A 144179-nucleotide genomic window follows, 5' to 3' on the forward strand; every position below is an offset into this window, starting at 1 on the left:
CTTATACCAATGGGCATGGTATCTTCTCCTGGCACAGTCATTGATGTGTGGGAGGCATGTGACCTGAGCCAGCCCAGTCATAGTAGAAACACGTTCTTTAAGAAAAGTGTTTCTTTAAGAAAGTTTGCTCATCATTGCAGCTGAAGCCATTACATTACCCTGGGGGTAACCTGTTTTAGAATGGTCTTACTGGATACTCTCAGGATAATTATACTGATAGCATTTGCTGTGGGGTTTATATCAGGAGATGGTATGTTGTGGAATTTTCAAGATTTATGATGACTTAAAGCCTTTTGGTCAGTGGAAAGGCAAGGTTGTAGAAAGATTTGATTAACTAAGCAAAGTATCCATTATAGCAGGGGCTTAATACATTTTTGTTTTCTTTCTTCATGGTCGGTCAGTGCCTATTCTCTGGTTTTGTCTCTATTTCACTTTTTCTGTTTGATATATGGATTGGTTTCCTTCTAGCTTCCCTAGTGCAGTGCCTGGGAATTCCCTATTTGCCCTGGGGCATGGGAAAACCCCTTAACCCTCACATGTTATTGTGGCTGTTGAATGATGAGTCTCCTACCATCCCATGTCATTAGATAGTGTGGTTTTACCTAATCACAGGGTAGCTGGACATTCCAATCATTCTGCAGTTAAATTCATATCTCCTGGGAGGAAAACCAGATTCAGGGGTAAGGTTGTGGCAGATTGTATATTCCCCAAATGACCACGACATTTCCTTTTCCCGGTGCTCTTCTAGAACTTTGTCATTCCCTCAACAAGAGGCAAAGTCTATGTCTCTTTCTCTTCAAGCTGGGTGGGCTTTGTCACCAGTTTTGACTAAGAGAGTATGGTGAAAGGGATGGTATGAGATTTCCAAAGCCAAGTCCAAAGAAGGGATACAGTTTCTGCCCTGATTCCTTCTCTGGGGATGATTTCCTTTAGAATACAGTTGATATTCCGTGAGGCCATATGGAGAAGAACAAAGGCCCCTCTCTGTCACCAGTCAGCACCAACTCGCCAGCCATGTGAGGAGGCCATCTTGTAGGCAGAACATCCTGTCCTCAGTTGGGCCTCCCCTTCTGATGCTGTGTAGAGTATAAGTGAGCTTTCCGAGCTAAGCGCCGTCCAAGCTGCAGATCTGTGAGCAAAAATAAATGGATACTATTGTTCAAAGTCATTGTTTTTGGTGATTTGTTGTATGGCAAAAGATATTAATCTTCATCACTTTATGAGATAGAGGTAGTATTATGCTCATTTTATAGAGTAGGAAAGAGAGGCCTCCAACAGTTAAATACTTGTCAAGGTCACCCAAGAGCTAAATAACGGGGCAGATTCTCAAGACTCCTTCAAGGCACAACTTCTCACAGAGGAGACAACACCAGCCTATCAGTCATGGTATAGCCGTAAATAGTGTGAGGTCTAGAGACAAACCACTGGCAATTGAATGTCCAAATAGTGCAGAGCACCGATTCCTATCCCAGGGACTCGGCAGTAAAAGAACAGGAGAATCCTTGCCAGCATGGAGCTTCCTTTCCAGTATGTGAGGGACAATAATATGAAGCCTTTAGCATCTAAAGCATTTGCCACGGGTCCGGCACATAGAAGCAATGTGAATATTGGTTATTGGTATGATTATTCAATGCGAAAGACTGTGGTTATTATCTGTGACCTGGATATTACAAATAGTATTATCCATCCATTTTAATGTCTACATTTCAATATATGAGGAACAACATTTGATTTTTGTGAGTTGAGCACAAATTTGAAACCGACTGAGCTAATTCTAGCAAATCATACAGTACCTAGTGTTTAATATTCAACTATTATATAATGGCCTCTAGGACTCTGTACATATATAACAAGGTGTCAGAAGGAGTTATGAAAATAATTTCAGAGACACTAAAAAAGATATTCCAATAGTAGCTTGACCATGCTTGGAAAGTGAAAGCTTGATTATCAGTGGTGTAGTGGTGGGCAGGAAATGTGTTGATAATTGAAGCCAACTGATAGAACCTCAGCTCCCTGGCTCATCAAACCTTTTCCCAGAACAGATAAGCAGCAAAACTGGCTGGTTTAAGTTTCACTTCCTTTTATTGCTCCTGTGGACATGCTAATGAATAATAGACAAGGAGAGGCAAGAACCCAGGTAACTCATCTGTTGTGGATGTGTGGGACTGGAGGGGACCTTAGAGTCTCCTCTGGTCTATTTCCCTCGTTCTAGAGTTGAGGAAGCTGAAGTCTGGAGGTGCTAAGTGTCCGGATGGCACGTGACGGGTGAGCATCTGAGCTGAGGCCAGGTCCCAAGTCCCAAGTCGCTCCTATATACAGCTTTCATCAATTTCCACTCACACTGTCTCACTCCTCCACATATCAGCAACTACTAATCATCTGGGATCTCTGTACAAGTAACCGAGTTAAACAGAGACGAGGTTTTCTTTTTCAGTGTTGTGATCAGTAAACACGGGGCCAGGAAGGCACCTTGGTTTTGCTTTAGCCAGAGACTCAGAATTCCAGCCTCTGCAGGCTCGCTCAAGAGATTGACTCTACCTGGAGTGCGCCTGGTGTTTTAAATTCTCATCCTGGGTGCTTTCCCATGTAAAGGAAGCCGGCTCATTCTCCTGGTTGTTGGAGGAGGTCATCGAGAGGCCATGACTGCTAGTTGACCCCCAAGCTAGATCCGGGCAATTAGAGGAGGATCCTACCACCTTCCCTGGGTTTGGAAGGTACACGGTCCCCACCGTTCCCACTGTGGCAGCGGTTTTCAGGGATGCAGCCTTGAGAGAGCAATGTGTTGTTGAGGCCATCCGGATGGTATAGGACTGAACCCAGTTAAGGCTTCCAAGCTTTTAAGACCCTGGCCTGCTGCTGTGGACATCTACCTGTCTCCAGGGAGCCCAAAGCCAGCCTTGTAAGTAAGTTCTTCGGGTTCTTAAACCTGCACACCTACCAGTCTGGAGGGCTCTGTCCTTTTCTTCATTCTCTCTTTGCTCTCCCACGTGTAAGAGCCAGTTGGTGACCCAGTGGCGGGTCGGTTGGGATGCCACAAAGCCTTCCCCGAGCGCCATGGCTGAGCTATGTTGTTGGTTCTTCCCTCGTACTGCAGCTCCCTGGAATTGCTTCTGTCCTGAGCTGGAGGCCCCTCGAGGACAGAGAAGCATTACAGCAACCGGATCCGCGTGGCATCATCCACGAGTACGGCCGTCTGTACCTGCTCTGATACATACCCTAGGTCTTTCCTAGTTTAGTAACAAATTTCCAACCTGTCCCCCTCAGGGTAGCAGAGCTCACCACTTGGATTTCATTGAATTCCTATCAACGGCAAATTGTGAGGTCATGTCTTCAGAGTGTCCGTGGCAAGAGTAATAAAGTAATAGGAGGGACATGCTTTTTATCAAATTACTACTAATATGCAGTTGGCATTATGAAATGATCTAATTTATTCATTTGGTAAATATTTAGATCACTTACTAGGTAAAAGGCAACATGTTAGGCTCCCCGTTTAATAAAAAGCTGAATAGCTGAATAAACGTACGTGATTTATTCTAAGAGCGTATGATAGTTTGTCCAAGCCATATTTTCTGTAATGCCTTTCCTGCCCCTGCTCATAGAGACGGAAGTAGGACTAGGAGCCGAAGAGGTGGTTTGTTGTAGTTTTAATTTCCCTTTACAGACATTCATTGGAAAACAGCTGTGCTTGCCTAACATGTAACATATGTAGTCAGGATCAAGAGATGGCTAGTCAATTCTTTAGGGTTCTCTTTTCTTTCTTTCTCCAGCTACTCTGGGCATGGGGATCTTAATTTCAATAGTCCTTTCTGTCCACCTTACTCAGATAACTATTTGTTACAGTATTTGAAAGGGATGTTAAATTGCGCATTTAAAAAGACAGTTGATAGGTTTAAATGAATAAAATAAACTATATACAAGAATATATGTATATGTTCCCTGAATTTTTGAGAGTAACTTTTAATTTTTCCTCACTAGGAATTGGCAAACTCTTTAGTAAAATGTAGTTCAGAGATTTTTTTTTCTCTTCTGTGGTTTGAATTTATTTTCTTCTCTCTTTGCCCAGCTGTATTAATTAGGTTGCAGGAAGAGTCGAACATGTAAACAACCGCTTCAGTAAAATGCAGTCTTTTCTATAAGTGAGGTGTACGTAAAGATCACAGGGAAAGGATCCTTAAGCTTTGCTTGGGGAACTAGAGAATTTCTTCACAGAGGTAAACTTTCAGTTGAATGTTGAGAATCAGAAGGGGTTTTCTACTTGTACAAATGGAACTAGGGACTGGGTGAATGACAATGATTCAGACACTCACCCATTTTACAGAACCATTATTTACTGACTGTCTTAGATAAACCACGTGTTGTGGTAGGTGCCAGAGATACCAAAGTATGGATGTAGTCCTAGATTCGGAGCAGGTGCTTGGAGAGAAAGATGCAAATAGGTAATTATAAGACTGTGAGTGAAGTGATAGGACTATACGCAGAGCTTCATGGTAATAAACATGAAGGATTGAAAGAATTTTATCTGTTCAGAGAATTAAAAGTATCATTGAACTATAAGAATGGGGCTGGGGCGCCTGGGTGGCTCAGTGGGTTAAAGCCGCTGCCTTCAGCTCGGGTCATGATCCCAGCGTCCTGGGATCGAGCCCCGAGTCCGGCTCTCTGCTCAGCGGGGAGCCTGCTTCCTGCTTCCTCCCTTCTCTCTCTGCCTGCCTCTCTGCCTACTTGTGATCTGTCTGTCAAATAAATAAATAAAAATCTTAAAAAAAAAAAAAAAAGAATGGGGCAAAGGTAGGTCGAAGCTAGAGTGGTTGGGTGTGAATCTGAAGTATGAAGAACTTTGAATGCGCTCAGGAGATAGAAGATTCTCTCTTCGGAGAGAGTAGATCTCTCTTAGTAGCTTCTCTCTTGTCTTTGATGGGAAACTGCTGAGAAATTTTATGCAGTTAAATTTGCTCTCATTTGTAAGTTTTATCCCCAGCAACAGTGTGAAGGGGACAGGCATGAGTTAGGAGACTATTGTGGTATTTCAGGCAAGAGATAATACATGCCAGGATTGGCAGTAGCACTGAGGATAAAGAGAATGAAATTTTTACTGATTTGATACGGGGTTAAAGGAGAAGGATAAATAGAAGATAAATATAAATAAAGGCCAAGTTTCTTGTTTTGCAATGAGTGGGAGGTAGAACATGTAGATCAAATACAGTTTTGAGAGAAAGATGATGAGTCACCATCCGTTGGCATTTTCAGATGAATATAATCTACCAGGAAATTAGATTTAAGAGTCTGAGGACAGAAATAATGCTCTAGGCAAATTAGGTTGGGGAGACAGAAGAGAGATGGTGGTAGAAGTTAACACGGCTTGGGAAGTGTGCAGAGCGTGAGAAGAGATGAGGGACAGGGATTGAATTTTGAAAGCTTCAAAGCTTAAAAGGAGGGCTGAAGGAGAGGAACTTTAAAGGATGCTGGGAAGAAATAGCCATACAAGAGGTGGAGGAAGTGAGAATTTCGTGTCCTGGAAATCATGAGAGGAAAACGTTCAAGGAAGGGCTGGTCAGATGATACTCTAGAGAGCTCAGGTGTGGTAAAGACTAAAAACTACCAGTCAGATTTGCTAAGCAGGTCATCGGTAGGCTTGGTGGTAGAAGCACCTTTCTGAGGAGGGAACGGAGCGATGTTTAGCTGGGGTAAGGAATGAATGAGAGGCACCGGGATTTTGAAAGTGAATCCCTTTCTATGGCAGCTTGTTTGTGACCAGAAGAGCTTTCTCAGGGTAGTGTCCATGCGGTGGTTGCACCGTCAGACTTTTTATAAGATACAGTGATGGTGCGCATACATTCAAATTCCCAGGGAGACGGGAGGCCACAAGGCGGAAGAGGGAGAGGGGGTAACTAGCCCACAGTATTTCAGAAGAGGCATTGGGGAACGAAATGAGGCTACTGTTTCTTTTCTGCCTGTCCCATGCTGTTCTTGTCCCATAACACACTGAGAAGGGCAGGTCACTTCCTTGTAAACCCTGAATATTAATTTGGTCTCCATATGGTGCAGTCTCTGTGGTGTTGAATTCAAAGGAACACAGCCCAGCTACCAAAAAAGTAAATTAAATTTTTTATTGGTGTTTCTCTAAGAATGCCTGGGGCAGGGGAGGTACAGTTCTAACTTGGGGTAAGACTTCTTAAATTTCTCCTTTGACCTCTCCCCCTCCCCGCCGTAACAATCTGCCCTCTCCCAACTTACCATCGCGGCATTCACTGTGGAGTTTCCATAGTACATTGCGAAGCAAAGCACACCACCATTCGCTTTCAAGGCCTCTCCCTCTTGCCAAGGTCACACACTGGAAACTGGCAGAACAATCTCTCCTGCTACACACTTGCCAAAAGAAGTTTGTTCTGTTAGAGAGGAAGGACTGGAAAAGAACAGAGGCGCACATGGAAATAAAGAGGAATTGAAGCTGAGGTAATGGCCTAGTAGTTCTCAAACTTTTCGCATTCATCAGAATCACCTGGAGAGTTTGCTCAAATAAACTCCATCTGAACTCCAACCCAAGAGCTTGTGATTCAGTAGGTCTCAGGTGGGCTCAAGAATTTGTGTTTCTGGTAAATTCCCGAATAACGCTAATACTTCTGGTCTGTGAAATACACCTTGAGAACCACTGAACTAGTTAGCTTAATGGGAAGCAAATCAGAGCAGAGACTTGGAAGCTGTGGAATGCTGTTACTAAAACTGAGGTAGGAGGCACGGTTTTATTAAAGGCAAAAAGGCAAGTCTGGTCCTTAGACGTCGTGAAGCAAGGCCTACTTGAGGCTGAGCTACTGACTTGATGGCTTGGGTTCTCTTGCCTTTTAAGATGAGTTGTAACTTGTTTCACAGTTAGAGGAAGGGATACATGTGGTGGTGGGGGAGGAGGGGAGGGGTGTTGGTGGTAACTGGGCTTGTCCAGGTAATGGGGTTGGAGGCATTCAAAGGTAGACAGCAAAGCAGGTTTTCATGCATTAATTGACAAAGGACAAACTAGTAAGTGAGGTAAAAATTGTTATTCCAATTTCTCTCCCAGAGGGTCTCAGGAAGTTTTGTGAACTTATTTTTGCATCCAGACTGAAGTAGTTTTTTTGGCCCTCTAGGTGAGTGTTTTTTCCACTTACAGAGTAGGTAAAAGTGTCTTTTTACAAGCAGGTAGTTTATGAGTCTGATGTTTTTGACCGCTTTACCCAAAATTGAGAAACGATAAATATCCAAGCACATTTCTTAACTATATAATCATGGGGGGGCGCCTGGGTGGCTCAGTGGGTTAAAGCCTCTGCCTTCGGCTCAGGTCATGATCCCAGGGTCCTGGGATCGAGCCCCGCATAGGGCTCTCTGCTCAGCAGGGAGCCTGTTTACTCCTCTCTCTCTCTCTGCCTGTCTCTCTGCCTACTTGCGATCTCTGTCTGTCCAATAAATAACTAAAAAAAAAAAAAATTAACTATATAATCATGTATAACTTCAGTGAAATTTGAGCCATATATTTCCAGTTCAAGTTTAATAACCAAATTTCCATACTGTTGAGTAACTAAACAAATTTTATGCTTAAGATATCCCTTAAGAACTTGTCAATGTACTTTTTACAGTGCTTTGTTTTGTAGAAAATGTTGACTTATGTCCAGAAAAACAGATGCCAAAGCAGGAAAAAATATGAGGCAAATGAGTCTTTGTTTTACAAATTCTGATATAATTTAAACACAGGTAAAAAAAAAAAAAAGTTTGATTCCCCTCAGAACTTTTCTAAGCAAATAATATTAGAATTCTTCATCATGTTGCTGTGTCTATTGCTATACAGTTGAACAAGTTAGTTTGCAAGGAAATAACTGCATTTGTGAGAGGAGAAAAACAACAGACACATAATCACCTAAACTTTGGACAAACCCCTGAAATGGAAGCCAATATAGCAATGAAATCACAATGAAATTATAAATTTATGGAGGAAAAGCTGGGAGGTTAATTTTACCCTTTAAAACCTCAATGAAGCACAAAATTCAGGGGAAAAACTAATAATTATGACTAAGAATTGTAAGATTTGGAACATCAACTCAGCAAATGAAGACATTACCACATGGCAGACATTAGCCAATAAAATGCATCCAATCACTCTAAAATGAGCTCATAATGCAAAATGTGAGCACTGTGGATTTCCGGAGAGATGGTGCATTTATGAAAAAAATCCATTTATTACTTTCTGTGACTGAACTCATTCAATCCACATTTACTGAGCATAGACAATGGCCTTGCACTTTGTGTGAGGTGCTTAGGAGGATGAAAAGAAGGCATCAGGTACAAATCCTGACCTTAAGCAGATTACAGTTTAGTTGGAGTGGGTGATTAGAGGGAAAAGAGACAAACAAATCACTGTAAGATAAGGAAACAAGCCAAAGATAAAAAGAGAGGCAGAAAGAGGAGGGTTAGGAAGGAGGAGGCAGAGTCTAGGATGATCTTCAAGGACGAGAAGAAATTGCTCGGAGCCTTATAGCATACTACTATATTCTTTGTTTTTTATTGTACATGTTCTCAAAGTACATAACACATCAGTAAACTGAAAATTCCATGGCGTACATGTTTTCGAGAGGCAATTTATAGCAAACCAACACACCTTAGCATGCAAATCAGCACAAATAGGAGTATAAAACTCATGAATGGATATGAGTCAACATAAGCTAGTTTGTCAAGCAGCAAACTTTCCCTGTGTCTCATTGGTTTAAAACTACAGTTTAGATTGGATAGTTATCTGTAGAAAGGTAACATTGTAAAAAGTGAGGAGAGTGGTTTGGAGAAAGGGGAAACTTTTACGAGACTCCCGGAATAATTTGGGGGCAAGAAATGATGAGGGTTTGAACAAGTAGAGTAGCAGCATGACTGGAACGGATGATAGAGAGTCAAGAGATTTTCACAGGTAGGTTACATTGGAAATATTCAATGCAGGAACCGAGAGAGGAAGAGGCGTTAGACATAATCTGCGTTCAGTTTGGTTGACTGGGTGGGTGGGAATACTATTAACCAACAAGATCTTGGTTTGGGATGCAGCAGGTTTGGGATGACTTTGATTGTGGTATTTACAGGAAAAGTCCCTTTGGAGATGCTGACCAAGTAGTTAGAAGTACATATTTGGGTCAATGAAGAGAGATAGGACTAGGCATGTAGAGTTGCAAACACTTGGTCTTAAGGTAATAGTGGAAGCTGTGGGATGGCTGCGGTTTCCCTGGGAGGATGGGGAGCTGAGCACAGAACTGTGGGGAAAGCCTTTACAGAGTAAAGAGATGAGTCCAGCATCCAACTCTGCTCTTTTCTAGAATAGTCTCTTATTAGTTTTTTTGGGCTGCTGTAACTAAGTATCACAAACTGGGTGGCTTAAGCAACATAAATTTGATAAATTTATTGTCTCCCACTTCTGGAGGCTAGAAGTCCAACATCAAGGTGTCAGCAGGGCTGGCTCCTTTTGAGGGGTGGGAGGGGGAATCTGTTCTATGTGTCTCTCCTGATTTGTGGTGTTCTGGCAGCAATCTTTGTCTTTCCTTGCCTTGTAGGTGCCTCCCCTCCGATCTCTGCCTATATCTTTGTGTGGTTTCATCCCTGTGTATGTGTCTCTCTCCGTGTCCAAATTTCCCTTATTTATAAGGACTCTGATCCTACTGGACTGGGATCCACTCTAATGACTTCACCTTAACCTGATCATCTGCCAAGACCAGAGGTCTGATTAAGGTCACATTGAGGTACTGGGGGTCACGATCTCTACCTATGAATTTTGGGGGGATAAAAGTCAAGCCCTAATAGGCTTCAGAAGAACTGCCTCTTCCCAGCATGTTTTGGAATCAGGAGAAAGAAGCTGGACTGCAGTAGCCTGAGAATTAAGAGGGGAGATAAGAACGCCAAGGCTGTGAATGTAGACTTACTTATTTGGAACTGTATCCATTACAAATCAAATGGCGAGAGCTAGGGCTCCATGGATGATACAGTTTCCAGAACAAACTACTTTAAGTTTGCCAAAGAATCCTTCAAAGTCTACGGTATCTTAACAGTGTTTCCTTGCAAGATTATTTCTTCAACCTAAAACATATGGGCTTGTTTATTTGGTGAATAATGGTGCATATCCCTAGAACATGAGTTAGTAGTCATTCACTTTGCATCTAGTGTAATGTGCTCTTTTGTGATGAAACTTAGACGTTTGAGTTTGAAAAATGATGTGTCTCAGAGAGTATGGACTAAGCAATTTTAGATATGGCAGAGCAATAAAAAACATTCCTGCCATGGATTCATTGGAGGTGCAAGGACACAGATTAACCTTGGGAGGTGTATTATAGCATTTATTTTTTCAAAAGAGAGGGAAGACTTGGTATTTAAATTCTCACTTTCATTTGAGGAGGCAAAAATATAAATCTTGGGATGTCTGAAAAATATTAAAATGTTCACAGAATTAACCATCAGTGATAATATCAAATGTCACACTTCTACTTCATCATGTATTGGGAGCAACTGAAATATGCAACCAAGTGGCCTACAAGGTTTTTCTTACGGTGTGTTAATTTTCTACCAAAGTTTCTGGGTGTAAGTCCGCGTATACAGTTTTGTTTGGGGTCTTAGGTGATGTAGTTTGTGATTTGCAGTTGTATTTAAAATAAACGCCAAGGAATTCAAGTGTTTTTGTAACAGAATTTTTATAGTATTTATCTTTTAGTGACATTTGTTTATCCTCCTATTTTCCCATTTTAATTCATTTATTTATTTTTTGGTCGAAACAGGATGCACGTTGAGAGAGTAACCAATTGAATCTATTTCCCATAAGCATCATACCTTAAAATCTGTGATGTTTCTGGAGCATTTGGATTCCGAAAGAGCGGTTTCATACCTTATGGTCCTTTGTTCTTTTTCAAAATTTGTGTAAGTGAGATGTACTGTTCCTGGGGGAAAATAGTGATAATGTAGACAGATATTGAACTTTTCTGTCCCCGGGTGAAAATTCAGAACATCAAGCTATTTATATGTGGTACTTTCCCACCAATAGGCGCAGAGTGACCACAGTGGAAATTGGTGTAGAGCAGCTGTGTCCAGTATGATTTTTCTATCCTGCTTGCCTGAGTTTTCTCCTTTGCAACTGGTCTTGGGGCTTCTGAACGCGGTGCTAGGTCCTGGGTCCCTTCCTTTCTCTCTCCCTGATAGGTGGAATGGCACCTCTTCTTGTTTCGCCCACACCTGAACATTTGCTCTGAAGGCAAAAAGACTAAGCCTTGTTTTACATGGAAGCATTTAAAATGTTAAGTTAGAAGAGAGTCAGTAAAAAGAATACTGGACTTGGAATTAGAAAACATACTAGATGTTCTTTAATCCTTACCAGGCTGCTTGTAGCTTAGACAGGATATTCAACTCTTACTCATACATTCCTCCATTAATCCATTGGCTCTTTCATCCATTCATCTACTTCTTTCCAACAAGCATTTATTGAATGTTTCCTGTGTTGTAGACACTGTGTTAGGCACAGCAGTTAAGATAAAAACCACAGACCCTATCTTCAAGGAGTTCATAGATCAGTTGGGAAGATAAAAAAAAAATCATGGTTGGAGTGACGAATGTTGTCGTAGAGATAATCATGTGTAAATGAGGAGGTAAAATAATAGGATCTCTAATGTTCTTTTTACTTCTATAATTACATGGTTCTAAGTCTATAAAAATCCTAAAAGCTGTTCGCATGCCTTTCGACTTGGGGATAAAACAGGCCTAGAGATATAAAGATAAAAAGTCAACCTGTTTCCTCCACTTAACAGGCCCCTGACTTGAATGGAAACTAGACGAGTAATTGAATGTGTGTATGTGTATACTTTACTTGCTCTCGGAGTCCTTGGACTGCAACATTCCTCATTACCGTAGGTGATTAATGGCCCTGGCATCCTGGCACCTTGGACTACAATTTGTTCAGAGTCAGAGGAATTGGGAAGTAAGTGAATGGTGGTCTCCGCGTGTTAGATGGAGTAAGGCAAGAAAGGTAGAACTTCGTCATTCTCATCTCCATATGTTAGAGAGGTGAGGGGAATCATCAGAGAGGTGAGAGCAAGACTCCAGAAATGTGCTTGGTGTTTCTTCCTGCACCTGAAGACATTTTATAAGGAGTATAGGCAACACATGACTTACGGAAATACACGGCAAAGAACAGAGCTGTAATAACTAATGTTTCTCATTTGCAGCTGTAGATACCCTCTAGGTCCCGGTGGAGACATTACCTTATAAGAGTAAAACTTCTCTTGGAGTTATGACGGTTAGTGACTATTACTCCAAAAGTTTACCTCCCATTCTTTGTGACCACCAGTTAAAAAAGAAGGCAACCGAGGGGCGCCTGGGTGGCTCAGTGGGTTAAAGCCTCTGCCTTCGGCTCAGGTCACGATACCAGGGTCCTGGGATCGAGCCCCGCATCGGGCTCTCTGCTTGGCCGGAAGCCTGCTTCCTCCTCTCTCTCTGCCTGCCTGCCTGCCTGCTTGTGATCTCTGTCAAATAAATAAATAAAATCTTTAAAAAAAAAAAAAAAAGAAGGCAACCGAAAAGACTTCAACAGGTAGACTTTGTACAAGTGTAATAAAGCTGATGTGATTGACATGTTTAAACAGGCAGCGTTTAATCAGACCAACAGAATCCATTTGAAGAATTTCGAGAAGAGTTAATATAGTTACAAAGTACTGGAAGGGCTAGAGGCACGGATGGGGAAGGTTATCGAGAGAGAAGTGTCTGTAGGGAAGCACTCCCAACCCCTAGGCCCAGAGGCCCAAAGGCGAAATGATGTTTCGTAGAGTCCGCCTGTGGCTGAGGCTCCCGGTGTGGGCCCCGAGTTACCTGAGTACGACTTGGAACCATGCTTACCTGTCACTATTGTGACTGCTGAAACTGCCGATAGAATCTGGGGAAAAAAGGCTTCTTTTCTCCTCAGTTTCCTGCCACTGGCTGAACTTAACAGGCAGTCAGGCGGCAAGGGAGTCTGGAAAGTCCAGCTCTGCAAGCTTCCTGCCCGTGAGGTATCAAAGAGGGCAGAGAAAAACGAAGGGGGAGCCAAGAGACAACACACTCCAGCACACGTCTCATTGTCTTCTCTCTCCTTGATAATCTGCTTTGTTTCCTGAAGCTTGTCCACAATCAAGCCAGTGAAGGAGAGAGTGAATTAAACTGAGAGAAAGAAGAGGATATAAGATGGTGGCAGTCTTGACAGAAAGAGAAAGAAAATGAGGAGGTTAGAGAAGAAGGAAGACAGAAGAGGGATATGAGGTCGGATGAGGGTGTCCTTGAATTAGTACAACATGGAGTTCAAAGCCTTTGGGTTCGAGTAAAGTGAGCGATAACAAAAAGAAATCCAATTAAAATCGTGGGATTCATGGGATGGGGGTTAGGTTCATCTTGCTACTTATTTCAAGACTATTTATCCTAGGAGAATTTCAAATTCCCTGGAGTCTCATAGTTATCATGGTGTAACACTGATATGTTGCCATATGGCTGGTAAGTTAGGAATAACTGAAAGAAGACATGAGGGCTGAATAATGTCCCTGGTTTCCCATGGTCCACCAGGGTATCAGGGGAATCTGTAAACTCTTTAATCTCCTACTACTAAGAAAATCCTTGGAATGCAGGGAGCTTGGGATCAGGGCAAGGATGCTATAGAGGCTAAGGACCTTGTTAAAGAAAGTGGTAAGAGAATCTGAGGTCTTTGGGAAGAGGTGTTACCATCACCCTCCCTTCTGTAAAACCCCCAAAGCACCAGGCAGTACAAAACATAACACGTGGGACACTAGCACAGAATACTCAGTAACTTGATACAGTGGGGGAACACACCAGCAGAGCCAGCGAAGACCCGGATGCATTACACAGGCCAGAAGTCCTTCCTCTGTCACTATTAGGACATGAGATCATCTCCTTCTACCCAGATAGCGTCTTGGGAATAAGAGAGAGTGGTGTAAAGTCCCTTGAGAGGAGAGAATTCGCCTTGCTAGAGAACGTAAAGCCGTCTTTTTCACCAGTCACTTAAGGTTCAGACTGGGAGGTGGGAATATCTTGGGTGCCGCAGAGCAAGAGACAATGAGTTCTGTGGTGGAGGGATGCAGTCACACCTCACAAGCTTCTTCTTCAGAATCTCCTGATAGTATGAAAGGCGTCATGCTCCTAATTGGTTAGAATAAATGAGAACAAAATTTTTCCACCTGAACCCTTTTTAGAAGGAATATTTAAAATATCAGTCTGTCCTATGAAGTAGAAGAGTCCCAGAAAATAAGTTACTTTTGAATTACTACACTTATAGTTTCATGTGACAGAGAAAAGGGTAAGCTAATTTTCAGGAGAAAGCATTTATAATTATTCATTATTTATGTTGTTATGGGAAGGTCTGTGTGGTGTTTTTAAGAACCTATAGAAAACAAGGTCTTGTGTTCTGAGAAGCTGATAATCTAAAGTGATTCATTTATTTGTAAAGCGAGGGTTATTGTAAGAACAAAAGGATAGTCTTTATTAAACTTTATAAGCTAAAGGAGAAGAGATTGTTTCCATCCATCCCCATCTTTCCATAATGCTTTTGTAATGGGAACAAATATTAAAATGATCCGTTCTTGTCAAAAGAGGGTATATTCAGATTTGGGCGACTTAATAAATAATAACAGAACTTCTAGGCTACCCACCCTACTATGGGACCCTGACCCCAGAGGGGCCATACCAGAGTGAAGTATTTCAAAAGCCCATAAATTACATTTTTATTTTTAGAATTTATTTGTGGTAAGTACAACATTAAATTGTATTAAATAATGACTTAAATAAGTAAGATAATAATTTAGAAGTGAAATTGTTCTATGTCTGTGCTCAGATTCCTAGAAACAATGTATACAGACAAGTTATTTGTGTCCATAAATACATGATGATCTCATAATGAGTTAGTTTATAGTTTTATGCATTAACTTCTCAGATTGCTTGAGTATCATTTTCTACTGGCTATATTATATTATTGGGTCACCATAATACTAAACTGCAGGAGGTTTTAGCTGATAATTCCTGAAAAGTGCTTACTTTTGAAATAAAAAGCAAGGCAAAAAAAAAAATCAAGCCACAATGCTGACTGAAAAAAATATTTATATTTATATTAAACCCCTCAGCTAGATTCTCAGACACATCACTGCTTAAAATGCAGTCACCTGACAAAAACAGTTCTAATTATTACCCCCTTGGGCTAACATTTTTCAGAGTGACTGGCTAAAATGCACTCCAGCTCATAATTTCTGTCTCTGACAGTGGAAGACATAACCTAGTTTCCTCTAATGCAAAAGTCTCTAATCTAGAGGGCAAGACCCTGCTCCATATAACACTGAAGGGAGAAAATGCAATTTGAGCACAAGGAAATTGCACACATAGTTTGATAGTTCTACCACTCTCAGAATTTTTTTTTTCCTCCTCGGGTTTAAATGTCTTGTTTTATTTTATACTAAATTATGACCTGGCTGAAATTGCTATGTTTTCTTTGTCATATTCTAGAAACCTCTTACTATAAAAGTGAAGGCTATACTATAGTTCCATACTTTCATTTTTTCAAGGGGTGGGAATGTTCGCGTTTTGACAGTTCAGCAGTGAAAACATTAAAAGTTACTGTGCTTGCTACAGCAATATTTTTTTCGGGTTGAATAATAGCTCTTTTGTCTTGGCAAATGGAGCATATATACTGCATTAGAAAAAGGTAATTAAATCGTTTTGAAATGACGAAAGTGCGGATTTTTGACTTGGACTAATCAGTAACAATTTCATTGTTGAATCTATGAACGAACAAACTTGTATGATTGCCAGGAGAGGTGAATTAACCTCAGATTGTTCTGGTTCACTTCACAGGTGGTGGCTGGGAATGCATTGCCCGGAAACTGATAAGCCGGAAGGCTAAAGAAGTTTCAAGGAAGTGAGTCTGAAGTCTTGCAAAGAAGGCAGCTATCAGGGTACGGTACTGGAGCTTTTCATTAACAATTTTTATTTCTGTGAATTGGACAGACTTTATTCCCTTTCCTATCTCTTTCTGCTGACAGCTGCTGCTTAACACCTTCCTTCCAGCTGGGAGGGCAGCTGGATGGCTGCATACGCGGCTAACGCCAGGATGGCTCCTTAGCGAGCAACGGGGGCATCAGTTTCCTCCTGGAGACTGCACATGTCACCTTCACGTCTCATGCATCTTCCATCATTTATGTGACTCTATCAAGGGGCTCTGGTAGAAGGCACTAGGCTATGAAAGTGCAGTCTAACCGGTGACTGAGAACAAAGGCCGCCTTTAGCTATGAATGATTCACTACAATGGTAAAGAATACTTCCTTTTTTCCTCCAAAATGACTTTGAATCCTAAAGAGTCAATGACTAGGCCTCCACACTCAAAAAATAAAAATGAAGGAATGGTATAGAGGAAAGATTTTTTTTTTAAAACCCGATTTTGAGAAACATTTATTGAATTACTATGCACAGAGATTTGGCAATGTTTTGGGTGAACTTGTAATTTCAGGAGAAACGTTCATACCCAGTAGCTCTCCCACATGCTACGGTAACTTATCCCCCCACCCCCGAGATCTCTCAGCTTCTGTCAGCATGTGTCACGATCTCATCAATCTCCTCACTACATATGGAAATAGGGGGGTGCTGATTTGGACAAGATTATTTTAAAAAGTTATGGGACTATATCTGATAGGTACTTTAAAACATCTTGTGAGGTTTATTAACTGGTTTAATCCAATGAGTTAATAAAGAGACTCTATAGTTCATCTCTAGAAAATGAAAACATTGATTTTATTTTTCAATCGTGAAATTATAAACGTCAAAATGTTTTTTAAAAGGTACTTGTTTTCCTACTACCCCATATCATCTGTGTCCTTGGGAGCAAGTAAGAATAATGAATAGGAAATATTTTATGCATAATGATATACCCCTGAGATTGGCACTAAAGCACCCCTATCTCTCCCCTGCTCCTGGCCTGTTTAGGAAACCGACTCGGTCTCAACTAAGGTAACATTTGAAAGTGTGGAGAGGTTTCAGCCCAGAAACACAGAACACATCTTTGGTGCTAATTCAAGGAGTCTTATGGACACCATTTTGAGGAAACTCAGAGTATGGACACATTTGGCAGTTTCTTATAGATATTAAGAGATTTGTTTAGAGGAGTTGATTTAGTACGTTTGGTAATTGTATTTTGAAATTAAGTTGTCAGTAGAGAACACATGCTAAATTTTGAATGCAAGAAAGCAGTTCACAACAAAGAACAATTACATACCGAACACACTATTCTGGAAAATAGTTGAGTATTAAACTTATCCTTATTGATATTAGTTATAGGTCCACAGGACTATGTCACAATCTATCCTTTGTTTTGTTTTAACCTCACAATATTATTCCCAAGGAAATCTGAAAAATAGTAGATTTAAAAGCTTGCTTCTAAGCTGTTCGGTCAGGTCTGACTTTCATAAACTTAATAGTTTCTAAATATTTCCAGATTTGGCTCTATGATATTATCAGAACAATTATGAAATACTTGCAGTAATACTGTGCCAACATAGTCTTTGATATTTTTTAAAATGTCCCTATTAACTGCTTCAAAACATGGAAGGTACTAAAAATAATTTAAAAATTAACTCAACCAAAATTAATGGCTTATCTACCCAGTATTAGTTTTCTACATTGCATTTATTGAGGGCTTACCATGTTCCAGGCACTTTGGTAAAGCTGTAGGTGTATTATTCCATTTGATCCTCGAAACAATCCAATGGAAAAGTTACCACTATTCAGTCCATTTTTATAGATGAGGAAACTGAGACACAGACATGGCATGTAACTTGTCCTAATGTTCATTGTTGCTGGGTAGAGGCCTTGGTATCAAAACTTAGGTAGGCTGAGGCTGTGTTCTTTGCCCTTACATTTTATTATATTGCTTTTTACTAGTTAATTTTGATTCAAAAACTGTTAACATACAAGATAGTTCTTTCAAAAAAAAATGTTTGAAGGGTAAAAATCATTAATAAGAAAAAAAAGATGGCTCTGTGAGCCAATGGCCATGGTGATATCCTTGTGTCCTCCATCCCTGATCTTGAAGCTTGGTAACAGTGTGGGGAACATGTGGCATCTTCTTCATGGACAGAGCTGCAGAACATGCCATTTGCCTGTGGGAATGTTAAATATGAAAGCATGGCATAAATGGCTGAGCAGTTTTATGGAAAATGGGCAATTTTATATTTTTTCTCTTACATGTTAGTAAGATTTCTACATTATAACTAGAGACTATGGTATGTTTAATGAAAATACTGACTTACATATATCCAGGACAATATTATATAGTGAAATTACATATTAAAATAAATTTTTTTGGAGAAATGACAATCATGCTTTTAAAAAAATACACACTTTTTGATTCAAGTATAAAATAAATCCTCTGATGAAAATTACTTGGACAAAACTGAATTCAGGTTAAAAACTGTGAATCATGAGTTTTCCAGGAAGAGTTTTATTTTGACCTAAATGATATCTGAGAGATGAACTTCAAGCTTGATACATTTTTAACATGACAGAAGCGCTGTGGCCTCTCGGTGGGTGTCAGGGAGGAAACACTTGAGGAGTCCTTTATCTACCAGAGTTTGGCCAAGGGGCCCAGCAGCCTGGGGTCTCGCTAGTCTATTCCTGATCCTCTCTTAGCAGAAAGGACAGAAAGCAGGAAAAGTGAAAGCTGCTTCTGAACAGATTACTTTCATTTATGGACTTCATAAATGTCAGAAAGTTAACGTAGAGGCAATTAATATTCCCAATTTTGGTTTTTTTTTGGGTAGTAACATGCAGCCACTAAAATCTTGCTAAATTTTTTTTGTCAAAGGTGAGAAAATGTGTAATGCTATTGTTTCTCACATTTGTTTTTGGAGGAAAAAACCCCAATTTTTATTTTGTCATTAGAGCCTGTTAAATAAAATCCCAGTAAAATTCATGTATACAAATCTATGCAAAGCAGTGAAAAGAAAATATTTGCATAGGTGTCCCATTAATGAAAGCTAGTTTCCGAGAGTTTGAGATTCACATTCTTCCATGTGTTTTGCTTACCTCTCCTATCTAATTTCTATGGTCGTATTGGGAATATATTTAATGTGTGTATGCACACACATTTACCACAGAAAGTAGTTTGGGTTTTTAATTAGTAAAAATTTTCGAGGTCAGCAGTTACCCTTTTCATTTAGCATTTCACTTCAGTCTCGTATTATTTGTGTTTTCTGCTCACTTCTGTATAGACCACAGTAAACATTTGGAAGGCATTTTGTATGGCAAGTTTGTGTATTGCAATTTTTGAGCAATGCAAACATCCCCCTTAAATAAACGAAAACAGATCCCAGAAAGGGTATGCTTCCAACACATTCCCCAAAGATCTGAGTGCCGCTGTGCATTCTTGCTCAATTTAAACAAACTAAACTTCAGTTAGTCTCCCCTCCCCTAATGGGCACCCCCACTGGGAACATTGTTAGGTTACCACCATGGACAAGGCCTCAGTACAGCTGGATCTGTAAACAAGACCATAATCCGCATGAAAGAACTCTCAGAGTTTTGGCAGCACTCGCAGTGTTGTTAACATATTGTGCCAAAGCAATAACAAAGCCATCATTTTTAAGTTTGTTCACGGATTTGTATTAATCAAGAAATTTTCCAGAAATTACTTCTAAATGAGGAACCTTCCAGAAAGTTACCATTTGGCAAGAAGGCTTCCAGATGCCTTTTTTTTGCTTATCTGCAACATATTCTTCCAAATAAATTACAAATTTGTGGAAGTTTAGTCGAGACAGAAAACACATTGCTGCTGCGTTAGCGGAAGGAGGCTCCCTTCAGTTCACTCCCTGCTTCATCAAAGCCTGGCTAGTGCTTAGGTCATTTTTTTCGTATTAGGAGGAGGAGGAGGCCAGGCCATCTAACTTGGCATTCTGGTGATAAACATTAAGTATTGATATTTGGATCAGAAAAGCAATTATTAGATTACAGTCAGAACTGCACACTAAGCATTTAGGAAGAGACCAGGGGAAGGCTGTTGGACCTTTGTTGGAATTTAGTTGTTGGTTTTTATTGGCATATTAGGCGATTGATTCTCACAAATTCAATCTTTTCCACTTTAGACCTTATTTTTAAAACTTGTGCACAAGCAAGACTTCTGCAAACTATTATGTCTGCTCTATAGGAGAAAAGGGGAAAAGAGGAGGATATAACAGCGCAATTAGACATGAGTAGTGGGACAAACCTAAAATTTTTGATTTTCAACATTGCCTTTGTCCTGAAGTACTTAGAATACTAGTTTTTCATGTACATCTCAAGTGATTAAAACAGTTCTGGGTGTGTGTGCTAAAAACTGAAAATGCATCTAGGTGCATGATTCAGCTTGAACGGAGGATACCTATGGGGCTCCAGGGAGGGTTAACTGTGTACAAGCTCGAGACTGTCTGTCGGGCAGTGAGGACCCGTAAGTGAGTCTATCACCAATGGTTTGTGTAGAGTTTTGGATGTATTTCGTCATTTATTCAGGTCCATGATACTTTCTGGATGACATTTGTTTTTGTTACAACAAAAGAAACTCTTTAAAGTGACGACTAATAGTAAATAAGCCCTTTCTCCAGCTGAAGACAACCCCCAGCCTCCGAGCTACACATCTTTCCTGTTTCCTCCTATGGTGCATTGTTTAAAGCACCAATATATCGTGTTTATATTCTGCCTTGGTTTAGGGTTACTTGTGTTCATTTCTTCTTTTCCCTTTGAAAATGTAACGTTCAGGGATGTCTCTCTAAATATCTAATACGGTGCTTTGTACGTAGCAGACTTTGACTTTGCATGAATGCTTATGTAACTGATTTCAAGAGGTTTATTGTTTCTCTAAAAAAAAAAAAAAAAATCCTTCTCTGAACAGATAGCACTTTGGAAGCCACTTTAAACCATAGAGAGCACCAGCGTTCTACTAGGTCAGTTATTGTTGCAATTGAATGAATAATACTCCAATAGTCTCCTAGAAAACTCCTCACTTAAGGGAGGATCTATAGTATATGATAATTAATAAACACTACAAGGGCATGAAATAATGACAGAATCATAGTTTTGGTTTTAAAGTGTATAACTGTTCTTCAAGAAACAAAACAACTAGGCAAGTCATTCATAATCTCTTTGGGAATCAGCACACTGTCCCCAAAGAAAGTATACTTGAATTTTTTCCAAGTATTTGACTATACATTATTGTTGTTTATGTCTGATATATTGATGCTAATTATTTTTTTCTGTATATATAGTTGTTTCTCTAAAGACTATGTATTTACTCTGTTTTTGAATTAACTCATCTTTGAATGGTTGATTCCTGTATGAGATTGAGTGCATTCACCTAATTTTGAAGAGAGTTTTCATCTGAGAACGCCCTTGTGCCTGTGGGTTGTGACCCAGTGATGTGGTGACTTTTGTTTTCTATCAGTCAATGGCCAAATTGCATTACTCATGTGGCTATGTTGGTTTAAGTCAACCAAAATAAATTTTTATAAATATTTTAAAAATTTGACTGAAGGTGAAATAAATCGATAGTTTGGAAATTATCCTTTCTTTACCAGCAATAGAGACTTAGAAAAATTAATCAGATAAATACATTAAAATATTTATTTCAGCCAATGGGACATCTTTAATCACACCCTTGAAATTGTTTCTTTATTTTTAGAAAAGGAATTATTTAATCTTCTCCTTGAAATTCGTAATACTTAATTCCCAAACAGAAGCCACTGTAGATTAAGATCTATCCTAAGGGATAAATTCCAGAAACGAACTAGAAAAAAAATTAGCAGGGGATACACAACAAATGCGATCTAAGTTCTACCAGCTGCATATTCTCAGAGCTGTGCAGATCCAAGTGCCCTTGTTGATGGTCCAGGAGAAGGATTCCTTGTGTGCAGGGAAAGTCAGTGATGCTGGCAGGGTGTCATTTGGTGTTTGATTCACAAATATTTAGGGTTGCCTCAGCCATTTTTAGGTAAGATCGGTTATTTACTAGAAAGGGCAATAAGAAAATAAATAAATACTGTTTCATAGTCCAGCAATGTTAAACTAAAGAAGCTCGCTCCAGTAAACAGCAGTTCGCAAAAGCAGATGTGAAGCCTCTAGTTGTTTCTTACGAATTCAAAATGTAAAAATGAGCCCTGAAAAGCTGAGAACTCTGGCACAACCATGTCAGTTAACAAGACAGACAGTAGCTCCCTATCTCGGTTGCTTTTGCCTACCTGACATCTGGTATCCCTTCACAATTTTTACTTTCAAAGATGCTTTAGGAGTTTTGCTTTAAAAGTGATAACCATAAAATGCTTGCCTGCATGCTCTAACCACAATTTTGGGAAAAGTGTGAAAGAGGGACAGTTTTCCATGCTACTGATTATACTGTTTGGTTAACGTTATTGGAGGGTTCAAGAGTCTGTTAGAGAGGTCACATTATAGAGAGAAATCAAGGTGGTGACTATGGAGAGTAACTAGGGATAATGGAGGGAAATGTAAGTAGGAAGAGGGGACAGCTCTGGTTGACAATAGAGAAGCATTATGCTGATGAGAGAAGACACGTGAGCATACACAACAAAACACACAACAGCATGCATACACACATTATGAACACTCTCATTGCCTTAATCTGGCCAGTGGAAGATGAAATTCACCCAGGAGGGAGAAGCCACTGAAAGATTAACAGTACCAGTAAGATGGAAGCTTGTCTTTTGTTCAGGAAAGGAAAGTCATCTAACTGTAGTAATTCAGAAGGTTTAATTCATCCATTGTTTATGCTATTTATTTATCTTTTTTGAATCAGTGTGGACTAGTAGAGTGATATGGACATACAAGGTAAAGTTCCTAATAAGGTATTTCTGTGGTACTCTCCTAGCTTGATACCAAGCTCATTTTAGTTAGCTGATTAATTAATTCCTATATGCTGGGTACCGTACTTGGGCAATAATTTGGCCAAAACAGAGAAGGTCTCTGCCTTTTTGGAATCTATGGTTCAGTTGGGGAGCAAGCAATAAGCAAGTAAATTGTATTTAAATATAAATTATGATAAGTACCAGTCTTCTAAACTCTGATCTAATTTTTATAACTTACAAAGCAAGTCGTGCTTATTTTTGTGAATTTCAAGTTCTGCTCCTTCCCGTTTATTATTAACATTTATTCTGTACTTATAAGCACTGCATTAAATTCTTTATGCATTGTTTTATTTTAATACTCACAATTAATTTAAGGGGCATGTACTATTGTATTTATAAAATATGGTTAAATAATGTTCCCAAAGACATACTACTGATTAGAGAAGGGACTAAATTCAAACCTGGGGCTGTTAGTGTGTCAAGCTTTTTCTCTTAAGAGCTTTGCTGTACTACCTCTCTGGTTAAAGGATAAGACCTATGATCCAATATGCTAATATTTCTAATTGGTTGCCACTCTGTCATATATATTTAAATGTAAGAACATGCACAAGGAATCAACAAGGGAAGAGAATTTCTCTACCCTACCCAGGGTCATCTTTACTATTTCTCTCATCACACAGCTGGGCTGTTGAATGTTGCTATAGAAAATCACAAAACTATTCTGACTGGATCTGTACAGAGTCATGCTTTCTAATTTTATGGCTGCTCACAATTCTTTTGCTGACTCCCTATCACATTTCCTACAGCAGCATTTCCACCCCATCCTCCATCTCAGCAAAAGCCTTTATTTCTGGCTTGACTGATTAATGTTTGGAAGTGTGTTCTATTGGAGAACTCTTTTCCTGGTCCTCTTTGTTTTCATGTTTTGCAGGAAGGAACAGCACTGGATGAGTACTTCCTGTTTCCCCCTGTACTCTTATCCACGAGAATGAGTGATTTAGTTGATAGTGCAAGTAGACTCTGACATCCACAAGTTCACATTCTTTTATTGAACAGGTTGTATGTTTCAATTAGCTGCTTCCTTTGCTTACCCTTCTTCTACGTCTTCCAGAGAAGCCTGAATGTATTCTCTTCTCTCCTTCATGTGACTGCTTACCAGGGCGGGCAGAGACCAGCCGGGCATCTGTTTACTCAGTATATACCACGAAGTCCACATATGTCAATGTAGCATTTACTATGTGGCTCTTACTGATCTAGGTTCACGGGGGAGGAAGGAGTCCAAAGATGTTTTTTTAATTTTTATTTACTTTTTAAATTTCTTTTCAGTGTTCCAGAATTCGTTGTTTATGCCCCACACCCAGTGCTTTATGCAATACGTGCCCTCCTTAGTAGGGTCTAAAGATTTTTAAGACTATTCAGGTCTTCAAGGACCTTACACACTATTTGGCAAATTGAAGCCAGTAACAGTCAAAGAAGGCTTATGCCTATAAAACACATCTATGTTTCTAAGAAAACATACAGACTATAGAATTCCAGAGCAACTAACAACAGTCCGTGTCAGCCATGTGAACACCAGAGTATGGAATTCCAGAGAAATAAGAGATCACTCTAGTGGAGATGATCAAAAGGAAAGGTCCCTTTCAATACAATGATCAGGAAAACATTCCAAATTCTCTACAGTTTGAATACTCTAAACTTACTTGAAATTATATGCCACCATTCCTCCATGAGAACAGGAAATGGTGCCTTCCCTGTTTCAATTAATCTTGATATTATTATGAGCTCTGAGGAGGTATTCTTAGGTCCATTATGTGGACACAGAGCTGCCTAGAAAAGTCCTGAGAGGTTAAATAATGTGTTCAAAGTCACGTGGTTAATAACTGGTAGAAAATAAAAACCCAAATTTGACTCTTTTGATGTTCATGGTGTTTTCTTAAAACCAGGGCACTTTTCCAAGCTGGTGTAGGAGGAAGGACTCTGGATAAGATTAGGAAGGTCAGGGTTTGAGTCTTGGATCTGCTATTTTATGTGTGTGATCTTGAACATTTTACCTCCCTACTCTTCACTGTCTTTTGTAGAAATAGAGGTAAAAAAAATCCCACCTGCTTTGAGAACTTTGGAAAAGTAAACACAAGATAATACATCCGTCTTGTAGTGTTCTGAACTAGAACTCTATTTCACCTAAGAGCTGTGTAAGTAACCACATTCTTAGCAGCATGAACAGAGATTGGGTTCCCTGGAACCAGACTGTGAGATGGGGAGTTGCATGGCCAACTTTCACTGGAGAGTGGTCTTGGGCCACATGTTTAAAGAAGTAAAGAAGGAAGCAGGATGGTATGACTGGGTAGAGTGAGCAGCTGGATGGCAGTCCACTGCAGGGGAGCCCTCGACTGATCATGGCAGGATCCCTGAGGCTGGATGGCTCTTCAGAGTTGACTCAAATCAAGGCAAAGGAGCCTGTAGTTTTGTTTCCCTCGATAAGCCAGTCATTGGCTGTGAGTTGCCTCTCTCACCTTGGGTAGGGGAGGTCCCTGCAGCTGAAGGCAGTCCCCGGGCAGCGGTGTTACTGTTGATAGAGACGTTCCCGACAGCCTGAAGTGGGTGTATCAGTCCTCAAAAAGGACATCTGGGTAGAGCACTGCAGGATGCACTGAAAAAAGATGAAACCCTCAGAGCCCTACCACCTCCACCATGTTCTCTCCGTGCTCGCTCCTGTTTCTTTGCTCTTCCACCCTTATGCATACCGTGCACTTGGCACTTTCCTCCCTGCTTGAGCTGTGACTGCAAGGCTGTGTCTTACATCTCCGAGCTTCCTGCACTGAGGAGAGGACTGACACGAGGTAGAAAAAGCTCCTTTAATATTTGATGTTGGTGATGTTAATGGTGGTGATGATATACCAACTCTCCTGCTTGGGACTGAGGAGTCTGGAAAAGAAGATAAGGCCTGATTGATTTTATTTGCCAAATATATAATCATAGACTATAAACTAAAGGATGTGAAAGAATCGCTATAATTACCAAAGTACGTTAGACACACAGAAGTGCTCAATATATTTCTGGAGAGTGGATGAGGAAGAAAATGAGTCAGAAGACAATAAAGGGGGCACACGGCTGGCTTTCATTCTGAGCATAACTCAGGCTCACTTTGGACATGGACCGGGAAGTCAGAAGGACTCCCTGGAGATGGTGGTCTTGAGTTGGGCATGACAGTATAGGTAGAACGGGGGTTAGAGAGGGAGGCTGAGGAGGATGTAGCGCGGTAGGTCTGGGAATATTCTATGGCAGGAGAGTCTGAGCTGAGGGATTTGAGTATGCACAGGGGCAAGGAAGGACACTTGGCTTGCCTGGGGTGAAGTATATTTGGGAGTGGACTGCCGGAAGCAAGGCTCAGTAAGTAAGGGAACTGGAAGAGATTGTGAAGGGCTAGCGAGGCTGACAGTGCTAAGTCATGATGGGGTCCTTACGTGGGGCGTGAAAAATGGAAAAATGTATTTTTAAGAAATAGATGGCTCAGAATGGATTGGTGGGGAAATCAGTGAGAGTCAGAGAGACCAGACAGAAGGTTGCAGTGGCATTTAAATGTAAGCGATGAAAGCCTGAACAAAGGTGGTTGAAGATGGAATGGAGTGTAAGGGTGGAGTTGAGGAGTTAATCTCCCGGAAAGAAAAATATGAATCAATAACATGCTGATTTTTCCCACTTTTTTATTCCTTAAATCTAAAAATGTTGCTAAGGATCAGTAACAAAAGGACTTCAAATTTCTGAAGTATTTATTATCTTTTTTAAAAAGTTGATGCCACTATCCACAATACCTATGGTTTTAAAAATACTGAGACTTACCTGTACAACACAACCGAGGTGACTGTTCTGACTTAACTGACTAGGCTAGTTAAATCCTAACTCAGTCCTTTCACTCCAAGAAGCCACTGAGTATCTGCTCCCTGTATAACTCCTTGCTAAGTGTGTTCACATTGTAAAATGACCAGTTAAAGCAATCACTCGATTCAGCCCAAACATTTAAACCAATTGGTTTTGCCTCAAGGCAGGTCTGGTACAATGTGACCTTGGTTGAAAGAGGATGTTTCTCATAAGTGCAGACACGATGAGTGATGTATGTGGAATTTATCATAAATATATCAACTCCGACATTATTTTATAAATGCAAAGTATATCAGAATTCATTTTTTCTTTGTTTTTCATCTGTTCTAATTTAAATTGCTGCATAATTTCATGAAACAAAAACACGTGAGTCTACTTAAAAGTGGCTATCCTGACTGAATCCTTAATTTGGGGCTACCTAAAATTCAAAATCTATTCTTTTTGTATGTCTATACATTTTTCAATGTAACCATCTGTACCTATTAATTAATTAATTACATTTTTATAATTTTTATCTGACTGTTTTATCCCATTACTATTTATATAAGATTAATGTATCTTAAAAATTTATTGACTCTGTAGCAAAATACAATGGTTGAGATTATACTCCCAATTCCTTTCTCATCTTAGATTGCTAGGCAGATAATTTGGAAGGTGAAGCATAGTTTTCTCCTTCATGTTTCTTGATGTATCTAGTCTTTGTGTTTAATATTTGAAAAGCTGACAGCCATTACATTGAGTTATTTTAAAATTTAACTTTTTATTTTGAGATAACAGTAGATTCACATGCAGCTGTTAAGAAATAACACAGAAAGATCTATGTGCTCTTCACCCATTTCTTTCAATGGTAACATCTTGCAGCACCATAGTATATCACAACCACAATATTTACACTGATATAGTCAAGTGATAGGATATTTCCATCACCACAGTGATTCCTTGTCTTGTAGTTTTATAGGCTTAGCTACTTTCCTTCTGTCTTCTCTGTCCTGTTCTCCACTAACCTATGGGGAACGTTTCTCTAATTTTAGCATTTCAAGAATGGCACATAAATAGAATCTTCCAGTATGTAACCATTTGGGACTGGCTTTTTTCACGCAGTATAATTCTCTGGAGAGTCATCAAGTTGTTGCTTGTATCAACACATTTTTCCTTTTTTATTGCTGGATAGTATTCTAAAGCATGATTATGATGCAGGTTGTTTAAACATTCACCTGTTGAAGAATATCTGGGTTGTTTCCAGTTTTACGCTGTTACAATAAGATCGCTATAAAATTCATATATGAATTTTTGTGTCCATATATCTTCATGTCCCTGGTGTAAGTGCCCAAGGGGGCAATTGCTGGGTAGTATGGTAATTGTGGTTTTTTTTGTTTTTTTTTTTTAAAGATTTTATTTATTTATCTGACAGACAGATCCCAGGTCGGCAGAGAGGCAGGCAGAGAGAGTGAGAGGGAAGCAGGCTCCCTGCCGAGCAGAAAGCCCGATGTGGGACTCGATCCCAGGACCCTGAGATCATGACCTGAGCTGAAGGCAGAGGCTTTAACCCACTGAGCCACTCAGGTGCCCCGGTAATTGTGTTTTTTAAGAAGCTGCTAAACTTCTCTAGTTTGGCTACCCTCTTCTAGGGTAGTTGTACGTTTATATTCTCACCAGTAATATATAAATGATTGTTTCTCTGCATTATTGCCAGCATTTGTCATTATCACTACTTTTTTTATTTCCACCATTCTGATAGGCAGGTGGTAGCATGATAGTGGTTTAATGTGTACTTCCATAATGGCTAGTGATGTTCAGTATTATTTCAAGGGCTTACTTGCCATCTGTAGATTATCTTTGGTGAACTGTCTCTTCATGTTTTTTTACCCATGTTTTTTAAAGATTTTATTTATTTGACAGAGAGAGTGAGCACAAGCAGCGGGAGCAGGAGAGGGCAAAGCAGGCTCCCCACTGCACTGGGAGCCCCATGCAGGCCAATCCCAGGGCCCCAGGATCATGACCTGAGCTGAAGGCAGATGCTTAACCTACTGAGCCACCCTCTTAACCTACTGAGACACTTAACCTACTGAGCATCCTCTTTTACCCATTTTATAATTGGGTTTTTACTACTGAGTTTTGAGACTTCTTTAGAGTATTCTAGGTATTATTCCTTTGTTGGATATGTGATCTTCAAATATTTTCTTGCATCTCCTGTAAAACAAAAGAAGGTCTCTTGTAAACAAAAATTTAAAAAAATTTACTGAAGTTCCATGTACCAATTTTTAATTTTATGGGTCCCTGTTTTTAGTATTAAACCTAAGAAGACTTTGTTGAGCCCTAGCTACTGAAGAGTCCCTCCTGTGTTTTTTTCTAAAAGTTTTATAGCTAAAGTTTTACGTATACGTCTGTGATCCATTTTGTGATAATTTTTGTAAAAGGTGTTAGGTTTATGTCACTTTTTTGGGTTTTGTTTTGTTTCTTGTTTTGCATATGGAGGTCTAATTGCTCTAGTACTAATTGAAAAGTCCATCGTTGCTGATTGAATTTCTTTTGTACCTTTGGCAAAAATCGGTTGAACATATAAGTGTGGTACTGTTTCTGAATTTTCTGTCCTGTTGATCTATGTATTCATCCCCCCAACAATATCATACTGTCTTTGTTACTGTAGCTGTCCGGTAAAATTCACTATCAGGCAGAGTAATAGTTCCCACCTTACTCTTCTTTGTCAAGATTGTTTTAGCTATTCTCATTTCTTTTTCCCTTTCACATACATTTTAGAATAATATATTTTTCAAAGATTTTATTTATTTATTTCACAGACAGAGATCACAAGTAGGCAGAGAGAGAGAGGAGGAAGCATGCTCCCCGCTGAGCAGAGAGCTTGATGCGGGGCTCGATTCCAGGACCCTGGGATCATGACCTGAGCTGAAGGCAGAGGCTTTAACCCACTGAGCCACCCAGGCGCCCCTAGAACAATATTTTCTAAATCTACAAAATTATTGCTGGGATTTTTAAGGAGTACATTTGGGGAGAATTTTTAGCATATAAGACCCATGCATATTTTGTTAGATTTACATCTTCGTATTTACTTTTCTTTGAGCAGCTGTAAATAGTATTACATTTCTAGTTTCACTGCATGTAAAGATTCCTAGCATATAGTAATATAATCTTCTTTCCTGTTTACTTGTGTCCTGCAATCTTTTTGAACTCATTTTTTACTTGTAGGACTTGTTGTTGGTGTTACCGTTTTTAAAAATTCCTAGGGATTTTCTATGTACACAATCATGTCATCTGCAGATAGAGACATTTTTACTTCTTCCTTTCTTATCTATATGCTTTTTCTTTTCTTTTCTGGCCTGGTTGGAGTGGGTAGAGTTTCTAGCACTATGTTGAATAAAGACAGAAAGAGGAGACTTTCCTTGTCTTGTTCCCAATTTTAGGGGAACGCTATTCAGCTTTTTAAAAAATATGTTAGGTTATGTAGGTTTTTGTAGTTGCTTTTCATCACGTTGAGGAAGGTTACCTTTATTTCTGTGTTTTTTTTTTTTTTTTGGACAGTTTTTATTACAAGTCATGCTGAATTGTGTCAAATGACTTTTTTGCTTCAACTGAAATGATTACATAAATTTTTCTTGAGCTTGTTAATATGGTATATTACATTGATTGATTTTCAAATATTGAACCAGCACTGCACCTCTGGAATAAACCCTACTTGGTCGTGGCATATAATTATTTTTATAACTTGCTGAATTACACTTGTTAAATTTTGTGAGGGATTTTTACATCTGTGTTTATAAGGTATATTAACCTGTAGCTTTCTTTGTTTTTACTTTCTTTACTTGGTTTTGGTATCTAAGTGATACTAACTTCAATCAGTAAGTGTTCTTTTTGGAAGAGATTTTGTAGAATTTGTGCTAATTTTTCCTTCAAGTTTTGACAGAATTCTCCACTTCACCCTGTGGGACTGGAGGACTGAGCAGGGTAGTTTTTAAATCACAAATTTAATTTCCTAAACAGATATAGGACTAGTAAAACTATCTGTTTCATGTAGGATGAGCTGTGTTAGTTTGTATTTTTTTGAGGAACTGGGGAATTTCATCGACGTTGTCAACTTATGTCAAGTTGTTCATAGTATTCTCTTATTATCCTTTTGGTGTCATCAGAGTCTATAGTGATATCTCCTGTTTCATTCCTGATATTGGTAATATACGTCTTTTTTGTCAATCTTGCTAGGAGGTTGTCAATATTATAGCTGTTTTCTGAGAAACAGCTCTTTGTTTCTTTGGTTTTATCATTCATTGTTTTCAATTTTATTCTTCTCTTCTTATTTTTAATATGTCATTTTGCTTGATTTAGGTTTGTTTTTCTCTTCTTTTCCTAGGTTCTTAAGACAATAGCTTTAATTATTGTTTGAGATTTTTACTTTTTTCTGGTATGTGAATTTAGTGCATAAATTTCCCTCTCAGCACTGTTTTAGCTGTGTCCCACAAATGCTGATATGTTGTATTTGCATTGGCATTCAGTTCAGTATGATTTTTGACTTACCTCGAGATTTGCTCTTCGATCCATGGATAATTTACAAGTAGGTTGTTGAGTTTCACAGTGTTTAGAAATTTTCCTGTTATATTTTTCTTATTGATTTCTAGTTTGAGTCCATTATGGTGAGAGAACATACTCCAAATGATTTCGTTTGTTTTCAGTCTGTTGAAGTCTGTTTTATAGGAACACAATATGGCCTGTCTTAGTATATAATCCACAAGCACCTGAAAATAAGGTGTGTTTAACAAATATCAATTAGATCCTGTTGGTTGACGGTGTTGTTGAGTTCTTCTTTGTCCTTGTTGCTTTTCTGTCTAGTTCAATCTGTTACTAAGAGAGGTGTTGAACTCTCCAATTATGTTTGTGGATTTGTCTATTTCTTCATTTAGTTCCACTAATTTTTGTTTTGCATTTTTTGTGGCTTTGCTGTTTGGTGAATGAACATTTAGCATTGTTATATATTTTTGGTAGATTGACCCTTTTGTTATTACGTAGTATTCCTCGCTCTCTCTAGTAATATTCTTTGTTGTAAAGTCTAATTTGTCTAATATTAAGTAGCCATTTCTGTTTTTCTCTGTAATTTGATTGTCTTAAGTATTTCCTATAGACACATTTAGAACCTCATTAGACAATGTTCTAATTCTTTGCTTTAACTATCAAACATGATTAGAAAAGTCAAGAAAAGAGGATACCCGTTTACTCCCCCCTCTAGATCTTCTGCTTGTCTTCTACTTTGGGCCACTTTTTATTAAAGTTGCTACTCCACACTTCTTTTCCAGATCTGTAAGTCTTACTGCTTTCCCCTGCTACTAGCCACTACTTATCAGCTGAACTTGTTTTTATTTTTAGTGTAAATGTTCACATATTTAATAATACCTTTAAAAAAGCATTACTTCATTTAAAATGGTTCTAAAGTTTATCTACAAATAGCAATATAAATTAAAAAATACAAACCTGAAGTAAATAATTTAACACTAGCTATAGTACAAATAAGAGTAAATGTGTGTGAGTCAAGTTATGTCACAGCTATATTCACTTGCCTCTGGAAGAAAATGAAATCTAATTATTAGATCTTTAAACAAAGCTAACAAAGATAGTAAAACCCTGGAATGTAAAAGGGAGATGTGAGAAAGAGCATTCACAATGAGCTCCAAAAGTTTTGAGACACACATTTGATGTGTACTCTGGTCTGCAGCAAGACTTTGACATTGTCATATGACATTGGGTTAGCAAAATAAGTAAAAACAGTGTTTTTATCTTACACTAATTTTTTACACTAAGAGATAGGCTGGGAATAAAAGCCAGTTGAACCCATGCCAGTCCCCAAGCATGTACAAGGAGTTGCACAAGCATGAAAAAGCAAAACCACAGTAAATCATGTGATTGAAGTAGACAGATGCTACAGGTGAGTATGGTTTTTATTTTGAATAAAAAACGAACTTTACTTTCATTAATATGACATTACATTGTATGTTTTTCCAAATTTACATTCCTCAGATACAATTTACATTAGGATTTTTTTTGTTTCTAAGTTATTTTATATCTCCACGTTCTATTTTACTGGGAACTTCAATACAAATGATAAATCTTACTGTTTTAAAGTACCCTGGTTATTTATACAGTAAGGGCTAATGGAAGAAAAAGTTCCAGATCTGTATCTAGAAAGTTGTGTGGGATGTTACTTATTAGATCGTAGAGTCTGATTAGAGACCTCTGGGAGTACTCCTTTCTCCCTGGCCTTTTGTAAGCAAAGACCTTGCTCTTTGGGAACATTTTTCACGTTGCACTTTAATTTATTGACATGCCTTTCTCTCATGAGAGTATGAGTTCCTGGAAGGCAGGGATCAGCACCTTATATGCTTGTGAGCTAAGCCAATGTATTAGAAGGGATGATTTTTATTGCAAAGTTTATTTATAACATTTTGTAAATGGTAATTTTGAGGACATGAATCTGCTCTAGCTAGTTGCAGAAATATTGCTTTATTATCATTTGCAAAGTGGAAATGAACTGTAATATTTATCAATCTATTAACTCATATGTATTTGACACCTACTCTGGCTTCTGCAATCTACTGATCACCGTAGGAATGTAAAAATAGTACAAAGCATAATTCTCTCCTCCCAGGAGTCTCTAGTTAGGAAGAGAAAACTAATATATGAAACAATTCAAGTAAATCTAAGCTTATATACAGCCTCGGCCTAAACTGGGTGGGATAGTATGCACATTAGAGGTTCAAAGGAGGGGCAGAGCCCAGAGGACTGGAGGATCAGGGAAGGGTTCCTGGAGTGGATGAGACTTGATTAGGGTCTTGAAGTATGGGGCAGGGTTTGGGTAGATGGAGGAAAAGACTAGTGGTTTCGGAAGAACGAGGAGTTTCCTGAGGAAAGGATTTTAAATAGGAAATACATTTTTAAAGTACGGAAAAGAAAGAAGAGGTCCCAAAGAATCATTGAATCTTTTGAGATTGTGCTTCCTCTTTGTGATATGATGAGAATCAATCCTATTTCTTGGAAGGATGGTGAGAGACAGATAATGAAAGAGATTCTTTGGCGAGTGGGTGGTCAGGATAATTATTGTTCAATTCTGCTGGGCCATCCTTATTCTAGTCAGAAGAAACTCAGTAGGCAAAGACTAAAGCTTCTAAATGGGGGAGAGATAATCAGAGACTTCTGGGAGAGAGAACACTCAATAAGGAGAACTACCTTAGGTCCATATCTCTAACTTGCAAGGGTGCCCAAGGTGACATGAGGTCAGTGGCCTCAAACTATTAACCAATGAACTCATTAAGAAAAGGACTTCTGGTTAAGGATTTATTTTTTTCCTCCAACCATTGCCAAATACACAGACCCTGGCATGGATAAATATCCTTAAATTTGAAAGATTATGCCCATGTGTAAATTTAATACATCAGTGTTTAATTATGTAAGTCATGTATTTTTGGTATTTGTTTTGAACATGATTTATGAAATGTTGGCTTGCAGAAAATTGGCACATAGAGATATGTTGAAACAGGTTTAGAATCTTTATCAACACAAATTTTATATAAAATATACATTTTATATATCCTAGTAGTGTTATCACTCTTTCTAACACATTTAAAGGAGGACACCTATTTTCACGTTGTGGGTCTTAAAGATAAGTAAGAAAAAAAAGGACCCACCAAACAATTCTCTAGGTTTCCCTAGAAAATGTTCTCTCTGCTCCATATGTGCTTTGAGTCTTAACTAAATTAAACTCATGCCTGGACCAATGTCATTTGAATTTTAAAGGTTACGTACATAGAATGTCAAAACAACCATCGAAAACACATTACTGAAGTGAAGGATTGGCCAAGATTACTTCCAAGGTTCCTACCACACTTAACATTATCTAATTCTACGAACGAGAAACACTCTATCTACTGCAAACGGCTCGGTTTACACTTTGCTAAGCAACTGGTTGACTGGCTTTCTTGCCTAGGTTCCAGATTCTTTGGGGATGCAGGCACAACCTCTCACAAAGCAGCAACCCCCTCGAATCACAAGTTGATCACAAAGTAATCGTGGTAGCAAAGCGATGCGCGAGGCAGCTGCTCCACTGCCGTTTATCTGCGCACCACATGTTTGCATGAAAAATTAGTTAAGCGCTTCATACTTGGAACTTGTTTTGTCTGTAACTTTGGGAACAAGAGAACTTGTATCGCCAAGTTTAGAATGGTCTTGAATTTTATGGCTGCTTCAATTTGTATCCAAATTTGTGTCATCTGGATTTCACTCCGGTCATGCTGGCAACACTTGACTTTCTGGTTCTGAGACAGACTAATTAAAAGGTGCATCGTCATCACATTGCTAACCACGCGTTTTAAGGAGCTAAGTGTAAATAAATCAAAATCATATGCACTAAATTTACTGAAAAATACACGTGAATTTAAAAACAAATGGAAAAAAAAATCGGTGCCAAAATGACCTGTTTCTTTTCTCAAAACCAAAAACACTGAGCCGTTATTGACTGAACTTGAAATTGTAGTTGGGCTTGTCAGTTTTCTATTGGAAAGAAGAGAAGCTCAAGATGGCAAAGCAGTGAATGGAAAAATATTCTAACCAAAAAACAAAAGGCAAAATTCTATTTTAGAAGGCTGTGCTTTTCTCAGATTGTGAAGGTCATTGCTATTATCTCAAGAGAGAGACTTTGCCATGGAGTGTCGGAGGATATAGTCTCAGGATTGGAAGGGTCCTGAAGGTGGTTTCGTCATTCAGGCATTTCTTCCTGGGTTTGGGTCCCCGCCATATGCTTAGCAGCTTGTGCTGGGACTTTTCTGTGGCAGACCAACCCCTGTTTCTGGAGACAGCCATTTCACATTTATGGACTGCCAGAAAGACACCAATTTCTCTGAAGCTTCCGCCAATTGATGGTTACCCCTCAAGACTCAAGAACATTGACTTAATTAATTTTTCTCAGAAGTTTGTTTTAGTTTTTATTTAATTAGCAGGGCAGCAACTTACATGTATTACCGTAAGAAAAAGCGAGTTTATTATAAGCATTCAAATGGAACAGAAAACAAGAGAGAGAGAGAGAGAGAGAGAAGTAGGCAGGAATCGAACCAGCTTTTGACAACTGCATTTTCTCCTTCTCTCTCTCCTGTTTTCTTTGTTTCCCTCTCGGCACCTTGGCTGCCTTCTGAAGTTTGTTCTGTTTTCTTCTCTCTGCTGCTGAGGTTTCTCTGCTTACAAAGTGTTTTGTTCTGTCATCATTTAAGTTTATACATGGTGTTGGTTTGCTGTGGGCCAACTCTATCTGCTGGCTTCCTCTTAGCTTTTGCTTCCGTTACTAACTGGTTCAGTCTGTCTGTGTTTTCCAGTACAAATTCCATTCAGGGACTGTCAGGTCCAACTGACCTTTACCTCCAAGTGCTGGTATAGTTATGCTGCTTTATGGACTGGCTTTTTGAGTCACAGTCATATGTCAACTACTAGTCCAATCACCACCCCCACCCCACCATGCATTGTGTGATACGATCACATGGGTATCTAAGAGGAAGGATTTTGGTAGAGACAGTATCTCTTTATAGAGTGTGGAGTGGCTTCAAGGCCATAGTTGACAACTCGCACACATTTCTTAAGTTATATGAAGTGTGTGTTTATTTGCCTTCCTGCCCTTTTTATTTTCCAGGTTAAAGATTCCCGGGCTTTTCCGTCGTTGCCTATGGGACATAATATTGAGTGTCTTTACCAATTTAACTATCTTCTGTACATAATTTAGTTGGTTTATATCCCTCTTAAAGTGATGGCTGCAATTTTAAAAAACATCCCAAGCTGATCTGATCAGTGAGGTTTATGCCACCCAAGATTCAATTGCCTTTTCTGAAAGTCACCACACCTTGTTGACTTCTGGAACTTGCTGTTAACTAAAGCCTCTAAGTCTTTTTTGCACATGCTGCTAAGCCAGCCGTCTTCATGCCTCATGTACAATTGGCTATTTGTATTCAAGTTTAAGATCTTTTATTTATATTGCTTGAATTTTGTTTTATTTTTTAAAGAAAAAAATATAAATAAAACAAAAAATACTCCCTGTATTCTAGAGGTTTGCATTCCCTATTGACCTTACTTGGCACATAGAAAGTCTTTAATAAATAACCGTTTTGTAACTAAATGTAGAAGAATCATTTTGTTAAAGTTTGACTTCATAAATATCCATTAGGTCCTTTCGGACTGACCCTTAATCTGTTACTTGACATTTTTACTCCCAACCTCATGGGCAATAGTCATTTGATCGTGTGCCTTTAGATCCAACTTCCATTCATATTCATATATTGTGTGACATGCCATATATTACATAATACACCCAATGGAATCTGGGGTACCAAATAGTAAATACTAACATCTTTTGCAGCTAAAAATCAGAATCAAATGTTGCTGCCAAATGAGTTTGGTCATTTTGAGCCAATTGGACTATTAAAAAAAATCTGGTTTTCCAAGGTTTTTGGATTTTAAAATTATGAGTAAGGGATTCTTGACCTGTAATGCAGAACATTTAGACCAATGTCTGGTACACAGTAAGTACTAGGTAAGTGTTACTGAAAACTTCTCCCAGTTTGGCACTGATTCCTCTTACTCCACCTAGCTCGATAAAAAAGTGCATTGAACAGGAAGCATCTCAGGTCTTTCTTGGATAAAATAGCTCCAAAATCATGAGATAAGCCAATTTCCAGTTTTTAAAGCTCGGAAATGACACATGACTTTTGCATTAATTATTTTAGCTCCATAGGAAAAAAAACCCAACACACATGGGAATTTAGGAAATCATCCATTGAACCCATACAGGTAGAAATCTACTTCTGTTTTATCAACCAGAAACATCTATGCTGAATGCTGAGACTTTATGAAATACAGCACAAAAAACTTAGGGAAATACTGGTGTGAGTTTTCCCCTTCACCCAGTGTTTGACTTACTCAATGGCAATGACTAATTCCCCAGGAAACCTGAAGTCCTCTTCTGCAGTCTGGCTGACTTCTCCATCAGTCTTCTGTGGGAACCCTGAAGATCAGCAGTTCTGTGAGTTTCCTCGGCTTTGATGGATTCAGTAGGCTACATTTGTCTTGGACATTTGAGTTCTAGGATAGAAACAGAATTGATATTTTTGTTATTAAACTTTAAGATAAAATATAAAAAAAAAAGCTTTCAAAGATAAAGGGTAGGAAAGCCTTCATAAATTTAAAGATTGGAATTGTATCTGCCCCTACTGAAGTTGGCTGAGTTAGTACATGCATCATGAATTTTCTTCCTAACCTTTCCTTGCCTGAACCACCACTTTTCTTGCTCACACTTGGCCAATATAGAAAATTTGAAGTGAATATCTCTGACTAATTTTGTAAAAAGGTTTTGGGAGCTCTAATAGCACTCTTAAACATCTTACTGTTTAAGAACTGTAACACCAAAATTATTGAATGAAATGTCTGTTTTGTTCTTGGCAAATTTCCCTTTCGTTATTTTCTGTGGCTCTGTAGACCTATTTCTCTTGGAACTGTCCGTGGATGTTTGTTCTCCATTTTTTCTAGCATTGCTAATTGTTCCAGAAGGTAAGAATACTTCTCAACTGAGCCACTTAACTCACTGAAGCGCTCAGTAGACTGAGACTTTGGCTCTGCTCTCTCACACAAACCAGGCCCTCCAGTGGCAGAGCAGCCACAGTAAGGCCAATTCATCAAAAGCAAATCTGGATCTATTTCTTCCCCAACCACAGAGGTGAGCTCCCCTCCACACGAAGCCCACCTCCTGTTGCTTACATGTTACCTAGCTTCAGAGTGGAGGTGTAAAGCAAAGGGCGTCATCCTCCCCTCCGTCATCTGTGTTATCCTCCCGTGACCATTATCAATGGTTCCTCGGAAAGTTTCCTTTTCTACCATCTCTGTCGAGCAAATCTCTGAGGTTGCTTCAGTTAGACTCACTACCTTATTTCAGACCCTGACTCACAACCTATCCTTGGGAAATATTTTATTTTTAAAGTTTCTGTTGCTCAAATGACTTCAGGTGTTAGATGATCTCTTCTGGATCTCTGTCTCTTATATTTATTTATTTACTACTGATGCAAGGGCAAGTTTCTTTTTCAGATACATGTGAATCAATATCTATTATCATATATCAACATCACATGTCAATACATAATACATAATGTGTCTGTATATGTAAATCTGCTGTAACCAAATACCATAGACTGGTGGCTTGAACATCATTTATTTTCTCACTGTTCAAGAGGCTAGAAGTCCATGATCAGGGTGCCAACATGGTTGGTTCTGGTGAGATCTTTCTTCTGGGTTGTAGAATGCTGCCATCCTGTTTGCTCACATAACCTCTCCTTTGTCTGGAAGCCGAGAGTGAACAACTTTCTGGTGTCTCTCTTTACAAGGGCACTAATCCAGTCACGAAGGCCCCAACCTCATCCCCTAACTTAAACTTAATGACCTCCCAAAGGCTCCATCTCCTGATATCATCACATTAAGGATTAGGGCTTCAACATACAGTAAGTATATGTTGAAGAAGTTCATGACCCTGGGTACTTAGTTCTATAATCCTATCTAAGGCAGGGCTATGGTTCCATCTAAATTGAGGGCAAAGCTATCAATGTTTATGGCAAGATGATAATAATTTTGTCCTTTTTAAAAAAATCATTTTAAAAGATTATTTGTGAGAGAGAGAGAGAGAGAGAGCATGTGGGAGTGAGCATGTTGGGGGGAGGGGGAGAGGGAGAATCTCAAACAGACTCACCACTGAGTGGGGAGCTTGATAAGGGGATCCATTGCACAATTCTGAAATCATGACCTGAGCTGAAACCAAAAGTCAGACTCAACTGACTGAGGCACCCGAGGCACCCAATAATTTTGTCCTTTAAAATATACTGGTAGAGTGGTGCCTGGGTGGCTCAGTGGGGTAAGCCTCTGCCTTCTGCTCAGATCATGATCCCGGGATCCTGGGATGGAGCCTCATGTGGGGCGCTCTGCTAAGCAGGGTGTGTGTGGGGGGCGGGTAGTTGTGGCGGGGGGATCTGCTTCTCCCTCTGCCCGTCCCCTGCTTGTGCTCTCTTTCTCTCAAATAAATAAATAAAATCTTTAAGATAAAATAAATAAAATAACATACTGGTAGAATTAAATGTTTTGAGAAAGTCTCAGTCTTGCTAAGTTAGCAGAAGAAATTCAAATATAAAATTAAAACAATTATAGGAAATGCAGTACATAATAATAAAGAGACAAAGGTAAATGACAAAAACCCAAATGTACCAAATATTGCTCCTAACCAGTTTCAGTTTCTATCAATTCCCATAGGAAGTGCCCATATGAGACAATACATATGTGAAGCAGCTTTGTAAGGCTCGAAGCTTTTGAAAGGCATTTTTATTATTTGCATTGCTGACTTCTGCTCTTCTGTTGTCACATACCTCGGGCCAGATTCTCATCCCCCAGGGCCAGGGAGACCAGATTAACAACAGCCTCCAGTGGGGAGGCCCTGTGGGGCTTCTGTAGGTCGGGGCAGAGGAGGCCCCCTGCTGTGCAGGAACTGACAGAGGCCGGGTCTGTAACTTTTTGCCGCCTCTGATTCCCACAGTCAGGATATTGGAACACAGCACATTAGATTCCTCTGACCACTCTTTCTGAAGTCCGTCTGAGAGAAGCTTGGAACAGTTTCTGGGATGGCAACTAGAAGACACTGGTATGCTTGGGAAAACATGTGGGAGGCGAGGGGAGCCTGCAACTAGGAGGGTACAAGCCAAAGGGTCGGACATGAGCCACCTTTTCAGGTAGAGAGTACAAGTTAGCGGAAGCTTGCACTGAGGGGCTGTTTGGCTTGGCCACCTCTTTATTGAGATCTCCATGACATTGAAATTAAAAGCCTCGGCTGTGGAGTCAGCTGGCCTGGGTTGAGTCTTGCCTCTGCCCCTTACCTGCTATGTGGTTTTGGGCAATTTATTCAACCTCTCTGGGTGTGCACATTTGTCAAGCAGGCTAAAATTAGTACCCACGTAAAACTGTTATAGTGAGGATTAGAGTGGGTAATTCAGGGAAAACACCGAACCTGATACCTGGCACAGAGTCCCGTGGTCAGTGACAATTAGGTGTTCTTCATTTTACTGTGGCTGCTATTACTGTTTCTGTCGGAATTTGTATCCTGGCTCTGCCGCTTATTAGCTGTGTGGCTTTGGGATGCTGCTTAGCCACTATCTCTCTGCCTCAGTTTTCTCATCTGTAAAATGGGGATAATAATATTACCTATTTTGTAGGATTATTATGAGTATTAAATAAACTTAATAGCTTTAAAGCCCTTGGAAGAGTGCCTGGCACAAAGCAGTTCCATCTAAGTGCTGTTTAAATAGTTAAATGACGTTATTATCATTACACTGATCAAATTAAAAGACATTTCCTTTGACTTTACTTAAAAAAAAATCCCAAACTAAAAATTTAAATTCTAATGAAACATGCTTGTCAAGACTGTGGAAACATCCAGTTAAATATACTTGAATTAAAAAACAGGCTATATAGTTTACAAACCTTAGAACTACTTTATTAATGAAGTACTTTATGTTTTCAAAACATGAAAATAGTGCATTTAAGTCCTAGAATTGAGATTTTCGTAAATATTTACCTATGTCTTAAAACCTCCATTGCATAAAGTTTGCAGGCAAACCTTCAGGCAATCAAGACTTGCCTCAGTGAAATGTAAAATAATAATAAAGGGGGACATTGGGCCGTCTGAACTGACAACATATGCTGAGAATGGAATTATGTAAATGGCAATTCAAGCTTTAGAAAGTAAAGCCACAATATGCATGGATAAAAGCTCCCCGTACTTGTGAAGGGAATGTGGAATGTAGGTTAAGGGAGGGAATGTGAGCTCCTTCCCTCCAGTGGCCAGCAGCTGGGATGTGGTTACCAAGGTGGCTTGGCCAGGATTCCTAGGGCGGTGGATCCTACTCTTTCCTTGGCTCATATACTTCTTGGAGGATCTCCTGTGATCAGCAGACTATCCACCCTGAACAATACTTTTTTTTCTCCATCCATTTTTCAAGGAGTTTCAAAGACTGCACCATATCAGGTTGAGAACTCCTGGTTGAGTGCTTTGGTGAAATGTCAGCTCCGCACTTGGGAAGAGTTCAGAGTCTGGCATCAGGAGGTTGGACTCTTCTGGGATCTCTTGAACTTTTTGATTGTCCCTCTGGAAGTGGGGCAAGTCACTTTTGAGTGGCAAGCCCCAAGCTCCCTTGATGGTGAGCAGTAGGTCCCTGGCAGGTGTGGGTGTGCACATAAGCATATATGTATTGAGATGGGTAATTACACCTCCACTTCTGCGTACTTGATAAGGCCCGAGTTTCAGCATTTTGTCCCTTTAAGTAGAAAATCTTTCCTTCTTTTCTCTCTTCCTTTCTTTCTCTCTCTCTTTCATTCCCCTCCCTTCCTCCCTCCCTCTCTCCCTTCCTTTCTTTGTTCTGGCTTGCGGTAGAGAAAGTCGAAACTCGGAAAGGATAGATGGGCTATCCAAAGTTACACAGCTCATCCCAGTGCCTACTTACTCTTCTTCCTACAAGAGAGAAAGAGTAATTCTCTTGTCCATTCCTTGAAATATACTTTGGATATTTAAACCTGGGTGAAAGAAGGACCTACCATCATTGGAATTTAGTTTATTGCCTTTAATAAAATCATTTTATTAGGAGGATTATTGTCTTCTATCTTGTTTGTATGTAGAATTTTATTCTTGCAACCTTTCATTCTCTTGGTGAGAAATAATACCAATCCAAACTTTGCACTTATTTGGTAATTTTAAGGAATGCGGTGAATGTAACCCCTGACTATTCTAAAATTCTTCAGCATCTTGAAAATATGTTGAGAATGTTGAAGTTAAATCATAATCTCCCAAAGAGTTTTCTTTACTTTTCCTATTAAACATTTTTTTAGTTCATTTATGTTGAATCTTAGGCACCTACTATGTGCCTGATAGTGTACTAATACACCGGTTGGACTGGTTGGAGGAGTTAATTTTTTTTTTTTCCTAAGAATCCACTTCTTTTATAATCAAATTTCAGATTAGCTTGAGTTTTTATAAACAACAAGACTCCAGATACCAGGTATTCCAGAAATTGGAATATTAGCTTATATGTGAGGACTACCATGCTGGCTGTGACTAGTTTGTTTGTTCTCTAGATCCATGTCCGCACTTCTTTGCCCTGCCCTGTTCTTTGGAATGTATGTGGGCATGGGGAGGGTGAGAATGCTGGTTTTGAAATAGTGACTTCTCTGGCATCTCTTGCCATCTGTCGTCTGGTTGTGGTTGACCAATAGAGGACCAACAGGAAATCAGAGGGTGGGAGGCGAAGAACCCTTTGTATTTATTCTCTTTCTCTGACTTGCTTGCCATGGTCTGGCAGGGATGAGCTCTTCTCCTGCTTTGCATCTGTCAGAGGTTGCCTCTCTCAGCTCCAGCCCTCTTCAGGATGTGCGCATCACGTGGTACATCTGTAACATTGTTTTGACTACTTGCCCTTGTCAGGCCTGGGGCTGGTACTGGCTTCCCACTGTTGCTAGTCCCTGGATGCCTCGCCATTCCTTATTGGTTCTTTTAGCTCTGCCCACACCCCTGTAAATAGTCCTTTATTTTGAATGTGCCATCTGTTTCCGTTAGCATCCTGACTGATACTGCCAATTAGTCTGTGCCAAGCACTATACTACGACTTCAACATGGATTATCTCATATAATACGTACTTACTCTATGTGGTAGGTTCTAATATTATTCTTATTTTTTAAAAAAAACCTGATGAAAAAGAGATTTAAAGAGTAAATTGCTCAAGGGAACACAGCTTGAAATTAGTGTGGCTAGGCTTCAACCCCAGGATGATTCTAGCGCCCATCCTCTTAACCAAGGCACTGTAGGTCTCTAGTTGGAGCCTCTGGGAGATAGATTCTGATATGAAGATTTGCAGGCAGGCAGAATTTTGGGGTGTAAAGCTCTCAGGATCAACTGAGATTGATCCTGTTGTGGGGGGGTGCGGTAAAGGAAGTAGGACTGGGGAGAAGTTGAACTGTAGTGTAGTGACAACAGAAGCGTAAGTTCAACCCAAGAAGAGCTTGGGAGCTAGGAAACTCCCAAATCAGTATAAGGGGGCTGGGCTTTTATACTTTGGCACTGCCTTGTCACTCAATGCAAAGTCTAACCTTAGGCCCTCCTCAGCCAAAGTGAGTCTAGATGGAGACTCTTGAGAATATTGACTGCCAACACTTCCAGAAGCTGGGGGAATTAGGGACTTTTCTTGGAGGGTGGATCTGGGCAACACACCATGGCATCCACCACATCCTTTGAAACACATATGGAGGTCATGAGTTGGCAGCTTGCTCAAATCATTTGTGATCTCTGCAAACTTTATTAGACTCATGAATATAGCTGGCTTTTCTAGCATACACATGTGTGTGTGTGTGTGTGTGTGTGTGCTGATCGTGGTGTAATTATTTGAAATTGTTGAATACACATGGAAGTAGAAGTGAAGAGACCTGGTTTCTAGTCCCTGCCCCTCTGCTGACTATCTGCACACCTTTGTTCAATTCACTTAATGCTTCTGGATCCCAGTTTCTTGATTCATATTTTGAGGCTCTTTGATTAGATGTCTCTAAGGCTACTTGCACTGTGATGTTCTAGGATTCTGTTAATTTATTAGCTTCCTAAAATCCAGAAATAGCAAAAGTAGACATGTTGGAATGCTTTTTAAGTAATGCTGGAGACTATCCCTTGCAACCTCGGGTTAGTGACTTTCTCAGGCTCTCTCAATTAATCATGATGAACTTCATGAACATTCACACAGCCTCAATATCACCGTGTTCTCTGAAGAACAGAGATGCCCCTTGTCTCTCCAGAATGTCTTTATTTGGTATATATGAGTTTAGAATGCTAACACTTCTCATTCTTTCTGTATAGCTCATACAGATGTTTTAAGAATTATTTTGAAATTACTTTCACAGGGTAATTGTTACAATTTGATCATGCATGGTCTTAATTTGGACAGCTGCATCTTGACCAAAGCAAGAAGAAATGGAAACTAGCTTTAGCTTGAGTTGGTGAAATAAAACTGATTCTCAAAGTATAAAGAAGCTAGAGAAACAAATAGGTAAACAGACAAAAACTAGTAACAAAAAAGACAAAATATTGATGGTAGAATTCTAAAAAAATGTTGAGTAAGTACTTAACATTGTACACTTTAACTAAAACCAACACAAATATATCTTAACAGAGAAAAGGGTTAAATAGTGAACTGAGTAAATACAGAAATCCTTTAAGATTGATTTTCCTGAGCTGTGGCAAATGATTCAATGAAAATGGAAAATAACTATTATTGTCAGTCATGTATGGCCCTGCTTGTATGATTTCCCAATGTAAGCCTTATGGTCGAAGCTGCTTGGACCATAAATAAATAAATAGACATACCTTCACTCTGGCTTCCTTACCTGACTCTCGTTAAACCGTATCAGCAACTGTAGAAGGCCAAAGTGGCAATTTCAATAAATATTTCATTACATGGGAGCCCATTTGCTGGTATTTCAAATAAATAAGTATATTTTCTCACTCAGTGGACACTAGAAGAGAAAACTCTCCAGTTTCCATTTTCAGACTTTCTTTTACTTTCTGGGGAGGTCAGTCATTTTCGTTTTCCAGTGTACAACTCGATTATTTATTGGAAGAAAATGTTTTAAATCAGGAAAAGAAAAAAAAATCCTACCAAATAATTTATCGAAGACTTGTCTCCTGGCAGATTAATCCCTACCACTTAGCCAGGGCTCATTCCACAGTGATCAGACTGGTCAAGCTTAAATTGTATGTCCACAACAAGTTGCGTAAATAACCCCAAATACTGTGAACCTCTTTGCACTCGGTCATCTCCATGACCTTCAGAGAAAATGTCAGAAAGGTAGGAAGAAAAAAATATAGCCTTCAACGCTCTAGTTATGGTATTTTCTAATAAATAAAACCCTTTTTGGCTTCTTTCATCTAAACGCATTTATCTGTTAAGACACAAATACTTCTCCGTAAGTGAGTTGAAATACAGCCTTTTTCCTTGTGGGTAGCCAGGAAATCCAATAAATGTATTTTAAGTTGTGCTTAGGAGCTACTTCGAGAGCCAGAGCTAACTGTCCTAGGTAATACCCTTAGTTTTTCTAAATTTTATCACCCTGATTTGCCTTTGTAATATACTGTGGTCCATTTTCAATTATCCCCTTAATAAAGAGGCTGTGTATGTGGCAGGGTTTGAAGAGATGATTTCCTGAAAAGCTCCAGCTTCCATCCTGCTTATGCAAAGGTTGGGCCTTGATTTAAGCTACGGAGAGACAAGAGCTGTACCAGTTAGAGATGGCCGGGTCTCTCTTTGCCCAGTAACTTAAGTTCAAAACTGAAGTCCTATTCTTGGCCAAACTTTTTCCATCTCCAAGTTTTCAATTTTGGCTGGAGACATGACCAATGTTCAGGTCTCCCAGACCTGAAATTATAAAGTTATCTTAATTCTTCTCACTTCCTTTAGTTAATATGTTATGTGTTATTGATTTTCCCTAACTTTTAAATGAAAAGAACACGGTGCTTGGAGAAAGGGACCTGCAATTCTGGTAACCCTGCTCTGCCACTTAACTAATATGGGACCTGGCAAGTTACTAGAAGTTTTAGCGTCTTCCCCTGTGAGATGTGGGATATTAGTACCATCTATTTTGCTGACACCACAGAGATGTTTCATGATGAGATAAGTTAGTGTACTTTGTAGATGATACCAGGTTATATGATGGAGAGAGACAGGGGTACCTTCATAAGATTGCTGCCTTCTTTCGGGGCATTAAACTTTGCCCTCTGTACACCATCCACTCCCATGCATTTGCCAAATTAGAAGGTCGAGGGTGACCAGCTTGCTGTCACTTATTGTGGATACCCAGCTTTGATCCTGAGGTATAAGCCCTCTAGAAGCTACTCATCAAATTGCTTGCCCCTGTGGACCAAGCCACATCCCACACAGACTGTGGCTGCTAAGCCATCTTTCTGGGCTGCCGCTGAATCTAGTCATGGCCAAGTGTCCACAACCCTTTAAGAGACCACAGAGATTAAATTTACCCTTCTTCACATCCCTGTTTTCCTCAACTGTCTACCGGACATGTGCTTTTGGATACCCCACAGGAACAGCATACTTGGTAGGTCTGAAACTGGAGTTGATATTTCCTCCTCCCACATAGTTCCTCTCCAGTGTCCCCCACTTGAGTGAACCATGAGCAACACTGACACTCGCTAAACTGCCCAAGGCAGCAACCTGGGGTAGACTTCTCTCCCACCAGTGTCTAATTAAACACCAAATCTTCTTGTGTCTATCTCCTTAACAAAGGTTTTTTAAAGATTTCATTTATTTAAGAGAGAGAAAAACAGAGCACAAGCAGGGGGAGCAGCAGGAGGAGAGGGAGAAGCAGACTCCCCACTGAGCAGGGAGCCTGACTCAGGGATCGATCCCAGGACCATAGGATCATGACCTGAGCCAAAGGCAGACGTTTCACCCGCTGATCCACCCAGGCGTCCCTCTCCTTAATAGAGTTTAATTCTATTCATTTTTCCTCATCTTCATGGCCACCTACCCCAACCTAGGGCATCATTCAGCTTTACCTGAACAACTGCCGCAGCTCCCTAAATTGTCTCCCAGCCTCTACTCATTCTCTGCCTCTCTCAGTTCTATCCATACATTTTAGCCAGAGTTTTTCTGAAGTGCAAAGCTGACCATGTCACGACCCTCCTTAAAATATTCTCAGTGACTTCCAACTGCCTTCAAAGTAGTGGCCACATTCCATGGCTCCTGTAAGGTCAAATTTCTGTTATTGTCTCCAGCTTCCTTCTCCTCACTCAGCCTATTGCACGAACAGCTTATAAACTTGAGTAATTGCTTTCAGTTCCAAGAATGTGCCGTGAGCACCTTCATGACTTTGCATATGCTCTTCCTCCTCACTTGGATCACTTCCCCTCTCTCTTTGCCTGGCCACTTCCCAGTCATTCCTTGGATTTCAGTTTAGATGTTGCTTCTTTTGGAAAGGTTCCCTTGAGTCCCTAAATTCTGAGACTACCCCGTCCTGCTGCCCTAACACTTGGTGCATCATTCAGTCCTTGTGTGTTTACTCACTTAGGTCTCTCACTAACGCCCATGAATGCACCATTCTCACTGGCTCCTTTGGCACCCTGTTCCCAGTAGTTAGCACAGCATCTCACGCAGAAAACTCCCAAGTCATTGTTGAGTAGAGGCATGAATAAATGATACCTTTGTTTCTTTTCTTGGGAAAGCAGACTAATTCAGTTAAAAGAAATCACCAGTTATCAAAGTCCCGGGTTCCAGTTCTACTTCCCGTTGCTTGATTATGGATGTCACAAAACCTGTCTAGGGAATGAAATAATGCCCGTCTCAGGTTACCTCAAGAGTTGCTTTTAATAATAGCTAATTAAGACAAAATCTCACTGTAAAGTGTACAGCCTCCTGCTCATAAAAGTATGTCATTATTATCACATTCATCGTGTTTTCAGTGGGGTGTGCATGTCTGTTAGGAGAAAGACACAAGAAGCTTTGGTGTTTATTTAGATATTGGTGAGAAGGAGTTCTACCCCAGACTGCTGCATTGGGCGAGTTAGGCCTAGTGTTTGAACTTAGTCATTTATAAAATTCTGTACTGGGTGTATCAGTTAGCTATTACCACATTACACCCCTCCGTAGAAACTTAATGGATTAACACTTTTTTAAAAAAGATTTTATTTATTTATTTGGCAGACAGAGATCACAAGTAGGCAGAGAGGCAGGCAGAGAGAGAGGAGGAAGCAGGCTCCCTGCTGAGCAGAGAGCCTGATGCGGGGCTCGATCCCAGGACCCTGGGATCACAACCTGAGCCAAAGGCAGAGGCTTTAGCCCACTGAGCCACCCAGGTGGCCCAACTTAATGGATTAAAACAGCAATTACTTACTTAGGTCCTGATTCTGGAGGTCGGTAGTTTAGATAATTCAGGTCTTTAGGTAAGAGGTTAGTGTGGGCTTGTTCACGTGGTGGAGGGCGGGGTTCCATGAGACTAAACAGAAGAACATAGGAACTCTTGGAGTTGAGGCTTGGAACTGCTGCAGTGTAACTTGTTTGCATTTTATTAGGTAAGGCAAGTCCCAAGCCATCCCCTATTAAATAGGTAGCGAAATAATTAATCTCTTATGGGAACACTTCCAAAGACAGAAAGAGGAGTGGATATAGGGACAGAAATAGTTGTGGCCATTTGCAAACCATCGACCACAGTCTGTCACTCTCTTCATTTGATTAGTTACCAAGTCACAAATCTGACCATGTCACTTTTTTATTTCAAATCATTTAGTGGCTCTCCGTTGCTTATAAAATAAAGTCAAGTTCATAGCAAAGACCTCCATGAACTTCCCACATTGGCCTTCTCTGCCTGGTCTTTTATGTTTTAGGGACAAAACATTTCTTGTAGTTGCAACAAATTAATTGGGCTGTTTGTGGTCTCTGCAGCTCCTGCGGCTCCCCCCCTCCTTTCCTTGCCTGGATCATCTTACTCATCTCAACAATCAATGACATTAACGATACCATTTATTATACGGCAGGCACTGACTGTTTTAAACACTATCCCCATGAGGGAGGAACTATTATTATCTCCTTACAGATAAGGAAACTGGGACACTGTGAAGTTAAGTAACTTGTCCACGTTCACTCGGCTTAAAGTCTGGTTTCAGAATTGGAATCTAGAGTCTGTGAATCTAACCGTCAGGGTCTCCTACCTGTTAAGACACAGCTCAGTTTGGCCCATTCCCCTGTGTGCCTTGCCGTTTGCCACGTTCAGGGATCTCTTCCAATGTCTGATGCCCCTTTGAGTTGTGAGCGTCTCAAGAGCACTGAACAGGCCTTGCCTTCGACTGTGACTGTCAAATGTGGCACAGAATCATGCCTCTGTTGCCCTCTCCATACTTCTCAAGATGCGTCTTTTGCACCATTAAAAATCTCTGCTTCTTGGAAGAAAAAAAAACCAGAGTGAAGACTATTAGTCCTCACAGCATCTCCAAGAAAGAAGTGACGAGTGGGAAGCTCTATCTCATTTTGCAAACAGGAAATTCAGGCATGTGGAGATGAAATCACCCAGCGCCGTGCCAGGAATCTTTTTTTGGTTTTCCGATTCCTAGTTTTGTGTTCTATCTACCAAAAAGTGGTATTTGCCTATGAAGTGCAGCTGATGGTTGCTTAATTTCCCCCAGAACAAAGTTAAAAAACATAACAATTAAATTAAATCACCCAAGAGGGATGCTTTCTTCCTTTGTAAAGTTTGGAGGGAACAAACTTTTGGGGAAACTTTCTTTTCCCTGGGGTATAGTGCTCTCTTCTCTTTCAGCAGAATATATTGTGTCTGATGGAGCAAAAAATTGTTTTTAAGAAACCCTGCACCAATCTGTCTGCCCCAGCTCAGACACATGCTCGCACAGAAAATTAAATTCACAGAAATGAGAAAATCAAGAGAACCAAAGGAGCGCGTCTTCCGCTTCTCAGAATCATTCTCTAGTGTATTTAGTGGCCTGTTGGGTGACAGGGTGATGAGGGGAAAGGTTTGGTGGAATGCAACTAATTTTTCATGTCTCTTTGCTTATTTCATCAAAGCACCATGAAAAAGTTAGCATTGTGCACATTTCACCTCTATGGTTTTAGTCTGTAAGAAGCTTTATTAGAACTTCGTTAAAACAGGTTTTTTTTTTTTTTTTTTTCCAGTTTGAGTTTCATTACTATCATTTGCTTCATTAGCAGCAGTAAGTTCTTGGGTGTGAAGCTTGCTTGAAATGGTAACTACTAAGAGAAAGCAGGGAGAGAAGGAGAAATAAAAGAAGAGGCTTCAAGAATAGTGGCACCAAGAAACGCTCTTGGGAAAGAGAATCCCCTGGATGATCTCTGGCCGTCTAAGGTGGTTTGCTTCTTCAACTTTCTTGGGCATTGGTCTTAAATCCTATTACTTCCTAAATCAGAATCTCTAAATCTCCTTATAATCAGCTCTCTTACACGTATTTTGATTATGGGTAGAATCTTTATTGATATAAGCACGTGTTTTGTGAAATGAACAAAGGAAAAAAGAGACAAACCAACAAATCAGACTCTTAATTCTGGAAAACAAACTGATGGTTACCAGAGGGGGTGTGGGTAGGGATGGGTGAAATAGGGGATGGGGATTAAGGAGTGTACCTGTCATAGGGAGCACCTAGGGATGGGTGGAATTGTTGTACACCTGAAACCAATATAATACTGAATGTTAATTATACCAGAATTTTAAAAAAAATGTGTTTTGTGTTGTTTGAGTCATAGTGACTTCCCAATTTTACAGCTTCCCTCTGTTCTACATCACTGGGAACTTCCTTTGCCAGGACACCCATGCATCGGAGTCCTGGGTTGTAAGCTTTGTCAAAAGAGGGACTTTGGCATGTCTTGCAAACCATGCTCCTAATAAATGTTAGATAAGGATGCTGCTGCCACTGCGGATGCTAGCCTTTTGTAGTAATCTATTTTTCTTGAAGTAATTATATTTGCCTCAGTGACTCAAAAAAATCCACCCCCACCCCCATTTTTTGATATCTGACGAAGGACCAAACACCTCCCAGATTTTGTTCCTTTCTACTCCTGAATTAAGAGTTTGACTGAGAAACCAGAAGCCAAGTCCCTCCGGTCATCGTGCACAATCATGAGGCTGCATATGAACTGGCAGTTAAAGCTCGCCAACTCCTCAACACGTCTCAGAATCTTCCACCCGATCTCTTCTCACCTCTATTCTCAGAGTGGCTGGTTTGTTATGAAACTAATTTTTTTCTAGGCCAAGTTTCCTTTGAGCAGGGTGCAAAGGCATATGATCCTGTGGATTAGAAGTGGGTTGTCATCAAAACGATATAGCTCTGTTCTTCTCCGTTCCTTTCTTGGAATGGCTGAGAACAGACTTGCGAAGAGAAAAACTTGTTGGCGTTTGGGAGCTGCCAGGTTTTAGAGAGCCCAATTATGTCTTTTTTGAACTAGCATTTCTTTAATAGAGTTTAATTTAAAAATGTTTTTTTTTTCATTTTTGACATTTCTTGTAGTTTTTAATTTGAGAGGATGAAGATATGTTTACTTATGGGGAAAGTAAAAACAGATTGCGTATGAGTGAGTGGGGTCACCTGGTCACCAGTTGTGATGGTGCTCGAGTGGCCAACAAATGGCCTGTGTGTTCCAGAAAGTACCCTTTTTCATGGGTCAGTCCCTAAAATTGCCCCATTGCTTGTGCCTTTGCTTCAAATCATTGTAGTTCCATGAGAGCACTAGTCTTGTTAGTGGCTTAGTGTCTATTCCATCTACTTCTTATGACGACTACCCACAGATTCTTTATGACCATCCTTCCTCCTCCATTTTGGAAGAGTGAATTCTGTCTGAGTCTCAAGATTGTGCCAATACTAAGTCCAGTCCAGTTTCTTGACCAGGGAAATTGGTTCAGTTATGGGCACATACCCAACTGAAGAGATGTGAAGAGAGTTTTGCTGGATTTAATTTTTTTGTTTTGTTTTGTTTTGTTTTTATGAGGAGCCTTTTGTTTTCAATAGGAAGTCTTAGACTTTTGATGTATTTTCCACTTGAGTTGTTGCTGGGAGGATGAGGTATGTGACCAAGCCTTCATTTTCTGTCATGTGAGTCTGGAACTGAGGAGACCACTGAATGGAGCCAGAGCATAGAGCTGAATGGGTGGAATGCAAGAAACTGGGCGCTTGGTGACATCCTTTGAACACTAGATCAAACCTCACCTGAACCCATTGCAAGGTAGGATGCGTATTATACCTTCTAGTCACATGAATGTCATCTGTTCAGTTTTAGTTCCAGATAGCATTGTCTGTTAGCTCCAGAGAGTGGAAGGGGTTAGCTGAAGCGCTTAGGCCTGCATTACAGCTTGACTTCTCTCTCTACCCAATCCTGCATCTTCTCCTTCATAGGGGTTGATCCTAAGGACCCTCCCTAATAAAAATCCTACATAGATGTTGGCTAATTGAAGATGATAAGAAAAGAAACAAAGAAAGAAAGGAAGAACTCCTGCAGAGGAAATCCCATTTGAGAGTATTGTTTCTGGGGAACCCAAACTGTGACAGGGGTGGCTCCTTCTAGGCAGACTGATTTTCCATGGGCTAACCAAAAAACAAAATAAAACAGAATATAACAAATATGCTACACTTTGCTTTTGCACAATGTTTTGGTAATTCATCTGTTAGATTTTTCTCCAGGATTCAATAGTCCACATAGGAGACTGACTTATCCTGGAAGGGAGCAGGAGGGAAAGGAAATCAGGTAGACCACTATCTTACAAAATCTCTAATCCAATTTATGGTTCATTTTTTATTTTCAACGTATCTGTATACTCATGAAATTATCACCATGATCAAGATAATGAAAATATACTTTATCCCAAAAGTTTCCTCCTGGCCCTTTGCAATTCCCCCCCTTCCATTACTTCTCCCTTTCCCATGCAATATCACTGATCTGCTTTCTTTCACTATAGATTTTTTGCATTGTTTAGAATTTTATATAAATGGAATCACAAAGTATGCACTCTTTTGGCTTGTCTTATTTTACTCCGAATAATTATTTTGAGATTCATGTATATTGTATACATCAATAGTTCCTTCCTTTCTACTGATGGGTCATTTTCCATTGTATGCATATATAATAACTTGTTTATTCATTCACTTGTTGATGGACACTTGGATTATTTCTAGTTTGGGGCTATTATAATTAAAGCTGCTATGAACATTTAGGTACAAGTCTTTGTATAGACATATGCTTTCATTTCTTTTGGCTAAATACCTAGGAATGGAATGGCTGGATCATATGGTAGGTGTATGTTTAACTTTTTAAGAAACTGCCAACTTGCTTTCCAAAGTGGTTGTGTCATTTTACATCCCCACCAGCAGTGTATGAGAGTTCCAGTTCCTTCAGTCCTTGCCAGTCTTTGTCTGTCTGTCTTTTAAAATTTTAACCACTCTGTAAGTAGGTAGTTGTATCTCATTGTCGCTTATAATTTGCATTTCTCTAATGACTGGTGACGTTGAGCATCTTTTCATGTGATTACTTGCCATCCATATATTTCCCTTGATGAAGTGTCTGTTTAGATATTTTGTTCATTATTTGAGTTACTTATTTTTATTGTGTTAAGGGCTTTTAAATATAACATATTCTGTATACAAGTACTTTATCAGATATGTGCCTTGAAAATATTTTCTTCAAGTCTTGTCTTTTCATTCTCTTCTCATAATAGTGTCTTTCAGAGAGCAGAAGTTTTAAATTTTGATCAGGTTCTGCTTACCAATTTTTTTTTTTAATTTTATAGATCATGCTTTTGGTGTCAAAACTAAGAAAACTTTGCATAACCCAAAGCCACCAAGATTTTGTTCTATGTTTTCTTCTAGAAGTTTTATAGTTTTGGGATTTACATTTAGATCTATATCCATTTATTTTTAATTTTTTATGTGATTCATTTTCAGTTAATTTTTATATATGGTGAAAGATATGGATTGAAATTCATTTTTTTTGCATATGGATATCCAAGTGTTCCAGCACCATGTGTTGAAATCACTTATCTAATTTTAAAATATGGAGCACATAATTCCAGTGTGGTCCATAGACTATCTCAGCATAATCACTCCTAGTACTTGTTAAAAATGCAAATCCCTAGGTCTCACACTAGCCCTTTTGAGTTAAAATCTTATGGCAAATACCCTATGTGATTCTTATGGATACTAAACTTTGGGAACAACTGGCATAATGCCATTATTTCTCATTAACACTTTCCTTCAAGTCAACACTGTCTCCACCAGAGCCCAGAAAAGATATAATTTAGAAAAAGTAAGTCTCCATAAGATGGAAAGAAACCAGAAAGTTTTCTATTTTTCTTAATATAAAAATATTTATACATCTACAAAAGTAGATTGAATAATATAAATTTTCATGTACTCAGTGCTCAATTTCAGCAACAATCAATATTACTTTTTTAAAAACAAAACAAAACAAAATACAGGTGAATTTTTGCTTTGTAGGGAAGAACTTCCAAGCTTAAAAAGCAATGGGAAAAACCAACAGTAGGAACAAAAAATTGAATGAGCAACTGAAAAAAAAAACCAAAGATCAATATATTGCTAATATAAATGTTAAAGACCTCAACTGATCAAAAAAAAAATCTTAAGTGGCTTAAAAGACAGGTAATAATCAGGTAATATTTTTAAACAGAACAAATGATTAATTTTTAATCTATGAAGATAAAAAATTTAAAAATGGCAAGAAAACTCACTAAGTGATAAGCAGATAAAAGGGCATAAAATATAGCATTGAGATAACAGTGAGAGAATATTATGGAGCCAGATATATTATCTTTAAACATAATGTTTTATAGCAATGGGAAAACATTTATGGTATAGTAAAAAAAGCTGAATGCAAAATTGTACTTTTTGTATGTTCTCATGTATTTTAAAAAAAGGCTTATGAAAATAAAAGGACTGGAAGCAGATTTGCTTCTGCAGGTTATTTTCTAGGTTATCTCCAATGAACATGTTTGTTTTGCTGATATAATCAGAAAATAAAGTCCAATTTTGAAGAAGAAAATGTCTGACATGGGACGTTTCCTTGGCAAAGCCAGAGATTGGCACAGAGTACAAAGATGGACAGTGAAAAGGCACAGGGAAGGCTGAAGACAGGTTGTGTGCCACATCGTCTTAAGTGCAAAGGTTCGGGTAATGGCTTCCTCCTTTGCAAGTATTGCCAGTAGATGAAGATTGCCTTCACGTGAGTGCTACAGGCTGGGGGCAATGGCCAAAGTGGATAGATTCTAATGGCCACACCACTGTCTGTTTTCCTGGTCGGTTGTAGACCCTGCTCAAATCCATAGAGCCCCTTTACGTGACACAAGGAGTGGGGTCCAGAGGAAATAAGTTAGAGCGGTAATTTACAGCCCTTTCTTCTTGTCCAAAGCCACCCAGTGGATGAAATGTTTGTTTGTTCCTGGGCTCTGAAGTGTTACTTTGTATCGTTTTTCTTCTACAGTTCAGACACTAAATCTAAAGTACTTCACCAAATTGGAAACCCACTCATATCTTCTGGGTTTGTTCTTCTGAACTGAAATTGAACTCTGGCACTTTAGTTCACATGATGGTAGAACAATGTAACTTTCTGTTTGGGAAAAGAATGGCTTTTAAAGTCTCATAAATGGGTCTTGCCTCTTCTTGGAAATGAAGTAACACATGTAAGCTCTACTTCCTAAATGTTGTGTAATTGTGAATGAATAAATATTAAGGAAGGAGGAAAGTACAGATTATACATCTCAGATTATATGCAGGTTCAGAAATAATAAAAATATATTCATTCTTTTAAAGTCCTACTATTGAAAATCACATCGAGAATTGCAGAGAGAAAGAGAGAGAGAGAGAGAGAGAATTGCAAAAAAAATATTAAAGGACACAAACATATTATGATTCAGGACAATATGTTAATCTAAAAAAAATAAATTAAAATGTTAAGTAAGGCTGATGAGATTGCAAAAGTACTACAAAGTTTACCACAGAAATTTTTATATCCTTGTTCTTTGATGATTCTCTAATTTTATGGCTTCAGGTGGTATAGATTAATATTTTTAAGCAGTCTTCTTCTGTGATCAGTACTAAAATAGCTATTATCAAAACAACCATTGAGTATCTAAAGTATGCAGTACAAATCTCATAAAATAAACTAAATTTGTATAAAAAAGTTTTTCTCAGGCTTGTCAGGGAAATAATATGGAGTGACTGTGAACTATAAAAGCTAGGCAACTTCTCTAAAACTAGGCAACTTCTCCAAAATAGCAACATAGGACACCCTAAGGAGGTTAAAAAATAGATTTAAGGATTGATCCAAGTTCTTTTCACTACTTTTGTAGAGTCTCTTTTCAAAACCAAGAATTGAAACATGTAGTATGATGATTATGATTCTACTTAAAGGAAGAACAGAGCAGATTATCTGAAATAAGAATGGGATGAAACAAATAGTATGTGTTGATTCATATTCTAAACATGCACCATTAGATTTCTCTGAGATGAAATACACATGGGTTTCATTTACTTATAACTATTAGTGTGAAGTGTGCTAAAAAGTAGACTCAAAATAAGTTCAGATTATCATAGGATTATTATAAGGCAGGAAAATGTAAGATTATTAATGGGGCATTGAGCTCTGGATCCCCATGCACCTGTAGGAGTAGATGTCACATCCAAATTGCCAGGCCAGAGCATCTTAACTTTTCATATACTTAACCTGTTATATACTTTTTACTTAACTTGAGCAGTTTAATAAATATTACAAGCACCACATATTAAGTATCATAAATGTATAAGACATTCTGCAGTGTTCTGTCTTTGTGGAGAAGGGTTATCAGAAGGGATATGTAAATAGCATTTTGAGACTGTTTTGATCATGTACTTATCAAGATAAGCCTGATTTCTACAATTAGCTGGCTTGATCAGTTTTGCTCCTATTACTTAGCTAGTAAATCCTGTACTTTCTCAGATTCTTTCCTATAACGAGCAATATGGCTGAAAACTCCTCATTTGATTACTCAGAGAACACTGGCTACTTATCAATATGTGAGCCATTATTTTAGGAATTATAGACATTCTATTCCAATACATTTGGTTTTGCCTGAGTCCTTGAGTTTGAAAATCATATGGTCTCATATGGGCTCAGTCTCTTGGTGAATTCCAAAGTTATTGCTCCTAAAAATTTGTAGAAAAATTTCCTGGGCTCAATTAAAAAAAAAATTGGTTTTCTGATAATAAGGAAAGTGCTACCTTCCATTTTAGAATCTGGAAGCACTTGAATGAGTGCTAACTTCATGTCAAGTACTGTGCACATGATCCCCGACTTGCAGTGATTTGATGTATGATTTTTTGACTTCACAGTGGTGCCAAGTGATATGCATTTAGTAGAAATTGTACTTTTTTGAATTTTGGTCTTTTCCTCAGCTCATGATACACAGGGTGATCCCTTCATGAAGCTGGGCATGGACAGCTGCATCAGCCACACGATCACGAAGGCAAATAACCCATCCACTCACAACCGCTCTCTACTCCTACCGCCATTCTGTTATTTATTTTCAGTACAGTAGTCAAAAAATTACATGAGATATGCAGCACCTTATTATAGAATAGGCTCTGTTAGGTGATTTTGCCCAACCGTAGACTAATGTAAGCATTCTGAGCATGTTTAAGGTAGGCGAGGCTATAAGCTATGATGTCTGGCAGGTTAGGTGAATTAAATACATATTCACCCTAAGCTGTTTTCAGATATAACCCCATCATAAATTGAGGAAGATCTGTGTTAAGCACCAGATTTAAAAAAAAAAAAAAAAGCGCAAAATAGAGTGTCTGTTCATCAATGCACTGTTTTATATTGGTAGCATACTAATACATTATCTTGTGAAACTTCACAAGATTGATATTATTTCCCCCATTTACAGGTGATAAAACTGAAACAGAAATGTCATTTGCTCCAGATCATGCTTTTAGTAGAGCCGGGACTATAACTCAGGTATTTTTGGACTTCAAGTTCTTTTCTATATTATCCAACAGATATATTTCCCTGATGTTTTTCGGTCAAGATAAACCATGTAACTATTGTAATGCAGATATTCCTCTAGTCCAAAGGAAGAGTTTCTATACCTTGTCTAAATTTCACCGGCCATTTCAATACCAGAGGAGCAGGAAATTATTCAATTCATGAGAAAATTCATGCACCTGTGGATTTCATCTTTTGTGCCAGATGAATAGGTGAGGTTGGATTTGATTTACTCCATGACTAAACTCTGAAATTGGGATTTAAAATGGATATGTAATCTCACTCTGATTCCATTTTTACCCTGTCCTGCTGCCTAATGGTTATGCAAGTCTCAGGAACGTATTTAAAGTAGTAACATGTCCTTTTATCCAATAACATCAAACGGAGATCTTTTTTGTTCACTTTTGCTAGACCTCTAACCTCTAAAGGTGAGTCAGGCAGCTGCAGAAAACCTGATCTTATTTTCTGCCCCTGGCAAGACTTTTTCAAGTTCATCTTTTTTCCCTTCTCTCAAAATCTGATGAAAAATGAAATGTCAGGAAAACAAGCTCTCGAGCTAAAAAACTTGTGTCTGTCTCTGTGACAGATGTCAGTTTGAAAGGTTTCAGGTCACCTGTCAGAAGTGTGCCATTGTGATCTGTACTCACCTTGACTCGACCTCACACCAACACTGAGTTCTGCTTTTAAAGATACCCTTGAAAAAGAATTAAATGATTTTAAGTCGTTGCCTTTTCCTCTTTTAGCTCTAATTAATAAGACCAAGAAAAGAGAGAGAGAGAGAGACAGACAGAAAGAGAGACAGAGAGAGAGAGAGAGAGAGAGAGAGAGAGAGACTGAGACACCGACTTTTAAGAGGACAGTTTGACCTTTGGGTGCCCCTGGCAGTGAACCAATCAACATTCTTGTAATCCAAACACAGATGCCTGAAGCTAAACAAATCCTATACTTGTGAACAAGAATTCAGTTTGCTGTCAAAATACAGTGAAGATCAGCACAGTGCTGCTTTGAACAAAAATATCATGAATTAAAGTTTAAATGTTTGTGATTAATAGAGAAGAGTAATATCGAGCAACATAATATCTCAATTGTGCCTCAACTCAGTAACAAATATTTCCAGTAAAAAAAAAAAAAATCATGTGTTTTGAAAAGTTCTATATCCTAACTCCATATCTTGGACATAACTCCCTAATACTTTTATGCCTGAAACACCACTGATGCTATTGTACAAGTCAGTAGTTTGTAATGACTAATTAATGGTGTTGAACTCTGTTCTTTTCTAGATTACTTACCCAATGTTTCAATTATTTATCCTAGTGATAAAATTTTTTTTCCTCTCTCATGAATCTTTACCATAGCGCAGGAAATTTAAGGATTGGAAAAAGAGAGAGAGAGAGAGAGAGAGAGAGAGAGATGGATTTTATTTCATCACTTTAGGAGTATTCAAGACTTTGCCTTATAACCAAGATGATAAAAGATTACAGCTCCAAAGTCATGCTTGCCAAATCTACCACTCTAAACAAGAGGCTAGATGAAAAGAGACAAAAAGGTCAATGGAATATAAAACCAAAAACTTTAATAGCACTTTGGAGATGTTAGCTTTTCTTTCTTTGCTTGACTCCTAAGTGTACAATACTTCTCTTCTTTCAAATGGGCCCACCTTTGACATGAAATACAAGTTAGTTTATTGAAGCTAGGTTCATCGTATCCATGTCTAGAACAACATTATTTTTGTGTGGAAAAGCTGGGGGAAATAAAGAAGTGCAGGCCTGGAACGTGATTCGTTAGCTTGAACTAGAGATGGAAAGCTGATGCTTCCCAGTGATTTGTAGTCTATCTGACATTTTCCACAGCTATGCTTTAGACCAGCACTTCTCAGGCATTCATGGGCCCACGAATCTCCCGGATCTTCTTAACATGAGCTTCTGACTCGGTAGTCGAGGGTGGGCTTGAGCATCTGCCTTTCTAACAGATTCCCAGGTGATACAGCTCCTGCCCAGCCCGGACCACACACCGAGCGCTCTGAGTATTTGCTTCTTGGCTCTCCACAGGAGTGTGTGTCAAATGCCTCAAGGTCCCCAAGTAGTTCTGAAGCCCAAGCAGCATCTCTTACTTTAAAACATTCCCCTTCTGACATGTTTTTCCTGTTTATGATCCTTTTTCTATGTATCTGTAACTCGATCGCATTTTAGGAACTTCACATTTTAATATGAGTCATCATGTCACCTCAGAATGACCCTACTGTATTACAAAGTCAAGGTCCATGACAAAGATGGTAACCGTGTCAAGTTTTTTTCAACCCTTGCTTTTATTTGTTTATATATTTCCTGATTAATTTTTTATTTTCATTCCAGGATAGTTAACATACAGTGTTAATGTTAGTTTCAGGTGTGCGATGTAGTGATTCCACAATTCTATACGTCACCCAGTACCGATCATGACAAGTCAACCCTGCTTTTAAATCATTAGTTTTTTTTTTTTTTTTTTTCCTCACTAGATCATGGTCTTGGTGAAGCATTTTACACTCTATCACATAATTTTATTAATACTGACTGACATCTCTTCCTTGCTATGCAAGAGTCAGACTATTCATAATCAAAAGGTTGAAGTCTTTGAAGTCGTAGCCCTTGGCCCAATAAGCACCTAGAGGAAAAGCAGTTAAAAACAAGAGTAGTCAGAACTATCAGCAGTGTTTAGACCCAGATAACCACAAACATCCTGGAATTTACTTAACCATGTCTGATTTCCCAGTGAGTCATGTTTACATCTCTAGATGTTCGTTTACTTTCCCTTCATTTTTTTCTTGATCACTCATGCAGTGGAAAGCGGAAACGAAATCTTCCATGGCAATTAAAGTGCCAATACTTGAGCTCGCTCTGTGTTCCTGCTACTGATAGGGAGAGATATGGTTATTAGTCAAACAAAGCTGTACCAGTTTTCTCATGCTCATTATGTATTTATAATGTGGACATTCTGGTGACATAGCAAACAGCTGCGTTCGCAGGAGATTCCTATCCAATGAGGGAGGACCAGATTTCACTTTACCAGGTTAAAACGCACCAGATTTAATGCTCAGTTTTCATCCCGTGTGTGTTAGATACACACGTGATTGCTGAGATTTTCATACCAGTGTATTCATAATTGTGTATGCCACTCTAAGCTATTCTTGTCCTTGGTAAAGATTCTTACTCTCTCTTCTGTCAAATGCCAAGATCATTTAAGCAAGTGAGAAATATTTGCTAATTTTCTCAAAAGCCTCCAATTATTTTCTGCATGGAGGGTGTAACCCATTGCTCCCTTCTGTTAGAAAGACCAAAGCAGGAGGTGGGCCGCTTCTCACAGGGTGAGACTTAGGGGCTACTGTATCACCACTGTCATGAGAAGGTTTATCTTGCATCATCGGCTTCCTGTGGTGTATCCGTCAGACACGCACGAGCACAAGATTGTAGATTAGAACCAGAAATACAGATTCTCCTCTTGCTATCGTGCAGACTCTCAGTAACAATACTCTGAATAAACCTTCCCCTGTAAGAAAACTGCTTCCACCTTTCGATGAATATTGGTGGGGGAAAATATGGGGGATGTGGCAATTGGGAAAACAGGTTTTTTCTGGCTGAAATTAATAATTCTGAGCAGTACTAAAATTAATTACTCTGTGGTTCTAAGTAGGCAGCGGGATTTATGGTAAATGACAGAGTGTTTGCAAATTTTCCTGACTACTCGATTAGAAAATGCGCAAGCGGAGGCGTCAGCCGAGCATGCATTATTTAAGTGGTTGGTGTCTGGCGACAATCTGGAAACTGCAATTGTTGTGGTTGCCGTAGGAAAATTCGCACTTTCTGAGAGAAATTCTTTCACCTTTGTGTGCCCACAGCCTGGATCTCTCCTCGTGGCAGCTGTAGGAAACACAGGAACTCCGTGACCTGGAAAATGTGGGACAACTGCCACAAGGTGACCCTGGAAGGCTGGGGTAGGCCCAATTAATTTAAAATTTTGCTTGGCCTTGTCTCTTCCAATTTTCTAAATCCTCTGGAAAAATGATTAATGCGTACACTGCCAATGCGAAAATATTTTTGACCCTATTAAAGTCGACCAAGGGTAAACCAAGTGTAGGCTGGCATTGTATCAAACTAGCTTTATTAAATTTGATTGGAGGTTTGTATGAGGAAGGGACAGACAAGGACATTATTTTGCACAGCGGCTCTCTTTTAAATGAAAATATCAAGAGGAATACAAAGTAGCAATATGCCCTGGACAGGAATCATTTTAAATATAGGAAAATGCTACAGAGAACTTTGTTTAAAGGGTAAACCATATTTGCTAGAAAATTTTCTGCTCTCTTATTGCTCTGCTGGTCAGTCAGTTACCAACGAGGCTGTTTTAATTTATGGAAGAGGCTACGGAAGCCTTATATTTCTTCATTTATAGATGAACTAGTTCAACCTTGCTTTCTTTCTCTTATCTGTCATTGAAGTCTACAACTTAAAACGATCTGTCTGCAGTTTGAACCTTAGCAGAACAAGGCTTATTCTCACCGTGTTTCCCCTATGCGTCCATCCTGCGCAATCATTTCATTAACAAAGTGATAGGGTTTTTGTTTGTTTGTCTTTTCCCTAGTGGTTATTCTGTTTTGAATAAAAAGGGCACACTTTAGTCACAATTTCAAAGGAGGGAATTACTCAACAGTGTTTCTTCCTTTTCCAAGAAAGTGAAAATCCTTTAATTTAGGATCCAACACCCAGATTTCACACGTAAGGTTTCCTAGTTTTCTTACACCTAGGAGATATTCAGTCACGTGACGTCATCATAAAGAGTATATTCTAACCATTTATCATGTAGGAAGTAGAGCAATTTCCTTTGTGGCAGGCATGGATCTTAATGATGGGATGAGGGAACGGTAGAAATTGCCTGGGATCACCTACCATCGGGATGACCGGAATTCAGCGGAACAGCAGCTTAGGAGGCGGCGGTAGCCCAGGGAAGGTTCTAAAATACACTGGTCAATTTAGTTATTTCAGTCTACCCAGCATAGATGTGGGGAATAGATAGTCCTAGGATAAAGAACCCATGACTGGGGATATTAGCCCCGCCCAGGGCTTTTTAACTGAAAGATATGAATGACCAGCTTGTCTATAAGGCTTGTCACAGACTGCGTCACTCTTGACCCGTGTTCCATGGTTTTGTCTGCAGTGTCTTCCTATAGGAAGATTCTACGTCTCTGTCCTGTTTAACGCAGGTATGGCCTTTTGATGTGGTTTGGCCAATGGAATATGAGAAGAAGTGAGATGTGTCACTTCCAGACAGAAGCCTTAAGATCCAGGGCATGCTTTGCCCATTTTCTTTTTTCTCTGCATGACAATTGGCAAAATTCCAGAGAAACGAATTTTGTGGAGCCAAGTTATGGCTAACCTGTGATATGCACAATAACGTGAGTGAGAAACGTACCTTTGTTATTGCTACATAGGGATTTTACAATTGTCTGGGAACCCTGCAAACATAGCCTATCCTGACTGACACAGATGTAGGCTGCAGCCTTTCAGCATGAGCTCAAGAACATGGTGTTAAATATGACTCTGAGCTTTGGCATGAAATTAGCTCTCATCTTCCTGCTCCCATTTCTAGGAACCTCCTTGCTTCCACACCCGCTTCTTGCCTCTTCAGTGGGTAGAGCGAACCTACTCTGACCTACAGCCAAGATCTTTACTTGCGCTCTGGATCCTACCTCCTCCCAAATTCCTACAGCCTTGTTTCTTTAGTTGTCCCTTCTCTTTTGTAATACCAATCTTTCCCTCTCTAACAGATCATTCATATCTTCAGTACTAAAAACAGTTCTTTCCTGGCTTCGCATTCCTTTCAGCTAACTCTGCCCATTTCTCTCTTCCCTTTTTCGACCCAACTTCTCAAAATATTTAATTGTGTGTGGTGTCCGCATTTCCATTTAATCTCTAATCTAATCTGGTTTTCATCCCACCACTGAAAACAAATCGCTCACCCAAAGTCACCAGAAGTCTTCATATGGTCCTGTCCAGGGGACATTTTTATGTGCTAATTTTATTTGACTTCTTAGCAACATTCCCCTGAGGTGATCATTTCCTCCCTCATGAAGGAAACTTTTCATGGCTTCCAGGACAATTCCTGGCTGTATTCTTACCTCTTTTGTGATAGACTCTTTCTCCTTCTTTACTTACCTTTAAAATTTGTAAAAAGTTCCCATGGATCAGTACTGCGTCCCCTTTCCCTCTCTCTGTATTGGCTTTGGTCTCACGACAATTCTTACTGTTTCTGGAGTTGCCATTTTGAAGTCCCTACTTAGAAATACTCATAAAAACCCTATTTATATATACTTTTGTATTTCCCACTTCAAAACATTCTTCATGAAACTACAGGCAGAATTCATAACTTTGTTATTTTAATTCTCTCATTTTATTCTTAAAAAAAATCTCTTGATCAGCCACAGCGTGCCAGGCACTGTAAAAAATGTTAGGGATATAAAATTGAATCAGATATAATTCTTTCTCTGGAAAAAAGTGCTTAGTGGGGAGGAAAATATGCACACAATTATGGTAAAATGAGTAAAATGAGAGCATTTCTAATAATGTATCTTGTATAACACATGGTGGGAACATAAAGGAAAGAGAATCTAGGTTTTCTGGGGCAGTAAGAGAAAGATTCCCAGAGGAAGTTATATTTGGGCTTAAACTTAGTCAAACAGGAATTTATCAGAAGCAGGGAAGAGGAAACATTATTCTGAAAGGCAAAGAGATGTGAGAAGGCCTGTCATGTTTAGAGAATTTAAAATAGTTCAATATTTTTGCAAAGGGTGAGGGAAGTGGGGGAGGAGTGAAAGCTGAAGCTAGTCTTGGGGACTGGGCTCGGGGCATGAGGGCTTTTTATGGATGACAGTCTTTGGAGGCTTGGGCTGACATTTCGGAGCCCTCGCGATGTTTCTGTTTCATCTTTCCCAATCCTCTCCACATGGCCTCTGTTATGCCAGGAGGAGGAGGAGCAACAGAAACAATACTAAAAATTTTGAGACAGCACTGCGCCCTGTCACTATTCTAATCTCTCTATTCTTCTATCACATTTATCTGTTTACATTCTAGTCTTCTTTTATTATCTCTTTACTTCATTTGGCTTCGAGTAGCAGTTTCCGAAAAAGAGAGATGCTACAAGTTGGAATGTTTCGACAACCACTATTTACGGCAATCCAGTTCCATTCCTTTATTTTTAATACTGTAAGGAAACAATTCTGAATATCGAATGGCTGTTTGAGGACTCAATTTGCTCTGTTTCCGTCTGCCTAAAATCAGTCATGAGGTATTGGAGAGTTTGGTACTGGAAGAAAATCCCAACGGATGTTGGGTGAGTTCGTGTAAAATGTAGTCTGTCCTGCAGAATTCACTGAAAGGCGTGCATCCGGGTAACCCAGCACTCTTTCAGTAACAGCAAACACAACGATTTCTATTTTGTTGTGTTTACATTCCAAGCCTCAGCTTATTGGAGTTTCTTGTTAAGCTCATGATGGATAACATGCCTTTAAAAATTAAAAATGGCAAGCAAGAATATGTACATGGATCCTTGAATATTTCACACTTACCAGAACAATACAACAAAGAGCTTCATTTGAAACAAGCTCAGGGAAGGGAATTCCGCTTCTAAATATTATAAGTAGCATTTGAAATATTTAAATTTTGTGATGCAAAATTCAGTTGAGCAGTGTGAGAAATGTTTTGACTTTGTTTTACCTTTAAAAAAACCCTCTATTTCCATTTCTTAATTCATAGCAAGAATGACAAAGAGATTATGAACCGGGCATTCCAGATGAGATCTTTAACTTCATGGATAAATATGTTGGGGTGAATCAAATCACTTCAGGAACAGACCTTCGTCATGGAGTGCTAGCAGGCACCATTGTCTTACTTGAATTATTTTATAGTTGCAACTGAATGGACTCTGATAACTCCTGCAGTAAATTAGTCATTCTAGTGAAGTGCCTACAGCACTTTTGTGAAAGCAGTAGAACCAAGAACAAAGAGACGTTAATGGTATGAATCAGATTCTGCCCTGTGACTTCCAAACTAAGTTGAAAAAAAAAAAAATGGGTTGGTAGGAAGGAAAGTGCACAAGTCTAATTTTCTGAAGATAGAGGCAGTTTGTAAAATGACTCAATATGCAGTGATTTCTTATCTGTGGAGCTCTAGCCCATTCCAATGCTCAGTATAGTTTTCCATTAGCATTTGATAGACCAGAGCTGGGAGGGTGGTCACTGACATAGGAACTGGACTCATTTCTCACATGGAACTTGAGCTCCTGGGCACAGAGATACTTCCTAAGCACCTCTTCTTCCCTAACCCCTCTGACCACATGTGTTGGGTCATGTGACATCCTTAACACCAAGACAGGTTCAGGAATGAAGAAGTATATACTGCAGATGATGTAAGGAGAGACTAAACAATTTGTAAGATGATTTAAATAGAAAGCCAAGTAATTATGGGCTTCTTTTCCCCACAGTGCCCATGTCTCTCATCAGCATTAGGTAAAGCGTTTAGGGATGTTCATTAAGGATTCCAGGCCGCTGGAGTACTACTAAGATCATTAATTTCTACCGCAAAGCCTCAAATGTATTACCCTCGTCAAGTGGGTACTGGGGAAATATGGTTCATTATTTCTGGTAATGGAAAATGTACTTTTGTGCAACGGCAGCTACACAGCTTACAGTTGTGGCTATTAAGGAATTAGGTATTAGTTGTTCCTGGTATCTAGGGTTCCACTCTGTATCTCACTTTATATGTTAAGGCTCTTAGAAAGCAGCAGATACACTGACAAAGAGCTTAGCTTCTTGGAAGATGGGGAGGTCCCAAAATGCAGAGAAAAGGTTGACTCGGGCCTTAAAGCTAAATTAAATGCAATGTGTTGAAAAACACTAATGCTCTCCGTTTGTCCATTGGGTTAAAATAAAGCTAAATCCATAAAAATGTTTTTTTAAAGTATTTATTTCTCACGTCTCAAAACTGTCTTAAAGGTTTAACTTGTGTGGATCAAGCTTTTATTTATTATTTATTAAAATTAAGTGAATGCAAAAAGAATTAGGAATATCTGGTATGTACAAGATACTGTTTTAAATATTATAGGGGGGTACAAAATGTGTAAGAGTAAGGAGATGTTCTGATCTGTAGAGTTTCTCTTCTGATCATGAGATGTACCAAATAACCACAGAGCAAAGCACAGGAGACTTACAGATATGCATGCAGTGCAGCAGGGGATCATTCTAACAGCTTGTTCCGATAATCGACTCTCTAGTCTTTGTGGTGGCCAACATTAAATAAAGTGGAGGACGGGATAATAAGAATTGTTTGGATAGAAATGTTACAGTGGAATTCTGTATCTCTGCCCACACATTCTTTAATTATGTTTCTCAAGTAGGGCTAGAGAACATTCTCTTCAGTGAGGCATTGAGTAATACATTAGTGAAGGAATACTAAAATTCTTTAGGAGATCAGTAGTGGCTGCCCTCTGTAAGTAGGGGTGTTGGTGGACAAAGTGCCAGGAGAGATGGACTTTTCTCATTTTCATTGGGATGATAGGATTTCAGAGTAGCAGAAACATTTAATCTCTACTTTAAATCAGTAGTGGGGGTTGAATTTTATTAAAAATTCTTGGCATCTATTGAGATTATCATATTTTCTTCCTTTAATCTACTTCTTATACTGAATTACTGTATTAAATTAGGTACCTAAGGTTATGCCAGCCTTTCATTTCTATGATAAATTTTATTTGATAACAGTGTTTTATTTTGCGACTGGACTATGGGATTCATTTATTAATAATATTTGAATTTATGTAATACGTGAAATTGGACTACGATTTTATTTTATTGTCTTATCCTTGTCCAATTTTTGGTATCAAGATTTTGCTAGCCTTGAAGAATATGTTGGGCAGGCTTCCACATTTTTCTATTTTTCTTTGCTCATGGGGATTATCTGTTCTGGGAAGTATTTACTAAAACTTTTCCATAAAATCATCTGTTTTTGCTACCATTTTAGGCATAAACTTTAATACTTTCTTCTATGGTAATTATTCTTTTTGGGTGTTCTACTACTTCTGACAGTGTTTGAGGTCATTTTGTAATCCATTTTATTGAGGTTTTCATTGGTATAAAATAGAACATTCTCAAGTAGTTATTTTTAGATAAGATATGAGGGTGGTGAATTTTTGGAGTCTTTGCTTTTCTGAATATGCCACTATTTCCCCCTAATAATTGCTTAAAAATTTAGCAGGGTTGGGGTGCATGGGTGGCTCAGAGGGTTAAAGCCTCTGCCTTTGGCTTAGGTCATGATCCCAGGGTCCTGGGATCGAGCCCCACATTAGGCTCTCTCCTTGGCGGAGAGCCTGCTTCCTCCTCTCTCTCTCTGCCTGCCTCTCTGCCTACTTGTGATCTCTCTCTGTCGAATAAATAAATAAAATCTTTAAAAGAAAATTTAGCAGGATCAAGAATGAGGTTTAAAGAAATATCCTTCTTGTTCTTTGAAAACATTGTTCTATTATCTTCTAGAATAAGTTATTGCTCAGGAATCTGATAAAAATACAGTGGGTCTCTTTGCTTTGTAGGTCACTGGGTTACTTCTCCATGGAAACTTTAGGATTTTCCCTTTCTTTTGAGTTCTGAACCTCTCCTACGATTTGTCTTCATGTGTATCTCTTTCTTTCATTCTGTTGAGCCCTAAGTGGGCCTAAAGGCATGTGTCTTTTTTTTTTTTTAATTTTCTTATATAATTTTCTTGGTTTATTTCCTTTCCTTCTTTGTGTTTGTTATTCCTTCTGTGAATCTAGTGTGACGGGTGTTAGAACTTACGTTATTTATGTGTCTTAGATTTTTGGGGGGTATAGTGTTACTACTTTGTCCTTTTGTATCAAGTTTTGAAAGAGTCTTTCAGGCTGTTCTTCCAGTTTGTGAATTCATTCTTTAGCTATGTTTTCATTCCATTAAGCCTTCAAAATTACTGCTTAAGATTTTTTTTGACAATCATATTTAAAATTTCTAAGATCATTGTTTCTATTTTTGTGTATGAAAGATCCCTTTGAAGTTCTCTAAATATATCAAGTATTTATATTTGACATGTTTGCTCTGCGAAGCAAACTGTTAATTTTCAGCTGTTATTCTTGGATGAATTTATTGTCTTTCTCTATCATGCTGATGACTTCCCCAAATGTTTGGTGATTCTCTTTCTGCTCATCCTTGTGCTTAAATGTCCCTGCTCACAATCTATAGATTGTGTCTGGTGGTTCTAGGGGAGAGACCATACACTCCGTTGCACGGGGTTTGTGAGTTCTTCTAGAGGTAAGAAATTTCCATCCTCCCTGGACTTTGCTAGCTGTCTGGTCTAACGTGTTGCCTTTTCAGACCTAGCACATGTATTCATTGCAGTATTCCCGCATCCAGACAAACACCTCTGTTGCCCCCTGTTCTGGGCACTGGGCAGTCAGCATAATGACGTTCCAGGAACTGTTCTTGCTGAACCCAGAGCACCCTTGGGATTGCTTTCCTTTTTTGACTATTTGATTGGTTCTGGTCTTTTTCTTGGTAATTCCCGAGACTTTCTTGTCTGTGAATAACATTCTCCTTTTCACTGATGTGTATTAGTACATTTTAGATGTATATTTTCTATCATTCCAAGGATTTTAGGTGAGAGGGGAGAAAAGTATGTGTACTAAGTGTGTTGCCTTGGTCAAATATTAACTCTTTTCTTTGCAACATTCTGCTGTCTTGGTCTGGTATTACCAGTATTCTCAGGTCTGCCAATGCATTCTTTTTTATCTTTTAGAGTCCTAAAAAGTGAAATCAGGCTGTGGGAAGGATGGCCACATCATGCATGAGACCATAACCCTGGGGCTTTTTTCTTTAGAAGACTTCTATTGAATAGATTATTACCCGAGGCAATAAATATAACAGGCAGTTAGTTACCTGAGATCAAAAGCAGGGAACTGCCTGTAGAATCAGGGGATAAAAGAGATGTTTTCTGTAGCACATCAACGGTCAGAAACATGGGACAATTTTAGAAAATTTTTGATTCCTGTTTCCAATAATGTTCAAAAAAATTTATTAGACTAACAAATAGTTAAGAACACAAAAGAGAAGTGAGACTCAGAAGTATTATGTAAGTATGAAACATACAGCTATTGGATTGGCATTTCAAGGGAAGCAGAAAGAAAATCAAATTAACAAGTTAATAAAACAATAGGTAGGATAAAATGTGAAAACTTTAGGAAAAATATAGATAATTGAAAATGAAAAAATTTACCAATATGGACAGAGTTTTATGATTCAGTCTACATATATTAAAAAAGAACAGAGTAAATGAACAGAAATAATAAGCAAAGATGTAACAAAAGAAGATTCATTAGCAAAAAAGTAAGACCTGATTTTTTAAAATACAGAAAGAGCTCACAAGTTCCTGGGCAATATTAATTTTATTAAGCATATAGTGGTAAAATTATTGTATTCTAAAAGTTGAGCATAATTCTCAGATATTTAGCAAAAACACTATGTTACTTGTAAAGAGCAAAATTTAGGCTGGTTATAGACTACCAAAAATGTTTTAGACCACATCTGAAACAACATAAAAGAGAATGTTAAATATAAAGTTATAGACAAAGATACACCAGACTTACAAAAAAAAAAAAAAAAAAAGAACAGATTAAGCGAGGTAACTTTTTTTCTTTTTTTAAAGATTTTATTTATTTATTTGAGAGAGAGAGAGATTGAGAGAGCCTGAGGTCGGGGAGGGTCAGAGGAAGAAACAGACTCCCCACTGAGCAGGGAACCCATGCAGGGCTTGATCCTTGGACTCCAGGATTGTGACCTGAGCTGAAGACAGACACTTAACTGACTGAGCCACCCAGGCACCCTGTGAGGTAACTTTCATGTAAAATAGAATTCAAAGAACAAAAAGCATGTAATGTGATGTTTTTATATTGATAAAAGCTAATATCCACAATAAAGTTACATCATTTGTGAAACATTATGTAACTAAAAAGACACTATCAGGGGTGCCTGGGTGGCTAAGTGGGTTAAAGTCTCTGCCTTCGGCTCAGGTCATGATCCCAGGGTCCTGGGATCAAGCCCTGCATCGGGCTCTCTGCTCAGCAGGGATCCTGCTTCCTCCTCCTCTCTCTGCCTACTTGTGATCTTTCTCTGTCAAATAAATAAATAAAATCTTAAAAAAAAAGACTATCAAACTATACACAGTATAAACTGTTAGAAATTCATGGGGATAGTGACAGAAACACAATTATAATGGGATCTTTATCACATACTATTATTAGTCTTTAACAGATCCAAAAGTTAAAAAACAAATAAGGACTGATGGACTTGAAAAAATACAATTAACATAATAATACTTATGTCTATATTTTTATTTATATATGATATTTGGTATGTATACATATAATAAAAAGGTTTATAAAATATGTATGTATCTATGCAAACACTCTATAGAAACAATATTTTCTTTGCAGATGCCTCAAACATTTGCAAAAAGTAATTGTACCCACACCCCCTGAAAAATCTTAATTAAAAGCAAGGAGTAGAAATTTTGTAAGCTGTAGTTTTTAATGGCATTACAATAAAGTGAAAACTTAATTATAAAAGTCTAAACAAAAAATCCAAGCCACCTGGATTTAAAAGCAAAATGAAACATTTTGCTAAAGAGCTTTTAGATTTAAGTAACACAGTAGACTTAAGATAGTGTGTTTAGAGAGGCGAGGAGATATTTCTAAACTGAAATCTGTGATGCTTCCAAAGTCATGACTTAAAGGCATATTTATAGCCAGGAGTTCCTGGTTTATTAAACAACAAGGAATGAAAATGAATTAATTTAATATTTAACCCAGATAGTTTGAAGAAAAACAATACAGCAAATATAAGAAACTCAGGAGGAAAAATATGCCTTAATAAGTCATTTATTTTTGGGAAACGACAACAACAAAAAGGCAAAATAGTACCTCATAGAAAGACTTCTGGTCTATCCAAACAAGAGCAAAAGAAAGGGAAAGCTAAATGTAGACGTTTGTAATTTTAAAAGTGGTTATGTCAGTGGAAAGTTTAAACATTTTAAGAGAATTTTATATACTAGTCTGTGCTAAGAAATTTAAAAACCCTCAACAAAATAGGTGAGTTCCTGACAGGGCATGATTAAAACTGGTCTCCAAAAGAGGTGGAAAATTTAAGTAGATGTACAACAGTTGAAAAAAATTCAAAAACAGAATTTTATCTTTTGTGTGTTTAAAGTTGGAATGATGAAAATTTCCCATAGCATACAAGCTGACTGAAAGCCTGTAAAGAGTTTTCTCCAGTCACGTTATGAAGCCAGTGAGCCTTGATGACAAAGTATGACAAAGTTTAGTTTTAGGACGGTATCCAGCTCCCAGTGGCAGATATTAGTTCTCTAAAATTCTAACTTTTTCTTAAAAGCACTAAGGTTTTGGGATTGATTGTCACTGCAGCCTGAGCCAAAATTATTCTGACCAATATGGAGGTCCTGGAAGACCTGCAAGCTGGTCGTTTTTATCTTTACCATCAATAGTTCATGATCCATAAGACAAATAAACCATCAGTGAGGCTTACACTGTAAATCTGAAGCATATGTGTATCTCTGGCCCATCAACAGTTTGTACAAATTATAATAAACATTTGAAAACTATGGCAAGGATTAAAATATTTATTTGGCAGTGTATGGAAGGATGGATTGGAAGTGAGAGGGTAGGCAAGGAAAACTGGAGAGGGTAAGGAAGCTATTGTAGTAATTGAATTGCAGTAGGTCCCAGTGAGGGTGAAGGTAGTAGGGACGGAAATGATGAAATGTGTTCAAGGCATTGCATGTGTATACCTTCGTTTTCGTCATCATTGTTATTCCAAGTAATGGGCTAAAAGAACTTGATTGGCGATTGGGTAAAAGGAAGCGAATTCATGTATGATTCTAAGATTTTAATCTGCAGGGAGAAGGAAATTTTGGTATTGATATTGAGATGGTTTAAAGAGTCTGGATTAGAGAAAAATGAACTTGGTTTTGGACATGCCAGATTTGTGAAAATTGTGCTCTGTGGGCACATGGAGACGTGAGTTTATAACTCAGATGAACGTCCCCAGACTCGTATTGTTCAAATTGGGATTCCTAATGTGGACACGCTAGAGCTGCTTTAGAAATGTTCTCCAAGCAGAAAAAAAGACAGCTTATAGAAAACATCTACAGGTAAAACAAGAAACAGAAGCTTTGAGGGAAATGACAGTGGCAGTCTTCACTGTAGGGAGAAGAGTATGCTGTCCAGTGTGGGGATGCCAATCCCCAGGGCCAAGAGTGGCTCAGAAGCCAACCCTGATGGGAGCATTGAGGAGAGAGCACTACAGTTCCTGAGATGGAAAGAGCCTGTGTTCTCAGATGGGGGGCATTTTAGGGGCATTGCTCTAGGAAAATCATCTTACAGGAGATTTCAGAAATTGCAACAAGGAGTACGAGATCACCCACTTGAGAATGGCAAAAAGAAGAAAGAAGAAAACGTTAGTAATTGGAATGAACCCTGAGGTCAAGGGCATATTTGTTTAAAATGGCTTTTCAAATTCCTGTTGATTGGAAAGCAGATGGGAAAGAACCAGTAAAGAGTGAGAAAAGTTAGAGATTTGGGGAGAAATAAAACAAGTATTGTAACTGGATCCCCCAGGATACAGGAAAGGATAACATCCAGTTCGACTTTAAAGAAGAATGAAGACTTAGCTTCTGTTATATTTGGAAGGAAGATGAGAATAAGGGATAGAGCATGTTTATGTTGTGATGATGGGAATGTTAGGAAGTATATACCATCAGGTGTGATCGACTTAGTAAAGATGGAGGCTTTAGATGAGCTTGTCCTTGGGCATATTTTGTCTGCCATCTGCCCATGGGGAATTAGGCTGGATTTGCCCATGAAATCTAATTTGAGCATTGCAGAATCACATCTGGTTTTATTTAATGCTACATTGCAATTTTAAAAAAAGAGAGAAAGACGTCTCCATTGGAACTTCACTGTTACGGTGCCCTTATGCAACAATGTCATTTATGAGACTGTCTAAAAGGGAAGATCTGTAGTAAGGAAAGCTCTACATACTCATTTGAAGTTTGGCCCAATGTTAATGAGGCTGATTTTCTTTACCATCTTTTAAAATTGTGTATTTAGAAATTTTCTTCATGAAATTGTATTACAAAATAAAATCATTTATTTTGAGAATTGGAATGAAAACAGAGGTAATAGTAATTAATTTACACATTATTTATCCTTTCTTTAAAAAATGTGCTTTTTGACTTATCCAGGCTATAAATTAAAATTAAAGTTTCTAATGCTATAACCCACTGATTCTACCACCCCTTTCTTTTTCCATGTTATATTCTGTGGGCTGTTATCATCACTCCCTTTCATATGTAAACCCTTTGGTCTTTTCTTCTACCAGCAGAGGCACCTTGAAAAATCCCAACCCTATTTAATTCTTGTTCTTCCCCTATTCTGTGCTCTCAGAGTAGTAATTAAGGTAGCTGAAGAAAATCACATGTATATTAAGTGTAAACTGGGGTTTTAATGATTTGGAGTAAAAAAAAAAAATCAATTTTCTGTTGGATTTACTTACCAGATTTATAAATAAAAAACATTTTGGTTTCTTAAGTCACTTGGAATTCTCAAATGAGGTTCTTCAAGAGCCCTAAAAACTTTTTAAAGGAACTTAATGAATGATCATCTACTGCTCTTTTTGGCTTATCTTTTGCTCTTAACAATTGCTTTAACTCATTCATCTGGCATTTTGAGACTTGTTCAGATTCTGGTTATGTTTTGAAAGTGAGCAGATAGAATTTGCTGATAGATCATCTATGAGATGTAAGGAGGGGAGGAAGACAAGGATAACTACAAGATTTTTGTCTTGTAAAACCATTTTTCAGAGATGGGGAGGAATATGGGAGGACCTGGCTTTTGGAGAGATGAAGGTGAGAAGGAATCAGAAATTCTGTTTTTGGCACATTAATTTTAAGATGTCTTTTAGACATTTCTAGAGATGTCATGTAGGCAGCCAGATATGTGAGTCTGGAATTCAGGGGAGAGGTCAAGACTAGAAATATTACATCTGGGGGTCTTCAAGAATACATAGGAAATTATAGTCAGAGGAACTGGATGAGGTTATCTCAGGTTGAGTGCATGTAGGGAAAAGACGTCACAAAATTGAGGCTTGAGGCTCTTCACTGTTTAGAGATTGGAGAGATGAAGAAAAATCAACAAAGAGAATGAGAAGGAACAGACAGTAAGAGAGAAGGAAAACAAACAAACAAAAAAAAAAACAAGAAAAGAAACTTAAAAAGGAGAAAGATCGTCTGTATCCAATGCTGTTGATGTTTAAGATGAGGACTGGTAAATGACCACAGCAGTCATCAGTGTGGTGGTCTTCATTAGCAATCTCAAGAAGAGAAGGTTTGGTGAAGACTTGTGGATAAAAGGCATCTGGGAGGAGGTTCAAGCGAGAATGAGGGGGGAAGAAGCTGAGGAGGAAATCTGTCAAGGGGAGCAGAGAAATGAGTTATCAGCTAGCAAGCTATGGTCTATGGGCTAGGTGCAGTCAAGAGAGAGTATTTCATTTATTTATTTATTAATTTAATTTAATTTAATTAAAAAATTTTTTTATTAACATATTATGTATTATTTGCCCCCGGGGTACAGGTCTGTGAATCATCAGGCTTACACATTTCACAGCACTCACCATAGCACATACCCTCCCCAATGTCTGTCAGCCAGCCACCGTATCCCTTCCCCCTCTAAGGCAGCCCCTCAGTTTGTTTCCTGAGACTAAGAGTCTCTTATGGTTTGTCTCCCTCCCCATCCCATCTTGGTTCATTTTTCCCCTCCCTACCCCGAGAGGGTATTTTAAAGATGGTAACATTCTCCTATGTCTGTATGCCCTATACTGATTCAGTAGAGAAGGAAAATCGTTGATAGAGGGGAAAGAGACAAGAGATACTGAAACAATGTGTCTTAGTAAGCAAGAGGACCCGGAACTGGGGAGGGAGGAAGGTGAGGGCGCTGGTAAGAACAGACCGTTCACCCACAGGAACAGGACGGAAGGCAGACGTAGGAGCAAGCTGCAGGGAGGTGTGAGTTTGCCTCTGTGACAGCAAATTCTCTTCTGTTCTTTCTGTTGTCTCACAGGGGTCTGTAGAAAATAGTGAGGAAGTTGACGTCTGTCAGTGAATAATGATGACACTGGAGCATGGTACCCAAAGTCAGAAGGGGGACGGACAGCAGGAAAGTGAGAGACCTGAAAGAGAGGTGGGATGAGTGAATGACAGCATTAAATAAGTGGAGATTTTGGCATATAGCAGGGATAAGACCCAAAGCAAATTATTTATTGAGTGGGTGGCCATTGTGTAAACTTAAATAATTTTTACCTGTGTTTACGTCTCTTATCTCACAGGTAAATTCTTAGTGAAAACTTCTACCTATAGAGTGGTTAATGAAGGTTGCTTTAATTTTCACAAATCCTTCTGATCGTGTGTTTGTCTAGGCATTCAGGCTCGGTGTAAACATCGGGCTGGGTCCTCTTCACGTACCGTTGGTCCCTGTTGTCTTGTCCCAGCCTCCACGGCGGCGGGCAGCTCTAGATGGACTCCGGTCGACTTCATTGGGTGCAATGTGGCGGCACCCTCCCTCTGCCCCTGTGGGCTTCTCACCCACTGCACAAACCGTTGGCTGCCAAGGCATGGGGCATTGAATTTGTGCTAAAGGGCTACACTGTGCAACTGGGAAATCTGTAGGAGGTTAATAGGGTGACACTTTGATGCATGGAACAGAGGAACTGGTAGAAAAATTCTTCCCTCTGTTTACCTCCTCCAGCAGCTTGTTCTGAGATCTTCTAGGGAGCCACGGTCCTCAGTGCACTTATTGGTGCCCAACTTCAGCCACGTCTTGGCATCCTTGTTTAGGCCTTTTCTCTTTCCCAGCCATACCCTCTTGGCCGTCCTTTCTGCTCCTGGGCTTGCCTGATAACGTTACTAGTTGATGGTCCATCAGCTTCAGGCTCTGCTCTCAAAAACCAGGACTGAGATGAACATAACACTTTCTTTTTTAATACTCTACCAACTCTGGTAGGAGACTAGAACTTTATACAAATAATTTGTCCTGAGAGTAATCATTAAGAGAACTTGAAAAGTTTTGGCTTGAGATTAGAACCTGCAATTTTTCTTCCCTAACACAGACTCTCATTCACAGATGATTTTAGTCACTGGCTCCTGTTTATGATTTTATTTTTTTTTAAAGATTTTATTTATTTATTTAACAGGCAGAGATCACAAGCAGGCAGAGAGGCGGGCAGAGAGAGAGAGGAAGGGAAGCAGGCTCCCTGCTGAGCAGAGAGCCTGATGTGGGGCTCGATCCCAGGACCCTGGGACCACGACCTGAGCCGAAGGCAGAGGCTTTAACCCACTGAGCCACCCAGGCGCCCCTCTTGTTTATGATTTTAAATTCTAGTGTTGCATTTTGTGATAACGTAGACACAATATACATGATTATTTGGACCTCAGAAGTTAAAAGAAGTAAAACAAGATATAATTGCTTTTATTGTCCCTCATATACTATGTGATAAGAATTCGAATTCTTCCTTTTCTTAATTTTGCTTATTAAAAATTAGGCCTTGGGAGCCTGGGTGGTTCAGTCGATTAAGCATCTGCCTTCGGCTCATGTCATGATCCTGACGTCCTAGGACTGAGTCCCGCATCAGGCTCCCTGCTCAGTGGGGAGCCTGCTTCTCCCTCTCCCTCTGTGTGTGTGCATGCTCTCTCTCTCTCTCAAATGAATAAATACAATCTTTAGAAAAAAATTAGGCCTTAATGGTTCTTTCTTGGATTTTAAAAATAGCTTCTTAGCTCATTTCCTTGCCTCTGAATCCCCTCCCTTGCAGTTCTACATGTTGTTCTCAGTGATTTTTCTAAAACAAAGATTTATCAGCTCATATTTCTTGCTTAAGTGCTTCAATTTTGCTTCAATTTTGTTTTTCATTACCCAAAATTAAGCCCGAACTCTTAGGATGACCTATAACTTCCTCCTCTCTCCTTCCCGTCCCGTGTGCATCTCATGCTCCATACATATTCAATTATTCATTGTTCTTCCCACTGGCCATACTGTTTTAGTCCTCAGGCAACTCAAGTGTCTTGTCTTCTGCAAAATTCAGTTCATTTAAAAATTAATACATACCATACACAGCAAATCTGGATTTCCTTTTTCTCTTGAAGAGTGGGAAGATCTGGGATACTGGGCTCACGTTTTTCCACAAGGCATCAACTGGCTAGAGCAGAACCCTGAGTATGAAGCATGCATTGTCCTGTCTATTGCGATGCTAGCCCCGCCTTCTCCTGTCATTTGTTTATTTTGACCACTTGGCCATTGTTAGCATTTGGTTTGCAAATCTTGGCTCTTGGTCATACAGCACTTTAAATAATATTCCTTCTGTATTTGCTTCTGCAAATAAATTCCTTCTGTATTTTAAGAACCAACTTGTGCTGTGAAGCTATGGCCATCATTCCACTCTAAGTCAAAATTCTACACGATGTTTTGATAGTTTGAGTTATTTGTAAGTTATTTTCAGATACCATCTGATTAAATGTAAGTACGTCCCCTTTATCATGTTACCTCTTAACATTTTTAACTGACAACTGAAGTCTGTGATCAACGGTGATTTCTCCGTCGGTTCTTTTAAGAACCAACTTTAATAAGGTAAACCCAGTTGCTCAAAAGAATTCAGGTAACTCAAAATATCTGTACCATATTGTCTGCTAAAATTGAGGATTTATTTTTTGACATCTTCTACCGTGTCAGTGCGTTTCTCTTGTGTCTTGTTGTGTTATGCCGGTTCATGGTGGGAAAAAGCGTAATAATGGGATGTGACGTGATGTGAGTGATACGTGGACATGGTAATTTAAAGACTACCCTCCTGTTGGAAGCAGACACCTGTAATTATTTCAGATCCTCAGAATTTAAAATGAAACCGATGAACAAAATGAGAAATGCCCGTGAGCTGACGGCTGCATGATGTGGTTCACCAACCCAGAAGCAGATTCTGGTAGTGAGTATGTCTTCCTCACCGAAGACCCGAAAGCTTACCAGATAGGAGTCATGTGCTGCTTCTAAAATTTGATCAGATTCTTTAAAAGACAGTCTTAGTAGCAAACATTTAAGAAAAGAATTTTCATTTTTTAAATTTTAATAACTTGGTCCTTTAAATTATTTAAATCCCAAAGCAGAGCATTCAATCCAAAGCTCTCTTTGTCATACTTCTCTGAATAAATTATGTTAAAGACTTATCTTGTTTGAAATGGTCATGATCAATATATTTTCCTCTTTTAAAAATAACAGTTTTGGAGAAAGGTATTACATGTTTATCAGTGAGAACTTGGTAAGGCTAAAAGAATATTAAAAATTATTGATAAACATCCCACCCAAAGATAACGACTGCTTATATTTTAGGAGTATTTTCTCCTAGGCCTTTCTTCTAGATTCATATCTATCCATCTTCATTTATCTATATCCACAGCTACATCTGTGCCTAGATCTATACCTATCATTTATCTATGTATTAGTATATTGACAATCATTTTACTGTATCTCAAAATTATGTGGATCTGGGGTTTGGTCTGGGCTCAGTGGGCATTTCTTCTTCTCATATAATATTGCTTGTCACTTGGTGATATGCAGTTGGCAGACAGGCTGGTCTGGAAGTTCTAACATGGCTTTCCTTGCATGCTTCGTACCGTGACAGGATGGCTGTGTAACACTTGGCCCAGCTGAAGCTGTTGGCCAGGTGAACTAGCTGTCTCTTTGGGCCTCTCTCAAAGACTGCTTGAGCTTCCTTACAGCATGGGGGCTGAATTCTAAGAGCCAATGTTTCAGATGTGCATAAATTCAACAAATGTGGTTGAAATTCAATCGGATACCCAGTTTTGACTCTTGGATTTAAAGTTTATAAGCATGTTACAAGCATTTTTCCCATTTCACAAAAATTTCTTGGCAATTCATTTTGATAGCTACATAATATTACACATTTTACTATGTAATTTACTTTGCTACTATCCTATTTTCACACAAATAAGAGTATTTTATTATGTTAGGAATATGCAATAAAAATTCTGTGCATACATTTTTGCCTGAATTTTCTATTCATTCCTTAATATATAGTTCAAGAAGCAAAACTGGCTAAGGGTGATGAAAAATTTTAAGACGGGTGATATAGATTATCAAATTGCTTTCCAAGGATATAGTACTTATTCATACTATCACAGTTATTGTTGAATACCTATCAGTATACCTTTGTCAGTGTTTTCATTTTCAAATCCTTGTACTTTTGAGTGCTGTAAGTATCTTATTGTTGTTAATTGCATTGATGTGATTGCTAGTAAGCTTGAAATATTTTCATGTTTATTATTGACTTATTTTTTTCTCATATATTTGTCTATTCATCTACATCATTTTAAAAATCAGTTTATCTGAACTTTTTATAGGTTATATAATTATTTTTAAAGATATAAGCTGTGATAAAATATATCTAGGTGATTTTGGAACAGAGATTCAAAACAACAAGATTCACATAGTTTCAGGTTTCTATGTCATAAATTTGAGTTAGGTTTAAAATATTCTTGAAATAATTTTGCTTGTTATTAGCAGAGTTTTGCTCACTATTCCTACTTAATCTGAGTTATGTAGAAAGATAATAAAAATTAAGATGATTGTACAATTTAAGAAGATCCCTTTCTCAAAAAAATAGATACAAAATAGACTATGAAATCAGCATAAAATTTGATTACTTTGACTTTTAAAATAGCAAACAGTTTTTTACAATGTTTCTAAAATTCTGAAAGTTATATTAACTATGTACTGCCCTTTTATGGTAGAGTGAAAAATTATTTGATTTATATGTTTATAAAATGGTAACAATTTGAACATTATTTCACATTAATGTTATATATATATATATATATATATATATAGTTTCTCAAGACAGAAGAATGACAATACATTCTACCTAAAAATATTTTTATTGCTTAATTTAAAAAGCTGTTCAAATTACTTAAGGGATATGATTTCACTCTTTTCATGTTCATTTCAGGACACTGTAATAAGGTTATTAAAGTAGCAAAAGTAAAATGGCTGATATATAGATAGGTATAATCACCTAATAGGTGTGTATTTTGAACGTGCAGGGCTGTGGAACTCGTTGTGCAAGTTCATTCCACAATTTCAGTAGCAGTATCACAAACTGCCTTGGAAAAAAACAAAACATAACAAAAATAATGCAGGAAATCTCAACAAAGAAATGCATTTTTCTTTTTTTTTTTTTTTTGCTGTAGAATGAAAGCATTTCATCATGATGTCCTGCCAAGATTTGTCCTCAATAAACTCAAAGTCCTTCTTTTTTGCTTTCCAAAATTCTGTTAAGTGCATTGCTATTGATTTTGAAACATATATTTTCCCACATAATTCTTACTCAGAGCCAGTTTGTTGGATGCCTGTTAATTTGCCTATTAGTCATTTTCCTATATCCTTCCTTTCCTGTCATCGCCTTAGTATGCAAGTGTTCCTCTAAACTAGCTTGACCGCTTTCACTAGTCTTTCATTGATTCGGATTACAAGGCTAGTTAACCAACACATGAAGATTGTGTGTGTGTGTGTGTGTGTGTGTGTGTGTGCATGTATGTATTCTTTTCTCTTCTTTTCTTTTCCTTCCCTTCCCTTCTCCCCTTCTCTTTTCTTCTCTTCTCTTTTCTTTTCTTTTCTCCTTCCTGGCTTTCCACCTTCCCTTCCTTCCATCCTTCCTTCCTTTGCTGTATTTGGCAACCCTGAAAGAAATGCTTGCTGTAAAGTTACATTACCAGCTACATAATGTGATGCCATGTTAAACTGTAATCACCCCTGCACTGAACCTAACAAAGGCAACATGCTAATTTTTGTGTGAAGACACAGTGCGGTGGCACACAGTCACATGATGCTGTTTCATCCCCTTTCTTCTCGAGACTTTCATAACAGTCCTCTTTATTGCACATGGGTTTCTAATAATGGTGTCCATGTGGCTTTGGAACAACAGCAGAATGTTAATTTATTCCCCAGTGTTACCTAGAGGCCCTGATGTGGGCCCAGGATTGGTGATGCCCTCATTTAAATACTGGGTAGGATCAGGCTGATCAGGTGGCTCAGCGTGAGCACAATGGGCTGTGAAGGGAAGCCCCGCTCCCTGATCAGGGCAGATCAGGAGGATTCCAAATGTAATTGGCCTCCAGGGAGCGCGTAAGTCAGTCTGTACACCCCCTTCAGACCTCCTTAATGCCTTGCCAGCTGGAAGGAAAAGTGCCTGCTTGCGTTGCCCACAAAGGAAGCGGGGATGGAGGGGAGTAGAACTGGAGAAATTAAAAAGGAGGAAAGAGACAGCGACACAAATGAAGAGGTGGGTAATAATATTGTCCATCTAAAAGCCAGCTGAGTGTGTCATAAACAAATGGGCTTGCGATGGTCAGTAGACAATTATATCCTGTTACCTCATTTCTAATGCTGACTAATTATATAGAGCAAGAGGAAATTAGCACAGGAACCTCATTCTTTGCCAAGTCCACATCAAAATGCTGTAAAAGAAAACATGAAATCAATCTTCCATGGCTTTTAAAGAACTCCTCGTTCTTGAAGTTGAAACTTCTGCACGGAGTCCTCCAAAATATTCTAAGACTTACTGTATATTCAAATTTCAACAATTAGACTTGTAAAAAGAAACCCATGGCTTTTTACCAATTTTTTTTGTGTGTGTGATCTGGATGACAAATTTGACTTTTTAAAAAATTCTTGTCTTATTGCCTAAATCCCCAACTTTTGTCCTACTTGCTTTATGTCAAAGATTTGCTGAAGTGGGAAATTGTCTTCTTGGACAACGTCATCTCCTGAAATTCTCTTGGGGTATATTTGGCTTGTTTCGGCCCTTAACTGAGTTCTTGAACTTCCTATTCACAGACATGCTCAATAATAGAGCTGCATTAATAACTTTTCTGACTAAAAATTTTGAAAACTGGATCACTTTCTTCTATTGTTTTACAGCTTATAGATGTATCACCATTAAACAGACAGACAAAAAAACCTTAGTTCCCAAAATTACTTAAAAGACATTTAAACAGGCACCAAACAAAACACTTTAATTAAAGCACCAGACCCTTGTTAAGATACTCCAAAATGTATGGAGGCATGATATTGTGGAAGGAGTCAATAAGCCAAGCCTGTAATGACCTTTGGCAGTGAGAGGCCTTCCTGACTCTAAGTTTCCTGGTCCCAAATGGTGGTCATCAGCACTTAACCAAAGATGATTAACTTTGGGATTCTGCTGTGCCATGTATCAGAGGTCACTGTGGGTCAGGCTCTAGGACTCCATCCTGGTTTCAGCCAGAGTGGTATCATTGCCTATTCAATATGGGATTTTGAAGCAAGATTTCTCCTGGGGGAAAGAAAATATTTCATAATTCTGCTAGTTTAAAAATATTTTAAAAGGCCTGGACTAGATGATATTTTGGGACTCAGTCAGCTCTCACATTCTGTGCTTCTCTGTCAAATACTATTGTGGAAAACCTACCATGAACTATAGTACTGTGTCTGAAATGGAAGTTACTGGTGAGAAAATAAGGGGTCTTATTATACTTGAACATAAAACTCAGGTTTCCCCCTGTGACCAAAAAAAAAAAAAAAAAAAAGAAAGCATCTTTTTAGGAAACAAATTTAAATGACCTCTCTTAATGGTAGTCACAGAGAGATCTTTCACTTACTTTTTTAATGGGCTAGTTTGTTGTTGGCAAGGTAGGGGGAAGATCTTTTAAATATCACCTTCCTTCACGTGTGAGACTTTTACTGTCCTCTCATTTCATTCCTGTGCCATTCTCGTGAGGGCCATGTTGGCATAGATTCATTTGCTATCATAGTAGTAAAAAATAGAGGAAAAAAGCAAGAAAGCCAGCACCAAATTAAGATAACTAAAAAAGCATAATGAGGTTAATATTTTTGAAAGTATTGCTGATGTCTTTAGCAAGTTGCTTAGTAACCCTCATCCATTGAACCAATAGCATTTATAGTTTCCATCTGAATCCCTGGGAATAGAGACCATTGCTCAGTTTAGGGTAGCGACCTCAATTCTTAAGTAGAAGGGTGTTCTAAATTCTGTAAGCTTCATTCCACATGCGGAGACATGGATAACATGTAGGCAAAATTCCCATCAGAGGGAAGTATTAATAAGCCTTCTAATGGTGAGGGGGAGCGGTAGAGAAAAGAGACAACGGGAAAAATGGAAGAATCGAGGTTATTAGTGTCCAGGCTTATCTCTGGTACCAGTAGAAAGGGTTATAAAACTGAGGGTCTTGGCTTGAGAAGGATGACTCAGCAGAGGGACACTGTGAATATTTGGGATTTATAGTTCTGGGAGGAGACCATTATAGAAAATCCTTCACAACAGAAAGTGGGTCCACTGGAGGAGACATGGGTGAATGGCTTGTTCAGGCAGACACAAACCTGAGACATGATCTCAGATGGGTGGGGCACAGATGAGGCTGTCAGTGAGGTGATGGCCATGGTGACGTGTGGCAGGGCCTGCAGCAGGGCAGACTGCTCCAGCTGATACTCAAAAGAAATTCACTTCAGAGCCCAGGTAATCTAGAGCCTAACGAGAGCCAGGGAGGTGGCTTGTCCTTAGCAGAGAAGGCTGAGCTCACCAGAGAGCTGCCTCTGTGTGCTGTCACTGCCAAGAAAAGGGACTACAAATTTGCCCAGCTCAGATCAGCAGTGAGAGTCCGGAAGACAGAGATGGGTGCCCAGAGATGAGTGGGGTTGGACCTTTTTCTACACACTCGGGCTCTATAAGCACCCCATGCACGCAGATACCAGACTGAGCAGGAATAGGAAGAAACAGTTGCCTGGATAGTCCCAATTTTAGCACTGCGAGTCTGAAACCTGGGGAATACCTCAGTACTGGACAATCTGGGACAGCTGGTCACCTCCCTTCAAGTTCAGAAAGGCAAGATTCATAGAGAAAAATGTTTTAGCCTATTGCACAGTGACAGGATAGAGTTGCCCAAACTTTGTGGTGTCCTGAAGGTAATGCCCACCCAGTAATTAAATGCATCAGTCATCATGGAGATTTGCCCAGTAAAAAGGTAGCATGACTTTTTTTTTTTTTTTTTTTTGAGTGTTCCACATAAGTTAAATGAGAGATGTTTTGTCCCAGTATTATTAAAGGCCTTTTAAAAAAATCTGGGTTATTGTCCTTTCTGGTAATTTCTCTCATTTTAAATTAGATTTCACTCTTTGTTTTAATCTAGGTTGAAAGAGCTCATGATTTAGAGTTAAGAGTTTTGAGTTACAAATCCAGTTCTTTGGAAGGGAGAAGGTAATACTGTGTCTTTCTCTAATAGCATTTGTACATTTCCTGTCACACGTCCTATCCATAGTTCATCTCGGCCGTGTAGCATGGTGGTTTAGCAAGTGGGGACAGGCTTCAGACTCTCTGGGTTCAAATCCCACTTCTCCATTTTCACTTGTCATACCTTGCAGACCTTAACTCCTGGTGACATGGTGCTCTCACCTATGGAATGTGATGATGCCAATAAAGGAATAATATACACTTTGCAGTTTTTTTTTTTTTTTTTTGGTGAGGATTCAATGAGATAATGAGTTTGGAGCTTTTTCAGTGTGTCCGGGCACAGAGAAATCCCTCAATAAATGTTAGTGTGTGTTTTTAAAAAATATCTGATTCCACTACTAGATTGTAAGCAATTTGATCATAGTTTTGCCCACCTTTATATCTCTAATATCTGTAACAGTGTAAGCATTAACTAATTGTTAGCTATTATTAGGATTTTTTGAAAAAAATATACAAAACTTTCATACTCCTCTTTGTGTCTGGATTTCTCTTTCTTAATATTTGTCCATAGCTTAGAAGACAAATGGAAAAAGAAAAACTGAAAACTAATTGGGGGTAAAATATTTGGGCTTTGTTATGAAGATAAAGAGCATATATGCAATCCCAAATGTACTGTCTCCTGGGATATCCGAGACAGGCAGAAGAGGGTCATACACCAATCCAGGAATCTGAAAATCTGGCTCCTGGTATTTTTCTTGGCCAGAAAACTTTTCTATAGTGTTCTTTTTAAAATTGTCAAAATTAGAGGGTTGGACTACATAAGGGCCAAGTTCATGTCCAGCTCTAAACTTCAGCAATTCTAGTAGAGAACAAAACAAGACAGCATACAATTAAGTGCAAAGTTGTGAGCTGAACAACAGGGTAATGCTTTTTAAAAACTTCGCCATCTTCTCTTAAAAAAATTTTTTTTTCAAGTGTTAACATTCCCCCATTTCCTTTTGAAAACCTGCTTTCCTTGTGCAAGACTATTCTGGTTTGGATGAAAAAAGAGAACACGCCTGTGTAGCCTCTGTAGAAGATTCCCAAGCAGCTGAGAACACCTGACAGCAGAGACACAGCCAACATTATTGCGCACCATGCGCCAATGAGGGAATAAGTACAGCTCCTACCTAGAAGGTTCATGAGCTGAAGGAAGCTGGCAAATTACTCTGTAATTACAGCCATCCTTGCAGCAGGGCAGAAACGACAGGCAGCATTGTCTGTGTATCTCGGGGTAGCTGAACATTGTGCCACCTCTCAGTTGGCCTCTTTCCTCTTGTCTTTCTGTCGACTTTTTCCCCATGTAAGACAAATTGCTGTAGTCCTCTTGTGGAGAGAGGAGGAGGAGAGTTGCATAGTTCCGAGTCCGACGGCCTAGGACACTCTCCAACTCTCATTTGCTAAATGTAGGCAGGAGATCATTTCATTTCTTCTGAGCTCCTCTCTTACGAGGAGTCTAATGAAAATCATTCATAAGCTCTACGTTATAACTTAGGCTGTACTGTCCTTCCCCTGATGACACTGACTTTTCCAAGTATCGCTGCTAAGATCAGTCCAGTCTGAGAAGGAAGAAAGACTCTAGTCCTGAAATTTCGCTGTATTTGGAGAGACAAGGTCACGAACTGTTTGTCCTGGCACTACCTTCTCTGACATAACCTACAATCTTTTTGGAGTAAGGATCCATGCATAAAGGTAGAAGATTTGGTGCCAGTAGAAATTCCCCTTGCTATTTGAATTTTTGAGGGATTTCTTTGGTGAGTGATATGTAGGCACAGCTCACTCTTTTACCAAAGGCCCACTGGGACTTTTCTGCAGAGCAATGGGCCATGCAGGCTCTATGTGGGCTCTAGGGTATGTTGGTAGCACCTTGTCATTCTATCAAGTACCTTTCTTACTAGAAGGAGGAAGAGGTGAAAACAAAGCCTGCATCAGACAGGAGACTGTATAATACTTTATTTGTCTGAGCACTGATGACAAATAGAACTTGATTTGGACCAGATGGCAGATCTCCCATGCTTCTTTTCAGTGGCATCCTATGACTCTCAATCTTTTTCTTTCCAAGGAGCAACTGGGTAGAAAGTGACGCACTCTGGAACTGCTGGCTTATTCGAGTGGCAGACCAGCCAGAGGTCAGGGGGCCTTGCCTGAGGATGTGACCTCTCAGAAGACTGGTCCCCACCCTGTTCCCTTGTCTTCCTCTAGCCTCATCCAAACTCCTTGACACAAGGACATGTGTCCAGGACACATGTCACCATGTCCTTGATACCACCATCCTCTTCCTCAAGACCATGTAGCCCAGAGTCCTTTCTCACTGGTATTCTCTCTCATGCTACTTCTGTTCCTGTGTGTTAATTACCATGTTGCCTACTTCCCAGTAGGTGGGCAGGTGTGCATACAGGGTTTAAACCTCTCACGGTTTCAGGAGGAAAGCCAGGCATAATTTTGTAGACTGGTAAGTGGGAAAGGAAGTCTGTAGTTATGGAGTGAAATCTAGAAACAAACTCTTCCTTATTCTTTAGACCACTTAGCATTTTGCATTTGTTAATTTGTTCTATAGCTTCTAGTCTCTGCAATGGCTTGTGTTTTTAGAGATTGTAAGTAAAACCCTGAGTATCTAGCCTCTAAGTCAGTGCCTAGCTTAATAAATACCTATTGAATGGAAACAAAGAAATGAGGAACAAATTCTTTTTAACTTTTGTGTTGGAGTGTGTGTGTGTGTGAGAGAGAGAGAGAAGAAGGGAGAAAGAATGGGGGAGGGTGGGGAGAAATATATCTGGGAAAACTTTACATCTGAAGTTTTCAAACTCTTTGGTTGGCAGTGTTCTTAGTGTCTTAACATTTTGTCTCACAGCATTCCTAGGCCAAAAGAAATACATAAAGAGTTCCATTAAGTGGCCAGGTACAAATAATTTAATAAGCATTGATGTCTTAACAACTTAGTGGTATAAGTTGAAGAAATATTTCATTCTATTCTTGTGCAGTATTGCATACGAATGGCAAGTATGTGCCTACTGGGCACTGCACAACTCCTCAAACTTTGGAATCGGGCTAGACATTGTTAGCCTCAGTTCCTGTTCTGCATTCTGTAATGACTTTCCTGTGATATTTGCTCACAACAACTGCCAAAAACCCATCCCATTTTCACAAAGGCATGATGTCATCAAAAGGAATCTAGCACAATGTCATACTGAAACTGGGAATAACCTCAAACAGGTAGTTTGTGGGATATATGACAGATATAGAATATCTCTGTCTCTCTCTTAAAATAAAAAAGATATCTCATGGTGACTATGCTGTGGCATCTTGGGGCACGCTGGCACAAAGATTGGGAACTGTGTGGCTACATCCATGTGGATTTCAAATACTCGAAGTATCATCGTGAAAGATATGTTTTGATGATGAAAAGATAATAAGAGTTTTAATCACATTGTGAACTACTTACCCAACATGGCTAATTTTCTTTCCCTAATAGTCATCATTAAATACGTCTTGGGTTAACTTTGTGAAGGTGAGTTTGATTATGCTCAAAGGCTCTGACACTAGAGCAGTGAGACCACTTTCTCACATTACTCACACGAATTGGTCTCCTTACTTTACATCCCACAGGTTTAACCTTCACACTTTGTGGCCCATGGAGCATGTTGTCTGCTTGCGACTTAAGAAGGGTGTGGGGGTCACACTGCTGGACTTGCTCACAGTTGAGCGTGAGAGGGCTTACAGCATCTGCAACACATCACAGCACTGTGTCAACCTACAAATTATGTGTTGGAACTGGAGGAATTTACTTAAAAGGCTTCCAGTGAAATACTATGACAAATAGGTACAATCTAACATCAGCCTTCGCACTAAATGCTTTATTCTTGGCGTTTATAAATGTTCATTACCGTTGTGCATTCTTGAGTAAATTTAGGTCTTAGAAGATAATTTGTAATCCTTATCGCTCCTTCTTTAGAATCCAGAGAACCACGGCTCTTTCTTAGCTGAAATGTGAGACCTCAGAGGGTTAAGTGAGTTTCACCCACACACAAAGTCAACATCAAGTATTTCTTTAAATGTGGACTCCTTGACAAACACATCTCTCCATTTGCAAGGCCCATGAATTTAAAGCATCTGGTAATAACAGGCCTGTTCTCCTTCTCAGAGCTGGAAGCTCCTTGTGAAATGGTATCCTGCCAAAGTGCCACTGCACGAAAGCTCTGCGTCCTAACGTTGGTGTCAAAGTGCCAGCGAACCAAGACTGGCAGCCAGCTAATTTGGGAGAGCTGTCTGCCTCAGTGACCCCCCCCCCCCCCTACTGATCAGCTCACCCACATGAGAGCTATTCAGCTTGTCAACCATTCATGGGTAGGGGGAGAGGGCGTGAAAAGAAATTAGGATGTGCCTTCTTCTCTCATTCAGTCCCCAGATTCCTCTGGGTCACTGATCCAGCCTCTGAGAACCCTGGGAACTCTGTTCCTCTCGCTAGATTAATGGCTCCGTAAGCAGACCCTTGAGGTAAGAGATAGACCCTTTGCTAAAGGTGGTATTGACTCATGACATACAATGTTTTGACAATACCTAACACTTTCACAGACATCCTTAAATAAATTGAATACTTAGGTATATGAGCATCTGTACTAATAGATGTCTTGCCCAATTATTTAATTATCTTACCTTTTATTAAAAATGATTAATAAAATTGAAGGGAAGTAAGCAGCTGCATCACTAGGAACGACTGGGTGGGTGAGAACCTTTCCGCAGTGTCTGAAGTTTGGGGCAAGAGAGCTACAAAAAAGCAATCTGTGAGCAACACATGCTCACTTTTCGGTAGACTAAGCTTTGACTTAGTCGCCATGGCCACACTTAAAGTCCCAAGTATACAAATTTTATTTTCTTTTCTCAGTCCATCACAAATCTATATAATGGGGACAAAAATAATCCTGGCTTTGCTGGCACGAGGCCCCAGTGAGCTAATGCACTTTAAGATTTTTAGCATTCAGAAAGCATGAAATGAATGATTTCTCCCTCTCCTCCTCTCCTGATTTAAACAATGCTGTGAAATAGGTGTACCCTATTGCAAATTTGCAAATTGGCCCCAAATGTTTGATCTTCACTGAATATAGCATGAGAAGAAAAATAATTAAATAAATAAATCCTACCTATCAGGAAGAAATTATGGCAAAAGGAATATGGCCCTCAGAGTCTCTTGTGGTATGAAGTGCTAATGTAAGAGCAGCTTACCTTGAGACAATGATTCTATGCAGCTTGTGAACTGTTCACAACACTTCACAAGTAGTTTGGGGCTCTCTGTAGCCTAATTTACTGTGTGGACCCTGTGTGTGCTCCTCTCCCCCTCAAAAGACATTTCAAATAAAATGTGTAGATCCCACTCTTTCGGCATGTGGGTGTTCTCACCGTGAATGGAGAGACCTGGTACCTCCGGCTGATGCCTTAATTCTCCTTAGCCGTCATGAAGGGTAGATGTAGGCACACCCCAGCCTGGTAAGTAGTTTAGTGAGTTATAAATGTGAGCTCTTTCCTCAAGCAGTAATAGTGAAGGGAGCTGAGCTTTACAGCCAACGCAGTGGTGGTGGTGGGGAATCTGCAGGCTCCTGTCCTTGGGAGGGTCCCATCAAGGAGAAGAGAAAGTTGGAGATACATGCCCTTAATTCAAGAGTTTCAGAGATGGAGGGAGCAAGGTAGAAACTGTGTGTGTGTCTCAGGGAGAGGCAGGGGGAGAGAGAGGGAAAGAAGAGGGAGAGTTTTCATGGGTTTTTAACAGTGCTCACTTTTTTTTTTTTAAACACAGAGGGTGTTCTGCTCTGGACTACTTTCTGAAAGCTCTCTCCTGTGCAATATGCATGTCGTAGATATGATTTTTCCTCCTTTTAGTGCAGTTCCTTGTAGAGAGTTGCAAAAGGGTTTTTTGAATCTCCTAGAGGCCAGCTTTTTTCTGTTGTATTTTTTAACCTTATTTCGTTGGTTCACACTGTCAGGCTTCTAGACCATCTTCTTCCAAAGACACCTCATTTTCATTTTCAATCAATTTCTCTCTACGATTTTTCACATAGCTTCCTTCACACTACTAATTTCACTTCAGAGCTGGCATTCTATCCCACATCCCTGGGCTTGCTGTGCTAACATGTTTAAACATGATTAGTCTTTATTAAAGTAAGAGAGACAAAGCTCCAAGAATCACACACCTCTTAATTTGCTTAAAGGGGGTCTTCAGCCCTGGAAACTGAAAATAAATGGGCTCCTTGAGAGGCAGACATACTGGGCATTCTGCTAACTGCAAAGTTTTGCTTTGCATACAGGATCTTCTTTAAGGTGCATTCTAGTCCAAATCTTTGATATATCAAATGCCATGAAATGTCCGAATAATCAAAAAAACATTTCCTGACCACAGATAATGATTGATTTACTTTTAGCAGCATTTGTTACACATTTAGTTGAGAAAATGAACTATAAAATAGATTAAATATAAAATGTATATTATGGTTGCATTTTACCCCCACCGTAATCTTGAGAATAATATTCTCTCAATGTAAAGTTCATTTATTCTGTGATTTGGCAAATATGGGTCAAGGACTCGGGTAGGCTCTTAAGAAACGGCAGAGTTGTCTGAGACTATCCACAAAGGCATTCTATAGTTCAGGTGAATACTTCATCTCTTTAGTACTGTCATGAAAATTTTAAGATCCAGAATATTTAGTATTATGTATACATACAGATATCTGATACTTGATAGATTTTGCTTATTTTAGAAACATTTGATCTGGGTTGCACATATACATTAAGACATTAGAATGTGGCTGAATTACTAAGGGCCAAATAAAGGCATGGGGGAGATTACTGGATCTGAAATCTAAGCCAAGGATAATTTCTACCACCGCACATTACACTGAGTTCCTGTGCAGGTCACAAAGGCCAATAAAGAAATTCCATGAGTCATGTAGTATTCATTTTCTAATAAAAGGATATATACTAGTAGGTAAGAAGAAAATGTTCCCGGAAATAAACTGTAACAGGAATCTAACCCAGGATTACTATAATAAAAGAAAATATCTTTAATAGCAGCCTTCAGAGAAGATGAAGAAAATGTATTCATATGGTCATTTCTTACACTGACCCTGGGTACAAATCAAGAGAAAAATACTATATAGCCATTATATGAATGTGCTTCTACAGGGAACAAAATGACATCGTCATCAGGCAGCTGCAGCCTGATGTTTTGTTGGAGCTGGAGGAGGCTGGGGGAGCAGCCCATGCTTCTGGCTGGATATGGGTCTGAAAATTGGTATTTCTCGGATGACTTGGTCTCAAGAGCCCAAGCCCAAGCCCAAGCGGCTGCTGACAGCATTGACGCCAGGGTCATCCTCTGCAGACCCACCATCCTGAGCTGTGGGCGGGCCCTCTGTCCTTTCCACTGCTGCCTGTGCAGCAGCTAGTGGGGTGCCCTTTCTCCTCACCAGCAATGTGCCTAGACTCTTGTACCTGCTGCTGGGGCTCATGGTGAGGCATCACAGGTGACTTAAAGCCTAAATAAATGGAGAATTTGGAAGTATTTCAAAATGTTACCAAGCAGGATGGTTACGCCCATAAGTAATGTGTTTCTGCATAAGACAGGCATCTCTTCTCTCCCAGAACTCACTTAATAATGCGATTTCCTTTCTCATGGACACTTTTCATATATATTTGTTATCTTCTCTGCTAGACTGTGACCTCTATGAGGGCAGTGTCCATCTCTGGTTTATTTCTATACCCATAACCCTTAGCACAGCCCCTCATGCTTACTAAATAGTTGTATGAATAAATGAATGGGAGGCGTTGAGCCAAATCCTTTGGGTCTACAAATATGGATGGAAATAGGGGAGGTGTCTGGTAATATTTTCAGTCTCTGTTGGTTTTAGCTAGATTAAACAGAGTACTCTATCTCCTGTTGTATGAAGTAATTTTTGCACTTAAATTATAAAGATCTGACTCTTGAAAGTGAAAACCTAGGAAAAACTAGAGGTATAACTAGACCCCAATCCTATATATATTTTCTTATTGAGATTGAGGGCCAGCAGAAACCTCCTATAAACTCAGGTCACTTAAGAAGCTTGAAGGCTCCTCTTTTCTGATTGATAATAAATAAGATCACCATATAACTTATTGTCTAAATTGGGACATTTTTGAGAGTGAACAAGGGTACTTTTAATTATTATATCTAGTCCACAGGTGTTAGCTGAGGCTGTCTTGGGCAAATGAGAATGTATGTTCACTTAGTTATTAATGTATTTTTATTTTATGAATCATTGGTTGCCAATGTGACAATGTTCCTTCCATCTCCTTCCATGGCTACGAAAGAGGCAAGAAATTTTACATTTCCCCAACTTGCCTTTTTTTTAAATGTATGCAATAGATTGGGATCTTTCTTACACTCTTTTTTTAAATTTATTTTATTTATCTATCTATTTATTTATTTATTTAACAGAGAGAGAGAGAGAGAGAGCGCGCGCGCGTGCGCAAGCAGGCAGAGCAGCAGGCAGAGAGAGAGGGTGAGGCGGGCTCCCTGCTGAGCAGAGAGCCTGATGTGGGGCTCGATCCCAGGACCCTGAGATCATGACCTGAGCTGAAGGCAGAGGCTTAACCCACTGAGCCACCCAGGTGCCCCTTTTTTATACTCTTTATCCTACTGCAAAGCGCACTCACCATTCCTAGGTTTAAAAAAGAATAAAAGAAAAATAGCATCTTCTTCATTCTTGATAATAGAAGGTAAAAACTGACATGAAGTACCGTCAAGCCAAGTAGCCAGTGGAATTCTCAGAGGGAAAAAAATTACTTCTCAGCAGATGAGACTTTAAATTGTAAGCTTCAAAATTTAGTAAGATTCTCATGATGAGGAGGGACTCTGTTTCAGGGGAACACTCATCAACTCTTTTTCCTTCATTGAGAGGGATATTTGATCTCAGTTGAGAGAACAGAGGGGGAGGCAGAATGGCTGATATGAAATAAAACAGAAGACTAAATACATGGGGGTACGATTCCAGCTATCTAACCAATCAGTCATTTGCTTGCAGTCTGAAGTGTCTGGATTTATCACAGTAATATTCTTGTTGGTATTTCATAGACCATGCAGGTCTCATTATATCTCTGCTGATGGCCTTGTCATCACTGCTCATGATCAGACTTCTCTTTGTTGGCCTTATGTGAGTCAGCGACCTTCAGTAATTGAGGATGTAACATGGCATTAAGTGCTGAGGGTAAAGCAAGTGTCTAGAGTGAGATCCTCCTCCCCTAATAAGGGACCAAAAGTTTGTCAGAAATGATCAGCAGGTTTTCTTGGAACATTAAATGGAATGGAAATAAAGGGGCCCTCCCTGTCTTCATAAATTACACAAGAGTATCCAATCTGCTCATCTTCACCCTGTAATTTGGAATGGAAAATTCTCCTGTGCATAAATTGCCTTCCCTGAATCTAACACAATTAATCCAGAAGAGAAGTGGGAATGGGTAGTAGGGTTTTTTTTTTTCTTCCCTTCAAATTTTGTTGTTAATTAAAAAAACAATTATCAAGGATTTCTAATTACTTTATAAGTGCTGTATGGCCTGTACCTGCTCCTCAGCAAATTAGTAAGATAATGCTGGAAACATCTTATTAAACAGAATTACTCTTTCTCCGCCTTTAGATTCACACATTTACTTAATAGGCCTCTTCTCATGCAACACCTTTGTGAAACATTTATATCCATTAAGTTATCTCACAGTTATTAGCATTGTGCATTGGTTTCTCCATTTTTTTTTTTTAAACCCAGGATCTAATGAATTGATAAGCTACTATAAGGGTGAGTGTCTTTAAAGATACTTCCTTCGAGCAAGCAAGTATTTTGGAAATAATAAACTATTTCTTGTGGATGAAGACAGTACTTAAAAGATGAGTACTTAAAAGAAAAGATAGTACTTACAGGGAAATAGAGCCCAGAGGTCCACAGAGAGTCCCTGGAACAAAATGGGAGTATCTGTAGCCAGGGACTGGCAATAGGACTCCAGCGAAAATGTAAGCCATTGCCAAGGGCTGACAGGGTGCGTGTGAATGGGAGAATCACCTGCACCCTAGTCAGCAGATCTGTGTGAAATATGCTGTTCAAGGATCGTGCTAGAAGGGGATTCACTTTCTTGAGGCTTTCATAGAATACATTAAGGTCTAGAATGTGAGTGGAACCAAGTCAAGAATGAGGAAGCAAGCAGCTTACATCTAGGAAATCCTGATCTCATAGTGTTTTTTAATCGAAAAATGTGATGTGTAATTGTGTCCATTTAAGGTGCACAAGGTGTTACTCTGATACATTTATGTATTGTAATATGATTGCTGATGGAATGATAACACCTTGTATAATTATAGTACAATATTATGTTTATATTCCTTATACTGTGCACTAGATCTCGATGGCTTATTTACTACTTGTAACAAGTTTGTACCCGTAAATACTCTTATCCCCCACTCCATCCCCTAGGAACCCCCATTTTAATGTTGGTTTTTTTACATGTTTAACTTTTTTAGATTTCACATTCAAGTGATACATAGCTTACCTATCTGAATCTGACTTACTTGTGTTGCATGATATATGCACAAGGTCCAACCATGTTGTCACAAATGGGAGACTGTCTTGCTTTCTTATGGCTGATGTTCCAATGTGCCACATCTTTTTAATCTGTTTGTCTGCTGATGGGCATTTGGGCTGTTTCCATATCTTGGCTTTTCTGAATAATGCTGTGATACACATGGGAATACAGAGATCTCATTGAAATTTTGTTTTCATTTCCTTTGGGTAGGTATCCAGAAGTGGAATTGTTGGATCGTATGGTAAATCTGTTTTTAATTTTTTGAGGAAACTCCATATTGTTTTCCATAGTGTTTGGACTAATTTGCATCCCCAAAAACAATGTATATGGGTTCCCTTTTCACCACAGCCTTGCCAGCACCTGTTGTCTCTAGTTTCCTTGACGACAACCATCGTAGAGCTGTGAGGTTATATCTCACTGTGGTTTTAATTTGCAGTTCCCTGGTGATTAGAGATATTGAGCATCTTTTCACGTGTGTGTTGGCTATTTTGATGTCCTCGTGGGAGAAATGTCTTTTTAGTCCTTTTGCTCATTTTTAAATTGGATTGTTTGTATTTTTGTTATTGAGTTGACATGGTTCTTTATATATTTTGGATATTAGCTCCTTATCTAATATATGGCATGCAAAAATGTTTCTCCTGTTCTGTAGATTGCCTTTTCATTTTAATTGTTTCTTTTGCTGCGCAGAAGCTTTTGAGTTTGATGTAGTCCTATTTGTTGATTTTTTTCTTTTCTTGTTTGCGCTTTTGGTGTCATGATCAACAAATTATTGCCAAGAGCAATATTTTTTCTTCTGCAAGTTGTATGGTATCAGGCATTATGTTTAGGTTTTTGATCCATTTTGAGTTAATTTTTGTGAATGGTGTGAGATAGGGGTCCAATATCATTGTTCATTGTTCATTGTATATGTTTCTCCACTTTTCCCAAGGAGAGTGCCTCTTACTCATTGTATATTTTTAGCTCCTTTGCTGAATATCAGGTGACCATATGTCACAGTTTACTTCTGGGCTCTCTGTTCTTTTGGGTTGTTCAGTGTATCTATTTTGGTGTCAGTACCATACTGTTTTTATTTCATTTATTTATTTTTTAAAAAAGATTTTGTTTATTTATTTGACAGAGATCACAAGTAGGCAGAGAGGCAGGCAGAGAGAGAGGAAGGGAAGCAGGCTCCCTGCTGAGCAGAGAGTCCGATGCGGGGCTCAATTCCAGGACCCTGGGATCATGACCTGAGCCGAAGGCAGAGGCTTTAACCCACTGAGCCACCCAGGCACCCCAGTACCATACTGTTTTTATTACTATGGCTTTATAGTATAGTTTTCAGCCTGGAGGCATGATACTTCTGACTTTGTTCTTTGTTCTCCTTGTCTAATTGGGGTCTTTGTGGTTCCACACAAATTTTAGGATTGTTTCTTCTATTTTTATGAGGAATGCCTTTGGTATTTTGATGGAATTGTGTTGGATCTGTAGATGGCTTTGTGTAGTATGGCCATTTTAACAGTATTAATTTTCTAATCTGTAAACAATGTATGTCTTTCCATTTGTTTGTATTTTCTTTGCTTTCTTTCAGCAAAGCTTTGTACTTTTCATTGTACAGATCTTTCAGTTCCTCAGTCAAATTTATTCCCAAGTATTTTACCATGTTTGATGCTATTTTGACTGGGATGGTTTTTCTTATTTCTTTTTCAATGCATTCTCATTAGTGTAAAGGAATGCCGTTCATTTCTGTATGTTGATTTTGCATCCTGGCACTTTGCTGAAATTGTTGATTAATTCCCATAGTTTTTTCACTGAATTTTGTGGGGGATTTTTAAATTTTTTAAAATTATTATATGTTATTATTTTTTAAAAGATATTATTTATTTATTTGACAGAGAGAGAGACAGCGAGAGAGGGAACACAAGCAGAGGGGGTGGGAGAGGGAGAAGCAGGCCTCCCGCCGAGCAGAGAGCCTGATGCAGAGCTAGATCCCAGGACCCTGGGATCTTGACCTGAGCTGAAGGCAAATGCTTACAACTGAGCCACCCAGATGCTCCAGGGATTCATATATATATGATCATGACACCAGCAAATAATGACAGTTTTACTTCTTCCTTTCTGCTACAGGTGCCTTTTATTTCTTTGTCTTGCCTAATTGTTCTAGCTAGGATTTCTGGTACCATATTGAACAGAAGTGGTGAGAATGAGCATTCTTATCTTGTTGCTCATCTTAGGGGAAAACTTTCAGTTTTTCTCCATTGAGTTTAATGTTAGCCATGAGTTTGCTGTATATGGCCCAAATTGTGTTGAGATACATTATTTGTATACCCATTCTATCAAGGGATTTTATAAAAGGATGTTGTATTTTGTCAAATGCTTTTTCTACATCTATTGAGATCATGTGATTTTTCTCTTTCATTTTATTGATATGATGTATTACATTTATTCTTCTGTATTCATCAGGAACATTAGTCATTAGTTTTCTTGTGGTATCTTTATATGGTTTTGGTAAAGTAATGTTGACCTCTTAGAATGATTTGGAAGCATTCCCTCCTCTTCAATATTTTTGAAAAGTTTGGGGAGCATTGGCATTCTTCTTTAAACGTTTGGTAGAATTTTCCTGTGAGGCTGTTTTGTCCTGGAGTTTTCTGTATTGGGAGGTTTTTTGATTTCTGATTCAAATCTCTTGTTATTGGTCTGTTCAGATTTTCTGTTTCTTCCTGATTCAGTCTTGGTTGGTTGTGTACTTCTAGAAATGTATCCATTTATTCTATATTATGTAATTTGCTGGTATATAATGGTACATAGTAGTCTCTTATGATTCTATTATTTCTGTAGCATGAGTTGTAATGTCACCCCTTTCATTTCTAATTTATTTGAGTTGTCTCTCTTTTTCATAGTTAGGCTAGCTAAAGATTTGTCAATTTTGTTTACCTTTTTGAAGAGACAGCTCTTAATTTTGTAGATCCTTTCTATGTTCTTCTGGTCTCTATTTCATTTATTTCCCCTCTGATCCTTATTTCCCTCTTTCTGCTAACTTTGAGCTTAAATTGTTCTTTTTTTCCCCCTTAGTTCCTTGAGGTATAAAGTTAGGTTGTTTATATGAGATCTTTCTAATAATCTTTCCTCTCAGAACTACTGCATCTCACAATATTTGGTATGTTTTGTTTTCATTTACATTTGTTTTAAGATGATTTTTTATTTCCCCTTTGATTTCTTTTTTGGCTCAGTTGTTGCTTAGAAGTGTGTTGTTTAGTTTCCAAATATTTGCAGATCTTCTCACTTTTCTTTTGTTTATTTCTGGTTTCATACCATCGTGGTTAGACAAGATAGTTGGTATACTCTCAATCATGCGTTTGAGAAGAATGTGTATGCTGATGCTATTGAGTGGAATGTTCTCTCTATATCTATTAAGTCCATTTGTTCTAAACTGTGGTTTAATTCTAATGTTTCCTTGTTGATTTTCTGTCTGGATGATCTATCCATAGCTAATAGTGGGGTATTGAAGTTCTCTACAATTACTGTACTATTGTCTATTACTCCCTTAAGATTTGTTATTTATTGCTTAACATTTCAGTGCCTGGTCTTGGGATCCTATATAGTTATGATTGTTTTATCTTCTTGATGTATTATTGACCCCTTTATTTTTTCAAGTATAACTTATTTTATTTTTTAAATTAAATTTTATATAAATTCAGTTAATTAACATATGGTATGTTATTAGTTTCAGAGGTCGAGTTCAGTGATTCATCAGTTGTGTGTAACACCTAGTGCTCATTACATCATGTGCTCTCTTTAATACCTGTCACCCAGTTACCCCATCCCCCACACCTCTCTCCTCCAGCAGTCCTCAGTTTGTTTCTTATGATTAAGAGTCTCTTATGGGGGGGCGCCTGGGTGGTGCAGTGGGTTAAAGCCTCTGCCTTCGGCTCAGGTCATGATCTCGGCGTCCTGGGATCGAGCCCCGCATCGGGCTCTCTGCTCAACGGGGAGCCTCCTTCCTCCTCTCTCTCTGCCTGCTTCTCTGCCTACTTCTCTGCCTACTTGTGATCTCTGTCAAATAAATAAATAAAATCTTTAAAAAAAAAAAAAGAGTCTCTTATGGTTTGTCACCCTCTCTGATTTCATCCTCTATTATTTTTCCCTCCCCTATGCTCCTCTGTTTGGTTTCTTAAATTCCACATATGAGTGAAATCATACTATAATTGTCTTTCTCTGCTGGACTTATTTCGCTTAGCATACATATACAGTCTAGTTCCATCCAGGTCATTGCAAATGGCAAGTAATATTCCTTTGTATTTGTATACCACACCTTCTTCATTCATTCATCTGTTAATGGACATCTGGGCTCTTTCCATAGTTTGGCTATTGTGGATATTGCTGCTATAAAGACCCCTTTATTATTATGTAGTGACCTACTTTGTATCTTGTTACCCATTTTAGATTGAAGTCTGTTTTTTCTGATATAATATGGCTATGCCTACCCACTTTTCATTTCCATTTTCTTGGAGTATTTTCCATCCTTTCATTTTGGGTCTATGTGTGTCTATGTCTTTTGAACTGAAATGAGACTCCTATCCTGTAGGCAGCATATAATTGGGTCTTGTTTGTTTTTTCCCTCCATCCAGACACACTTTGCCTTTTTTTTTTTTTTTTTTTTAAGTAGGTTTCACACCCAGCGTGGAGCCCAATATGGGGCTTGAACTCATGACCCTGAGATCAAGACCTGAGCTGAGATCAAGTGTCAGATGCTTAATGAACTGAGCCACTCAGGGACCCCACACTCTGTGTCTTTTGATTGATGAGTTTAATCCATTTATATTTAGTGCTATTATTGACATGTAAGGATTTATGACTGCCATTTTATCTTTTGCCTTCTGGTAATGTTGTCTATCATTTCTTTTTCCTTTTGTTTCTGTCTACCTTTGTAAGTTGGTGGTCTTCCATGGTGATTTGCTCAGTCTCCCTCATTTTTAATGTTTTGTGTCTCTGCTTTAGGTTTTTGCTTTGTGGTTAACATGAGGTTTACATAAAACATCTTGTAGATTACATAGTTATTTTCCTGCCAAGAGCAGTTTATCTTTACTCACCCTTAAATTCTATCCTTTTTCTCTTCCCCTTTTATATTTTTGATGTCACAAATGATGTCTTTTAATGCTATGATTTCATTACTGAGTTGTAGTTGCTTTATTTTTAGTCCTCTTTTCCTTTAAGCATTATGTTACAGTTAAGAGTTTAATATACTTTTCTAAAAATGGGTTGCAATATTCTAATTCTGACTGACTTTAACTTTAATCAGAGTTTGTGTGCTTTTGTCTTTTCATTTTAACTTGGAGAGTTCCTTTCAGCATTTCTTATAAGGCAAGTCTAATGATGGTGAACTCCCTCAGCTTTTGTTTGTCTAGGAAAGCTTTTATTTCTTCTTCATATCTGAAGAATAATTTTGTTGGATAGAGCATTCTTGGCTGGCAGGGTTTTTTTTTTCAATTAAAAAAATTTTTTTATTGAAGTATAATAGCTGTAGTTTTTATCTTTTAATATTTTGAATATGTCATTCCACTGTCTCCTGGCCTGTAGGGTTTCTGCTAAGGAATCTGCTGAGAAAGCTGCTTATACCCTAATAGGTGTACCTTTGTGGGTTACTGTCTTTTTTTCCCACTAACTGCCCTAAAATTCTTTCTTTATCATTAACTTTTGACAGTTTTAATAAGATGTGTCTTGGAGAAAGTCTTTTTGTGTTATGATAACAAAATATTCTGTTAGCTTTGTGAGCTTCTTTCCCTGGATTTGGGAATTCTCAGCTATTATTTCTCTTCTTTTCTTTCAAGTTTAATTAGCATACAGTGTTATATTAGCTTTAGGTATAAAATATAATGACTTACAATTCTGTACATTTCTCAGTGTTCATCAAGGAAAGTGTGCTGTTAAACCCCTTTATCTGTTTCACCCATCCCCCACCCACCTCCTTCTGGAAACCACCCGTTTGTTCTTTACAGTTAAGAGTCTGTTTTTTGTCTCTTTTTTCTTTCTTTCTTTGTTTTGTTTCTTAAATTCCATGAATTAGCAAAATCATGGTATCTCTCTTTCTCTGACTTATTTCACTTCACATTCTTCACATTATTACTCTCTAGGTCCATCCATGTTGTTGTAAATGGTAAGATTTCATTTTTTAATGGTTGAGTAATATTCTACTGTGTGTGTTTGTGTCATCTATATGTGTGTGTGTATATATTGATATATATGTATAAATATGTATGTATACATATATATACACACACACACATATACACACACACACACACACATGCTATATCTTCTTTATTCATCTTTCAGTGGACACTTGGGTTGTTTCCATCTTGGCTATTGTAAATAATGCTGCAGTAACAATGGGGTGTATACACATTTTTGAATTAGTGTTTTCATTTCCTTTGGGCAAATACCCAGTGGTGGAATTACTGGATCATGCAGTAATTCTGTTTTAAATTTTTTAAGAAAACTCCATAATGTTTTCCACAGTGGCTGCACCAATTTGCATTCCTACTAACAGTGCACAACTGTTTTTCTTTTTTTTCTCTACATCCTTGCCAACACTTGCTATTTCTTATGGATTTTATTTTAGCCATTCTGACAGTGTAAAGTGATATCACATTGGTTTTAATTTTTATTTCCCTGAAGATTAGTAATGTTGAACATCTTTTCATGTATCTGTTGGCAATCTGTATGCCTTCTCTGAAAAAATGTCTTTTCAGGTCTCTGTCCGTTTTAATCAGATTATTTGTTTTTTCATGTTGAGTTGTATAAGTTCTTTATGTATTTTAGATACTAACCCTTTATCAAATATATCATTTGTAAATATATTCTCCCATTTACTAGGTTGCTTTTTATGTTTTGTTGATAATTTCCTTTGTTGTACAAAAGCTTTTTATTTTGATGTAGCCCCCAATAGATTAATTTTGTTTTTGTTTCCCTTGCCAGACATATCTAGAATATTTCTACCCCTGATGTCAAAGAAATTACTGCCTATGTTTTATTCAAGGAAATTTATGGTTTCAGTTTTCACATTTAGGTCTTTAATCCTAATCTTTTGTATCTTTAAGTACATTCTCTACTCTCTTTCTCTCTTCTTTCCCGAGGATACCCATTGTTCTTATGTTGGTTTTTCTAATTGAGTCAGATAGTGTTCGTAGGGTTTTTTTTCTTGTTTACTTTTTAAAGATCTTAGTTCTTGATCCTCTTCCACCTGATCATTTCTATATTTTCATACTCAAGCTTGCTAATTCTCTCTTCCATATGATCTGCTGTATTTCCACCACATTCTAATGTATTCTTCATCTCATTTATTGAGTTCTTTAGCTTCAGGGTTTTTGCTTGGTTCTTTTTTAGAATTTCAATCTCTTTGGTAGAGCCCTACTTCTTTTCATGAATTTTACTGTTGAAGATCATTCTAACGCTTTTCTGAGTTTCTTGAATTTCTTCTTAACAACTATTTTAAGTGATCAGATTATAGTAGTCCATGTTTTTGAGTTTAGTTGTTGGAAAATTGTCATTTCTTTTTTTGATACCATATTACTATGATTTTTCATGATGTTTGATGAGGAGTGCCTCTGCGGCTGCGTTTGAAATGAACACCTTTCTTAACTAGGCAAAGTTATTTTTTGCATTGATTCTAACGATTCAAGAGGCCGGTAGTTAGACGCCTTCCTTTTGTCTTCCAGAAGGTGGCGCTATAGCACAAATTTTTGGTTTCTCTCTGGGAGCTAATTTGGCCTAAGGTTGAGAGAGGGTGTAACCCCCCCCCACCAAGCCATGAGTGGCAGCAGGGGTGGGTGGGACTTAGGATGTGCCCTGGGACTTTGGATGTTCCACTGCCTGGTAAGGGGATCTCCAAGTGGGGAGGTTCCAGAGGTCAATGGGATATATTCTGGCCTCCTAGGTCTGACAGCAACAGCCATATTCCTTCATTTCTGTTTGTGTACTTGTCTTTCCTTTCCCTCTCCCCAATCACTGCAACTTTCCTTAGAGAGAGCTAGTCGTTTCTCCAATTGCAGCATACATGGTTGGGCAGTCTCCCACTTACGCCTTCACCCTGCCTCCTTTGCCAGAAAGCTTGTGCTGCTTTGCGGCCAGGTCAGGCTAGCGCTGCCTTCTCTGCCATTAGCGCTAATACTGCCTCCAGCTCTGCAACCCCTTCCATCCCTCCAGCCACTTCCATGTTCCCAGAATCTCCTGCAGTCTAACCCACCCACTTTCAGGTGCACAGATGGACGGATCTCTTGGGTGTCTTGGTATACAGTTTAGAAGTGCTTTTTTTTTTTTTTTTAAATGTGGGTGTCCAATGAGTTGTAAATCTAAGGGGACATAAAGGAAGATGGGCTCCTGTCACCATGAAGCTCACAAAACTCCCATGATCTCACAGTTTTAAATACTTTTTAAGACTCTTTATATGATACAGTCCATTCTAGGACTACATAATACTGAAGATTTAATATGAAGTTAAGATATATTCAAAAGTTTTTATTGATTTCCTAAATTTGAAGTGACTTTCATTTAATCTAAATATATTTTTATTCTTTTATATAGCAGTTCACATAAGGTTCATGGTAATGGTGCTCCTTACACATTTTTTTTCCTTTTTTTTTAGTTCAGTACTCTGTAGTCTTAGGAGCTGTGTCAAGATCACAGTATTGTTTACTAAATTGTTACGTGGGGTCTGCAAGCTTGTCCAGCAGTACGATATATGTGGGGGATCTGGGATTAAGCCTAAAATTTCCTCCCTTTTTGTCTACATCTGCAGTAATCAGTCCATTGTGCCCTGGGTATCTAACAGATATTATCAAGTCTGCAATGTTTTGATGTCACATATGCCAAGCTGCTATTTACCAGAACGGGAGTCCCATTTTGGCATGTATTACTCATAAAATATTTGTGGAGTGTTCGGGAAGCTATGGAAATCCTTTTATTTGTAGGAATTTAGAAATACAACAACAATTTGTCATGAATAAATGGTACTGGTAGAGATATTAAGAGAACACTGGGACACAGTTTGAATTTCAGGTTCAACTCAGAAATTTCACAGAGATAGAGGGGGAAAAGACAAATATACTTTAACAACTATAAAATAAGCATGATGACTAACAGTTAAAGGATTTGGGATCACCAGGTAGAAAGTGAGAGTTGAAAAGTAGTTGATAGACTTCTGGGGAAGATGATGGATTAAGAAAGGTGGAGAATTCAATAGCTTACTAACCATACAAGCAACTGGTAAGGTATTAAAGGTAGCAAGTTGAAAAGAGTAGGGGTACCTGAGTGGTTAAGTCAATTAAGTGTCCACTTCAGCTCAGGTTGTGATCTCAGGGTCCTGGGATTGAGCCTGGCATGGAATTCCACATGGAGACTAGTCCAAAGCCCCGAGCTCAGTGGGGCGGGTCTGCTTGACTCTCCCTCTCTCTCTGCACCAGCCCCTGCTCACAAGAGGATCCCTCTCTCTCTCTCTCAAATCAATCAATCAATCAATAAATCTTAAAAATAAAAAAGGAAAAGAACACAACAATGTGGATATACGTTATTGAACTGTACCCTGAAAGATGGTTAAGATGGTAAATTTTGTTATGTATTTTTTGCCACAATTTAAAAAAAAATGTACCATTCTAACTGGTGTAAGGTGGAGAAAGGGGAACAAAACTTTTTACACTGTTGATGGGAATGCAAATTGGTGAAGCCACTTTGGAAAACTGGAGGTTCCTCAAAAAAGTAAAAATAGAGCTACCCTATGAGCCATCAATTGCACTACTGGGTATTTACCCCAAAGATATAGATGTAGTGAATAGAAGGGCCACATGCACCCCAATGTTCATAGCAACAATGTCCACAATAGCCAAACTGTGGAAGGAGCTGAGATGCCCTTCAACAGACGAATGGATAAAGAAGATGCGGTCCATATACACAATGGAATATTACTCAGCCATCAGAAAGGATGAATACCCAACTTTTGCATCAACAGGGATGGGACTGGAGGAAATTATGCTGAGTGAAATAGTCAAACAGAGAAAGTCAATTATCATATGCTTCATTTACTTGTGGAACATAAGGAATAGCATGGAGGACATTAGAAGAAAGGAAAAATGAAGGGGGAGAAATCAGAGTGGGAGATAAACCATGAGAGACTATGTACTCCCAGAAACAAACGGAGTGTTTTGAGGAGGGGGTGAGCCTGGTGATGGGTATTAAGAAGGGCACATGTTGCATGGAGCACTGGGTGTTATACGCAAACAATGAATCATGGAACACTACATCAAAAGCTAATGATGTGCTGTATGGTGACTAACATAACACAATAAAAAAAAAGAAAAAAATTTAAAGGGAAAGAAAGTGACTTACAAATGACTTTCATTAAGACAATGGATAAGTAAATGTTGGGAGGTCCTGACAAGCCTTATTGCAAGCTTCTTTGTGGCTATTTAATTTCAGGAGTCTTTGGACAGGTATAGGTGACCTAGGATGGGTTTCTTTGTGCCTGAGCATAGTTGAGAGAGGGGTTTCTGGTATTTTGGTGAGGTACACAGCTGGGATCAGCAGAGCAGTGGCAGAACAGGGCAGGGAGCTGGGTGGTAGCCAATGTACCAAGACTGGGAAGGTGAACTGTGGATACTGGGTGGGCAGAGAGGACCAGCAGTGAAAACTCTTCTGGGGCACCCCAGAAATGGTCCCCCTGGACTCTGCAGGGTGCTGATGAGACAGGACACTCATATCACAGTCATCTGGTACCATCAGAAAGTTGTTAAGTCTTCTGGGGGCAGTAATAAAAGAAGTCTTTTCTGCCACTGTGGAATAAGTGCTCCTTTCAACATTGTGCTCCACCCATGGATCTCAGGCAGCATTATAGTGAAGGTTATTGGAAATAAATGCAAAATATAAAGTGAAGAGGGCACAGACATACTGAATTTCCTTCCATGTTCATGAAGACCAAGCAACTCATCTAGATTATCTGGAATGTACTTTGTCTCCATCCTCCAGTTAGAATTCCTTTAAGACTTTCCTTAGAAAGCCTCCACTCTGAAGTTTCATACCTGGGCACCTGGGTGGCTCAGTTGGTTAAGTGACTACCTTTGGCTCAGGTCATGATCCTGGAGTCCCAGGATCAAGTCCCACATTGGGCTCCCTGCTTAGCAGGGAGTCTGCTTCTCCCTCTGACCCTCCCCCTTCTCATGTTCTCTCTCTCTCTCAATATCTCTCTCTCTCTCGCTCGCTCTCAAATAAATAAATAAATAAGATAAAGTTTCATCCCTTTAGCATACATACATCTCCTTCTTTTGCATACTGATGTGCATTAGGCCATCCTTCCCTATGGGGTGGGGCTTCCATCTTTTATTTTTTGGGGACCTAATTTTTTATTCTACATTTGATTTATAAAATTTATTTATAAAATTTTAGTGCTACTTTGGACTAAATAGAAGCTCAATAAGTATTTATTTAATAGATGAATGAGATGGAATTTTCCCACTATCAACATATTTTATCTATCAAAGAGTGGTTATGTGATTTTAAGTGTGATGTTCACTCTTGAAATTTTTGAGATTTTAGAAGATTGTCTTCTTCATGCAAGCCTAGTTTGTTATTGTGGCTCTTTTTAGAATTACATTATAAAAAGTATTTTAAAGTATTTCCCTCTTGGCTAAGAAATGTATTATATTAAAATAAAAATGTGCTGTAAAAATTAGTGATTTGTCTATAATGCAAGGATACTTTATAGAATTCTTGCTCTTTTGAGAACCTATGAGTATATGCTACTTTAACATAGTGTGGAGTGAGTTCAAAGTCGTTTTTGTCCCAGTAAAAGACTTTTCTTCTAAATGTACTTATTTCTGAGTTACAGTCACAGTTTTCTTATTTTTATGGGGTAGGGCTAATAATACCTCTTCCATTGATCTCTTGTTTATTTTGGTTCTCAAATAATGGCTTAAATTCCTTTGTAAAATACCAAACCCCCATACAAGTATTAGAATACATGGATTCTTCTTGTATTCATTTATTAGTTCAAGGCATTTTTAAGCCCTATGTGTATGAATGCCAGGGCAAGGGCTATAGAGGTTTCAGAGATACGTAAGAACTACATTTACCCTCTTCTTAAAACAAATGCCCTTTAACTTTATAACATCCAGAATTGTTCATTCAATTGGATAGTCTTAGAGTTTAACCAACAACTCAAATAAAAAAGGGCAAATTTCAGAAATCCAAGGTAAGTCTGAGTTCATGACATATGTCCCTAGAATAAGGAAGACTGCAGGAAGTTTTGGAATACTTTCAGTAATAGTATTGTAGCTATAAAGCTGCAGGGTAAGCCAGCAAGGAGGAAAAGGTGGTGGTATTCAAAGAAAACTATCTTCCGATATTCGAAGGCCCATACTCTGTAAGAAACACTAAATTCATTCTGTGTGGTTGGCTTCAAGGAGTAGAATAAGACCAATGAGGGAAAATTACAAGGATGTGAATTTCAGATTATTACAAGGAGAGACTTCTAATATGCTAAGTTATACAAAACTAAAATGAGATGCTGGAGGGGTAAGGTGTTTCTTGTCACGGGAAGAATTCAAGCACAAAGTGCGCTATCTCTAGCTTGAGCAGGAGACCTTTAAGGTATATTCCAATGCTGATATTCTGACTCAGTGGTTCTACTCTCAGAGTTGGTTTCATTAATCCATGAGAATCCCTTCTCCCTGCCCTTTTTGGACCCCTTCTCCTAGTTCCCTCCTCCTCAGATGGCATTGGAGTAACGGGAAGAATAAGACTCCTTTAATATTAATTCTGCTATTAAGCATGGAGAAATTCTCCCTTAAGATGAGGTTTCTATTTAAGGATAAACCCAGGGTCACAGATTTATGTTTTTACTTATCTTTCTTTTCATTTTAAATGGAACCATAAGTGTTTAATATGGCGCTCATATCATTTCATTTCATTTTCCACATGTAAGTATGTAGGGATTGAGTGAGTCTGTTTTGCCTTGATACAGCAATTGGTTTTCGTCCTCTGTTTTCAATCAGACAGTTTTAAATTTTGGTTAGGCGCATAAACACACTGTGATGGACGACATTAATAAATAAGTATTACATTGGCTCCGCTTGAGCATTCCCTCTTCATCTTTATCTTTTTTGTTTAAATCCTGTGGGGTCTCAGAATGCTCTTTATGGAGATCAAGAAGATTAAGCAAAATTAGCTCTCAGCTACATAATGGGCTTTCCTCTCCTGGCATGTGTCTCCCCTCTCTGCATATGGTGACTTCCTCTGATAGCAACAGGAGATTCACAGATTGGGGGGGATATGTTCTAGGAGGGCACACCATGAGATTTCAGAGTTCTTGCTCATTTCTAGCAGTGTATGTGCTTGAATTGGAATAACAAATGAAAATGATAAGTAAATCAGCTGGCTACTCAAAGACACCTCCAAATTCATCTATCTCCTAGGGCAGACTAACCTTTGCAATCTTGGAATGAAGGGTAGCTTTTCTAGTCTTGAGAACATCTAAGCCATAGCTTCATAAATGGATGATACCTAAAAAGAGGTTATTTTCAGAGAGAACTATACTTCACCCATGTCAAACAGTGAAATTCACGCTGTTTATAAAGTTCTCCAGAGAGAGGCCGGCTTACTCATGGGCAGAGTTGGCAGCTGCCTACATGGAATAATTTGAGGATCAATGAGAGGCCCCTATGCTTTAAAATCTATCTCCCTCATCAGTCTGCAGTGGTGCCTGAAATTTCCGCCATTACTGTCATTTCTTAAAAGCCTTTAAGAGGACATATGCCCTATTATCTTGAGGGAGGTAACATTAATTAACTATATAGCATATTAGAATGGATGAGTTTTCTTGTTAATAACCCATTACAACCATTGACACCCAGTAAAGATCAGGGATATGAAGAAATAAAAGCAAGGGCAGGTAAGTTTTAATGGAGAAGTAGGAGATGGTGATTCATATTGTGAGTGTAGGGGGTATAGTTCAGGTCCTATAGATGGGGGAAGTGAGGGGGGATTCTAATATGGGGATAACCAATGGGGAGAAAGGAGGAACTGGGTATTTTGTTCCAGGTAGTAGGGCGTGCATGGCTGCAAAATGTGAGAAATGTAGAACCAAAGGAAGGATACCAAGGACAGAATTTACTTGCCCTATAATACTGTTAACCTGGACCCTACCCCTCCCAAAGAAGTTCATGGTCTTAATAATCATTTGTAGAGTGATTTCAAACTAAATTAAATTTTCTCATTTGAAGGTGAAGGATGTGTCTTTAATCCTATCTCAATAAAAATGGAGAATGGGTCATCCTAATTTGTATGGCAATACTTCACTAGGATTCGTTTGACCCTTTAGCTATAGTATCCATTGGCTAAATAACTCTTTTACTTTAGTAGTTTCTACAGAGGAGTTACTGAAAATATTTTTGTCCCACCTGCAATATAAGGTATCTATACTGTTTAATTGGAATCAGAGAAATTTAAAGGCTGGAATGAGTGTTTTGAGGTCTCTCAGTTTGATCTGTTACTTTAGAGATGAGAAATCAAGACACATGAAGTGTCTTTATTTATTCCTTCATATATTGAGTATTGACTATATGCTAGGCACAGGGATATAGTGCCAAGTACATATAGTGTTTTCCTCATGGAGCTTCTACTTTAATAGTAGAAATTATTAACTAAATAACTTAATTAAAAAGAACAAAAATACATATAAAATAAAAGCTATGGTGAGTGTTATTAAATATTATGTTTCATTGAGAGTGTATTATGGGGGATCTTGACCCTGGTGGGGATAGAGTTAGAAAAACTTGTTTGCAGAAATAATGTTTGACTTAATATCTGAAGGTGAGTGGATGTTCACTAAGAGAATAGAAGAAAGGAGAAAGAGAGGTCTTCGGAATGGGTAGAGAATGTGCAAAGGTCTTGTAGAAGGTCATGGCCTTCTACAAAGGTCAAAGCCTTACTGTTTGGAGCTCAGAGAGTTACGGGAGAGAGTTTCTAGAAGAGGTTAGAGAAATGAACTGAGGCTGATCAAGCAGGGCTTTGTTTAGGGTTTTGGACCTTATTCTAGGGGCAGTGCATGGTAGGGACTGGAGCGGGGTATATGTGGATAAGGAGGCTAAAGCAGTGATCCAGAAGTAAACTGTTGGTGACTTGCTCAATGCTAGAGAGCTTTGGTAGAATTAACATCTCTTCTAGGTTCCTTGATTAACATTATTTTTTTTTTAACTCATAGTATGTATTTGTCATTTTTTAGACTCCCCATCATCCATATATCCCACTTCCATTTTAGTAGGGGTATTTTATTCCTTCTTACAGCCAGTTCCTATAATTTTATTGGAGCTAACTTGAGCGTCAGCTCCAGGAAAAGCATGTGACTCAGACTTAACCAATGAGACCCTCAGATTCTCTTGGAACCATAGCATTTTGTTCAGGAGTGGGGATGTGAGCCGCTGATGGCTAATGAGATGACATAGAACTATCACTAGGACTTCGAAGACAGAGAAAAGTAGTAAACTGGGGCCTGATGAAGTCATTTAAACAATAGGTAGAGAAGAAACTGAAGCTAACACTGCAGAAGCCTGATGTGAGAGATGGAAAAAAGAAATGCACCCAGGTGACATTGCTTGAGCCCCAAGGCCAGTCATGGCAGAAGTCAGCTGTGTCTTGAATTTTTCAGTTATGGAGTCAGTGAAGTCTCATTCTGTTAGAACTGGTCTTTTTTGGTTTTTGTACTATGCGCAACCAAGAGTCCTAACTAATAGAGAACTAAATTCTTTTCTCCTTTCTTAACTGACTTATAGGACACCACCTAAAAAAAAAAAAAAAAAAAAAAGAGGAAAGCTATGATTTTCAATATAATCTTTACAAATCATATATATTTTTATATCTTTATATAGAGAGAATACTTCTGCTCTAAAATCAGCTACTCTGGATTCATTTGGATCTAGGACTAGGAACTTTAGTCTTAAATCACTTTAAGGCTTTTAAAAAAGGTTAAATTTTCACATGATATTTTATTTTATATAGAGGTGTTTTTCCACAAAATAATTATATACTGGAAGTGTTTTTATCATATGTAATATTTAGATAAGTAGTATTTATTAAATTTAATGTCATTAAGGGAAAACAGCTAATTAACAAATATTTCTCAAGTAATATACTGACATATGATATGCAAATAATTTCAGTGTCCCTCTAAAAACACCTGTTCATTCATACTCATTAGTAAATCACTATAATATCTCTATTGTAACATTTTACCTATTATTTTTGATGTTTCCCCATATGCAATACATAAATAGTCTCTGCTTCTGTTCTCTCACTGATTTTAGTTAGTCTAGATAAATGATACGTAGTTTCCTCAAGTCTTTTGGGGAGCACTTAAGGATTTTTTATTTTGTTTGTATGAATGGATAAGTAGCTTAACTATTTACAAATGATAATATTTGTTTAAAAATAATATTATAAAATTTATTTTAAAATGTAAGATAAGATTTTTATAGGGATTTTAGAACTGAGGAAGACTCTTCAATTAACTGTTTCTTAAAAAATTTTAAGAATTCTGCTTTACCTTCTAAATCATATAATTCTATCCAGAACAAAAGCATCCATTCATAAACTTCAGAATTTGAAGAGTTTCAAGAAATGTTGCCACTGCGAAAATTTGCTCTGATGTGTTTTGTATCCAAACAGGGATATAATAGGTAGTCACAACTCACTGTTAGCTCTTCTTTAAGCTCTAACCCACCGGTTTCAGAGGTGAGCAGAACAAACATTTTTAACAATCTGAAAGTTTGAAGATTAGTACTAGTCTAACAAACATTGATACTTCTTTTTTGCATTTATTTTTCTGCTGGAAATCTGAGATCTATAGTATCTGTGGGGGAAATGGGTGCTTATGTCTGATAACCTACCAAACTGAGCAGCGTTGATAACCAGTACAGAGGTAACATAACAGCATTTGTCCAGGTAAGTCCTGGAGGATTCTAAGCCCTCAAGAAATCCTCCAAATAGGGGACAACCCCACAGATAGAGAATACTACCCCTTGGCTCCTAAGCTTGCTATTGGGCTAGAAGAGATGAGCCTCCAGGGCTCATTGTAAAACAGCCCAAGGACCAGTTTTCCATACATTCATTCATAATGATCCATATTTGCTGATTGTGTATTATACGCAAGGCATAATGATAGTTTACCATGTGAGGAAATGAAAATGAATTAATCAGGAATTTTGCCATTGATGTACACATGATCTAATAAGTACACACGTTATAAGAATAAATAATTGTAGTATTTATTTAAAAGTGTACAGGGAAGATTTTATGTTCAGAGAACTTTTAGTTAGTATGACTGGGAGAAGCTACATGGAAGATGTGACATTTTGGCGGTGACTTCATGATTATGTGGGATCTATGTGACCATTCCAATGGAAGGAAATGGCATGAATAAAGTTATGTAGGACAAAAAGTGAGAGTTTAAAACATGAACAACGTGAAGAGCAGGTAGTTTATAAACAAAAGGATATAAAGATTGGAAAAACATTTGAGTGAGGGCAGATCATGGAGGTACCTGAGATCTATTTAAAGGGTTTTGTTGTTTATCTTTGAGGTAATAGGGATCCATGGATTCCTTCAGAGCATGAAGATGAGACTTAAAGAAGATTGAGGTGGTTTAGGGAATGGTGTCTTCTGAAATAATCTAAGTGAGAGGTAATAAATTCTATTTTAGGGAAAATAGAAAGAAGGGAGAGATAGTGGGATAATGAAAGTTAACTGAATGAATATGGGAAAAGGGCAAGAAAGAAGTGAAAGACAACTGAGGAGACAAGCAAATGTGGCTATTAAAAAAGCAGATGTAGTAACAAAGTCAAAACAATGTGATTTTCTTAAGAATTGCAGTCAACTCTTTATGGAAATAGTAGCTCTGGATAAAGCTACTACACTAATTTTTTAATTTTATGTATATCCTGCTTAGGAATGTTGTACTTAGTACCATCCTACTATGGCATCATTATAATTATGATACTCTGATATTTATAAAGTTTTAATTGAAATAAATTGATTTTTTTTTTTTACTCTGCTAGTGCCAGCTGCCTGTACCAAGTGAAGAAATGACCTCTTTCTTTCAAAAACTACTTATTACACAGACATAAGACCTATGTATTTCACTTCTATATGTGTTCTGTCAATCCATGGAACACTTCAGCTGTAGGATTTCTTTTAGTAGAGATAAAGTTCAATAATGTATGAAATAGACATTATTACCAACATGACATTACAAAAGATTCGGCAAAGGGTGCATTCAACATTATAGAAGCTGTGTATGTGTGTATACTCTGTGTGTGTGTGTGTGTGTGTGTGTGTATAATTACATATATTATTTTCTTTAAAAATAGTAGTTAATTCCTCTAGTGTTAATAATGTTTCTGAACCCTCACCAGGCATGTGGCCAGCCACCCAAAGGGGAGTTTTAAGCTATGGAATCAAAATCATCTGGTAAGACCAGTGAGTGTCAAACAGGAGAGGTGGTTTTATATAATTTTTATAAGGTCCTCAAGAATTGAGAGGCTCTAAATTTCTCTTAAAAGTCTCCAGTAGACACAGAGAAATGGAAAGGTATTCTGTGCATATGGATTGGAAGAATCAATATTGTTAGAATATCCCTATTACTCAAAGCATTATATAGATCCAGTGCAAGCCCTATCTGAATTCGTATATATGATCTATGTAACATAGATCATATATGTGATATATAGATATAGATTATTATTATCTATGTTATCTATAGATATAGATTATATAGATATAAATATAGATTATATATACATATAGATATTATATATATTATATGTATTATATATTTATCTATATATTATATATGAATTCAGATAGGGCTTGCACTGGATCTGTATAATGCTTTGAGTAATAAAGACATTCTAACAATATTGATTCTTCCAATCATTTATGTATTGATTCTTTCAATATGCCAACAATATTGATTTTTTTAATCATATATGTGTGTGTGTGTGTGTGTGTGTGTGTGTGTGTATGATGAAGCTCATAGATATAGAGAATGGATTGATGGTTGTCAGAGGTAGGTGTGAGAGATGGGAGAGATGGATGAATGTTTTTGTTTTTGTTTAAGTTTAAATAAATTGAGTTAAAGAAAGTCCCCTGTGTTTTATCACTCCCCTAATTAAGAAGTTCCTGCTTATGTCCTGTTGAAATTTTTCCTGCTCCATTTTCTATTGGTTCTCCAAGGAGCAACTGTTATTTCCTTCCCTGAGTTTGGTGAAACCTCAGGTGTTGGTCCTCCCCAAATATTTTGTGGTTGTGAACTGACTTGGGAAGCACATTCTCTTCCTCATTGTTCAGTATTATTTGAGGAAGCACCAGCCAGGGAATATTCTGGAACTTGCAGCATGAATCAGGCGTGGCATAATCATAGGAGAAGGCAATGTAAAGAGCGTGAGGAGTGAATTGGGCAATCCCTCAAAATCACCAAGTGTCCTTTGTGGCCTCTCTTGCTCACAGATCCTCATACCCAAACCAGGACATTGTAGTATCTGGGAAAGAACTGGTGCAATATGAAGTCCTATGGGCCTGTAGCCAGAAATATTTCCTCTTAGAAGTCACAAACCTCAGTAATAGAGTTGAACAAGGGTGAGACAAAGAAGAGTGTAGAACACTACATTTTAGGAGACAGTCTCAGCAGCTAAGCCTGTACTCGTGTGACTACGAAAGCGAGTGCCTTCTTCTACTGTGTGCAATAGGTGCCCGTTGCCTTATTCTAGTCACTGACCCTGGATGAAAACAAGTCTTTTGAGGAGAGTGTCATGCTTCCCAAGATGTGAATTGCATTTCTATCATTCTTTTGCCTTGTAGGCCACAAAGATAATAGCAGATGCTTGGGATGGGAAGAGAGGATTCTTTGGGTCTGGGTCCAGGGTCAAGGGCTGTGTGTTAATTAGGACCCTATGACCCTAACAGAACTGACTTTTTCCAACTAAATGAAAACAAACATTTCTGGAGAAAATATTGGGGTAGCTCTTAGGGTAGAAAAGAAATTTGTAGAAGCAGGTTGAGGAAGGACAACGTTTGCTTGATAAAGATCTGGAAACATTAGAGCATTTGTGCACTGTAGATGAGAATGTAAAATGGTGCTGCCATGATAGAAGGTGGTATGGAATTTCCTCAAAAAAATAAAAATAGGACTACCATATGTTTTGGTAACTCCACTTCTGAGATTATTCAAAAGAATTGAAATCAGGATCTTAAAGGGATATTAGCACTCCCCTATTCATTGCAGCACTATTCACAATAGCTAAGATGTGGAAACAAGCTAAATGTCCATTGAAAGATGAATGGATAGAGGAAATGTGGTATACACATGCAATGGAATATTAGTCAGTTTTAAAAAAGAAGAAAATTCTTCAATATGCCACAACATGGATGAACCTTGAGGACATTATGCTAAGTGAAATAAGACAGTACAGAAAGAGAAATACTGCACAATTCCACTTTTGTGAGGTATCTAAAGTAGTCACATTCATAGAATCAAAGGGTGGAATGGTATTGCCAGGGGCTGAAGGAGGGCAAAATGAGGAGTTACTATTTAATAGACCTAAAATTTCAATTAAGTGGGGGGAATAAGTGTTAGAGATCTTCTGTACAACAATGAGCCTATATATAATCATCCGTATTGTATTGTGCACTTAAAAATGTGTTAAGAGGGTAGCTCTTATGTTAAGTTTTCTTATTATAATAACATGAAATTAAAAAAAAAATCATGGGGCGCCTGGGTGGCTCAGTCACTTAAGTGTCTGACTCTTGATTTCAGCTCAGATCATGATCTCAGGGTCATGAGATAGAGCTCAGTGCTGGTCATGGAGCCTGCTTAAGATTCTCTCTTTCCCTTTCTCTTTGCCTGTCCCTTACTCCTTTCTCTCTCTCAAAAAAAAAAAAAAAAAAAAAAAAAAAAAAGTCTTCTTCAAATTAAAAACAGAAGAAAGAAGAAAAAGTCTCTGTGATTGGAATTCTACCCTTTTCACCACCTCATAAGGTATGATTAAATGAGACATCATCTACAAATCATTGAGGACCATGTCAGCACAAAGACTTATTTTAAGTGTTAACTATCATAGCGATGTGTAAATACCAACTTGAATCATTTTGGAAAGCAATTTGAGCCAAGCTTCTCAATCATTTTTTTACTCATTTCACAAATATGAGCACTTACTATGTAATTAATTGCTGGGTACTATGTTAGGCAGTGGGCATTGAAAAATTAAGATACTGTTTCTGTCTTCTTGGAACTTACTGTCAAATGGGAGTAGAATTTGGGGGACAAGCGTGTAAATAATGACACAGCCCATGTGGCGTTACAGATACTTGCAGGGTGGTTGAGACTGAGAGGGAGATTTTGGGGAGAAGAGGGTAGAGGGCAGCAGAACGGTAAGTCATTCTGGCTTGATTCTAGGACTAGGACTTCATGGAAATGTATTGTCATAATAAGAGTTCATGAATGCGGCTCATCCACAAAGCAATAAAAATCTCTTTGAACCAAGCTTATCAATCCTCCATGTGAAAATGCTTCATGAATCACAATCACAGGAATCAAAACTTTATTCAAATTATTACTTGCGTTCCCACATTGAGCAAGGCAGTATTTTCTTATAAGCGATTTTTAGAAGATCAAATATGTGCCTAATGCCTTTTCATTTTTTCCTACACTTTCAAATTTATTCTTATTTAGTTCTCAAGAGAATTTTTAAAGCAAGTAATATTTTTCTATTCAGACTGAGGCTCCCTTACCTAATCTAGGCTGAAAGGAAGCCTACTGATCACTTTGGCTGAATTAATCCACCCACCTTTCCTTCCTCCCTCCTTCCCTCCCTTCCTTCCTTCCTTCCTTCCTTCCTTCCTTCCTTCCTTCCATAGATAAAAATAAATTGAGCCCCAGTTAGGATAAGGGATTTTTCCTGTGTCATGTACCTTTGACATATGAATAAGACAAAGGCCTAAGAGTGTAAATAATTTAAGGCAGGTAATGCATCCAGGTGTTGAGCAAGCTGAACTGAGCTTTGCAGGATATCTGAAGCCCAGACTCTGGCTCCTTTCTTGCAAAGCAAGCAACAAAAGTGGTTAGGGATAAAACTCTTCTCCCCCTACAAAATGTGTATATTTTAAATGGCAACCATTTCTCTTTTTTCTTTTCCTATTATTGTGTTGGAGAGGCAGTCTGTCCTATCCTAGCAGTGGAGAGTTCTGGCTCAGAAGGGGCCAGACCTGGGCCTGCATCCTGTTTTTATCACTTACTAGGGGTTTGGTATTGGACTGACCAACCTCAGTGAGCCTCAGTCTGCCTGTCAAACGAAGATAGTAGTATCCTATATGCACCTGTAATATTAATTAGCAGAAAAAATAGAATGGGACCAGAATATTCATTTTGTTCCAGTATTAGGGTTCTCTAGAGAAAAAGAACCAATAGGTTTGATAATTGACTAATTGATTGGTATTGAAGAATTGGCTCATGCAGGCTGGGAAGTCCAAAATACGAAGTTTGGGCAGCAGGTGGGAGACTTAGGGAAGAGTCCGGGAGCAGATCAAGTCCAAAGGTCATTCACTGGTCGACTTCCCCCTTGTTCAGGGAAAGTCAGTCTTTTGTTCTATTAAGACCTTCAGTGACTGGATGAGGCCCACCCACATTAGAGAGGGTAATCCCGTTTGCCCACAGACCACCAGTTTAAATATTAATCTCATCCAAAAACACCCTCACAGAAACATCCAGAATTATGTTAGACTGCATGTCTGAGCACCGTGGCCCAGACAAGTAGACAAATAAAATTAACCATCAGAGTTCCAAAGCAACTTAACCATGTTTTAAAGTTTTTGTTGTCTGGTCTAGTGAAGCTACCCACCATTTAGGTCGTAGAACTCAAGCCAGCTGGGTTTTTTTTTTTTTTGACAGGTTTGGATGCAAATCACTGTCTCTTCTTGATAATAATGAAGCAGTCATAATTTATGAAGGGCTCTGTCAGTTCTTCTTCACAAGCTGGTTACGGCTACGGACATTGACTTGCTCTCTCCATGCTACCTTCTTCCAAAGTCCAGTCTGCTTGTACTGTTCCCAAACTAATTATAGAGGCACCTATTCATGCATTGATAGTCACAGCCAAGTCCCTCGCATTGCTCGGAAGGATTGACATTCCTGTCAGTAGCAATAGCTGGCCATTAGTGGTTGTTAATGCCATTCAGATCCTGGCCAGGAAACCTACCCTTGTTTTGGAATGAGTCCTGTGGGAAGCAATCAGCTGGTGTGGAGCTCTTTCAGTTGGGGCTTTGGTGGCTAGGACAGGTCCGAGAAAAGCTGTGCATATTTTTAGGCCAGCCCTCTTCTGTCAGAAGCCGTCGGGAAGGCGGAGGAGTGTCATCCATCTCCTGTTTGTCAGGTGGTAGCACAGGGGATGCTCCAGCCAGAATGGCCTGGCTGAGGCAAGTGGCGTTATTTGCCTTGTGCGATGGTACATGTTATTAATGCTGCCATTTCATGTTCTTTTCCAAGGAGATTGTCTCTGGTGTTTTTATCGTCCTGGGAAATGTGGTACCAGAAATGATCACATTCCTGGCAATTTTCTTTGAAAATGGTAAACTTTTGCAGAGTTTACTCTCTCTTCCATTAGGGTTGATAATGAGAAATTGTGAGGATTATTAAACACTCCTAGCTTTCAGTAGGAGCTTATTTAGCACAGATGTTTCTATAATTGCAGTACACTGGGAAAATTCACAGTGTTCAATGGCCCAAAACTCATTATTACTTATTACTTCTACCTGTGTATGGTGGTGCTCGTAAGCTGGGCTGAAATGTTTAATTTAGCAGGGGCTATAGCTGTGTATCTCAGCTGTTTTAGAAAGACTATTGAGAAGAAATTATAGGATGTTCTGCCCAAACCCTTACTACTTATTAATTTTTGAACCGTTACCTGGTACTGTGATATGTACTTTATTATGGATTTAGGCCACATCACTGTAAAGACTCTTTCCGACAATTCTTCAGCTTATGGCCCTGAGGAAAAAAATGGAATATTAAGAGACTTTTAGAACAAACAGTGTAGCTAACCATTGTGTTTTATTGAGGTAAAAAACCTGGAATGCGTACAACTATATTCAGCTTTCTATCACTTTATAAAGTACAGCTCTCTTGTTTCAGCAGTCTTGCTTGTCCTCGTAATGAAAGCATGGCAATGTTTAAGAACAAGGGTTCAGAAGATGCAAAGACAACACTTTGAAAAGGCCACTCAAGAGAATGCAAAATCTCCCCATATTCCCTCGTTCTCTCTATTCTTAAGACCAAAGCCATAAAAAAATTCCATCCCATCCTTTATTTCCCTAAGGCGAGGAGAAGTTCTTTCGGCTTGGCTGCGAGTCTGCTAGGGGAAAGTTTGATAAGCACACCTATGGGAGTTTAGTTGTGCTCTCTACTTGGGTGACCAAGTTATTCTGGTTTACTGGGGACTTTTCCAGTTTTAGCGCTAAGCACTCAGAGTCCTATGTCCCGGGAACCTGTCTTAGTTTTGGGTAAATTGAGACTGCCAGTCACTGTGTCATGGCTATGTAGAGTTCCTGTGGTCTTGCTAAAGTTGGAGCTACTGTCCCAGGAGTTGAGGTTTCATGGGTATGTCAAAGACTGCTGGTTTTTTCTTTGTACCTGGAAAAACCCAGGATTCACACAATTAATGTAAAATAAAGAAGAATATAAACATGAATTCGATTGCCATTTTCACTCCTTCGAGCCAACGATAGAAGCTAGCAGAGACTAAAGAATGCATCCTGTTAAATTGGAACTAGATCTCAAATATATAACGTTTGAGCTTTAAAACAAGGCAAAAAATGTTTGCTTTTTATACACATTTGCTATAACTGAATTAGTCCAGATTACATTTATTTGGTAGTGGCAAAACAAAGGTTATAAAGTGGCCTAGTGAATTTGGATAACTTAGAATTATATTTCTACCTTATCTGAATATTCTTATTCTTTAAATTTGAAATAAGTTGATTTTTCATCTTTTATTCTTTGCCTCAATTAGGTTGATTGCCTGCTTTGATCACGCCCCCTTTCCTCCACTGCCCTGCACACCATCAGAAGGTAAGGGTGATGACCCCATTTCTGTTTTTTTCTCCCTTTTGCCTAAAGAATGCAAATAATTTCTGAAAACACTATGAAGTTTCAGTAGGTATGTAAGACTCTATTTAGATCAGTAGATTTGGTATAACAAAGGTTAACATGAATCACATTTTCCTTAGAAAGTATATGGAAATACTTCCAGAAACTAGCACCTTATGCCTTGTGTTGAGTTATTCTGGGGGATAGCAAAAGGGTGTCCATTTTGTTGATGTTCCTATTCCACACTTATGTGAGTTGTGCAGGGTCGTAAAGTACATGGACAAGACTGGACTTCTTGTCTTTAGCAGCCGTGGGAGGAGCATTGAGCCAATGGCCTTTGGTAGCTGCCTTAGAAAGGAATATTTCAAACCTTAGGAATGGGATTAAGACACCTTTTTTTGCACATTGAAAGACTAATATAACTATGGCACGGCTTTTAGGAAACCAACAGACTTGGAGCAGTAGTTCAAGATACTCCACAACCCTTGAATGTCTCACACATTAGTAACCAAAGAGATGTTCTATTAATTAAAGTGCTGGATGAACTTCTGCATGTTTATTTATTTTTAATTATGACAAGGCATTTCAAGGTTAAGGTATTTGTGAAAATCGTCTCATTAGTATTCTAACTTTCGAGGTCTCAGGGCTTTCTAGTGAGATCTAAAATGTTTAATCCACTTGATCATGAAAACAAACTATTAGGAATCAAGAAATAGCCTCTGTATTATTTGTAGTTTCCAGCTTCAGATGGTACTTAGGAGCACGGAGGTCTGAAAAGTGTAAAAACTAATTAAAAGTTTTTACCAAAGTTATTTGAATATCAACTTAACATCACTCTGACTCTATGCCGAGGGGTCAGATTTTTAAAATAGGAGGGCAGAAGGGAACTTGACCTCCCACTTAAAAAATTTTTGAGTGTGTTCACCTCTCATTCCTTTGGACTTGATTTTTTGAAGCTCTAAATCAAGTTCTTTTTTGAGACGGAAAATAAGTGACAGAGATAAATCCAAAGCTAGTGACACTTGCACACAATATGTCAGCTTCAGATGGAGTTATCAGCATTTCAACCACGCTGCATTGTGCTGAAATTCTTCTCCCCCATTCCTTCCCTGGGATACTCCTGTTGAAGAGCCACAATAATAAGTACTCTGCCAATTAAGGTGTTCTACCTGGGGCCAGCCAGAGCTTACTTTGGGGACAAGGTCACTTGCTGGGATGGAGTTGTAGTTCCCCAATTACTAGTAGTTCCACTACCTCTTCTAACTTGTCAAATAATGAGGAGACTTTGAAGGCTAAATCCAGCAGTAGCTCCTCGCGGGGTTAATGCAGAGTGAATGACAATGATACCTCAGGAGTGAGAGTCTGACAATGTCTGTCAAGCTCTGTTCACAAGGATGACGAAGTTCATTGCTACTCAATACTACTTGGGAAACAGTTTGGTCTTGATCTTAATGGTGAGAAAGGACCTCATTGCTCACTTTGGCAGAAGTTCATTAACTCTTTTCATGTCACCTGTATAATCTGGGCATGGACGTCGTATCTTAATGAAGATAAGATAAGAAGGCGAACGTGTTGTAACAGGGCAGCTCACCCGCAAAACCATGTCTCTTGTCTATTCCGTGCGTCTTGAGTCTTTAGTCAGTGTGTGTGTGTGTGTGTGTGTGTGTGTGTGTGTTTGCAAGTTTTTCTAAATTCTGAGCTTAGTGATGAATAACAGTGGTTATACAACAATTATTTTTAGTACCCATTAACAACACAACTGAGAGAATAAGAGAATTATGCTCCCAAATGAAAAACAGAGAGATTTTATACCAATGATAACAATGTTCACTGCTGTCTCCGTGGGTGAATCATTTAACTTAAGACTGAAAACAACAATAACTCAACAAAAAGCCTGAGAAAATTATTCTAATGATTAGCCATTCAACATTTGTAGGAAATTGACTAGATGGCCTGCAAACTAATGTTTCCCAAGCCTAAATCGTATTTTTAAAGCTAATGCTCAAAGCCGAATATGTAATATAGCAAAGGATTTTTGCGATTAGATTCTTTTGCATGTGTTTTTCTTTCACTCATGTTTATTTATTGAAATAGTGAAGGATACTGCTGTCCTTTGATTATGCTTGGATTCCACTGTGTAAAAGATTGAGAGAGCAAATGGCCTTTTTGGCTCCTAGGGATGTTCTGACTCACTGCTCAAATTCTGCTGAAGTTTGCTTTGGATAAATGGACAAAGCCTCACTTAGTGATGACAAATATATACACAAGTGTTTAAAGAGATGCAAGTAATTACTTTTGACTTACCTCATAACTAATCAATTGGTTCAGATCCGAATATCAGACTTTTTTCCTGCTGAGAAAACAGTTCTGCATCCTTAAGATAATTTCACAAAAATGAAAAAGAAAAATATTTGAACAAAAAATAAACTAATATATTCTATCTTCTGGAACAGATTCCCCCTCCCAAATTCTAGTTATTGGGATCCAAAATATTGTTCCTGTTAGCTTTTGACACAGGTGGGAAATTCACTAAGAGTAAGGAGGGCATGTTTTCATTATTCTTATGTTTACATCATAGCAAGTGGGTTTGTAATGACCTCTCAAGTTATTTGTTTCCTATGGAAATTAGATGGCACAAAATAGCTACCACAATTTAATTAGTATTTTGACAAATGAACAAAATTTCAGTTGAATAACTTATTTACACATTTTAAAGTGGCTCTTTTACTATTATTTGAGATTTTGTTAGCTCTTTGGAATATGTTCTAGATGATTATGGCATACGTACCATCTTGCTTTCTACCTACTATTTTGCTGATTGTCAGTGGCCAAAACTATGCCAGAGATTCAAAGGGGAGACTCTGGTATTTGCTGTGTAAAAGTGCATCTGAGACATTTTTCTGTATGCACGTCTTTCTCTTTCATTTCCCCAGGATGATATTATCCTTTATGTCCAGACCTCATTTTCCTGTAGAATATTCGTATTACTAAAAAGTACTGGAAATCATATAGGTAAAATACTTTCTCTTGAGTGTCCTTAGGCTAACTTGTAAGGAAGAGATCATCTTTGCCATAAATTAATGATTTATTTTTTTCTTACCGAGTTGTTGGGACTTTGTCAAGGATCTATTTGAATTCTTTAGCGCTTCTATAGAGAGACCCTTTCCTTTCGGGGTCAAGTGTGGTCCAGTGGACTTCGGTGTTTGCTGTTCCTCTCCTCTCTTTTCAGACTCTCCCTCCTACGCTGCTCTGGTGCCTGCATCCGCCCTCCTCCCTGCCTTCTGCTCCCTTCACAGAACGTTTCCTGCTCTTCCCCTCAGGGCCCCAAATGTCAGCTAGCTCATCTGACAAATTAATCTATGCTAACCTGCTCTTGGGGGCCCCTTCCAGGTAACATGGGCATGCATTTTAAATAACTGAATTGTTACCTGTTCTGAGCAGCCCAACCACCTTTTGTTGTATAATCAATTGGTGATATTCAAAGACAGGGATAGGGGACCTCTGCTCGGGCAGTGGGCCTTTTGAGGCCTCACCCATGATACTCCCTTATGGCCTGTCAACTCTACAAGACTGGGGGCTTCAGAGACTTAGACACAGATTTTAGGGCAGCCACTCTACAGATTGCCAGCCTGCGGGACCCTGTGGCCATCTGAGGTCTGTAGAGCCAGCTCTCTCCAAGTTGGTAGGGGGTGGGTGACTCTTTAGTCTCCCTTTTTGTTTTGCCAGAAAGCACCCTTTTGAAAAACAATTTCCAGACCTGCTGGAGCGAAGAGCATAGAGACAAGTCTTAAGTAATCAGAAAATATTTCTGGCCACTGCTGCTTGAGAAGATGGCATAAGATTTGGGCTGATTTTCTGAATATATGTGCTACTATAGGCTGGGTGTTTCATGATAGAAATAAATGCTTACGTTTAGTATTTCCACCACAGTGCTGACCTCATTACAAACATCATCTCATTTAATTCTCGGAACAGCTCTAAGAAGTAGCACAATTATTATTCACATTTACAGATGTGGAGTGGAGCCTCAGCGATGTTATATAACCTGCTCAGATTTGCACAGTAACAAAAATAGAACCAGACTGCATCTGCATCGCTCTAAGGCTGGTATCTGTGCCCTTTTCACGAGACCACAGCTGTGCTTTCTTTGTTGTAGGACACCTTTGGGTTCTGTCCTGGCGTCATCACCCACGTTCCGTGATTAGGGCGGGTTTCCATATAAGCTGGGACCTTGGCTGCTCCCTCCTTATGGACGAAACAAACCCTTTTTAGGATATTAGGGTATCAGCCATCTCTTCTGATCGGTTAGATTGTTTCATCAGATTATGCAGATAAAAACCAAGGAGAGAGAGAAATAATCCATGGTTCCACATTCTATAAAGAATTAGAATGGAAGGTTTTCAGTGAGTTTTTTCTACTCTTGTGTCAGTGCAATCTCCTTGCTCAAAGCTGGTTTCTTGTATGTCATCCCCAGGGTCTGACAACCTAGACAAATAGAGATTCAAATTTAATCAGTGGCTGTAATTAGGGACATGTTAAGGAATTGGGGGCATTCAGAGATGTTTTGCCCAACCATTTCATGGATTTGGTCATCGGGTATTGACCCTTTCATTTTTGTGTTTCAGAGTTGAGTTAATGCACCATCTGAAATTTTTGTGACTTCTAGCTACCTTCCTTCTCGTAGAGTCATAGATAGAAATTTAGTGGTTGAAAAAGTTTCCATGAAAAGGAGAAAAAGGAAGAAACCATTTGTTTTACGGAAACCTAAAAAAGAACCAGAAATTAAACCCCAGGAGTGCTTATTCAGTTTATCATTCACCATTACAGTTTTCTGTGTAATGGATATACCGGGAGGTCAAAATTCATCGTCTCAGAGGCTGCAACTTCTGGTTTACCCGCTAGCTTCTCCGTAGACTAATACTGTTGGAAAAATATGTCTATTTGGATTTAGATATAGTCAGGAATGTGACATAAATACAGAGGGAAGAAATGTTTTCTTCTGGCTCCCTTCAGAGGTTTGCTAATTGGGTCTGCTATAACGATTACTGGGTTCTGTTTAAGATCAGGCTTTCTTCTTGATATGTGAGATGTTCCTTTTTGTAAACAAAACACTGGATTTTCATTCAAAAGAAGATGTGTTCTAATCAGTACGTTTCTTCTTACTGTTTCTATTTGAAGATTCCCACCAGGTCTCTGATATGAAATACAAAGGGGTTTGCCTCTAGCATGAATAATTTCATAAACTGAAGGAGTTCATGTTTTAACATTTGTAAATTCAACGAGCCCAACACATTTTTATTTGAAGAATCATAACATCCTAATGCACATAAAAGGTCCAGAAATGTCATAGTCAAACAAGAAGGAAAAGAAAACATTTGACACATGTGTGAAAAGGTGGATAACCTTTTGAGTAGCAATCCTTTATATTTTAGATATATATGTATTTTTCTCCACACAATATATGGTCCCTAAGTGGCAAGATTATACTATCTCTTGGATCTTAGGAATTACTGGACATGAGACCTGTATTGATTCTTCCGAGCCTAAATGAGGAACATGAAGTAAGAACATGTGACATATTCCAGTTAAATGTTCTTACAGAGCTTACCTACTTCGACAGCTATCAAAGATATCAGAATATTTGAATATTCATCTTGAAAATCAACAGCCTTTTTCTTCTTCAAAGCACAACACCAATTTTTGTACAACAGTTCTTTGGCCAGGCAAAATAATGATGTGCTATTTAAGAAATGAAGGGGGCTCAATTTCAAGGGAACCTCACTATGCATATAAAAGATTAAAATATTTATATTAACTTAACTATGCTTAAGTGCCTTTTAAACTGCCTTTATAGAATTTATGGGCTGCTGTTGTTTTGTGTGGTTGGAAAAAATACCCTGCCCTTTTTACTAGACAGTGATTACCGGCTGAACTATGTTCATTACTGTAGACTCTATAAAATTACAACTGATCTAGTTTTCTATCTTGGAGTCTTAGAGAATAAATAGAATTTTTTCCCCTCCCTCCTTCCCTCCCTCCCTCCCTCCCTCCCTCCCTCCCACCTCCCACCTTCTCTCTCTCCCCTTTTCCCTCTCCCAGTATTAACAATAGCAAATGACTCTATTGCTGAAGACTTGGGATATGTTCTTAAAAAAAAAATACTGTGAGACTTCTGACCACAAGTGAGAAAATTCTGTATTTGCTTTGGTTCGGGTTCAAGCTTAGAATTAAAAGGTCAGATCTAATCCAAAGCCACTTTAATGAATCTCTCATGAAAGTTCAGCATCTTTATTTTCTTAATGACTTGGTCATTTCATTGAAGAAATCCAAACTGGAGAATTACAGAAAAGAACCAAAAAGTGGGAGGATGTAAAGACAATTATGTAATATATATAATATTTTAATATTCAATGTCTATTTTAATAATATATTCTTTACAGTGCTAAAAGATGAGTCCTCTAATATATTACTGGTGACCTAGCTCACCAGATTAGTACGGTCTTTTTGGAAGGGTAATTTAGTGGTGCCTATTCAAAGTGTTACAATAAATATAATTTAACAGAACAATTTTTTAATAAATGTATTCTGAATACAATAAAGATGCATGCAAAAATATCTCCAGAAATGTTCATGTTAGTGTTATTTTTAATAACACAAATTTGGAAACTACATTTTAAACAAAAAGTGATAAATCAGATTATCAAATAACTTACATGATATCCATATAACAGATTATCATATATCTTACACTTATGTGTAAAACTTTATTTACTAGTGTAGAAAGATGTTTATGATAAAGTGGAAAATGTAGCCACTAAAGCAAAGAGTTAATAACAGATCTTTCTGGCTACATGGGACTAGGAGGATATTTTTTTAAATGTAATGTGTCTGTAATGAGCACACATCCATTTTATACTGAAATAAGTCAACTTGTTTGTAATAAAAATACCTTTTAATATCTAAATTTGAATATAAGCCTGAAATTCAGGAAAAGAACAATCTGAAGTTGAAGTGAGACTTCTTATTTTGCAGGGGCTCCTGGGTGGCTCAGATGGTTAAGCATCTATCCTTTGGCAGGTCATGATCCCAGGGTCCTGGAATCGAGCCCCACGTTGGCCTTCCTGCTCAGTGCAGAGCCTGTTTATCCCTCTCCCTCTGCTATTCCTTCTGCTTGTGCTCTCTGCTCTCTGCCAAATAAATAAAATAAATAAAGTTAAAAAAATAAACAATTGTTTTTGATTTTAGAAAAAGTAAAATTTTTGGTAAAATAGCGTAGGAGTTAAAGCACAACTGTGGTATTCTTCAGATGTGGAATCTTTTCTCTGGCTTTGTCCTAGGTACCTAAAACAAAGACTGGTTCTATATGGGGAATACTTGATGTTTTGTTTGCTTGTTTGCGATGTTTTTCTAAGGCGTAGTAGACTAATTAGCAATAAATGTTTAGCTGGTGCTGTGCTGGTTAATGTTTAACAAGCAGCTCTGGGGATGAGGGGGCGGTGGGGGAAGGCTTTATTTGTAGCATTTGCAAATGGTGTAGATATTCTCACCATGGCTGATTTCAAGCTCCCAAGTCACATCATTGAATGGGGAGAGATGCACACCCCTAGTTTGCAAGCCCTGGTACCAGCCAGCTCCAGCATACCGCTGGGACAGCCAGGTCTTACAGGGGAGGGTTTGTGTGAGGGTGGAAAGAGACAAAATAGGTATAAAAGCACTTTGGATTTAAGATTAAGCTTGAAAAGTTCAAAAAATGGAAACCTCCGTAATGCAAAGGGGAAAGAGGATGTATATAAAACAATGGTACATAGAAATAGAGCACATGGAAGACTTCAGAATTCTTGAGAGTGGCAGGGATTGGGCTTTCTTGTTCAGAAGACTTAACTGCAGCACCTCTTAAGCATTGGTGTTCCCAAGCCTCTCCCCAGGAGATGTGAATGGGGCCCGGGAATTTGCATTTTAGAGAGACCTTCAGGAAACTGTTCTTATTCAGTCCAGAAAGATCTGAATTAGGGTGCGCCGTTGCGATCCCATCCGATGTTTTGGAGTACTTAACACTTGAGGATACCTAATGATTAGAGTGAATATGTCATTTGTCTTCTGAGCTAGGATATTTTAGAGCATAAGAGGGAGTATTCATCATGATTTCAGGTTGGCAGGTATAACCCAGGACTATCATGGGAAAACAAAGTACAAGCTGAGGCTCCCCATAAGCACTCCCAGGAGAAGTCTTTGCAGTTGTGTTGGAATGCTAGCCCTAATACCATAGGATAGGTGAGTATGCAGATACCCAATGTCTGCTTCAGAGTACTCTAAAAGAAACAAAAAAGTCACTGGCTCTTGCCTCAAACATGATGGGGATCATTGGGTTTCCTGGAATGTGGAAACTCTTTTTTTAGCACCAGCCTGTTCAGTGGAAGGGAGTTTTCCTACAAGGGAGGCAACATCAAATTAGTGGACTCCTGGATAAGAATTAAGACCTACTTATACTTCTCCTTGTGTTCAAGTTTGCCCCATTTCCGAGAGGATCTCCTAACATAGAGTGTTTTGACCAAATTTGCTTATAAGGAGAACTGCTCACCTGGGACCTTCTGAGACACTCGGAAATGATTTTTTTTCTTCTCCATCTGGTTATGATGCCTCCTCTCAGGATTCGTTTACCCTATAGGGTTAGTCTATAATAACCTTTTAATTCTCCCATTTAAGAACCAGGAAGAATTGGGACCAATATCAAGTAAATGTTGGTGTTCACAGAGAGGGGTCAGTGTAGTAGGGGACACTGCAATTTAAAGGCAGCATGGACAGCTGTGATGGCGGCAAGAAGAACACCCTTGCAGATTTGCCTCGTGCTAGTACTATCCAGCTATCTTGTAAAAGCACTTCTTTTGGATGAAGATGCTGATTTATATCAGATTTGTTGACCAAAAATGACCAAATGCCAGGGGTCCCCAAACGGTCAGTGCAGTGGTTCTCTGCTACTCTGGGTTGTGTGTTCTTAAGTAGTGATATTGGGGCCAGAATTAGTGCCAGTGGCTCAAATACATATATACCAAAGTCTTGTTTATATAGAAAAACAATCAAGCGTGTGCTATCCTTAAGGTGTGTGCTCCTATAATTAATATGATACAGTTTAAATGAGCAAACAAAAGTTGTACTGAATTTACACATGTGCATATATATATATATATATATATATACATTTGTTTACACACACACACAAACACACACAATATTTTATACCTTTCTCAGGATAGTAAGGTAAAATCAACCATTCAGGGGTACAGGAAACTTTTGTAAGTTAAAATATATATATTCAAATGGAAGGTGTTTTGGGACCATGATGCAAAAGATTATGGGGACAATCTAAATGATCTTGTCCAGCTTCTGTCTAAACATTCGGTCTAACAAACTTTGGTTTCAGGATTCTTGGAGAGGGATATAAGTGTGAAACATGAATAAGACATGAGAATGACAGATAATGGAAGAAGTAATAGAGACAATAATTTTATTAACTCAATGAAATGGAAATGATAGACTGGTCCAGAAGGAGGATCCTGGAGATAATGTCCTGAACCTTAGGAATTCAACAGAGAATTGGTCAGGGGCGGACACCAAAAGATTAACCTTTGGGGACAATTTACATTTCATAATCCTTTGGGGTATAGAATTATACATTTTCCTTGGAATGTATTTTCCTATAAATATCAATGACATTGTAGTGAGTCTTTATAATGAATCTATTTATTCATTGTCCCTTCTTTAATAGGACTGATTATTCCTACTGACCCTATTGTATAAAGAGCCCATAGTGTCCCCAGACAATCCCTGCAGTGATAGGGAGATGCCAATGGCGTGTCCTTTCTCCTATTGGCAGGTGATTTATTCCAAATTCTTTGTCTTCCTAGAATGCACACCAACACCTGGGTATATTTACCGGCCATCCCCACTTCTTTACATTTTTGAGTGTGTCCTCATTTTTGCACATTTTTATTCTAAGAAAGTTAGACTTTTGCCCTTGCAAAAAAAGGACACTATTTTCTCATCTCTTCTCTTATGGGTTTATGTAAGTTGACATTTGCTGTGCCTCTTCTCTCACTCTGAGCTATTTGAAAGTGCTTGCCCAGGGTCTCCTTGGGGACCTGGTTTCCAGACTGAGGGCTGGTGTTGCTTTCAGGGTGAAACCTCCCAACCTCTTCAAAGAACAGACAGGTTTGACCCCAGAGCCCTTATTTATAACAGCTAGTCACAAGGTGGCCGTCTTACATGACCTATGGCTGTGCCTGGCACTATTCTCAGACTCCATAGACCATGCTCAAGGGCAAATGACATATTTCCTGATTAGGAATGAATTCCTGCAGCAACATTATTAAATATTAAGAACCACAAATAGATCCGTAGAATGGTTAGGTGACCCAAAAAGAATCTTTCGGCAGTACTTTTGCATTCTTAAAATCCACAGCAGTTTAAATTACTGAGGAATTGACATATTTCTTTAAAATGTTGATCTTGTTTGTTTTTAACTATTTGAGGCACTAGGAAAGGATAAATATGGAATCCTAAAAATGACAAGTGTATTATAGAGGTGCACAGCTGGAAGATCTTTTTTTTTTTTAACCTTCCAAGTTTTGGTTCAGTGTCTGTGTGTGTTAATGAAGACAGCATTGAATCATGCAGTAACACTGGGAACAGAACAATGAACACAAATGCTATGTCTTCTTGTCAGGAAGTTTAAATGTCTGAATGATAGTTAGGTCTTTATTTTAAATGCATATTGACAGCATGATAATTTAAAGCTCATTAATTTTATTTATTTTGAATTTTCATGCCTCTGTAATAAAACCACAAAGGGCAGAAAAATTTGAAAAAAAAAAAATCAAGCATGTTCCCTTCCGTTTATAGTGTCAGACAATAGTTTTTTTTTTTTTTAATTTATTTTTCAAGTAGTTTGAAAAGTTGGTTTTGGAAATATTGGTGTATTGTATGTATATGTGATATTTACATAAGAATAATTTGCTATACTTTCAAACAAGAAGTCTTGTGGATTTTACCGATTAGCGAATATGCACCTGCAAGATTAATGTCCAATACCTGAAGAACTCAATTAATATTTCCCCCCTCTGTTTTGAAGGCATACTGTAAAATCTCAACCTGAATAGTTACCAACAATCACATAATTTGGAATTTTTACATTTTTGAAACAAGAATTCACAAACTTGTATTTTCTGAGTTCAACGAGAGGATCGATGTACTAGCATGTGTTCAGTGGACCTACCAGTTCCATTAACTTGTTACTATGTCTGTAACAACTGCTAGAAGTTAGGAGTCTTCTCTTTGGGGTTGGGTCTCCAGCTCCTTGAGCAGTAACTTGATAGCTTTCTTGGTTATCTATTTAATTTATCAGAAATAATCTGTCTGTGGAGACAGATGAGTTCTCCTTCTCTCCTCCTTTTCTTCTTCTACCTCTGGGTGAGTGACGGTTATAGAAGTGAATGATTTAATCATTTGAGTATTTGAATTCTAATTGCTAGTTTTGGCTCCACTACTATATACTATTTTTACTGAGTAATCATGTCCTCAGAGATTATGCATAGATTTATCTTGTTGTGGACCACAGTATTACATTATCTGCCCAGAAAAAATTATGTGAAAAAAGAATTATGCCTTCTGAGAATCCATGGAAACTTCAGGGAGGAGATAAATTATGATTATTTTGGGGGGTGGGGGGTGGAAGGAGATAAATTATATCAGAAGAAAGACATATTTGGAAGCAAGAGAATAAATATATCCCAAATATTAAAAGAACATTGTAAGCTAGGCAAGACTATTATTTTTAAGAATATGAAAATTCCAAATGGAAAATAGAGAAAGGTACGCAATGTAGAAGATTCTGAATGCTCCATTATTTTATTTCAACTACTGCAAATGTGAAATTTGTTTTCTACCATAGATACCAGGACATAATGCGTTCTGGATCAAGAAAATGCTTTTTGGAAGGGCAACATAACTTTATTTGAGGAATACATGAACTAGTATTGCATGATTTAAGAGCAATAAAAATTCATTACGATATAATGATTCCAGTCTTTATTTGTTGCTGGCACTTTTAGTTAGCTTGGTTTGTCGTAAGACATTTCCATGACACCTCAAGAAAAGAATAACGTCCAAATGACATGTCAACCTTCCTTTCCCTCCTTTTCCCTGACCCAGTACCCCACCCCCCATTAACTTTTTTTCCAAAGGGCGATTAAATTTCTGGTGGAATATAGCCTGACCACATTCAGGCTCCTTTATCTGCAGTGTAAACTTTAATACTGTAGCTGCCTATATACCTTTTCTAGATGAATGATGCCAGTACTATTTATGCCACTACAATAAGAGGTCTCTTAACATTTCCATTCTAAACACCTATTTTCAAAGGTTTATAACTCAGCTATAAAAATGTGCTCCAGGCTGAAACTTAGCATACAAGGTCCTCGCCCAGGAGCAGTCTCTTACTCTTTTATATATTAATCTTGAAAAAAATGGTGCCACTGTATTTTAAAGAACTCGAGTGTTCACAGTAATAGAACTTAAGGACATAGGGTATGAGGAAAGATCACATGCCAACAAGTCCCCCTCATCTGTAATAGGTTTATCTGAAATTCAGTTTTACAACATCTCCTTCCTGCCTGTCATTCTCTCTTTCAATTCTCTCTGCTCGGAAATAAATCTAGTTTTATTGCTTTTATTATTTGTTTCAATAGCCTCATTTGTGGAACTTATTTAGGAGTTGTGCCACTGTGATCTATGGTCCTGTCCGCAGGTATGAGTTGGCCACTCTGGGGCAACACCAGATTTGGGAGACTGGGGTTGTCATGATTATTTGTGTTTGTTGCTGTTTTTGTTTGTGCCATTCTTATTTAAAAATGAAGAAAAGTGAGAAGATATTCATTCATTTTTGTAGATGGTAATTAAGAAGGAATTAAAAGTTAACAATATAAGTTATTATGTAGTAATGATACCTTACTTTTCCAAATTGCTTCTCAAGACATGAACTTGAGTAGTCATACTTTTATTCTAAAATCTTACTGTTTCTTTCTGATCCAAATTGTTAAATAGATGGGCTTTTCCACCATGGATACAGTGCATTAATAACAAGTAAATTGGTGATGAAGTGCTCTCATAAGCATCTGGTAATTTGATTATGTTTGCCTGGTTTTCATCTCCCACAATAACCCGTGGGTTTTCAAATCTAGATGATTTTAGGCTTTTTGGTATTTCAGTTACAGATCTAAAACCATTGGTTAAAGTCCTTTAATTATAGAAGTTTTTTGTTTTTTGTTTTTTTTTCCTTTATTGGTGTGTTTCATGTAAATCCACCTTAATATTAATATTTTGTTTGAATGTTTCTATCCTCTATAATAATTACCATAACATTCATTATTTGAAAAAAAGAGAGGACTTCCTTTAAATCCAGATTATTTGGAGTGATACTGAAGATTATCAAGGCATATGGCTTTATTTATATTTTAATCATTAACAACTGTTTTGTGAGTAAAGTGTCACAGGTGGAAAACCAAACAAACAATAAAAAACAAACAAAAGATACCACTTTTTCTAATGGTGCTACATGGAAGAACAAACATGTACGTCTATGTCATGGCACGCATAGATAAGATGGGAAATGTGGACTGCTTTTTTTTTTCCCCTGTGAAGTTTGCTGCACATCTCAATCTATGATCTGAAATGATGGATGGGCAGTGGGAAACTCATTAGCTGTCAGGATTGGTTAATAAATCTGCTTTTTCCAGCATTTGCTTGTTATTATATAGAATAGTACACTTTGTAAACCTCTAAGACTTCATGGCCCTTCTGTACCCATTACCCTCTCCAATGGCACCCTTTTCAGCTTGCCTTCTCTGATCATGGGAATTGGCAGGGTGGGAAGATGAAAAGTGACAGGCTTGGTGGGGCCAGGAAGGCATAAGCGAGGCAGAGAGAATGAAGGAGAATGTGTGAGCGCATATGTATCCTTCAGGATTCTCAGTTATTCTTTACCATCTGTCCATAGTGTGAATTCTTTAATAACTATTTCAGAATGTGTAACATTTACTTGGAAATTCACAGATGTATTAAATTACAAATATACTTTAAATCAAATATAATCAAATTTACTTTCATATTCAATGTATTATATATATGTATATATGTAAATAAATACATGTATGTATACACACATACACTCATTCATTCATCAAACATTCATTGAGCATCTAGTCTATATCCAGCACTGCAGTAGAAGCCAAGGAGACTTGTACAAAATGAGCTGGCTTTCAGAGGGTGGGGAGAAAGCCTTAGAAACAAATAATTATAATGTGATCAGTGCAAAGTGATAATTAGAATACATTGTGAATATACTCTATGAGTGAACAAAGAGGGAGGAACTCTCTCTGGAAAGGCTGGGAAATGCCTCAAAGAGATTAGTGTCTTTGTGTTGGGTCTTGAAAGATGGGTAAAATTTTCTAAGGACGTGTGCAGACACCTGGGCATGACAGAACTTTGGAGGCTTTGTAACCAAAGACTAGTTCAATATGGGCTGGAGGGTAAGGCATTTTAATTAGAAGGGATGGAAGATGCAGCTAGGAAGGTAAACAGGAACCAAGTCTGTGTTATATGAAGGTGTTCGTTCTTCATCCTGTAGGTGATGGGAAAGCCCTGAAGATTTTTAAGCTGACATGTAAAGTGATCGATTTAGGAAGAGAACTCCAGTGGCAGTGAGGAGTCTGAGTGGAGAGGGTAAAAGCTGAGTGAGAGAAGACAAATTTCAAGAGTTTTTGCCCTAATCCAGGAGAATCCGAGCTAACGCCGTGACAAAGCAATCGGGAATTACAAGGAGCCAGGACAAGAGGATCTAAAGTTGGAGTATGGGGACTGAGGAATCTCTCAAGGTCACTCTCCAATATCTAGGTTGAGTACCATGGTGGATGGCAGCGTTATTAGGATAGAAATTTAGAAAATTTGGCAGGTGTGAGTGGGTATAGTAAGTTCATCTCCGAGTCTGGAGTGTCTGTACATTATCCATAAGAGCTCCAATAGGCAGTTATAAGTATTACATAAGTTTTAAAGGAGAGCTTGGAACTACAGATAAATTCATTTGTTGACACATTCATTATGTGTGAGGCACAGGAGGTATAGTAACATACAAGATATAATCCTTAGTTAGATATAATTCTTAGAAACAAAGACAATAATCAAATGCCCCTCAATGTGCTAAATCCACAAAAAGGTGACTATACAGTGGTATAAAGAAAAAAAAACAAAAAAGGATAAATAATTTTATCTTTCAAGGCTGATGGGAGGGGCCTCAGAATAGATTTTTCTTTCTTTTTAAATTTTATTTTTATTTATTTATTTATTTACTTATTTATTTATTTATTTAATGTAGCGCTCAATAATTCATTAGTTGCATCTAACACCCAGTGCTCATCACAACACATGCCCTCCTTAATAGCCATCACCCTGTTACTCCATCCCCCCAACCCCCTCCCCTCTGAAACCCTCAGTTTGTTTCCTGGGCTCCATAGTCTCTCATGGTTCATCTCCCTGATTTCTCCCCCTTCAGTTTTCTCTCCCTTCCCCTGTGGTCCTTTGTGCTATTGCTTACATTCCTGATATGAGTGAAACCATACGATAATTGTCTTTCTCTGCTTGACTTATTTCACTTAGCATAATCCCCTCCAGTTCCATTCATGTTGATGCAAATGTTGAGTATTCATCCTTTCTGATGGCTGAGTAATATTCCATTCTATAAATGGACCACCTTTTCTTTATTCATCTGTTCAAGGGCATCTCAGGTCCTTCCACAGTTTGGCTATTGTGGACATTACTGCTATGAACATCGAGGTGTATGCCCCCCTTCTTTTCCCTACATCTGTATCTTTGTGGTAAATACCCAGTAATGCAATTGCTGGGTTGTAGGGTAGCTGTATTTTTAACTTTTTGAGGAACCTCCCTCTTGTTTTCCAAAGTGGCTGTACCAACTTGCATTCCCACCAAAAGTGTAAGAGGGTTCCCCTTTCTCCACGACCTTGCCAACATTTGTTGTTTCCTGTTTTGTTAATTTTCACCATTCAGAATAGATTTTTCTGAGGAAGCTACAACTCACCTGACACCTGAAAGATAAGTGTAATATTTACTAACCTGAGAAGTGAAAAGAAAAAACATGATTGATAAAACATAGGTAAGAGTAGGGGCCCCTGGGTGGCTCAGAGGGTTAAAGCCTCTGCCTTCGGCTCAGTTCATGATCCCAAGGTCCTAGGATCAAGCCCCACATCGGGCTCTCTCCTTGGCAGGGAGCCTGCTTCCTCCTCTCTCTCTCTCTGTCTGCCTCTCTGCCTACCTGTGATCTCTCTCTGTTGAAAAAATAAATAAAATCTTTAAAAAAAAAGAAAGTAAGTAAGAGTAGGAAGGTGGTAGAGATAGCTTAGGGTGAGCGCATAAATTAAAATGAAGTAAGCACCTAGGGAGATCCTGGGGACATCTAGGTTTGAGGTGCAGGGAAAGGAAAAAATAAACAGTGTTGGGTGAGGTGGAGTAGAGATCAGTGATACTGTGTTTGTCTTAGAAGGGAGAGAATGCTCAATAACGTCAAATGCTACGTAGCGGAAAAAGCAAGAAAAAAAATTTCTGATAAACTTCAAGTCGGTGAATATTAAGTACCTGTTTTCTAAAGACCATGCTATCTAACCTGGGTTACAAATGGGTGAACAAGGCAGACACAGTCCCCACTTTGAAGGGACTTATATATAGTCCAGAGCCCTGGAGATACAAAAGTTGTTAGGGATTTGATGAGTGGAACCAAACTGATAACAACATCTGTAACCGCTCCTCATTTCCCCTGCTCCCTACTGTCTCAGGCCCTGGTACCTCTAATCTTTCTGTCTCTATGGATTTACCTATTCTGGATGATAAGTGTAAGTGGAATCCTACAGTGTGTGTCTGATTTCTTTCAATCAGCATAAAGTTTTGAGACTCACCCACGCGTGGCATGTTTGAGCACTTTATTTTTTCTGAGGCTTGAGCAGTATTTCATTATATGGATGTCTCATATTTTGTTTATCCATCTCTCAGTTGATGGACATCTGGGGTGTTTCCGCCTTCTGGCGATTGTGAATAGTGCTGCTGTAAACTTCTGTGTACAGGTATTTGTTTAAATATCTCTTTTAAATTATTTTCTTTTAAAGAGGAACGCTGGTTTTTATTTATAATTGATGGGGAATGAACCCTTGGAGAGGAAGAAGATACCAACAAAGACATGGGTAATTGATGGAGGGCAGTTCTGGAGATAAGGGAAGAGAGAAGGCTACAGTGTTTGCTTGGAAAACAATGTGAGAAAGAGAAGAAAGAAACACTGTTTGTAGCTACCGGTTCAACTTGAGACATTGCCAAATGTCAGATATTTTACTGTATGTCAGATATTTTCATTTAAATGAGGATATTAATTCTTCCAAATGTGTTTTGTATTACCAGCATGGAATGAGTCTTGGAAGTATGAGGCAAAAAACAAAAACAAAAACCCACTCCGGAATATTTAGAAGTATTTTTAAAATCTTCATTGACAAATTTAAGAGAGCTACATATTGGTCATTGCTTAAGAGAGGCATTTAATTTGGATCAATTTCCTGCAATGCACTTAGCAGACTTTCAAATCCATTTTGTTGGGACACCTCTGAGACCCCATGCTAGATAATAAGGACGGCTGGAAGCTGATTTCATAATTTCTAAGTGCAACTGAGGTAGAATTAAAGTGCAAATGCAATTTTTGAAGTACTTGACATGAGAGAAGCTATAAAATTGCTCTTTGCTCTGACTTGTTTTAATTTCTATATGAATGTTTTATACAATAGTCTTTTTACTGTTTTTCAAGTCATGAGCAATTATATTTGATGAAAGGGCAATTATCACACATAGAAACTCGGCATTCCAAAACCTATCAAAATCCCACCATTAGATTCCAACTCCCCCTACCATTCCAATCTGCTGAAAAAAATCATGGAAACTTTTGATACTGAAAGTTTAACTTGAATGATTGGAGATGGCAAGTTGGGGATTTTTCTAAATACAAGAATATTCTCTTCCTGTGAAGAGATGCTATAATTATACTTTTGCTGATTAAATATTAACATTACTATGGTTTTATAGTTCCAATCCCTGTAGCTTCACTTCCAGAAGTTCCATTTATTCTCCAAGCTAACAAATGACAAAGGCTACACGTTCTGCAGGTGTCGGCTGGAGCAATATGGTGGTACTGATTAAATGCATGAGGTCCCAACTGTTCTCTTTTGGGTCCTGGACTCATTGAGTCACTTTCTGCCTCTGACTTGTTCCCCTCTCATTTAAAATTAAACGTAGAACCATTGGCAGTTTGCAGCCTTGATTTTCATCCCAGGCCTAATGGCTTACAGGTGGCAATTTTTTTCCCCCCCGATGACAACAACTACGTTTTCCCAAGCCTATCCAAGGGTAACGTTAACTAGAACATTATTGAAAAAGGACAGGGAAAGGGCCATTGAAAAATAAATAAATAAAACCTTTTTCACTTTTCTTTGTTCCATAAAAGCCCTTTTCTCTCTCTTTTTTTCCTTATGTTTGATATATGGAAGCGATTCCATTTATAACTTGAGCTCTTTTGCTCCAGGCTCCCTGTACTTAAGCTTCAGATGTTTTGATGTTGTTTAACTGTTATAAACTGACCAATATTCTGTGACTTATCTGTGAAACATATTGGGCTGCTTTTATGATCAGCACACCCAGAGCTTACGCCCAGCAAAAAGACAATACTGTGTAGGAGTTATTCTCAATGAGTTTCGTGACATATACTGTGGCCTCTGAATAGGTATTAAAGTTATATTGCCCATATGTTCCTGTTTTTTAAGACACCGCAAAGTGGTGGAAGTGGGTGGGATTCTGTGAAAATATTAATTGTGTTACGCATGCTTTCATTGCGAATGTCACTAGGGAAAACCACCTACTATTTAATAAGAGATCATTGTCTCCCCACCACCCCTGAGGTTTAGAAGTCAGAATTTCTTTCTTTCTTTTTTTTTTTTTTTAAGATTTTATTTACTTATTTGACAGACAGAGATCACAGGTAGACAGAGAGGCAGGCAGAGAGAGAGGGAGGAAGCAGGCTCCCTGCCAAGCAGAGAGCCCGATGCTGCAGGGCTCGATCCCAGCACCCTGGGATCATGACCTGAGCCGAAGGCAGAGGCTTAACCCACTGAGCCACCCAGGCGCCCCTAGAAGTCAGAATTTCTAACATATTGAAATCCTTTAAGGGAAATGGTAAAGGATGGTTGAGAAGATTAGAACTTTAGAGTGATTTCAAATCTTTTAAAACAAAAAATTATTATCGAAGTAGGCTGCCATTAATAGCTTTAGCATATTAATAAAAATAAACCCATGAGATGGTCTAATAGGAGGTTCTCCTTAGAGAATTTAGTATTTATAAGTAAATATCTGAGATGTGATCAAAGAAAAAAATCACCAGTCAATGGTGTTTACTGTGTATCAGTAATTACATTGTATGAGTTGTGTTAACTCGGGATATACTCCTTGTCTAGCAGAGCACCTTTTACAAAACTTGCATTCATGTCAATAGGACTGGCATCCATATATTAATAACTGATTTCTTTCCAAAAGAAGAGAAAGCTAGGAATAAACTTGCATATTATTTTAGGAGAGAAATAGACATGTTGGCCTATATAATGTAACTGTTATTTGCATATAAATTACTTCACAGGTATAATCAAGAAAGATATTTGCAAATAGTAATCATGAAAATAAAAATATTGTGAAAGCACAAATATTCATGGGTTTATTTTCTCATTAATATATGTATATATCTAGATTGATACATATGCAGAGAGAGAGAAGAAAAACTATACATAATGATAGGGCAAAATATGAAGTGGAGGGATTTGTTTTCAGAGAGTCATTGCCTCATTTTCCTGTAGACTCCTTTCTCCCATCTAGAGGCACTGTGTGCCCCTACACCCTCTCTCCAGTGAGGTGGTGTGTGCATTACCCACCACCCTTGGGGAAAAGTCTTCTTTTCTTGACTCTTCCCTGGCATACTTGTTGTAATTCTATTTCCTCAGAACTGTGCAACTGATAGATTAATTTATGCCAGAGTTGAAGATGGGTCATGGATTCCACAGGGAACTTAAATTTGAATATCATCGATAGCTCTCAAAAGATCACAGGTGTAATCTTATGAAGTGAGTGGGGTTTTCATGCATCAGAATAGCTTCCTTCTTAAGATATTTTGGTGTAATAGACAGATGTTTGATGTCTTTTCTATTCCATCATGAAAATTATTTTTTATTCTTCCTAAATATTAGGACTGTCCTTCACTGGCGTGCACATACCTGTAGGCAAGTATACCTAATGCTTGCTCGTGTAGAGAGGGCGGAAATAAACACCTGTGTGTATTTGGTCAGTAATAATTAATAAGATGGCCGTAATTAGCCATCTTGTTTTAATCTAGAACTTTTTCTATGTCCTGGGGAAGACATGAAATAAAGTTTGTTTTTGCAAGGGAGTATTTTTTAGACTTGCCTATAATGCTGACCCAAGGTGATTTTTTTTTTTTTTTGTGAATCCCCTAAGAATTCTATTCTATAAGAAATTTATACTGTGTAAGTATAGAATCAAATAATCAGTCTGTCACTTGGGGTTTTGATCTGATGAAGGAGAATTGTCGGTGACTCTAATAAGAAAAATCCCCAAACTTGCTGGGAGATAAGGATCTGGACCTTCTTGTGAGGATGCTTGGAAAGGCTAATTTAAATCAGGTTTCAAACAAAGTGGAAGTTTCTTGGAAACACAACAGAACAAAATACATTTTAAAAAGTTCTGAAAAAAAAAAGTTCTGCTTAACTGATAAGAGGGAACCTTAGGGTTCCAATTCTATTATAAAATATAACACGACAATGGATGGTAATGTCTATGAAAACATGCCTCTTGGAAATCTGTTGACTTGGAGAGAGATCTGAAGCTAAGGATGTGGGCTGACAAATGAAAGCTATTGTAGCTTTAATTCACATATGTTTTTCTGCAATCCCAAAAATGTGGTGGGGTGGGATGGGAAAGAGTTCTCTCTCTCCTCTTAGTACTTGTTTTGGCTTCTGGTTTGTTTAGATCATTTTATCTGAACAAAGTTTTCTGGCATTAGCAATACAATGGGAGAACTCAAAAGATTCTCTCCCAAGGCTTTCTGGGCCGAGAAGCGTTGCACCGCCCTATCCCAAGTTCTGCAGACTGTGAGCTCAATTCTGGAGCCTTCTGTATGGACCCTATTTGACTTAAGTAGAAGATACATGTGCTGGTGTTACTCACACCGATTATGTTAAACTCCAAGATACATGGATACATATAATTGAAAAACAAACCTTTATTTTAAGCTCACTCACTGGTCTCCAAGAGATTAAACTATTACTGTAAGCAGCCCATTGTTTCTTGCATGTATCTTAGATTTTATTTCCTGTCAGCTATTGCAAGAACTACTAAGAAGAATTAGTTGCACCACACAGTAAGTAAATGCTTTAATGCCCTGCATTATTGTTTACACTAAGCTTTGCAAGCACTTAAGCCACAACAGATAATTGTCAAAATGATGAAGCAGTAAAATCACACAGCCAGCAGTAATAGTGGAAATGTTGTGCTAGGGAACAGCTAGTAAGACTTAGAGCTTACACTTAGTTTGTTAGTTGGTTAGGGAGAGCAGTAATTTATGAAAATGTATCACAAGTCTCAAAAAGAAAAAAAAATGCAAGAAGAATTTTATGCCCTAAGTACTGTACAAGCTGTGCTTATCTATGCTTTCATGTTTTCTCCTGTTATCTGATTGTATTTGGCTTAAATCAGGTATGAGTGTAAATACTGCTTCAAAAGAGCCTGTGAGAGGGATTCCTGGGTGGCTCAGTCCGTTAAGCCACTGCCTTTGGCTCAGGTCATGATCCCAGGGTCCTTGGATCGAGTCCTGCATTGAGCCCTCCACTCAGCGGGACCCTGCTTCTCTCTCTTCTTCTGCCTGCCTGTGTGCTTGCGCTCGATCTCTCTCTCTGACAAATAAATAAATAAAAATCTTTAAAACAAAACAAAACAAAACAAAAAAACAAAGGGCCTGTGAGAGAGACTAGATTATTGGGTATCTTTGAAAAAAACCCATGTCTCTTGTCAGTACCCTGTTAATTTTAAAACGAACACAAGGTAAGGCACAGTTGGCAATTTCGGCTCTGAAGTAAAAGTTTCACCCCACAAGTGCACATTTTGATCTACTACTTTCAGTTGAGTTTTACCAGCCTTTTATTCTCTTTGGGGAGGGGGCGGGAGCAGGGGAGTGAGATCTGTCTCCTCACTTGGTTTTAACCACAGAGTATCGGGATTGCTCCGTTTTCTTTAACAGGAATATCAGTGAAAACTCCGTTCTGTCTGTGGTGATGTATCTGAGTGCAAACAGGACTCTGTTAGCCATTATGTACCTATTAGCCCTGATTACCTTCTGATAGCTCCTCACCAGTTGGTTTCACTCACTTTGACAGATCTAGTA

This window comes from Martes martes (assembly GCF_963455335.1).
Source record: "Martes martes genome assembly, chromosome: 5".
Taxonomy (NCBI): domain Eukaryota; kingdom Metazoa; phylum Chordata; class Mammalia; order Carnivora; family Mustelidae; genus Martes; species Martes martes.